The 144,179-nt window shown below is 39.4% G+C and overlaps 1 protein-coding gene across 1 annotated transcript; it reads right to left on the minus strand.

The window, feature by feature from the left end:
• Positions 1-1,603: 1,603 nt before the first annotated feature.
• LOC136875822 (choline transporter-like protein 1) lies at positions 1,604-87,847 on the minus strand. The gene is made up of 16 exons (XM_068228025.1): positions 87,779-87,847; positions 86,572-86,676; positions 84,406-84,548; positions 78,817-78,888; positions 76,653-76,743; positions 71,029-71,092; positions 61,944-62,052; positions 56,274-56,385; positions 50,293-50,412; positions 45,541-45,702; positions 45,344-45,450; positions 36,257-36,513; positions 18,635-18,801; positions 4,926-5,018; positions 4,690-4,782; positions 1,604-1,871 (listed from the first exon to the last, which is right to left on the minus strand). Exons 1-16 carry the CDS (start codon positions 87,836-87,838, stop codon positions 1,773-1,775), a joined length of 1,854 nt encoding a protein of 617 aa, XP_068084126.1. The 5' UTR covers positions 87,839-87,847; the 3' UTR covers positions 1,604-1,772.
• Positions 87,848-144,179: the final 56,332 nt, after the last annotated feature.

The raw sequence follows: 144,179 nt of genomic DNA on the forward strand, positions 1-144,179 counted from the left end.
ATTTACCCCAGATATAGTAATCGAAGGTGGATAAATCAGGGGACTGATGGGACTACAAATTCCTTCTAATAACTCTGTTCTATGGAAACACTCGGTGAATTTCTCTCATGCAATTATTTGCATTGTGGGCAGTGCAGAGTCCTGTTGAAAGAAATACAAAATTGTGCTTCCTTTCAGTTAATTCTCTGAAAGGCAGGTTTGTATGGTATTCTGATAGGTAACAGAATGAACCGTATTAAAAAAAAAAAAAAAAAAAAAAACTTGTTCCTATGATTCTTTCACCACTGACGACACATCACACACGGATTTTTGCGTTACAGAGGGGCACTTCATGTACAAAGTTAGGTTTAACAGCACTGTAGTAATGATTGTTTTATGTAATTGCACAGCTTTGGAGATGGAACCAAACATCATCCGAGAAGAATATTAAACATGGGACTATTTGTCCATTGTATACAATTTCCAGACTTCACTCATAAAATGTGCACCTATGTATAGGGTCACCTGGTTGAAGGGCACGAACCACAGTTATGTTATATGTCTTTGAGTGTTATAATTAAGTTGCCTTTTGGATAGACCCATATCAAATTCCCACTTTTTGTGCAAGATGACAAAGTGATCTTTTTTAGAAGGATTTTACAAAGTATGATAAATGCCATGTCATTTTTCTTCAGTGAGGACCCCATGCTGCTCTCTTGGTTTCTTAGGCGGGATTCTTCCAGTTTCCTGAAGTTTATTATAATAATTATGGACTGTTTTATGACTTGGAATGTCTACACCCAGGAATCTCTTTTGAAACAATCTTTGAACTTCATGAGTTGACTCAGTTAACACACATGAACTGTACATAAAGACACGCTGTGCCATTGAAAACACATGAGCCATAATACTCCTCATGGGTGGTTACAGAATTAAGGAAAGAACAAAAAAAAAAAAAAAACACACACACACGCGGGCGCGCGCGCACACACACACACACACACACACACACACACACACACACACACAACCCCTTGGTAACAGCTGAAATACAACTGTGCGACATTGAACATGTATGCCAACAGGGATGCATGCACACAAAACAAAGGGTGGGCTCAGGGAACAAAACATTTGATGTCATACTGCACCATACCCTTCCCGCGCGTGGTGATCGAGCACAGAGGAAAAACACCACATGTGCCGAAGTAAAGCATACCTGATCTCTTTATACTTTAGGGCTTATGAAATTATCATAGATATAGGAAAGCTGGAACAAATAAATATATTCCTCATTTATTCTTGTAAATACCTACTAAAGATTCATGGTTGTCATGTATGTGAGACTGTCTGGTCTTCAGGCCAATGCAGTATTTTACTTTTCTTTAAAGCTTGTTTACATGTTGTTTTAAATATTATCATTAAGAAGCATGATAGTGATGATTGGATTAGGCTATGTTCACAAGTTAACATGGAAGTTACTTCTCCACACTTCTGTTCCTGTTCACTTATACAGTCTACTTTAGATACTTATAGTTGTCAAACATGAAAGATGCTCTAAAATAGATTTCTCATATAATGTACCTTCTTTGGTTCCTTGTTGTCAAAACTCTGTCACACAGCATCTCAATATAATAGATACATAAATTCCATTTACCTGAGTACCTATGGAGCTTATGTACTAGTACGCAACTCCAAAGCAATTCTATTCCATTGCACTGAAGTATGCCATACAGTATATTCATAAGCTATCTTTTGACCGTTAGGTAGCACATCTGTCACCAACGATATTTTAATCACTTCGTTAATTGTCGACTGGACGAGCTCCATGCCTCACTCGTCCTGGCTGGAGACTCTCTATTTGACAGAGCCTTTTTGCTGTTCTGAACAAACACCTGCAACAAAGTGAATGAAATTTAGTTAAGAACTGCAGAAAGTAAAAGGAGCGTATACACTGCATTCTAGAGCTGTTTAATTGAAAACTTATATGATGAGAGGACCGTAATCCTGGCTTGTGATGCCTTTCAGTAGCTATCCAGTATTTGATATTTACTCCATGCAGATTCTAAGATTATATCTTATTTGAAACTTCAAGGCATATTTCCTACATTTGCTGCACTCACTCCCACACGTAGATCTAGCTGCTCCGCAAGTTCTCTTGTTTCTATATCAAGACTCATACTGGTTGTACCCATAAGTGCAAACAAAATGAACTGGTAAATTAAAGAAGCCCATATACACCCATGACATTGGTAAACGTACAACCAACTTATGCACCTGTAATATCCTCGTAGCCTGGCTGTTGGAGACTGTATGACTGTTGGGGTGTCAACATTTCCACATTAAAAGATCTTGTGCATAGGCATCTTCCAAGGGACAAAATAACAACGGGTCCTGACACACAATAAAGACCAAGCGATAGGAGAGTTGCGATGGGAGCAGGGTTATAAAGTCTGGGAGCTCATAATGACAATTGGGTGATAGATGCCGGGTGTACGATTGTTGTTTTTCTCGAGGTCAGAATGAAGAGCTACTTGATCCACTCTGCTCATCCTGAATGGGGGAGGGAGCTAAAGAAGGTGCCCTAAACATAGTCAGCATAATCACTACCCAAATAGACAGCTATGTCCAGAAGTTACACAATCTGTGGTCACAACTCAACAGGGAAAATCAACTTTGTTAAATAGGAACCTCTGATGGATGCTTACACTCAACCAGAACTCGAATGGCATTAAAATAGATTTGACAATGACATAGTTGCTCTGAGTGAAATTATATGAGCAGAAAGGATTAGCTCAAGGAGCAAGGTAGAAGATACACCTCTTTTGGGAAGTGAAGAAGGAAACGAACCCTGCATTCACGGACTTTGATTTGCAATAAAGGTTAGGTTCCTTGTTCACCTTGACAAACTCCCTTTCGGAATAATATGACACTCTGTATCAAGCTTGCTAACAATGAGCTACTGTAATCAGTGCATATGCTCCCACTTTAACATCAGATGATGACCAAAAGGAAGACTCCTATCACCAGCTTGATGGAGTCTTAACAAATATTCTTGAAAAAATTATATTTTTAGGAGATTTCAGTGCCTGTGTTGGTAGGCACTATGTTCTGGGCAGGAACCATTGGCAAAGAGGGCATGGTTAAGAGTAACTCCAACAGAATTATCTTGATTACTAAATATTCAGAACACAATCTTATTGTTAAAAATTGGGCGTCTAGTTTCAAAACTGGACGTGTCCATCTTTCCAGTTTTTGAGAAAGTGCAGAAAAAAGTTGTTTAAATATATGCTACAGAATAATGTGTGATCATTTAGCTAAATAAGATAAGCATTTATCGGAAAATAGTTTGAACTTGTCCAGTTTTGAAACTAGATGCCTCAAATACACTCTTTCACCAAATGAACAAGTTCAAAATGTTGTGACAACTCCCTAGGTCAAAGCATTGGCATCTAATTGGTGCATCTGTGGATCAGAAAGCAATGTGAAGTGTGAATTACAGTACAAGAGCCATGACAAATGCTGATGATTACTGGCCTGACCCAGTTTTTGATATGGTATGTAATGGCTCTGCATGTATGTTTATCAAAAACGATGAGGAAACTACGGATGACTGGTAGACTCTTCTGCATGAAAAACTACCATTTGAATACTCGGATGACAATGACAGCATTGATGAGTATTTACATTAGCAATACTCTCAGCCTCGGAGGAGACTGTAAGATTCGTAAAAAAGCAGCATGAAGATTGGTTTGACAAAATTAATTTTTAAAATGCAAAGCCTCATAGACCAGAAACAGAAAATGCATAAAATATCTGGAAAAATACCACCAGAATATTTTGGGTGAAATAAGAAGATAAACATCACTGTTTTGGGAGAAGCATTGAGGCAATGATTATTTTGCTGTCTTCCCAGATTACATTATCATACTCATTCTTCCATTTAGAATACATTACTTGCCTGTCTGGTGACCATGATTGTCTACATGGTCTGACAGCATGATTAGCTAGTTTGAGTTCTGTTAGTCGAAATAATGCTCACCATCAGAATGCTGGCTAGCAAGGTATAATTTTCTAATCACTAGATTGCCTGCCAAAAGCCTGCATTCAGTTCTACACAGTGTTCACATGGACTGAGGACATATGATGCTGTTGATGGCAATTCATCCGTCAGATGGAAATGTTAAGCCTTTGATGCTATTGAGGCTTTGTGCCGGCACTGGGTTTCACCCTCTCACTTCCTACTGTCATAATTCATGTCATTCATTTCATTAACTTCTCTGATGAGGTTGATGTCAGGAGGAGCATTCAGTCATAAATACTTGCTATGAAGTTTCATATCACTTCATACCTGACTTCATAAAGAAACAGGACATGGGTTGGACCCACACAATCACCCCCTCTATCTCTCTCTCAGGTGTGTATTAGACATGCAGGCAATGCAATGTTTTATTAGATATGTTCTGCTTGTTATTGTTCACTTTCATCTAATAGACAAAATCTTTTGCATATAATTACTTAATTTAATGGTGAGTAAACTACTTATTTATTTATAAATAGGTCATCAGGGAAAAAACTTGTCTCAAAACTGAAACACAATCTCTCTGAATCAATCTGTACATGTTTAAATACCACATGTAATGAAGTGTTAGTTTTAACCTGAAATATACACTGATACATTATTGCAATTATGTAATTGAGTTGTTTCCTTACCATGAGCCCTCTGCTCATGAAGTATGGCCGATTGATGCCGTCGTTCATATTACAGTCTTCACAGAAGCACAGGAAGATGGTGTCTATTGCCATCTGTGGGCAGAACATTATTGTTAAAGTTCTAGATGTAGATTCAATATTTTAGGTTATTTTGTCATGCAGGAATATAATACATTATTATAAATTTAGAATACATTAAATCAAACCATTTATTGGACATGTAGTGAGAAACTTACCTCGAAGACAGTGAGGAAGCCATGAGAGATTAGGAAAGCAATTACTCCTACCAAAACGAGAAGAATCCACTCGTAGTGCAAGTTTTCCTCTTTCTGTAACAGTATGTGATAGTAATATTGTAAATATCTTAGTATGAAAGGTGGTATGTATAAAATGTAGTGTTTACTATGATACTTTAGTGAATAGTAAAAGTAAATGCTATTTTTTGAACGCATTAAACTGGAATGAAGTTCATTACTTGTGCTTTTATTACAAAGAAATACTTCATTACCATAGACTAAACTTCAGCTCTGTCAGGCTCAAGGCAAGGCCCCTTATCTCTATGCATGCACACCAGCTAGCTCCTGGAGAAGCTGCCAGCATTTAGAAGTTCTACTGTCTGATTCTTCGTAATCTTTGGTTTAAAAGGCAAACATGTCGGACAGATGGTTTTCTGTGGTTTACTATTTTCATACCAGCTAAATGCTGAGGCTGTATCATAATTAAGGTCATGGATACTTACTTCTTAGTCCTAACATTTTCCTCTCCCTTGCCAAAAGACCTGAGTTGGTGGAATATAAAACCACTAAAAAAGAAATGAATAAATCTTCCACAGAACTGGAGAGCTTTCAAGAACATGTTGTCTTCAAAAATACTCTTGTCAGCTCTCAGTTTCAAAAATAGCAGTCAGCAATTTGTGTTTCTATCCACCTCATTTTATGGTGTGTCAAAACTGAGCTTGTAAGTTTTTGAAATTGTACAACACATACAGTTTGATTGTGTATTATACACTATTTGGGCAATTTCATCCCCTTCTGTTGTGATCTCCATGTACTGGAATTATGTGATCATCATTACTATCATCACCGCCTCTGCCACTTAACTTATCAAAATATTTAACAACATATGAAAAATATTTACCAGCTACTATTACATTAAATGAATTTTGAATAATAATAATGTCATATGCTTTACGTCCCACTGACTACTTTTATGGTTTTCGGAGACGCCGAGGTACCAGGATTTAGTCCCGCAGGATTTCTTTTACATGCCAGTAAATCTACCAACATGAGGCTGACGTATTTGAGCACCTTCAAATACCATCGGACTGAGCCGGATCATGATAGCATGATATCTAGGTATACTGACAAATGTCCTCTCAGCAAAGTTCAAAACTCTTCATTCTACTTTTATCCCTTTCGACATGGGTATGAATGAATTATATTTTTAATGTAAAATGTTTTGGCGTAGGGATGTGGCGACCCCATCGCCCAGTGGGCAACCACTGCAGTCAGACTCCCGAGTATTGGCGGGTAAACCACAGATCTAGCTGACGTGAGGAAATGCTTGTCAGGTACTGACCATCTAGTGCAAAACCAAACACTTGCGCGAAGATCCACGATAGGCCCAGCAAACCAGTGGTTAGCATCTTTTATCGCTTTCAAACATAAAAAGAGTCTTGGATCGAAGTTATTACCTAATGTGACACAGTCTTTGAGCAGATCTATCAGGTATGATGGCCAACATGGTTCCAATGATAGACCGATTTGCAAGAAGAGAAAAGTACGAATTGGGACCATGAATATATTGACCTTAACTGGTAAGACCAAAGAACTCATATATATGATGCAAAGGACAAACAGATTTATATTGGATCTGAGGGAAACGAAATGGAGAAAGACAGTTAGCAAGGTTCTCAGAGGTGACTACAAATTATATTGGTGTGGACTGGAAAAGGAGGCCAAAAATAGTGCAGGATATTTACTGACAGATATAGATGCTGTATCAGAAGTTTCCTACAAAAACGACAGGATCATAAAATTATCTATACTATTAGAGTCAACAAATTACATTATTTAAAAATGTGTGCCCCACAGACTTGATTCAGTGCTGATGATAAAGAAAAATTCCTTCAAGACTTAGATGATGTAAAAATCAGATCAAAAAATAGATGTATGGCTTTTCAGGCGTTTGCTCTATTAACCAGCATTTTGTCTTAGGTCTGACACTAGACTCTTCAGAGTGGGATGTGTCAGACCCTACCCACTGATGCTGGGTGTATGCAGGTGAACTTATCAGAAGCCTATTTAAGAGGCACAGTCTGATAACTGCATACGGGAGATAAAACTCCACAATGGAATTAATGCCCGCCTAGCAATTCCGAATGGAAATTCTAAGTTCCCATGGAGGGAATTAGATATTTTTCCACCAATAGAGCATATCAAAAATCAGATCAAAAAATAGATGTATGGCTTTTCAGGCGTTTGCTCTATTAACCAGTGTTTCATCTTAGGTCTGACACTAGACTCTTCAGAGTGGGATGTGTCAGACCCTACCCACTGACGCTGGGGTGTATGGAGGTGAACTTATCAGAAGCCTATTTCCATTCGGAATTGCTAGGCGGGCATTAATTCCATTGTGGAGTTTTATCTCCCGTATGCAGTTATCAGACTGTGCCTCTTAAATAGGCTTCTGATAAGTTTACCTCCATACACCCCAGCGTCAGTGGGTAGGGTCTGACACATCCCACTCTGAACAGTCTAGTGTCAGACCTAAGACGAAACGCTGGTTAATAGAGCAAACGCCTGAAAAGCCATACATCTATTTTTTGATCTGATTTTTTATATGCTCTGTTGGCGGAAAAATATCTAATTCCCTCCATGGGAACTTAGAATTTCCATTAGATGATGTAATCGATGAAGAAAACATTATCATTATTGAAGAACTAAATGCACCAGGTGGAGCAAACACACAAGGCTGTGAGGATATCGTTGGGCCACATGGGTTTGGAAATGGAAATGCAGAAGGTTAACAACCGACTGATCTTTATAGAAGAAAATCATCAAGAACACCTTCAAAAACCAGGAGAGCCACAAAATAACAAGGTATAGCAGGGATGGCAAACATAAATCTTTGATCAATTATGTCATCACAAACAAAGGTGGGGCGAAATAGTTGACTGATGTCAAGGTCATTCCCAGCAGAAGTATGGACAGCGACCATAGATTGCTGGGCCGTATGACAAATGAAATTCAGAAGAAAACAAAGAAACGAAAAATAAAGACATGGAAATTAGAAAAAGCTCAGTTCCAGGAAGAATATCTGAATAGATTACAACAAAACCTACCACAGGGAGAAATAACCACAGTAGAGGAAGAGTGGAAAATTTGGAATAATAATAATGTTATTTGCTTTACGTCCCACTAACTACTTTTACAGTTTTCAGAGACGCCGAGGTACCAGGATTTAGTCCCGCAGGATTTCTTTTACATGCCAGTAAATCCACCACCATGAGGCTGACGTATTTGAGCACCTTCAAATACCATCGGACTGAGCTGGATCGAACCTGCCAAGTTGGGGTCAGAAGGTCAGAAAACCGTCTGAACCACTCAGCCCGGTACAAAATTGTTAAAGATACTTTTTTGGGAGAAGCTAAAGAACTCTGTGGGTTAACAGGATCGACCAAGTAGGAAAAACAGACACCTTGGTTGAACGACAAACCCCACCAACCTGGACCCAATGTTTGGGAAGCCACTGCCTGTCACAAGTCAGGACAAAAGGCAAGTGATAGAAGAGTAACACCTCTTTAGTAAACCTTGGTCCAGCTGACCCGGCTGGTAGTACCATGTAAGGGTCCCTTGCCAGGATTGCGGTGAAGATCTCAACGGTAGTGAAGGCGGAGAAGAGGGACTTCGGAACGGTGGAACTGGCAGAAGGGGCAACCCTTCTATTCTGGGTAAATAGAATAGAAAATGCTGCCTTGCAGAAGAAGTGGGAACTTCAAAGGCTAAGGGAAGAAACCCCAACAGAAAATCAGCCTGGTGCCTCAGGCTTAAGATGGCAGCCCCGTCAAGGCACTCGGAAGCAGTGGGTCAATCACTCGCTCTTCTTAAATAACCTGATTATAGAAACTGAAGTGAAATTACAAAACCAGACGGATAACCTGATGATGACCTTTGGCATGAAGAGGAAAACGAAAATTGGTTTCTGGAATGTGAGGACCTTGAGGGAGAAAAGCCGACTGAATCAAGTGACACGGGAAATGAAGAACTACGGGGTGGACATTCTGGGATTGAGTGAGGTGAGGTGGCCAGGATTTGGTGAGATACAGACAACAGATGGAATTACATTTCTATATTCTGGTAGTGAGGATGAAGAGCACAGGATGGAGTGGGGTTGCTGCTCAGTAGAAATGAAATGCAATGAGAAGTCTTATGGAGTGGAAGCTGATTTCCAGTAGGCTTCTGACTGTTAGGTTCATGACCAAGATCAGGAATGTGACCATTATCCAATGCTATGCACCTACAGAACAATCGGAGTTGGAAAAGAAGGAAGAATTCTACCAAATGTTGCAAGATGCCACAATGAAAACCAGTAAGAAGGATATTCTCATAGTTATGGGAGACTTCAACGCGAAGGTTGGCTCAAGAAACGAAGGATTAGAACACATCATGGGTATACACGGTCTTGGCGAGATTAATGAAAATGGGGGAAAAGTTCATGGAATATTGCGCCAGCCAAGACTTGGTGATAGGTGGCACGGTGTTCCCGCATAGGCGGTGTTATAAAGTCACGTGGGTGTCTCCTGATCAAGCCACGGAAAACCAAACTGATCACATTGTGGTGAGCAGGAGGTTCAGAAGGAGTTTGGAAGATGTTAGGAACAAGAGAGGAGTGAACATTGGCAGTGACCATCATCTTGTTGTCACCAACTTCCGTATAAAGATCGTGGCAGTCCACCAAAAGTTCATCACTTGGCACAAGAAGTTTGATGTTGGTAAGCTAAAGAATCAGTAGACATTGGAACAATTTCAACTGGAACTTAGCAACAGATTCGAGGTGTTGGATTCTGAGATAGAGAAGGATGTGGAGACTGTATGGAACGAGGTAAAGAACATCTATGTGGAAACTAGTGAGAAACAGCTCGGGTACAAAAACTACCTGCGGAAGGAATGGATATCTGATCAGACCTGGGACAAGATAAATTATAGGAAGGAGATAAAGGCCAAGCTAAATATATGCAAAACCAGACAGCAGAAGGCTCAAACACAAGCTGAGTATTCAATAGCAGATAGGGAAGTAAAGAGGAGTGTGCGAAAGGATCACAGGAAGTAGATTGATGAGCAGGCAGAGAGAGCAGAACAGGTGGCAAAAAGGGGGATATAAAGGAGCTTTATGGCATCACAAAGATGCTTTCGAAGAAAGGTTTTAATAAAACTAGGCCTGCAAAGAGCAAGATAGGTGAGATCCTCACTACGTGCAAACAACAGCTGAATAGATGGAGGGAACACTTTGCGGAGGTTTTTAATAGAGATATTGGACTGGAAAATGAGCAGCAAGGAGAAGATGAAGAAACAGAAGGGGATCCAGGCATCGGCCTTGACCCTCCAACCCAGGGTGAGATACGGACAGCGTTGAAGCAAATGATAAATGGGAAAGCACCTGGTCTGGACAATATTCCAGTGGAAATACTGAAAGCAGATCTTGATACTACAATCAAATTGCTGCACCCACTGCTGGAGAAGATATGGAAAGAGGAAAAAATACCGACCGACTGGAAGAAGTGGCTGATAGTCAAGTTACCGAAAAAAGGGGATACAACAATCTGCAACAACTGGAGGGGTATCATCTTGCTCTCCATTCCAAGCAAAGTGCTGTCGTGAGTCATCCTGAATCGCATAAAGGATTCAGTAGAAAGAAGGCTTTGAAAGGAACAGGCGGGATTTTGGCAACATCGCAGCTGTGTGGACCTCATCAATACACTTTGAATCATCATAGAACAGAGTGTGGAATGGCGGAATATCCTCTACCTCGCATTCGTGGACTTCGAGAAAGCCTTCAATTCTGTAAACCAAAGAATCATGTGGAAGACCCTCAAGGAATACAGAATTCCATCAAAGATTATCAAGATCATGAAAGAGGTGTACGAGGGGTATGAGTGTCAGGTTCTTCATGAAGGGAAACTAACAGAAAAGATAAACTCAAGTCTGGAGTGAGACAGGTGTGTGTTCTTTCTCCCACTCTGTTCCTACTGGTCCTAGACAGTGTGATGAAGAAGGTAATAGGAGGACGGAAGAGGGGTGTTCAGTAGGGGATGAGAGACAGGCTTGAAGACCTTGACTTCGCAGACGACATTTGTCTTATGGCACAGCGGTACCGGGACATAGAAGATAAACTGAGTAGGTTGCAGAAGGAAGCGGAACGTGTAGGTCTCATGATCAACACAAACAAGACTAAAGAGATGAGAATTAATTCGGATATCATGACCAGCTTGACAGTAAATGGAAAGGAAATTGAGCGAGTTGAGTCCTTTCTATACCTTGGAAGTATAGTTACAATGGATGGGGGAGCAGAGGAAGATGTCCGAAGCCATATCCGGAAGGCAAATGGTGCGTTTGTCCAGCTCTACCCTGTATGGAAGAATGGAAACATCTCCAGGAAGACTAAGCTTCGTCTCTTCAACAGCAATGTAAAGTCGATTCTTCTATATGGCTGTGAAATATGGAAAGTTACAAAACAGATCAATAACGAGCTACAGGTGTTCATTAATAGATGTCTGCATCGCATAACAAATGTGAGGTGGCCGGACATAATCTCGAATGAAGATCTTTGGACCATGACCAACCAGCAGCCGATTGACATCCAGATCAAGGAGAGGAAATGGCGCTGGATTGGACACACATTAAGGAAGCCGGATGGAGCTGTTGAGAGGGCGGTGCTGGACTGGAACCCTCAAGGCTCCAGAAAGTGAGGTCGGCCCAAGAAGACCTGGAAGAGGATGATTGAGAAGGGAATTGCAGAGGTTGACAAGACCTGGAGCAAAGTGAAGAGAATGGCCAGGAACCGTACTGTGTGGAAAAATTTCGCCAAGACTCCATGCTCCAGTGGGAGCAACAGGAAATAAGTCAAGTAAGTCAAGGTTGAACGACAAAGTCAAAACAGCCATTAAAGCAAGAAACCAAGCAAAAAAGATGCTAGATAAAGAAAACCAAAAAACTATCCAAGACCAAGTAAGCCAAGAAGTTAATAGAATACAGGAACTTTATAGAACAAAGAAACTCATAGTTAAGAGGGTAGTAAGAGAAGAGAAGAGAAGAGAAGAGAAGAAAAAAGCATGGAATGAGTTTGTGGATAAATTGGAATTAGATGGCTGAGAAAATAGGAAATTATTGCACAGGGTAGTCAAGAACAGAAGGTGTGAACAAGAGGATATAAAAGCAATAGAAGGGGACAACAGAACCTTGGTGCGAGAAGAAGATGAAATCAGGAATGAATTTAAGCGAGCACTACATCAGACAATGAGGAACCCTGTAGTAGTAACGAGGAAAGTAGAAGTGTAGAACCCCCAGTTACATGGCTGGAGATAGAAAAGTCCATGAAAAGTATGAGGAAAGGAAAAGCAGTTGAAGTGGATGAGTTAAGTACAGATATGTTGCAAGCAGCAGGAACTCCAGCAGTCCAGTGGTTATATAGACTGCTTAACACAGTATGGCAGGAAAACACTATCCCAGAAGACAGGAAGAAGGGTACAATCATACCTCTTTTCAAGAAGAGGAGTAGATGGAAATGCATCCACTACCATGGAATTACTCTGCTCTCTCATGGTCTAAAACTTATGGAGAAAAAAAATCGTAGAGAAGAGATTAAAAGAAATTGTAGAACCTTTATTGAAAGAGGAACCATATGGTTTTAGGCCTGGAAGAACAACTATAGACATTATCTTTGCTTTGTTAATGGAAAAGCACTGGGAAAAAGGGAAACCACTTTTTCTACCATTCCTAGACATCAAAAAGGCTTATGATAGCATCCCAAGGGAGCATATCTGGAAATGCCTAAAAGAACTGGGAGTTTGTGACAGTCTTATGGCAGAGGTGATGTTGTTGTATGATAAAACCAGAAGTTGTGTGCAAGTGGGTTGCGAGCTGTCCAAATGGTTTGAAACGAAGAGAGGAGTACAGCAAGGCAGTGCTTTGTCACCCTTTATCACTGTGATGGATGCCATAATAAAGGCTCTAGAAAAGAAGGAGCAGCAGGACTTGTAAGCTTTCATCTTTGCAGACAATGTGGTGATCTGGGGTGAAACCGAAAGTGATGTGGAGAAAAAGCTGCAGAAATGGAGTCAAGAGTTTAAGAGGTATGATTTAAATATCAACAAGGCTAAGATGGCGGCGATGAAGTTACAGAGGGGAGACAACAAACCACAAATCAGAATAAATGACACCAAACTGGTCAGTGTGCCAACATTTAAGCACTTGGGTAGTAAAAAATGGAAACCTACAACCTGTTTTCCAGTCATTGACTGGGTCAGGGATGTAATGAATGAATCATATATAGGCTATTAGTACAATGGGGTCGCCACTCCCAAAGTGATTTATTAATGACTGACAGATGCTATGAAACGAGAATGGAGTGTGTTGCTGGAATGAACGATGACAGGGAAAACCAGAGTACCCGGAGAAAAACCTGTCCGCCTCCGCTTTGTCCAGCACAAATCTCACATGGAGTGCCTGGGATTTGAACCATGGTATCCAGCGGTGAGAGGCCAACGTGTTGCCGTCTGAGACACGGAGGCTTTTACTTGGGTAGTATAGTATCAAGATATGAGGTGGACGGTCGAATTAGCAAAGCAACTCAATTTTACCACAAAGTAAGACTACTGCTTTGGGATAAACAAGTACCATTAAAAGCAAAGATGTCATTATATAAATCATATTATACACCCAATCTCACAATCAGTTTGGAAACTACCACATTAATGAGATAAGACAACACAAAACTCCAAGCTGCAGAAATGAAGTTCCTACGCACCATGATACAGAAGAACAGGAAGGACAAATTCAGGAATGAAAAAGTTTGAGAGGCGGTGGGAATAGGAGACTCCCTACTACAGAGGATTCAGAAAGCAAGACTGAAGTGGTTTGGCCATGTAAGAAGGATGTTAAGCAGATTCAACTGTACACCAGTTCCTCTGTGGACTGCAAGAAGAGAATATGAAAGAGAAGTAAAAGGAAAAGACTAGTGGGCAGACCCAGAGGATGATGGACAGATCTGGTGAAGAAAGATGTCGAGGAGAGAGGACAAGATTGGGAGAAAATTATGAGAGAACAGTGGTTCATGGACAGACAAAGATGGAGAGGGCTCGTACACAACACTCGGACAGCAGGAGATGGTCAACGATGATGATGATGATGATGATGATGATGATGATGAATGTAAAATGTCCAGGTTACTCTTTTACATACATTTTGACAAATAATATGGTAATAATGAGATTCTGAGGAAGCAAATCCAAGTTTGTGGCATGCTACAATTTTGCTCAGCAAACACTTAGGAGCAAAAGTCATTACTACCATTTTAAGCATACCATCCAAGGTTATAATATGGAAAGCCCACTATGACCTGCACCTCATTCCATAACACTTCCAACACTACAAAACACAATTACTCAGCATTCTGATTTATGTTAAGCAAATTCAACTATACACCAGTTCCCTCTGTGGATCAGTGATAGAATGTCAGCCTCCGAATCCCATGATCGTAGGTTTAAACTCGGCAAAGGTAGTTGGACTTCAGAAGTGTGGAAAGGCTTCATTCGGCACTATATGTCGTACAATGTCAGCGTAGACACATTTGATTTTTACCCAACAAAATTAATTAAAACTCTTCGATAGAGCACCCCAGAGCACCCCCTCTGCCATCTCTTGGAGTAAAATGGAACATCAAAACTGATATCCAGGCAACCTAAATGACATCAGATCAAAATGCCCGTACATGGCAGAGCTAAGGTACGTGGTAATGGTTACAAGCAAATATCCCTTGACAGCTCCACACTCAAAATAAGGAACAAAAAACACAACATACATAAAATTGGAAGAGAGACACATATCACAGTAACAATTTTTAATCTATGCAAGGAATTACACAAAAACTTGGAAAATTATAATACAAGAATGTGTTCAGAACAAAAAATAGAACCCTTCTCAACCCAGAAACAACATTCGTAATTCAGTTACTTGGTTTAACAAAGAGAAACAGAGTAGATGCTCCAAGTTCTAAATTCAACAAACAGATCAACATTTTAAAATGAGGTATTTAGATCAGACTGGAGCACAAAATCATAACATACAGGATTCTGGACTTCAGTATACAGTCATCAATACAAGAATTGAAATTCTTCATTCTTCACTTCAGCTGGTTTTTTTTTTTTTTTTTTCCCCAACTTGCTTTACGTCGCACTGACACAGATAAATCTTATGGCAATGATGGGACAGGAAGGGGCTAGGAGTGGGAAGGAAGTGGCCGTGGCCTTAATTCAGGTACAGCCCCAGCATTTGCCTTGTGTAAAAATGGGAAACCATGGAAAACCATCTTCAGGGCTGCCGACAGTGGGGTTCGAACCCACTATCTCCTGAATACTGGACACTGGCTGCACTTAAGTGACTGCAGCTATCAAGCTCGGTCTCATCAGCTGTGTAGTACCTCTATCCAACATTCAAGAACAGGAGAAAAAGAAAAAGCATTCTTATCTCTCACATCATTCAAAATGACTTGCTAACTACAACATTGATAACAGACGCAAGGAATAAATATCATCATTATAATTTTCTTTTCTCTTGTCCACCAAACAAGTGGCTGTGTGGTTTGGGTCACATAGCTATCAGCTTGAATTTAAGAGAGAGTAGGTTCGAACCTTACTGTTGGCAGCCCTGAAGAGGGCTTTTGGTTGTTTCCTGTTTTCATACCAGGCACATGGGGCTATACCTTAATTAAGGCCACGGTCACCTTTTACCTACACCTTTTCCTTTCCTATCCATTGTCGGTATAAGACCTATCTGTGTCAGTATGACCTAAAGCGAAGTACTGTATCCTCTCGTCCAGCTTCAGCCGGGTTGGGAAGTTTATGGTACCTTCCTTTCTCATTCCATCATTCTTCTGTAATTCTGTTCCATTTCAGATTCCTTGCTATACTGGACTTGATCAAGCCTATCTGTCTTGCTTTGGGTTTCCACCTTGCTCTCTTTTCCTCAAACTTACCTCCATCATCTGTTACGGTACCGGTATACTTTCCTGCTCTCTTTATATCTTTCTCACTCTGTCTTTTGTACCACACTTCTTAGGAATTTCATTTTACTGGCTTGAATTTCTCTCTCCTCTCTTTTTCACACTATCCAGGCCTCCATTGTGTATTTTAGTGTGGGTATAAAATACATCTTGTACAGCATTTCCTCCTTCTTCCAAACTAGATTTATATTCTGTTAGAATCCAGTTACTTGTTGCACCATTTTTCTCATCTCTACATCTAGCCTTGCATTTTGCATTTGTTCACTTCCTTGGTATTAGTAGCTGTCCACTATCTCAAGGTTCTGACTTCCAGTATTTACGATTCCTTTCCCTATTCTGTCACCTCTTGATATCACATCATCGTCTGCTTTTCTCCACATTGAATTTCACAACATATTTTACAATTTTCTCATTCAGTGTGTCCAGATGTTCTTATACTTCCTTAGTTTCCATTCTCTACACCACAATATCATCAGCAAATAGCATCCATCACGTTCATTTCTCTTTCACCAAAGCTTCCTTGGACTCCTTTGTAAATTCATTCATTATAATTATAAATAATAATGATGACAACATGCTGTCAGCCCAGTTATATTCCTAAACAATTTGGTTCTCCAATCTTGGGTCTGAGCACAGTTAAAACACTTGCCATACATTGCATGTAAAATTTCCATTGTTTGCCAAGTCCGTTTCTTTAGTTGTTTCACATATTTTTTCCCTTGGGTACACTATCATGTGCCTTTACTATATTGAGAAATATCATCACTAGATCTTTGTCATACTCCCAAGGTCTGTCCATCAACTGTCTCTTACTAAAGACTAGCTGTCGTACCTGTCGTTGATGGATTACTGTTTGTATAATTGAGGCAGTAAAGTGGCAGAACACCTCAACTAACAATAGTGAGTCAATGTAATGTTATAGACATTGTAGACCACAACGTTTTGTTTTCTTCGAACTCGGTGATATTAGTGCAACCACCTCCCTTATGATACCCTTCTCCTTCATTCTTCGAGTGATTGCCTTTTCCTTCTCATTTTAATAGTCATCTTCATTATCTTCCTGACCAGTTGTGGCTAATGACTGAGTGGATTTGCAGCTTATTTAAACAATCAACACTACAATCACTATCATTATTAGCTAGTTGATTACCGTATCATGATGTCAGCATGATAGGGGTTATCACCATCAGCAAGAAACGTCTTAAATTCGCGAATATGTCCATTATTGTAACTTGTAAGGTAAAAATGTGAGACACATAAAAGATTATAAATTATGTCTTCTATTGTTGTAGAATTAATATTTCTAGAAATATTTGGAAGTTTGTGAAAAATGTAATCAGCTTGGCCATGTTGGAGGGAGTCATGAAAGGAGGAAAGAGGACCCACTTTACATTGTAAGGGCCACAATATTGAAAACCCATAAAATTGATCGACAATAACATTACATTGACTGTTGTTGTTGTTGTTGTGATATGCTTTGTCTTTTCTGCTGCCATTCATTGCCAATAGATGGCATTACTGCTGTGTACTGCATGAGCTAAGGGAGTTACCTGCCCGAGCAGATGTTGGGAGTGAATTTTTTTTTTTAGGGGAAGTACAATTGGGCAGCCATCCTCTATGCCCGAGTAGAACAGCCTGCCTGAGTGTTGGTGTGAAGTTGCATGCCATTACGCTGATCATACATGTTTGTTAAATACTGGTACGTGACACATTGGTTCATCCCATATTCATACTTTCAGTCTTGCTGCGGATCGGACTTAGTTTTTCCACTTACCTCAACCACCAGATTTGCTGATGGTATTGTTATTTTATCTGAGACTGCATAAGATCTGTAGAAATTGCTGAGTGGTGTGGACAAAGTCTTGGGTAAGGAGTACAAGATGAAAATAAGTAAGACCAAAACAAAAGTAATGGAGTGAAGTCGAATGAAGTCAGATGATGCAGGAAATATTAGATTAGAAAATGAAGTCTTAAAGGAAGTTGATGAATATTGTTACTTGGGTAGTAAAATAACTAACAATGGCAGAAGTAAGGAGGACATAAAATGCAGACTAGCACAAGCAAAGAATGCCTTTCTTAAGAAAAGAAATTTGCTGACTTTGAACATTGATATAGGAATTAGAAAGATGTCTGAAGACCTTCATCTGGGGTGTGGCATTGTATGGAAGTGAAACATGGATGATAACTAGCTCAGATAGAAAGAGAAAAGAAGCTTTCAAAATGTGATATTACAGAAGAATGCTGATGGTGAAATGGATAGATTGGATCACGAATTAAGAGATACTGAATAGAATTGGTGAGAGGAGATTGATTTAGCTAAATTTGATGAGAAGAAAAGATAGAATGATAGGACACATCTTAAGACACCCAGAACTTGTGCAGTTGGTTTTTGAAGGAAGTGTAGGTGGTAAGAACGGTAGGGGTAGACCAAGGTATGAATATGGCAAGCGGATGTAGCAGTTACATAGAAATGGAAAGGTTAGCACAGAATAAAGTGGCATGGAGGGCTGCATCAAACCAGTCTATGAACTGATGACACAAACAACAACAGTAAGTCATATGTGAACCACGTTTGGTTGAAATTGCCCCCCCCCCCCCCCCACACACACACACACGTCAAATCCTGTTTCTTCAACTCATTATTGAAACTGTGAGATGTTAGACTCACCTGAAACATGGCCACTCCTATCAAAACAGTAGCTGCAACTACTACAGCCTTCCCTAGGATCAGCACTAAATCCCCCAGACAGTTGATAGCTCCTAGTCGAAGGATATTGGCTGCTATCAGCTGGAAGGCTTCACGTCCGGCCTTGCAGAAATTGTAGCCAAACATTGCTGTAATCACGTTTTTGCATTATTATCCTTGAAACTGAATTATTACAAGATTCATTTTTGTCATAAGCTTCTTTCATCACTAGTAGATGAAATAAAATGAAAATCCACAGCCTGTTTCCAGTCATTCGACCGGGTCAGGAATGGAATGAATGAAGCTCCCATCTAGCGGTGAGGTTAGGAATTGTGCCGGCTGCCGAAGCCTGCCGCACTCCATTGGGGCAATGATTAATGAATGACAGATGAAATGAAATGATATTGGAGAGTGTTGCTGGAATGAAATATTACAGGGAAAACCAGATTACCCAGGGAAAAACCTGTCCCGCCTCTGCTTTGTCCAGCACAAATCTCACATGGAGTGATTGGGATTTGAACCACAGAATCCAGTGGTGGGAGGCTGGCGCAGTGCTGTCTGAGACATGGAGGCTCTCACTAGTAGATATACTAGATATACTAGATATACAAAATGGATTTGATTGAGTGTATAGGTGGTGATATTCTATCCGATAAGCAAATTCAATACGGTAACTACAACACAGTTACGTGCCATATGAAAGTGGTGGTGATGGTGATTACTGTTTTAAGGTAAAGAATACATCCACTGCTGGTCATAAGAGGCAACTAAAATGGAAACACACTGTGGCTGTCCACTTGGAAGTGTGCATTGGTGACCACAGGTCTCCTAGCTGAGTCTGGCATTCTGGCATGGCTTTAACTCACTTCCTTTCCTTTCCTATTGAACCTCCCTTGCTCAACTCTTGTTCTCTTCTAACTCCAATGATATTTTACTTGTACCTTCATTTTTCAAATGTCAACTACTTCTGTATTTTCCTCTGATTGTGTTAGGAGGGGATAGTTGTACTTTCCCTTAAAACAATAATCACCACCACTACCAAAGTACACTAACATAACGGTACCCTCCCTCTTCAATCAGAAAGGGACTTCATTCTTTGAAGAATGAAGGTATCAGCAAAAGAAAGAGAAGGTTCAGAAAGGACGTGCAAATTAAAGACTCACTAGGTCTTGTAAACTTAACACATTTGTTGCTGCCTGACACATCTGTGCGTCATGTCGTTCATGTCATTGTATAGGCCTATGATCAGATTTTTCTTGTCTTTACTAGTCTGCACTGTGATTGGGCTATGTTCCTCTGTAATGGCATTCGGACAGGTTCAAGTTATATGTTTGGATTATTGGTTCATGACTTCTTGTTTTCAAACATGGTGTAATAACTAGGGCCCAGATTTTTAGGTTTTAAACTATTTTATTCCTTGCTAGCTAACTGCAGTATATTAACTTACTTATCCATTTCATTACCATTGGAGTAAATTACTCAAATCTTATAAAACCGAAAAAAAACTAAATAAGACATTAAAACCTTAAAAAAAACTAAATGGGCTCTTCAAGACAGTATTACGTTATTTTGAAGTAGAAGTACCAAATATTAATGAAATTGAATGCTTTTTTAAATAAACATTATGCACGACTTTTTGAAAAGACTTCATGGTTTGGAACTGGGAGTGGTTTGTAAGTATAACTAGTGCGAGCGAAACAACGTAATACGATACTATTCCACTAGGGTACAGCACAAAACAAGAGAGAACCTCCTGGCATTCACTGACCTGTATCTAGCAGGTACAAGCCCGCCTAACTTGCCAGCTTAAGTGCATCTCTCATCGTGTACGGTCGACTACCGCCAGCTAAAGCACTGTTCACTGTTTAGCTCTATACACATTATTATGCGACAGACTATAATTAATTTTTCCTATAAATCAATTTATTAATGAAGGCAGTTTAAGAAGCTTACGCGTCTCAGAAATAGCGATGCCTAAAGACAGGTCATTTCAAAGTTGCTTGATTCGCCAGTGGATTGGTAACGATCCGGAATTTACTACAGATGGCAAAATTATATTTTGTCAAGTCTGCCAAAAGCAGGTAAGGAATTATTTAGCATAACTCCAATAAAAATAAAAATCCCCATTACTGTAATGAAAAGTAAGTTTTATAGAAAATTATAAATTAGTTAACATAAATATTATGGGCACTTGTAAGACGAATGCTGCAAAGCAAACCTCAGATGAGTAATAGTACAGTAAGCGCAATTTTTAGTGGTACCTAATTTTACGGGGGTGAGGAGTAAGGAGGGAGCTTTCCCAGTTCCGGTAATACTGCTAAATTCAATGGAAATGAAATCTGAAGTGAATCGAAAGTATGATCGATGGATATGAATTTTCTAAACCTTTATTATCTTAGCATTAATTCTCTGAAATATCACTTCTACAATTATCACTGTTATCTGCAGTACTATTAATTCTCAGACATATCACTTCGACAATCACTTTCACAATTGTCACTGCTATCTGCAGTACTATTAATTACAATCTCGTCCATGGCTATTTCCATAACACCGTCGTGCCTCCGATGAGGTATAATTTTATTTATTATCTCTGAGGTATTCTTCTTTATCTCCTTCTTCTGGGCATCTGTGTGATTTTTGAGTTTTTTATTTTTGTTTGTTGTGAGAATAATTTTAATTATAATAGGGTTTTATTTTATTATATATGATTTGGTGATTTATTCCCCTTCCAGTTCTTTCATCTTTCTGCATTACCCCTCCCAATCTGCGGCAGATACTAAATGGAATGCCCCGATGCTCAATTGTTGTAAGTTAACTGCTGACAGGTCTCCCGTAATATTGTGTCCTTTGAATTTGCGTTTTATTTTTGCCTGTCTACAATAAACAATAATTATTTTTTTAACGTATTTTTTCCAGGTGGCATATGACCAAAAATCACATTTTGTGCAGCGCAAGGAATCTGCAGGACATATCAGTAACAATGCTATCAAGATGAGGAACAATTTTCCATTGCACCAGCCACTAATTTCCAGTTTTCCTGGCACTTCAATGGTGGATAATTTTAATATCCGTTTATGCTATTTGCTTTATGTCACACCGACTCAGATAGGTCTTATGGCGACAATGGGATAGGAAAGGCCTAGGAATGGGAAGGAAGCGGCTGTGGCCTTAATTAAGGTACAGCCCAAGCATTTCCCTGGTGTGAAAATGGGAAACCACGGAAAACCATCCTCAGGGCTGCTGACAGTGGGGTTCGAAACCACTATCTCCCAATTTCTGGATACTGGCTGCACTTAAGTAACTGCAGCTATTGAGCTCGGTAATATCCGTTCATGTGAAACGCTGGTTTCAGCAAACGTGCCATGGAATGCGCTAACCATAGCTTGCACCGCCCGAGATGCTCTTCGCATTCTTTGGCCAAGAGAAAAACAGGATGGCAAGTTTTTACTTCTTTTGAGTGATAGTGCGGCATATATGATCAAAGCTGGTGAAGTATTGAAGAGTTTCTACCCTAACATGCTGCATGTAACTTGCATAGCCCATGGCTTACACAGATTGGCTGAAGAGGTTAGAAATAATTTTCCATGAGTAAACAGTATTGGTGTTTCTTTAACCTCCTAGCCGCATTCTCACATTCCAGGAAATGTTGCCTCAAACTCCTCTTCCTCCCAAACCCATCATCACTCATTGGGGGACATGGCTCAGTGCAGCCGTATACTATGCCAATCACTTTGAAGACATTAAAAATGTTATAAATTCTTTTGATGTCGATGATGCACTCTGCATAGCGAAGGCTAAAACAGCTCTCGCGAGCAAGAACGCTCTTTCACTTGCCTTTGTTAGGGCACAATTTGCTGATCTTCCTGCAACTATTGAGCGTGTTGAGTCGGCATCGTTGCCATTAAAAGATTTAATAGATGTTGTGGATTCCATTTCGAAGAAGGAAATATCAGGACCAGTGGGTGAAGCCTATTCACTCGAGCTCACCAAAATTCTACAGTGGAACCCTAGATTTTCAACAATGAACAGTGTGTCTGCAATATTTCAGGGAGAAGAAATTCCTGACGAGGTACCATGAGGACCGAGAGCTATTTCTTCAATGAAGCTTGCTCCAATGACTTCTTGTTGTGTGGAGCGTACATTTTCCCGCTATAAGAATATTTTGAGAGATAACAGAAAAAGTTTTACTCTGAAAAATCTGGAAATGTATTTAGTTGTACAATGTAACAGCAAGTGAAAACTGTGTTCTGTGCTTCTGAAAATGTTTCTTGATGCATTGGAAGTAACAAAAATTTAACCTACATGAACCATTTATTGTATTTGCACATAAATATTCTTTGTTATTTTCAATTTCAGTTGGTATGATGTGTTTGAAATGCTTTCATTAAGCCATTCTGTCCCATATTTAGAGAATATTTTGAAATGAGTGGTGTAGTTTTGTACTAGAGAAGCGTGAAGGTTACAATAAAGTACAAAAAAGTTTGATTGAATAGTATAACTTTAGTAATGATTGAAATGATCATTAAAAACTATTTCAGGAGGATAAAAGACTTAAACAAACTATTTTGAGCTATTAAAAAAAACTCAAACATGGTTTTTAAGAACCTAAAAATCTGGACCCTAGTAATAACGTATGAAAGTGACGGTGAAAATTCTACTAGTCCTTCAAATTCCAACACATGCAAAAGGCAAATCAATGAGAAAGCAATGTAAATTGTGCTACAAAAAGGGGAAAAGAACTCTGCCATTTATTATTGTCATCAGTTTCCTGAAAAATCCTGCACTTTGCTTTAGGATTTACCACTAGTGCTATACATGATATGAATGACTGAAATAATATTCAGTATTGCATCAAAAAACAGTTAATGTAGGATATTCTTGGTGTGAACAATTATTACATAACAAAGTAATATCATTTGTTACAATGTAATGTAGATATGCTGTATTAATAACATGCACATCGATGATGCATGTATGGGTCTACCAACACCTAGGATATTATATCATTCTTCAGTGCCGACAGATGATTTTTCATGTGTATGTGTAAAATCTTTACTTCTAATGTTAAAATTACCATGTACTACCGTTTAACCAATAGAAAGGAAAGAAAACATACCAGGTCATGGGGAAATTTATAGGTTTAATTAAGGTGGCAGTGAATGTGTTAACACCATCAGGACTAGAAGAGAACAAGAGTTGAATAAAGGGGGTTGAATAGGAAGGGCAAAAGTGAGGAGCCTGGGACAATTGAATGAAAGCAATGCCAGAGTCAGATCGGGACCTCGTGGTTGCCAACTAACCCTCCCGATTTGAGAGCTGAGGTGGTAAAGAAAGGATCGGTTCACCTAGAAGAATGCAAGTTAGATTGCCCATCAGGAATATTAAAAATTTGGGAGCAAATTAATATCCACTTTTAGAGGTATGTGACCCCTAATCAGTCTATACCAAAAAAGAGTATGTGGTTTATTTCTGGGGACAACAGCTCTCTTCCACTTACTGACTAGTTTACAGATAGTGGAAGCCAGGGCTTCATGGCTTTGTTTGATTTGCTAATCATGGACATTCGGTTATTGAAGGAGTTGATGATTGGTATGATCTTGAGCAAAATATGATACCATTTATTGTGCATAAAGGTCATGTAACTTATGAGTGAAATTACATTGACTTTGAATTGCTCAAACTGCTACTCTCACCTTGATTTCTCCATCTTTGTTTAAAGTGTGTGATTGTGACATCCATGCATTCTATCTAGCAACACTGTCAATGGGGTTTTGCTGTAAGACCAATACTGACACCTTGTTTTCGCATGTGGTAGAGGCTCATCCACCCAATATATCAGGTTATTTACTACTGCCCGACACGCAACATAGGGGTCGAGATTGTGTAGTCTACTCCATTCCTATAAGAGGGACCTGAGCTAGACTGTTGAGATCCCAGCCAGACCAACAGATTGATTTTTTTTTATTTTTAAAAATATTTACAATAAACTTTTGTTAGCTGGCCCTGCGGTGTAGGGGAAGTGTGCCTGCCTCTTACCCGGAGGCCCCAGATTTGATTCCTGGCCAGCTTGAGTATTTTTACCTGGATCTGAGGGTTGGTTTGAGGTTCACTCAGCCTACCTGATTACAACTGAGGAGCTATCTGATGGTGAAATGGCAGCCCCGGTCTATAAAGCCAAGAATAATAGCCGAGAGGATTCGTTGTGCCGACTTCATGACACCTCATAATCTGCAGGCCACCAGGCTGAGCAGCGGTCGCTTGGTAGGCAATAGCCCTTTGGGGCTGTTGTGTCATGGGGTTTGGTTTGTTTGCTAAATTTTTGTTTGTGCTTTAACATTGCAGTAACACAGATCAGTTTTCAGTGATGCTCGCATAGACTAGGACTTCCAAGGTCATGCTATAGCCCATAGCCCCAGCATTTACCTGGCATGAAAATGGATAGCCGTCTCTAACTCTTTGCTCTCGTATGTTTAATAAGTTCTGACATTACTATCTCCCATTGTGCTTGTACAGTATATGCCAGAACAAATGGTACTGAAATTACAAACACGCTCTGAACATTAAACAGTACTGAAGAATGTTGCCAGAAACCTGCCACTGCAATGCACCAAGATGGAGCTACATCCCAAACTACAACGGGGTCACTTGCCCTTCTGCAATAACACTTTGGAGATCACTTAATATCCTGTATCTTTCCCACTCTCTGGATCTCATGCCTACATATGGGCATGCTGAAAGAATCCATTTTCCAGTTACATGACCTACACAGGAATGTTCCCAAATTACAAGAGAATATACAGTCATTTTTGTGTCCTTGGGGATATCTGTGTTCATCAACATGTTCGACAATCTATAGGACTGTTATGTACAGTGCGTGAGACACGAGGGTACATATTTTGAACACACGTTGTACGCAGATGGTTGGATCGAGTTGCCATTGCCACTTTACATGTTATAATGATGTGTCTGGATCTTTAGATCATGTTTGTAATTTCAGTACCGTTCGTCTTTCTGTATACTGTATGTTGAAACTCTTGCAATATATGTTTATTCTCCATTAGCATGTCTAATGCCAGCTGTTTAAGCTTTTAGCAGCTCTAGGGCAATATCACACCTATAAAGCAACTTGCGGTCTTGGAATAGATTGTTCATGTCAGGATGAGGAGTCACTCAGAGGAAAGCCACACTCAGAAGTTTATAACATACTGTGCTCAATGTAGTAACAGATAAAGCTAAGAAAGACAAAGAGAAACTCTTTTCTTCTCTAAAACCTCATCGATTAAACTAGTCCCCCCTGTGGGCGAAGGCAGTATCCCCTGCCTGTCATAAGAGTGGACTGAAAGGTATCCCAGGGCTCTCAACTTATGAGATGTGACTGTATGTGAGGCCTATTGAGTCTTTCAGTTTCACATCCTTCATGGCCTTTCTCTTTCCCTTTCTTTTGTTGATAGGCATCTTCCTTTCTCACTTCTAATTAGTGTTAAGAGAATGGTTGCCTGGTTGTACTTTCTCTTAAAATAAATCACCTTGAAGCCATAAGACCTATCTGTGTCGGTGCGACTTAAAACAAATTCACGCAAAAATAGAAAGAAAGAAAGAAAGAAAGAAAGAAACCACCACCACCACCACCACCACCACCCACATCAGTGAAACTCATCATTAAGGTGTTTCCTTACATGTATATAGGTGCTGCCTTTGTTTGATTACTGTGATATCATGTATGGCAGACTAAGTGGCACCCTCTCTAATAGACTTCAGTGAGCTCCTCAGAATGCTTGTGTCTGCTTTATAATGAACATTCCAAAATTTGATCATATAACTCCTGCATTCCCTGAATGGTACTGAAATTACAAACACGCTCTGAACATTAAACAGTGTTGTAGCTATCATTCATTGCTTCTAAAACCAAACCAAACCCCATGGCACAACAGCCCTTGAAGGGCCTTAGCCTACCAAGGGACTGCCTCTCAGCCCGAAGGCCTGCAGATTACGAGGTGTCGTGTGGTCAGCACGACAAATCCTCTCGGCTGTTATTCTTGGCTTTCTAGACCGGGCCCGCTATCTCACCGTCAGCTAGCTCCTCAATTCTAATCATGTAGGCTAAGTGGACTTCGAACCAGCCCTCAAGTCCAGGTGAAAATCCCTGATCTTGCCGGGAATCAAACCCGAGGCCTCCGGGTAAGTGGCAGGCACGCTACCCCTACACCACGGGGCCGGCTCATTCATTGCTTTTACTCCACAAAATAATACACAAGCAGACACACTCTTATCTAACAGATTCTTTTCAGTTGCTCTCAACCATTCATAACATCGTGACAGAGCTGCTGCTAACCTAACCCTCAAAATACCAAATCAAAGAGCCACACTCTACAATAATTTTTTTGTTGCCAGTACAATTCGAACATGGAATTTGTTGCCCAATGAACCAGTATTTAAAAAGAAATGTCGGCAGCGGTGCTTGAACGGATCAAGTTGAGTGTAAATATATGAATTCTGTTTTCCTGCTTTGTTATTTAATTCTGTGTGTCATGATGTTTTAAGTTACTAAATTTGTTTTTATTGATGCATTAGGACAATTTTCTTTATTCTGGATTATTTTATATATGTTTCTTTTTTTTTTTTTCCTTTAATGTGTTTTTGTATATGTTTATACAGTTTAGTATGAGAGAGAGAGATTTTAAAACATGGTTTGGCCAGAGTCATGCCATGTCTATAAAGACATTATAATATAAAGTCGTATAGAGTCTTTAAGTGTTCTGATCTGTAAAACTAATGCAAGATTGATAAATATTAGAAAATGCCAGAAAAAGAAAACATTTAATTAATAACAGAATGGTATGTTTTGTTCCTGAAAGAACATAACCAGATTCTGTCAAATCACACATCTTTTGTTCTTTCGGGAATTAAACATATCATTCTGTTATATTATCTTTCGAATCTGGTCGTCGAAGGACCATGTAAAACAACCCGTTTTTGTGTTGAATTCCTGCTTCTTTTCTTGCTCATCAATAGCTCTTCATTCTTTTGCTTTGTTGTTTTCTCCACCCTTCTGTCCAGATGTAACTTCTTTTCTTGCTTTCTTACTCCTGAAAACTTTTAAAATCTTGTTTTAACATTCTAAAAGTTGCTCTGTTTTATGTCTTCAGTTTTCCCCATTTCTTCCTTGTCTTTCGTTATCACTTGAACCCACTGATTGTCATTCTTACTTCTGTAGACATGTTTAAATATTTGTTTGGTGAGTCTGTTGTCATCCATTCTCATTATGTGGCCAAAATATTAACTCTCCTCTTTCTGACTTTACCTGACATCTTTTCGATTTCTTTGCTCGTCCTGTTCTTCGTTCTTCCTGTAACTTAACTCTCCATTTTTTCTTGCATTTGTTTTCAGTGGTCCCCAAATTTTTCTCAGAATCTTAATTTGCTTTCTCTCTCTCTCTTCTACTTCACTTGATTATATGGCACAGAGACTTTCTGGCTCTCTTACTGTATTGTAATGTCTAATTGTATTTGAAAGATTCTTCCTATTATAGATATCCTTAGACAGTTGCTACGCTAGTTCCATTTGTTCACTCTTGTTTTGTTGGCTTCCTTGTCTAGTGCATTAATTTGAATTACTTCACTTATTAAGTATTAAAATTTATCATTTTTTTTAAAAAAAAAATTTCCATCTTCCATTCTTAACACTTCAGGTGCATTTCTGATGTTGGTCATGAATTTAATCTTATCAAAAGATATTTGAAGTCCAACTTTCCTTGCAACTTCTTTCAGAATTTTCTAAAATTTTCTCTATACTTCCAGAGAAGACTGCAATGTTGTTAGCAAAAGCCAAGCAGTTTATACCTACCCACTTAATTTTTGATCATAGCCTGACCTCATGATGTAATCCTCTTTCTTTCAGTTTCACCTCCCACACTCTTATTACTTTTGTCCAGGCCACAGTTAAAAAGAATCGGAGAAAGCCTGTCTCCCTGTCTAACACTGGTTTTAATTTTAAATTCTTCTGAGATCTTTCCCATAAATTTCACCTTAGATTTTGTTTCTGGGAGTGTTTACCTAATTATGTTACTTGACTTTGAGTCAACTCCAAATTCTTCTAGGATGTAGAATAGGTACTATCATTTCCTTGTTATTCTGTCTCATATTATAGTCTTCAAATTAAATATATGTGTTCAGTGCAGGACCTGCCTTTTCTGAATCTGCCTTAGCATTCTCCTATTTGTTTGTCTATTATGCACTCTATCCTGTTTTGGAGAGCTTTTGATAGTATCTTATATGTGACTGATATTTACCTGTAATTATTAACATCTGTCTTGTCACCTTTCTTATGTAATGGGTGTATCAAAGCATGCTTCCAATCCATTGGGATATTTTTCACTACGTCTCTTAGTTCTTGTCTTGATCGATTACCTGCTTCCTTCCACGATTCTGCCACAATCATATCTTCCCCTGCAGTTTTGTTATTCTTTCATTTATCAGTGATGTCATCTATTTCTTTCTCATCAGATGGGCCCAAATCTCCAGTTTCTGTTGTTGGTCGATTAAATTCTAGTCTTTCTTTAGGCTCTTTCCAAAGTATTGTACCAGGATTGACCTACATCAAGTATTTCTTAAATAAAATATGCCATAAAGAATTTATAAAGTATTAGCGAGTGTATTTTCAGCACTGATACTAACAAAGTCTTGCAGGAGCAAGTACTCAACTTGCACAATGCTACTTTCGTAATCACACAGCCAGCGTGGTGTCAAGGACAGGTTGCGTCATACGATCTGGAAACATCCATCCAAGAACATTTTCTATGTCTTAAACCAATTAAGGTTTTGATTCAGAAACAACTGTATCTTATAGTGCACATTTCAAATGTCTGCTCATGTTAATTTGTCTAAAATTGATCCAGGGATTACAGAGATATTCAAGATTTTATAAAACATTACATCAGAGCTAGATCTATACAAAAAGGCCATAACTCTTGGTCTTGTCACAGCTGTTCACACCGGCAATATGACGATGTTGGTTCGCTGCATGATACAGAGTCAGCCTGCAGGGCGAGATTATGCCTAAGTGATGTGCGAGTTGTGGAACATAGAATGATTCCGGCGTTACGCTACTTATAAACTTTCACTAAGTAGAATCTTGTTGAAGAACTTATAAATTGAAGAAGGTTATTCTAAGACTTGTATAACTAACATTTATGTGTGTGCTAGAAGCCATAATAGTGATTTTTTTCAGGTGAACTCAACTACAACATTAACATTACGATGTGGATAACAGAATATATACCATGCTTGCGATCTTTCAGTGACAGCTCCTTCATCTTCTTAATTTTTGCCATCTGTACTTCTTACTTCTATTTAAAGGGCATAATTCCTGGGCAGCCGTGGATATTTTCCCTTTCATCATTCTTTTATTACATATTTCTTTTTTTCAGGTATATAATTAATCACATGTTTTTTAAAAGGAAACTGGAAAACTGGAAAACTTAAAGATTATGTGTTAACTAATTTGGAACTGAAAAGGCAATGGCATCCACTTTAAGAAGAAATGCAATCATGGAAATACATTTTTAAAAGTACTAGATTTGTTTACAAATTTTTTTATCTTAAGAAAATGTTGCAATACTGTGATACTTTTTCAGAAAAATACCTACAAGTGAAGTTATGTAACTAGCCAAACTTCTTGAATGTTAACCCGGCATTACTCGCTAGGTCTCTACGAGCGCCGTTACTTGCTAGTGAGCGCAGCGCTCACCTTCATTTTAAAAGGCCAAAATTTGCCCATATAAAGATGGAGGTATTTTTAATACATCAAATTGAGTCCAACCTCACTTATCAAAACCATTTCATCTCTGTCCAATAATAATAATAATAATAATAATAATAATAATAATAATAATAATAATAATAAGGATTGAACCTGCCAAGTTGGGGTCGGAGCGCCAGTTCCTGAACCGTCTGAGCACAGTGCTAGGAACACGAATACTTAAATTTGAACAAACAGTTATTTATTTAGAAACCCTAATAATTAAATTAAACAAATTTGACGTAGGAGGATTATGCTAGTACAAAATAAATTATTCAAACATATAAATCAACATAACAGGAAACAAATATTTTACACACTTAGTCATCATTTCACATTTTACATTCGAACTACACTCACTCATCACTTTCGTTGATCTCAGCACCATTTTTGGAACACTGTTTGCACATTATTACAGTATGTTCTTTGCAAATGGCTGCAGCACACTGCACACATCGAGCGGTCGTTTTTCTGTTCTTCTTGCATGGACAATACATGCACTTTTGATGTTGTACCCCATGAGGACCCTGCTGTTGCTGCTGTTCCACTTCAGGCAAACCAGCTTCTCTTCTTATCTGCATTTTCAAAATTGTATCCAGATTTACAACTGATGATCGTGTAACCAAGTGTGATTTTACCAGCTCTCTGCTCAAACATTTCAGATACTCGCGCCGTGACTCGGTATGATCTGTGTTGCTGCGATAAATGATTTGGCTATTTATAGCAGCAATATTCTACAGTGAAAAGAAAATAGTGAGGGGCCACCTACAACTTACTCGAGCTACTGAATATAGACTCTTCATTTCATCGACAACATCAACTGCGCCTTTAGTAAGGTTGTAAAAAGTTATCACCTCCGATTTCTCCATATCTTCAGTATCTGGATCAATTTTGTCACTATCGTGCATTGTAGAAAGCATGAGAATATTTTTGTTTCTTTTTGAAACATACGACACCAAGAGACACTTTTCTCCATACCCAAACATGCTGCTATAAACTGGTCTCCCTCTGACATCAAGAAACGAAGGGGGAATCTCACGTTTATTCTTCCTGAGTGTGCCGACAATCGTCGTGCGGTGATTTTCCAAAAGATCGATGGCTAATGGCACAGAGGTAAACCAATTGTCTGTTGTAATATTACGCCCTGTGCTGGCAATTGGCTCAATTAGTCGTTTCACCACGCTCCTTGCGCTATTATCCATTTTATATGGGCCATCAGGTTGCTGTCCTGCATAAATTTCCAGTTTCAGGGTATAGAATATCCTGGAATCCACCAAAGCAAACATCTTAATTCCATATTTATTAGGTTTTCTAGGCATAAATTGCCGGAAGCTACATCGCCCTCGAAAGCCCTCCAACATTTCATCTACAGTGCCATATTCACCAGCTTGGTACACATCTGAACAGCAGAAGACAAAATCATCAAACAACTTCCGGATGGGAACAAGTTTGTCAGTTCTTTTTCTTTCTTCTCTATCATAGATACTGTCGAATCGCAGAGCATGAAGCAGTGTGCAAAACCGGTTCTTGGACATCACAGTGCGAAAGAATAATGGAGCAGTTGAATCATTTACCCAGAGATCGTTCAAGTTGACATGTGATGATTTCAACACGCCAGCCATATACAGTAAGCCTATCAAAGCCCTAATTTCGTCAATATTTGTATCCGGAACATCCCTAGGTCTAGCATAATTTATCCTCATTTTAGCTAAATATGCATTCGTATATGTGACAATATTCTGCAGAGTTTCCGTAGGAAAAAACAATTGCCACGATTCAATAGGTGTTTTGACACATTGGGCTTTCCTTTTCACTCCAGGTAAATGTGACACCAAATTATGTCTCCGTGTTCGAATATTTGTAGGGGGTGCATGGAGGCCCCACTTGGTAATTCCATCCCTTCTGAGAACGAATGGAATGTGGCCTTCAATCAACGAAACTGCTTCATCTTCCTCAGAACATGCAGACACTTCTGTTTCAGAGTTATGATCACTTTCGTAAACATCATCTGTTTCATTACCATCACTTTCATTGTCCAAGTCCACTTCCTCTTCCGTTTCACTCAACCACGAAAGTATCTGATCAGTGGACGCCATTATAGCTTGTGCAAATTCACTAACAACAGTTACAGTATAAATATTTCACACTAACTCAAGCTTAAGACAAAACGGGAAAGGGTAGCACTGATGCGGATTCGGAATTATTTGATAGGATAGTCAGCTATGTGGGAAATGGCATGGAAAGAAATGTGATTGTAGCGGGAGATCTGAATTTGCCAGATGTCAATTGGGAAGGAAATGCGAACGACAGGAAGCATGACCAACAAATGGCAAATAAGTTAATATGGGAAGGACAGCTGATTCAGAAAGTGATGGAACCAACCAGAGGGAAAAATATTTTGGATGTGGTGCTGATAAAACCAGATGAGCTCTATAGGGAAACTGAAGTAATAGATGGTATTAGTGATCATGAAGCTGTTTTTGTGGTAGTTAAAAATAAATGTGATAGAAAGGAAGGTCTTAAAAGTAGGACTGTTAGGCAGTACTATATGGCTGATAAAGCAGGTATGAGGCAGTTTCTAAAAAGTAACTATGATCGGTGGAAAACGGTAAATAAGAATGTAAACAGACTCTGGGATGGGTTTAAAGAAATTGTTGAGGAATGCGAAAACAGGTTTGTACCTTTAAGGGTGGTAAGGAATGGTAAAGACCCACCTTATTATAATAGAGAAATAAAGAGACTAAGAAGGAAGTGCAGACTGGAAAGAAATAGAGTTAGAAATGGCTGTGGAAGTAAGGAGAAATTGAAGGAACTTACTAAAAAATTGAATCTAGCAAAGAAGGCAGCTAAGGATAACATGATGGCAAGCATAATTGGCAGTCATACAAATTTTAGTGAAAAATGGAAGGGTATGTATAGGTATTTTAAGGCAGAAACAGGTTCCAAGAAGGACATTCCAGGAATAATTAATGAACAAGGGGAGTGTGTATGTGAGGATCTTCAAAAGGCAGAAGTATTCAGTCAGCAGTATGTAAAGATTGTTGTTTACAAGGATAATGTCGAGATAGAGGAAGAGACTAAGGCCAAAGAAGTAATAAAATTTACATATGATAACAATGACATTTACAATAAGATACAAAAGTTGAAAACTAGAAAAGCGGCTGGAATTGAAGAAAATTTTGGGGATATACTAAAGACAATGGGTTGGGATATAGTACCATATCTGAAGTACTTATTTGATTATTTTTTGACCGAAGGAGCTATACCAGATGAATGGAGAGTTGCTATAGTAGCTCCTGTGTATAAAGGAAAGGGTGATAGACATAAAGCTGAAAATTACAGGCCAGTAAGTTTGACATGCATTGTATGTAAGCTTTGGGAAGGCATTCTTTCTGATTATATTAGACATGTTTGTGAAATTAATAACTGGTTCGATAGAAGGCAATTCGGTTTTAGGAAAGGTTATTCCACTGAAGCTCAACTTGTAGGATTCCAGCAAGATATAGCAGATATCTTGGATTCTGGAGGTCAAATGGACTGTATCGCGATTGACATGTCTAAAGCATTTGATAGGGTGGATCATGGGAGACTACTGGCAAAAATGAGTGCAATTGGACTAGACAAAAGAGTGACTGAATGGGTTGCTATATTTCTAGAAAATAGATCTCAGAGAGTTAGAGTAGGTGAAGCTTTGTCTGACCCTGTAATAGTTGAGAGGGGAGTTCCTCAGGGCAGTGTTATCGGACCTTTATGTTTTCTTATATATATAAATGATATGAGTAAAGGAGTGGAATCGGAGGTAAGGCTTTTTGCGGATGATGTTATTCTCTATAGAGTGATAAATAAATTACAAGATTGTGAGCAACTGCAACGTGACCTCGAAAATATTGTGAGATGGACAGCAGGCAATGGTATGTTGATAAACGGGGCTAAAAGTCAGGTTGTGAGTTTCACAAATGGGAAAAGTCCTCTCAGTTTTAATTACTGCGTTGATGGGCTGAAAGTTCCTTTTGGGGATCATTGTAAGTATCTAGGTGTTAATATAAGGAAAGATCTTCACTGGGGTAATCACATAAATGGGATTGTAAATAAAGGGTACCGATCTCTGCACATGGTTATGAGGGTGTTTAGGGGTTGTAGTAAGGATGTAAAGGAGAGTGCATATAAGTCTCTGGTAAGACCCCAACTAGAGTATGGTTCCAGTGTATGGGACCCTCACCAGGATTACCTGATTCAAGAACTGGAAAAAATCCAAAGAAAAGCAGCTCGATTTGTTCTGGGTGATTTCCGACAAAAGAGTAGCGTTACAAAAATGTTGCAATGTTTGGGTTGGGAAGAATTGAGAGAAAGAAGAAGAGCTGCTCGACTAAGTGGTATGTTCTGAGCTGTCAGCGGAGAGATGGCGTGGAATGACATTAGTAGACGAATAGGTTTGAATGGCGTCTATAAAAGTAGGAAAGATCACAATATGAAGATAAAGTTGGAATTCAAGAGGACAAACTGGGGCAAATATTCATTTATAGGAAGGGGAGTTTAGGGATTGGAATAACTTACCAAGGGAGATGTTCAATAAATTTCCAATTTCTTTGAAATCATTTCGGATAAGGCTAGGAAAGCAACAGATAGGGAATCTGCCACCTGGGCGACTGCCCTAAATGCAGATCAGTATTGATTGATGAAACTTGACTTACTACAATGCGAAAAATTTGAGTAACACTGTTACTCGCTACTGAGCGCTCCGCTCACCAGACATGCACTGTCGCATCTAATAATGGGCTGAGGGTCTTTGTTTACATATATAACTGAAATAACTGGCACCTTCACTTCCTAACAGACTGTTTGAAAGGTATAGGGAGTTTCAAAAGAAAAGGTCGTGTATCACTCCAACAACAAGCAATATACTACGGAGGTGAGCGCCGCGCTCACCTAGCGAGTAACCGCGGGTTAAGGGTTGCTGATGGAAGAGTTCGAATCCAACGTCTCACAAATGCAAGCTTACAGTTGTACAACCTGTCCTGCATTGCCATCTTGCTTGGTCATATATCAGTGAGGGCGGATGGAGTGTTGGAGTAAAGTTGAGATGAACCAGATTTACTTTATCTTGGCTGTTTTTGAATAAGAACTGATAATGATGATAATCATGTGGCCTCAGCTATTGTGTGCAGGCATTTTAATTTTATACCATTTAATCTGCCTGTAATTTTGACATTCTGTTTTACTCTACCAGATGTGGGAGTAATCCAGATCTCTGCTGAGAAATCTGTGGTCATGTTTTAATTTTGTTGGTTAAACATGAAATGTGTCACCAGAGATCTTTTACATGTCAATATCATACAAAATGAGTGTTGAATGGACTTTTTTTCACCCTTCAAAAATCTGACTACCTCTGCCGGGTTTGAACCTGTGATCTTGGGATCCGGATGCTAACATTCTATCACTGATCCATAGAGGGAGCTGAAAAGTGGTGGTGGCGGTGGTGGTGGTGGTGGCGGTGGCGGTAGTGGCGAGAGTTAACAAATTTTCGTTTGTATGTATTATGCTATTGTTATTTAATTGGACAACTCTGCTGTGTTCAAGAAAATAAATTCACAGAACTAGTTAGACACAAGAAAACTATGCCATATTTTTAAGGAATTGCAAATGTGAAATAATTTATATCATGTCAAATATCAATTTATAGTGACTTTAATCTTTAAGAGGAGTAAACAATGTAAGCAAGAAGACAATGCTCAGTGTAAGTTGAATAAGCATGGTTAAAGATTAAGAGGGTATTTACCGTATTTCTTTAGCCAATATGTAACTTACCAATCTCAATGTAGGCATTACGAGTCAGGTACTGGAGGAACTTTTCGTAACAGTAGAGGCAGCACTGGCAGACACGGAAGAAACAACGACTCACTCCATTGTCTTTTCCCTTAACTAGAGACTCGATGAACTTGAGCACTAGCCTCACCATCTGTACCAGTGCAATGAGGAATGATCCAAGGGCTATGGAACCCAAGTGATAACGTACCACATTCCCATAAGCACGCACTATGGGGAAGCCCAGACTGCTCTTATCCCTGCAACATAAATTTCTCTTCTTATAATGCACTGTCATTGTTCTTTCACATGTACAATAGTTCTTCATCCCCAGAAATTTTAAGGTTAGTGGAATTTCTTGAGGGAATATCAATTTGATAGCTTTCCCAGCAGGAATACATTAATTCACAAGAGGAAATTGTACATTGTGCAGTCTGTCTGTTATGGACAACATTCTGTTATGAATCTGTTTGGATATGTTATTGAGCAAAACTGTAATATCACTAAACTAAATTACATTTTCCTTAATTTTATGTGAAATCATGTTAAGTAAGACAGGAACAACTTGTATCGGAGCCAAGGGTGGGAAGGGGAAGAAATAGAAAGCAAGGACAAGAACAAATATGAAAACACAAAAGGACAAGGACAGTTCCCACCTTATCATACACTGCTGTCTTCACATACCAGATGCTCTGCTCATTAATCCCTGTCCATCCGTATGTGACTTTATTTCATCACTTGTTTGTTTCTTTCCGTTACTTATATTGATTTATTGAGCTCCATTACTTTTTATGTGTTCGTCTTATGTTCCTAACCTTTTACCACTTGTATTCATCTTTTTCTCCTTGTCTCTTCCTGTTTCATGTGTTTGTCTGTTTTTCTTTTTTATCCCACATTTTCTACACCAAAACTGAAGATCTGTCAAGATGGCCCCTCAACAAATGTCACTGTGCTTTTCGCTGGTGAAGTGGCAAGCAGAAGTTGGAGGCTGAGAAAAAATAGTGTAGAATAACTGGAATTGGTGAGCAGAGACTCCTTCTTTGTGATGACTGCACGTTGTCCTTGTTCTTTTGTTCTTTCATGTTTGTCCTTGTTCCTTTCTTCTGTGACTCACTCTTTCCACACTGAGCTGTCATTGTGTTTATCCTAACATGTTTTCCTATACAAGTTCCTTGAAACTTCATGTAATATTCTTTGTAAGTGTCCATTTGTGTATCTGTTCCATCTTTTCTATGTTCATTCGCCCTAGCAAATATTTATACCAAATACTATGTTACTCTTGACGTGAATGAATGAATAATTTATTTTATTCCTGATTATTTGTGGTCACTTCCATGGATTGTTGAAAATCATTAATTATCCTCAATTTTTTTTCTCTCTCTTATTGCCTAGTAAAAGACTGTCTCATAGGTTTAATGAAAAATCAGTAACGTAGCCAGGATTAGCTGATAGGGGGGTTATAATTACAAAATTATGATAGAACTTAACAAAGGTGCTTGTGCGTGTGTGGATGCATGACTAAGGACGCTAATAATAATTTTGTGTGACTATTTCTATCCAGGTGCAGCCCTTGTAAGGCAGACCCTCCGATGAAGGTGGGCAGCATCTGCCATGTGTAGGTAACCGCGTGTTATTATGGTGGAGGATAGTGTTATTTGTCGTATATGAGTTGCTGGGATTTTGGAGACAGCAAAAATACCCAGTCCCAGAGCCAAGGGAATTAACCATTTTAAGATTAAAATCTCCGACCCGGCCGGGAATTGAACCCCTCTCCTGGAGAAGTTTATTTCTGTTATTGGTGTTCTCAAGCTAGTCATAAGCCACATACAGATTTATCAATACTGCCTCATAAAGCCCATTTGAATTCACCCGTGAAGCGATCTGATTAGCTAACTTCAGCAGCTGATAAAATGGCAACGGCATGTGGTATTGGATTATTTATTTCAAATTTTTTATCTGTATGACCAACCCTCTATTGCTCATATACTTGGTTCGTGTTGTTTTCTACCAGCCTGTATATACAGTAGAATTTGGTTAATATGAACCTGAAGGACCCAGAAAACAAATTCAATTTAACCAATATCACACACCGTACTTATCTGACTCTCTAATTCACAATGATTCCTTATCGGATTCAATTAATGATGGATATTTTACCAAGTGTCCCCATGCTCTTCCCTTCAAGCCTTGAGTAGCCAGTAGGCTATCTCATTTAATCTGTTGACACCTGTCAATCAACTCTACCTGGAGGTCTGGTTTTAGGCCTAATTACTGGATTTTCCCACTTACCAAGGCTCAAATTCCATTACCTAAAAGACTATTCAAGGAGTATACCCTCAGGCAGACAAGAGCTAGAAACTCATTTTACCTTCACAACAACTGCAGTTCAATTTTCAGCATTAGCACAATTCTTCCTTACTTTTCTCTTCCACCTAGGCAGTGTTCGATCAACCTTGAACATATGGTATTTTTACTTTGCATTAAACACAAATTTTTAACATTGTGATGTATAGAAATGTCAAGGGACCATGAAAAAATTTTGAATTACCAAGTGAGTGGCTATGTTATTGTGGAGCTTACATTCAAGAGATAGTGAGATTGGCAGCCCCATAAGTTATTTTCAGTGATTTCTCATTTTTACACCTTAAATAAACCCTTTCCTACCCTATTGTCACCATAAGACCTGTCTGTTAGTGTTATGTAAAATAAATAGTAAAAACAAAAGTTTCAATTATTCACAAATTCAAATTTAAAATGTTTGAATTAATCAAGTTTTATTGTATAATACATTACTGTGCCATGATCATTAGGCCTAACAAAAAACTGTTACTTTTTCTCTGTCTTTCTTTCTTTCTTTCTTTTTTCTTTCTTTCTTTCTTTAAAAAATGCTCATGGCTGTGCATAACTTTCATGTACTCTGCAATATCATTCTTGCATTCTTTGTTACTTGCCTAGACCTTCTTTGTCAACCTCAGATCATTCGGTCTTCTGCTTGATAATCCTTGAGATCTTTTCACATTGACATAATTGAGAATGGTACATTTCTTTGAAAATATAATCAATGAAGTAGTCACTGACCTGCACTTCACTCAGAAATGACCTCCATAATCTCTTAGTAATTTCCAAGCACCCTGAGTTTTTAAGCTGAAAAGCTGGATTGTAACGTTTTTGTCCTAAGCATTTAAAAGATTCTGTTTCACTGTAGAAATCATTACTACTTCATATGACAGATGTTTCACTGTTAAAATTACATCTTTAACAAAAACACTACATTAGTCCTGCAAATTAAACTGAAATGAAAAAATGGATTATCAGGAGTTTACTGTAAGTAAAGAAACTGAAATACCTGTCTTCAATGGCAACTTCAGCAACAGTGCTGCAATGCCATGGCTCTATGCTTTCACTTAATATCTTAATAAGCCCTATAAAAATATTTGAACTTATCCTTTATATGAGCATATAAAATTTAAATATCCCATCAAACATGTCTATTTGCTAAGTAATCTCTGTGATTTCAGCCTTACTTCTACAGAAACTCTTGGAGTTCTATGAACTTTGCCAAGTCTTGGTTGGTACAGCTGTAGCCTGCCTTGAGCCGATAAAATATCCTGGAACAAAACCCTATGTGACTTGCGGCCATAAAACGGCCATTCTTGCCATTCTTGCCATTCTTTGGCTGGCACAGGCTGTTGAGTCAAGTAGTCAGACCACCCACCAGGCTTTCCCCCCTCAAAAGTAAGCAGAAAAGCTGGGTTGCGATATTTTCATCCCAAGCATTAAAATTCCATTTCACTGTGGAAATGTTAACAACTTCATATGGTTAGGGGTGCGCGGCTGTGAGCTTGCATCTGGGAGATAGTGGGTTCGAATCCCACCGTCGGGAGCCCTGAAGATGATTTTCCATGGTTTCCCATTTTCACACCAGGCAAATGCTGGGGCTGTACCTTAATTAAGGCCATGGCCAATTCCTTCCAACTCCTAGGCATTTCCTGTCCCATTGTCGCCATAATACCTATCTGTGTCGTTGCGATGTAAAGCCCCTAGCAAAAAAAAAAACTTCATACGATGGATGTTTAACTATTAAAATTGCATCTTTAACAAAAGCACTGCACGAGACGTGCAAATTAACCTGAAATTAATTAACTGCAAATGAATGATTGGGATTTCACTGTAAATAAAGAAACCCACATTCAAGTTGCAGCAATTACCTGTAGATGGTAGATAGTTATGGTTAATTCTGTTACACAAAAGCAAAGTCATCTCTGTACAGGACATGAAGACCCTTGGAGGGATGGAAGGTAACGGCTTCCACTATCCGTAACCTCGGCATTTCATAGGGTAGAGTAGTTAGCTCTTTGCCTCCAGGAATTAACCTGGTACTCATTTTTGGTGTAGGCTGAGTGAACCTCAGGGCCATGTGCACCTCCAGATATGGAAATCTTGTTTCTTGAATTTTTGACTTCCTGATGGCGAATCGAACCCATGTCTTTCCGGGTGAACCGAGCACACCTTTACCGCCTCGGCCAGGCAGCCTCTAATTCTACTACAGTTGTAACTGTAAATAGCAATTAAAAGCTTCAGGGAATGAATCCATAAATTCTTACTTCTCAGCACCCTTCATTTGTTTAGTGTGCTATTATGGGTTGAACATGTGTAATGAATTCTTTGTGGTGCAGTGAATTACCATGGATAGTGTTATCACTTTATTAAGTAATCCTTTTTTCATTGCTATCATGCAATGACATTATTGGTAAGTGTAGCATTTTTATTTGATATTTAGAGGGTCTAGAATCAAAATTTGTCAAATATTTTACTAGTATTAGGTAACATCATGTTTATTTAAGAACATTGTAGCATCTTTGAGTTTAACTTATGAGTTTTGCTATTTGTTACTTTGGTAAATATGAAAGAAAACATCTTGTTTGCAGAATGATAAAATTCCTCATCTATCGTTAAAAATGAAATGTAGCAGTGCACCGGTACCTGGTGGATTTTGGTACCAGTTGCAGTGCCTTCTAGAACTTGCATTGTGTGTTTGTCAAGAAATATTGCGGTAGTAGTTTTACTTTGTATGATACGGTGACAGTAGGAAAATGTAAAATTCATTTTTCTTGGATTTTCTGGTGTGTGTTTATCAATCAATCAATCCATCAATCAATCAATCAATCAATCAATCAATCAATCAATCAATCAATCAATCAATCAATCAATCAATAAATCAATCAATCAATCAATCAATCAATCAATCAATCAATCAATCAATCAATCAATCATCTTGATTGTATTTAGGGCTCTCACCCAGGTGGCAGATTCCTTATCAATTCTTTACCTCAAAATCTTCTCTGACTGGTTTTCTCTTAAATGATTTCAAAGAAGTTGGGAATTTATCACGCATTTCCTTTTTTAAATTGCTCCAGTAAATTTAACAAACACTTCCCTTGATAAATTGCTCTAATCCCTAATAATCCCTAATTAATATTTGCCCCAATTTGTTCTCTCGAGTTCCAGCTTTATCTTCATATTATGATCTTTCCTCTCTTTAAAAGCTCCAGTCAAGCTGCTTTGTCTACTAATACCACACCACGCCATTTCCCTACTGACAGCTCAGAAAATACCGCTTAGTTGAACAGCTATTTCATCGCACGAAGCAAACTGTTCCAGTAAATTTGATGAGTTTATTCTCAACAGTTATTATTTAGAATATATACACTGATTCGAAACATTTTTTTCTTTGCTATTGTTTATCAAACTTACTGGTATTATAACATTTACTTTTATTTTTCTATCAGGTTAAATAATTATTATATTTGTACATCATACTAACATTTAAATTTCATCCTGCATAAAAATGTACATGTATTTTGTTGATGCTTTGTCAAGAATAGTACACTTAGTGTGTGCTTGTGCCCAACCTCATGACAAAACTGTGAAGCAGAACTTAGGTCATAGGGGCAGAAAAAATAAAGAACAAGAACTTTGGAATCAATGAGGTGAAATTCCATTTATGAACAAGTTAGACGTTAAGTCTGTACTGAATATTTTTTTCCTTTTGATTGCCTCTTTTCGATTACTCCCTCTCACTGGGATTTCATGATATCTGTCTTTTGTGGACATTTATATCCTTCTTCCTAGCTTTCTGTTGTTAAGTAAATAATTCAACAGGAACAATTTAAACTATTTATAACTCAGACCTACTTAAGTTTGTGTTCTTTTAAAAAGTTCTTCTTAGTGAAAAATTCTTATAAAAATGTTACTTAAATGAAGATTTAAAATGTATGTTCACAACTCTGATACTATAATTAGGCATTTCTTTTTTTCTCTCTGATACTGTATATTCTTCTTATGCTTAATTTAGGAAAAATGTAAGACAATGCTATTTATAAATAGTCGCAAAAGTAAATGCACAGTGAAACAAAACCAATCACAATATCTGGTTTAAATGTTTGTGGGTTATCCATAACATCTCTAAGAAATCTGAGTTTTTCTTCTAGAGAGATACATTTTCATTTTGCTGACACATGGCTGTTGTAGACACAGTGATCAATCATCAGTATTGATGTGAAAAATAAACTTTTATTTTCTAGTTATGTAGTGTATTTATCAGGTAGGCCTACTCTCCCCTCAGCATCTCTCTTTTCCTTTGTATACCAGCACCACCAGTGCAGTAGTATGTCTTCTGTCTTCTCTTTAAACTATTTCCATTTTGTCATGCAATAGCACATGTCTGGGGTTCAGAGAGTGAGAATGAAATAACAATGGATACAACTCAACCTCAAGATTGAAAGTATGTGATGCATAAATTAGACCAAGTTTAAATCACTTACGTATAATGCAGAAAAATATTAAATGAAATACAATGCTGTTTCACTGGGCTTTATAAAAACCCAAAAACAAAACCCCATGGCACAACAGGCCCGAAGGGCCATGACCTACCAAGTGACCGCTGCTCAGCCCGAAGGCCTGCAGATTCCGAGGTGTCATGTGGTCAGCGTGACCAATCTTTTTGGCCATTATTCTTGGCTTTCTAGACCAGGGCCACTATCTTATGTTAGATAACTCCTCAACTGTAATCATGCAGGCTGAGTGGAGCTCGAACCAGCCCTCAGATCCAGGTAAAATACCCAGACCTGGCTGGGAATTGAACCTGGGGCCTCCGGTTAAGAGACAGGCATGCTACCCCCACACCATGAGGCCAGCTTTGTAAAAACCTACATTTAATTCAGAACTATGTATAAACCTGTTTCAACGATACTAGCATGTGGCCACGGCTTTGCCCACGTTTAGTAATTCAACCGTTAGATGTTTCTAAACTCTTTATTTAAAAGCAAAGTAAAGCATTATATTTATTAACTCACATCTTTTTGACGGAAATTGCATGAAATACATTATTTTATTTTTATTATATTGTTACTTACAATGCTTAAGATACCGGGTTGATGGATGGAACAAATAATATTAAAACCATGTAAAAGACCATGTTATATAATACAAAATATATTGTTTCCTTAGAGCTTTGGATTTAAATATAATAATGTCCTTCCATTTTGAGGTAAGATGTATACTGTATTGTGTTTGCCTTTCGAACTCTTGAACAATACACGTACAGTTGACAATGGAAAAAGCACCGTTTTCGAAGATGGAGTCCTACAACTTTAAGCGATTATCCTATGTCAAAATTTCAGATCTCTGTGTGTCGTAGATTTGACTGGGCTTCACACACATACACACAAACACTTCAGAATATTACGGGCTGATGGCTCCTCGTGTTGCGGGCATGCTCAGTCATTATGGTGGCTTCAGTAATATTCGTCATCAGTTTCAGAGCCGTGTTCATTGCAGAGGGAAGGATTCATATTCCTGAGAAGAATAATCGGTGCCACAATCGTCACATCCTCATCTGTATGACATGTTGTGTCGATAGACTTTTCAATTTCTAGGAAACCGGATAATTCTTGTGAGTGTTGCATGTTGATGACATTGACAGCTTCATGTCTTGGTGCAAGAATTGCTCTCAGACACAGCCATGCATCTTAGATGAAAACCTGTGCCCACCTATGACAAACATTTTAGATCTTTGTCTGCTGTGGATTTGGCTAGGTATCGCACACATGAACACACAGACAGACACACAGACAGACAGACAGACAGACAGACAGACAGACAGACAGACAGACAGACAGACAGACAGACAGACAGACAGACAGACAGACAGACAGACAGACAGACAGACAGACAGACAGACAGACATCATAGATTGAAGGAAAATGGCTTCCTATTCCACAGACTTACAATGTCATCCTGACTGATATGTGTATTATTCCTTGTTTATTATTATCATCTATCTTGTGTCATATATGTTTCCTCTAAATGTATAAGTGTCCAACCCTTGTCCCTTTTCTCTACAGGGTTTGGGTATGAAGTGAGGTGAATCTTCGTAGCACATTTTTACGACCGGATGACTTTCATGACGTCAACCTAATCAGATGACTTAATGCGATGAAATGAATGACATTATATATGATAGTAAGAATGAAGAGGATGAAACCCGGCGCCGGCACATAGCCCACTCCTCTCGAATAGCTCAAGACTTTAAGTCCCGATTTGACGGACGAATCACCATCAACAGCGTCGTATGTCCTCACACCATATAAGACCAAAAACGGTTTCCTATGCCCTGGACGTAAAATGGCTCCTTAAATATTGTGTTCTCTACCTATCTTATGTACGTTGCATAGCGACAGCGACTCTATGCATTTAATCTTGGTGACAGCACGTTGGATTGTCATATCCAAATGCACGTTTTCCGATGGTTTTTCGTTCATAACTCACCAAAGAAAGTGAAAATGAAAATTCCGGCTGTGAGGTGCATCTACCTATGTTCAAAATTTCAGATCTCTGCGTGATGTAGATTTTGCTGGGCATCGCGCACAGACACAAAGACAGACAGACAGACAGACAGACAGACAGACAGACAGACAGACAGACAGACAGACAGACAGACAGACAGACAGACAGACAGACAGACAGACAGACAGACAGACAGACAGACAGACAGACACTTCCTTTTATTATTATAGATATACAACTGACCTGGTGAAGAACCATGCAGATACTGCCCCAGCTATGACCATGTGTTGGCAACCAATAAAAAAGTTAACGAACCAGAGGAGGGCAAAAATGTTGTACCACTCTGCCACCTGCAAATATGGGTAAAAATCAATATTACGGTATGTTCATACCTCCAAAAATGGTATACACCCTAAGAGATTTTGTGTTTGGAGTCTTACCTTGATTGTAGTGTCTTGCTTGTAGTAAGCTTTGGTGGTGCCATCCAGTTTACAGTCGGTTTGAAATGTTGGGGCATTTTCTACTACTAGGAGACCAGCACTTTCAATCCATGCAAAGCAAAAGAGCCACACTGCGACCGCTACTCCAATCATTAGAAATGTCTGCAAACACAACATTTATTTCCTTATATTCACTGCAACAAAGAACTTAGTGAAGAACCTTATCATTTTCCTGTCCTTATCCCAGCTACTTAGTGTCGGCACTATTCACTATTCACTATTCCATGTTTCTGTTGTGTGTTATATTAAAATTAAGATACCGAGCTCGATAGCTGCAGTCGCTTAAGTGCGGCCAGTATTCAGTATTCGGGAGATAGTAGGTTCGAACCCCACTGTCGGCAGCCCTGAAGATGGTTTTCCGTGGTTTCCCATTTTCACACCAGGCAAATGCTGGGGCTGTACCTTAATTAAGGCCACAGCCGCTTCCTTCCCAGTCCTAGCTCTTTCCTGTCGCATCATCACCATAAGACATATCTGTGTCGGTGCGACACAGAAAAAAAAATCAAGATATGTTTTAAGACAAACACAAGCACCCATTCCTTGAGCTGGAGGAATTAACTAGATGTTATTAAAATCCTTGACCCAGTCAGGAATTGAACTCATGGCTCTCTGAACCGAAGGCCACTATATTGAGCATTCAGCCAAGGAACTAGACAGTGAAGAACCCTAGTTGTTCCAAAATATTGGGGCACCCCTCTGAGTGAGGGATGGTAGAATAGCTCCAAGCTATCTCGTGCCTGTTGCAAGAAGTGACCAAAAGGAGTCATTAGGGTTGATATATTATGTCTTGGATTACAGTTATCTGTTCCAGTTTCCTGAAAGTGATTTTTAGAACCGGTACATGTAAATATCTCAGATTTCATTACAATTATGTGCCGATATTTACTTCAAGCAACAGAATGTCTTGAAAATATTACCCTGCCTTTGTGCACATGTCTGTTGTACTGTATATTGAAATTTCTTCAGCTGAGATTGGTAATTTGGCAGTCGCAGATAAGTGGATACAAATTTTTAGAAAATTTGTTGTGAACAATGTGGATGTGTCAGCTTTATCAACTGTAGTTGAATTTATTCTCCATCTCACTGGGAATAAACTGCAATCGAGGGTATTTTTTCATTCCTTAATTCGTTGCAGTAGTGAAAGGAATCAACCAAACACTGGCTTGGTTAAAGCGAGTGTAGTACTATGCATGCAGTTTAATCATCTATATCTATTAGGTCATCAGCCCAGAGGCTGGTTGGATCCTTAAATAGCATCACCAAAGGTTATGCGGTTATAAGGAAACCGCAAAAACCAATGGCAGCACCAAAATGAGGCGTACTAGGCAAGACGAGGAGTGAGGTAGTTTGCCATTGCTTTCCTCACTGAGTCAGAAAGTGCTATTGCAGCATGACTGACCCTATGAGCAACACCTTTCATAACACTCAGATGCACTAGTCGTGCTCTGAATGTCATTACTCAGCACCACCCATACCCCAGCAGCTTCCATATTGTCACAGCCATGGATGAGACTGGGACTTCGGTGGAAGCTACACTTTACTCTGGCCTGTGCCAAGAGATGGATACAAAAGTACTGTATCCATCAAGAAATGGCAGCAGGCAAAGTTTAATCATAAGATTCTAAAAGTAAAGAAAAAAAATAAAATCCGTAGCTCCAACAAGTACTTCTATTGCAGGAACCACAGTGATGAAGAAAGTCTGGCCCTTCTTCACTCTAGCCATCCAAGTGCAAGTGTTTTTCAGCAATATGTATGCATGTATGTATGTATGTATGTATGTATGTATGTATGTATGTATGTATGTATGTATGTATGTATGTATGTATGTATGTATGTATGTATGTATGTATGTATGTATGTATGTAATTAATTAAATTGAAGTGGGAATTCATCTTTATTTATATCACGATCTTACGTGATCAAAATAAACTTCCCCGGAACCACCTACTATCAAGTGAATAAGTGTCACTCACATAGACAGCATATAACAGCACAAATTCACTTATTCCGGATGTACACAGACTGGACTATATAACGAACTGCCAGAATTTTAAGAATTTTATATCACAGCAATCACTTGTAACATAATTTTATCTTATGTATCATTACAGTAATGTGTTTTATAATGTGTTAAAATGTGTTTTAGATGTTTTAAGAATATGTATATAATTGTTTAATTTATACTTAAGGCTGATGATGGAACATAGATGCCTAAACTAGTACCATTTGACCATTTGACATGTAATTGAATCACAATAAAACATCATTGTATTGAATAGGTGGACCTTGAAAGAATTTTAATTACTGTAATCCCACTTCAATACGGAACCCAATGAAATTCATAAGTATAAATTCCTACCCCTAGACCGCAGGGCTGCATATTTCATCTAGATGGGTAATAATGGTGTGGCTGTTGCTGACCTGGTGCAGCCCTTATAAGACAGACCTTCTGATGAAGTTGGATAGTATCTGTCATCATTCTATGAGAAAACTGCATGTTACTGTGGTAGAGGATCATGCTGTGTGTGGTGTATGGATTGCAATAAAGTTGGAAATAGCACGAACACTCAGTCCTTAAGCAAAGAGGACTAACTGTTCAAAATTAAAGCCCTTTGACACAGCCAGGAATCGAACTAGGGGGCTCAAGGACTGAAGGCCTAGATACCAACCACACAGCTATAGTAGCCAATACTCCTTCTAAATCAGAAGTAATCTCCTTTGGTGTGGTAAACCCTTCAGGATTATCAGGTGTGATACCACCCTTGAAGAATGCATATTGAATCATTATGCTATACAAATATGACAACAAGCCTGCACCTTGGCTCCAGCTGATACCAAAGCTTCATGCCAAATATTAATTTTCTGTTCTTCAGTATTCCACCTATTCGACTAACTTAGCTCCCTGTGACTTCCATTTATTATAAGGATAAATAACATGTGAAAAATGTCTTTTTTTAAAATTTGCTAAATAAGTAAACGCAGCATTGCAAGAGATTGCAAAAGATTGTTTCCGGAAGCTCCATTAACCTGACGAAGGTGTAACAATCACCCATGGGAGTGAAGAAGAATTCATAGTAAGAAAATACTCTTTCAGCACCACGAAGGAGTTGCAAGAACAGTCAGATTTATTCTACATATTATTAATTAAAGCTACAGACTAATACAAATGAAACCATCATGAACTGCAGTGAATACTATATGTCATAGCACTGAATCAAAGAAGCCTTAGATGTCTTCCTGGGGAACTGCCTGCCTGCCTGCCTAAATGTGACTACAGTTTATTGATGGAGAACATTAAAGGCTATATATCCATTATATGCTCAGTAGGCGACACATCAGGTGAACAAGCAGGCTATTTATCTGCTGTGCTTCAAAGAATGTTTGAGCATGCCTAGCAACATGTGGTCAGAGTTACCTTGCTAGAATAGAGCATCAGGAGTCTGCTAAATGTGCGTCTACAAATTTCCTAATGTACTAGTTGTTGGTGAGATTACCCTCGATATGTAGCAGCCAAGATCTTGAATGACATGCTCGCCACAGTTCATGATCCACTGCCAAATTTTTTGTGTGTCCTAGTTTTCTTCAGTCCATTGTGCCCATGCTCTCATTACTGTTGTGGCATTATGTTCCATGCAAGGGGTAACGTCACAGTACAAATGTTGATCTTCACGCAATCCGATCTTTTGTCCCCGTTCAGAATCTGTTGTTTGTTTATCTGCACCCTTTCAGCACAACAGGGCATAGTGACTCTTAGAGAAAGGTTTACAACCTGTTGACGCTTTGATACATTAATTGTTTGGCCCGTCAACAGCACTCTTTTTTAACACCTAATATGACAGTCCAGAAGGGGCTGCTGGGCCCAGGAATGCAAGATTGCTCTGAAATTCTAATCACTTGTTTGTCATGCCCTGCTTGGCATTTGCTGTAAGTTTCACATGTGATTTTTATTTTTTTATTTTTACAACACAGATAGGTCTTATGGCAATGTTGGGATAGGAAAGAGCTAGGAGTGGGAGGGAAGCGGCCATGGCCTTAATTAAGGTACAGCCCCAGCATTTTCCTGGTGTGAAAATGGGAAACTATGGAAAACCATCTTCAGGGCTGCCAACAGCGGGGTTCCAACCCACTATCTTCCGGATGTAAACTCACATCTGCGTGTCCCTAACCATGTGGCCAACTCATCCAGTCACATGTGTGTTTCAACCTTACTTCATAGAGCAAAGTCATCTCTGTACAGGCCATGAAGGCCCTTGGAGGGTTGGAAGGTAGAGGATTCCACTATTCGTAACCTCGGCACTTTATGGGGTAGAGTGGTTAGCTCTATGCCTGGCCGCCTTTGCCCCCAAGGAATTAACCTGATACTAATTTTTGGTGTAGGCTGAGTGAACCTCAGGGCCATGTGCACCTCTGGAAGTGGAAATCTCATTTCTTAAATTTTACGACTTCCTGACGGGGGTTCAAACCCACGTCCTTCCAGACGAACCTAGCACGCCTTTACTGCCTCGGCCAGGCAGCCCCTAACCTTACTTCAAGGTGTTGCGTTTTTCATAAGAATGAGTGTATATTCCAAGTTCCTTAATGTCTGGTTCCTTACTCACCTATTCCTTATGAGTAAACAATCCTGTTTTGATGTACTCTGTTGTGATGATTTACATCTAGGCAAAAGTTGTTCATTTACTTTCTCACACTCACCAGGAATGGCTGAATTAGTAAGCAGGGCATGCTGCTGATGGATTTGCCAGCCTCCTTAAAAAGTTGAATCACCAGTTTGATCCTTTTGCGCATGGCAATGATCACCAAGGTGAGGATTACCTGCAAAATACATTCAATACATAAAGTTTGATTTTAGACAAAGATATATAACTTAGCAGGGTGATCAGATAGGAATTAAGTACAACAAAATCATTTCAAATGAAACAGCATACACACACACGCGCGCGCGCACACATGCATGCACACACACACTAGTGGAAATACGTTGAAGAACACCTAGCAAACTTCCTCCAGTCCAAATGGGTTTTATAACACAAACTGTTCATGTACAGAGGGTACCCTAATCATACATGGAAGGGCACAACTTGCCTACACCAGTCTGTTGGCATGAAACTAAGTGTCTCATCGCAGGTCATTTGACAACACAATAAGTGCAATTAGTTGTGTGATTCCATTATATGTGTATCACAGAGTGTGTCTACAATGCTTGAAAGGTGACTGTGAGCACCAATTGAACAATTAGACTTTGAGCATGTCTGTATAGAGGGTGGCTGGATGTTCTGTAGAATTGCCACTCATGTGGTGTGTGACATGTCAATTGTCCATGGGGGGTGGAGAAAATGGGAGACAAAGGGTTCCCATAGCCGCCTAGACTTGTCAGTGCCTCCCCGCTGCATTGACAAGCACCTGGACAGGAGGATCGTTCGGGTCACTCTGACTAACAAAACAGCAACCATACAGGGAATCTGAGCCACTATGGCACCCTAAGTGTATGGACAAACAATAAGCACTCGATTGTTGGAAGTAGGTTTACATTCTCATGCTCCTCTGAGACGTTTACTCCTGAAATCTGCTCGTCATCATGAATATCTCTGGTGGTATCAGGAGAGAGAATATCAGAAAGGCAAAGGGAGAGCAGTGCCGTTCAGTGATGAGGGTCATTTCTTTCTTGGACAAAGGGATGGCCATTATCTTAATCGTAGATGTGTGGGTAAGCAGAGCAATCCATTTTTTATTTGCACTTGCCACACTGGATCCACATACAGGATTATAGTATGAGGGGCCGTAAGCTACACATCTTGATCACCTCTGGTATTTATCCAGGGGAACATGATGAGTGCTTCAAACGTCTATGACATCAATCCTGCCCTCCAACCATATTTTGACACACTAAAGGAACGAATGTTCCAGCACAATAATGTGCATCCTCATGCCTTTAGAGGAACACAGCATGCTTTACATGGTGTACACGTGCTACTTTGGATTGGAGGATCTCCAGACTTCAGCCCCATCAAGCATGTGTGGGACATGATGGGACAACATCTGAATTCCAGACAAAACCCAGCAATGACTATCACCCAGATATGAAAGAAGTGCAGCGAGTGTGGGATACCAAACCCCAGAGAAACATTAAGCATTTGCACTACAGGTTACATGCCAGGATCACTGCATATATGGCCGTTCAGGTTGATTACACTCCTTACTGAGGTGTCTGATGTATGTGTTGCATTTAATGTTCTGGATGTCCAACATACCACCTCCTCCTTTCCTGTATACCAATTTTGGGACAGACATGAGTATTTGTACTAGGTGTTCTTAAATGCATTTCTAAGCCTTAAGCAGACACCTTGTGTTAATTGACAGGAGGCTATGAGCCAACTTGATAACTAGTATTGTATATAACTAGTTTAAATATATATATTTAATCTTCTTTACGTCACACTGACACAGATAGGTTGTATGGTGATGATGGGATAAGAAAGAGCTAGGAGTGGGAAGGAAGCAACCATGGCCTTAATTAAGGTACAGCCCCAGCATTTATTTATATGGGGCGAAAATGGGAACCTACTATCTCCCAAATGCAAGCTGATAGCCATGTGACTCAAACTGCACAGCCACTTGCTCGGTATATATAACTAGTGCATACGTACATATATACCACATGCTTCAGATACATATATCTGAGTAAGTTGGGTGGGCTAAAGTAACAGGTGCTTTGGAGAGTTAAATTTTCAGTCCAAACTTCTATGGGTTGCCACCCCTTCTGCTTTACCTGAGCAGCAAGACTGTCTGCTCTAACTAAAGGGGAAAGCTGCAGGTTTATGTGAGAATCAAACAAGTCTTTCTGTGGCTCACTAGATGGAAATGTGGTTAAAGCATTGTGCATGAGGGGAGGGGTAATTGTTGATGTTATTACTTTACTCACAGTAGAGCATTAGTAAATGTTCTGGTTGCATGTGGTTTGTTATTGAATGAAGCAGGGGATTTATGGTAACAGCGAGTTGGTTATCCTATTAATGTGTGGAAAAGTTGAAGAAATGGTCCTTTGTGTGAGGCAACATGTGTGACATAATTTAAGAACCGATAATACTGTGCATGTGGTGAATACGAAACAAAAATTTTCAAGGACAGATGGTTGACAATTTCTAGATTTCATAGCATTTGCCACAGATATCAAGGTCAATATGAATCGGTTATTTGAGAAACCACACATGTCCATTTTTGGACAAAATGGGTTTAATATATATATGTGAACATTATATGTATTCGCACCTTTCATAGAGAAATCATACATGTCCGCCTAATTTCAAGGGTTTTACTGGGACCTTGAAAATCGTGTTTATTTGAGTAAGCACACATGTCCAGGACATGAGTTGTTTCTCAATTAAACACATCTGGTGGCAACCATATAAAATAATGACACTGGTCTCTTACTGTCGCTGTTAGACAGCTGTTGGTGAAGTACATCATGGAAGAAGAAGCGAATATTGATATGGACGTTAAGGGAAGGAAAAAGGGATGTAAACAAGTAGAGTACAAGTGTGAGATTATAAAGAGAGCTCGCGTTAAGGGCTTACAATATGAAAACTGGAAAGGGAAAATAGTGCACGAAAGGCATCATGGGGAAGCATGCAAGTAAGTATACACAACATAACCTAAAATATTTCACTGTCTCAGCTTCTAGATGTGTTTATTGATGTTTATTTTGGTCTATGATTCAACAGATTTGCAAATCAGTGCTGCAGGAGGATTACTGAGGAGCAACAATGGGAAGTGTTCAACAAATTCAGAAGTTTTGACACCAAGAATGAGCAGGATGCATATTTACAGAGCCCGATGGAAGTTGTCCCAATACAGAGAAGAAGGCCACGTGTTATGGATGGAGGTAAACCAAACAGTCAAGGATTCAAATATAGGATATCAACGTCATCTTCAGGACAGTATGTAGTATATAAGTCTGCATTTATTGGTATACACGGTATCACTCCAAATCGAGTCCGTAGACTGGCTAAACTACTAGCTGTAGGAAAATGCCCTATTGATAAATGCGGAAAATGTGTACCTGGTAATGCTATAGTGGAGAGATAACAAGTGCAGTCATGGACCATATAGCTTCTTTTCCATATAAGGAAGCCCACTACTCCGGGAAAGACTATAAGTATCTAGATGAGAAAATGCCAAGCAGATGTTTGAACTTTTCAAGGATATGCATCCCAATACAAAAGTTAAGTATCACTATTATCGCAAAGTGTTCCTAGAACGGTTCTCTCTGTCATTCGGACGACCTCAAGTTGACGTCTGTGGTGATTGTGAAGGATTAAATATTAAGATTAAAAGTCTTAATGCAAATGCTAAGCGTGTGGCACTAGCTGAGCTCCAGATTCACAAGCGTAGAGCTAAAACGTTTTATGGGAAAGTGAAAGACGTGGAAGTGTTCATGCAGACAAGGAATGATATAGCAGCTATCAGTATTGATTACATGCAGAATGTCCACCTACCCACCATTTCTGTTCAGGAGTCATTTTACGTTCGGCAGCTGATACTTAATGTTTTTTGTATACATGATCACAGAACAGGAAAAGCAACGTTTTTCGTGTACCATGAAGGTGTCAGGACAAAAGGCCCGAACGAGATTTGTTCATTTATTATACAATACCTTGAAAGTGTTCCACATGACGTGAGGGAATTACATGTGTTTTTCGATGCTTGTGGTGCACAAAATAAAAACCACACAGTCCTACAAATGTGGCTAACACTGACAGGCCAAGGTCGGTTCAATGTCATACACCACTATTTCCCTATACAGGGTCACTCGTTCATGTCCTGCGACCGAGATTTCAGTGTCATCAAAAGGAAGGTGAGGAGGACCGACAGAATTTATTTGCCGAAGGATTATGTTGAACTAATAATAACATCGAGCAAAAAAAATCAATTTACAGTCATTATGGTGGAAACCTCTGATAATATACTGCAGTTCAAAACACAGTAGCCCCAGTTCTACAAGAAAAATACTATTTCTGTAGAATCGTGTGGTAAGCATTTAGATAGAGAACACAAAGTACCTTTCCAAATAAGCAAATTTAATCATTTTATCTTCAACAGTGACATGAATGGATCAGTAGTTGTAAGGCCCTACATTGACAGTGTGGTCTGTCTGCAACATCTTCAGTGCCCTCATTACCCACTGAGAAAGCATACCCAGAAGGCCATCTCCCAATCAATGAGCTAAAAATCGAAGATGTGAAGAAGTTACATAGATATTTACCCAATGAGGATGAAATCAACAGCTTCTATGACAAGATTTTCCCCTGATCTACTGTTAATAGGCAGGCTGCATCTGAGGACCTTGACTAAATGGCATGACACGGCATTCTCTTGGTGTTCTTGTTAAAAGGGAAGATGTCCCTAAGTAACTACAATAAGTTTTATTGTTAAGACGGACAATGTTAGAAAATGTTCTGAATTTTTGAATTAAAGTTGTCGTATGAAGGGAAATTTAAAGATTTAACTTTATTATATAATAAAAGTGTGATATGTAGTGTACTTAAATGTTTGTAAGCATGAAATAACCTCATTTTGTTATGTTTTTGCAAGAAAGAGTTCTTTTATTTGAGAAATCACACATGTCCAGTGACTTTCAGTCCCCATATCATTCTTGTTTGAAAACTTTTTTTTATCCAAAATGACCATAATTATTACAAAAGATGTGATAAATAATCGGTATAAAAACTAGACACAAATTCCAAACATTAGAAGCTGTAGGCAGTTTTTTCCACTTTTCTCAAAACTAGTAGTAGTGGACATGTGTGCTTTCTCAAATAACCAATTCATATTATCAAATGTGTCAGAAAAGTCTCAGTTGTTTCCAAAGATGCTTTCTGTGGAACATAAAATGAAAAGATGAACCAGTGCTTTGTAGAAAGTTTAAGATTAGGAAGGAGCCAGGTAAATGCAGGAAAAGGAAAGAGACAAAGGCATATCAAGATTGAAGACCTGTTGAAATAACCCCTCAATAAGTGTTGAAACCCATCTTCCTAATGAAGCTGGGAGGAGAAATGGGCTTGTTGGGGACTGAGAAGGGCATAGAAGTACTAGGACTGATGAGGAGAGATCTTATCTGTGAGAAGCTGGCAGTATATGAAGATGTGAAAGTTGTCCTTTTGTGTTTTTATATTTATCCTTTTTTCTTTCTATTGCTCCCTCTTTCCACACTGACTTGTCATTCAGTTATCCTGTAGTGTGTTACTTTTCATGTTTTTATCTTTCTATATATTTTTGATAATTCATTTAACATTGCCATGTGTCCTCATATCTAAGCTGAAATTAACAGCACAGATAATCATTATCCTTCTACTAAAGCTCCAAACATGGGAATGGTTGGAGAGAGGAATAAAGTGTGTTTGTTATGCTTTCTGGGAAGAATGGAAAAATGAACTGCTATGTGCTAATGCTGGGTAAGGTACCTGTTTTCAGTGAACTTACTATATTTGGTAAAATAATGCTGAGGTTAAATTTAAAAAATTAGCAACCACTACCACCACTCTCCTTTTTATTGCTGTCACTGGGTAGAAGAGAATAATTTGTGCTTCATCCTGTCTAACAAACAGATTGTTATCTCCGATAAAATTTGTGTACACTCTTGTTGTCGGAGTGGACATAGTTCATATGATATCACTTACTGTGACAATAGTAGTGATAATGGCAAAAGCGAGGTAAGCAGGGGCCATCTTACTCTGAGTCCCACTCGTTGTATCTTCCTTTGGTTTACGAGTCTCTCCCACCCACACGATCCTGGAAAACAGATATACATCTCAATCATCAACACCTCCAGTGACCTGAAAGTGTAATTGCACAATAAATATCACACTTATCAAAGGCAAAATGCAGGGGGAAAATTAAACTGAATACGGAGGAATATATGGTCACAGTCATAAATGAGGTGTATGAAGCTGCTATGGTCTGATTGGTGTCGAGCAATGACTTTCGGTTCATGAGTAGTGCGTCTGAATGTTATGCAAGGTGTTACGCATAGAGTCAGTCATGCTGCAATAAGACATCCTGGCCCAATGAGGAAAGCATTGGCAAACTATTGTGTTGCAATATTGCCTAATGACTCATTTTGGCACCGCAGTTGGTTTGTGTGATTTCCCTAAAATAATCATATAATTTTTTGGTGGTGTCTGAGGATCTAACCAGTCTCTGAGCTGATGACTTAATAGATATACACCTCCATTTCTTTTTTTTCTGCTGGCTAATATTTTCTCCGTTGTTACATGTTGTTGTCACAATATAATCGGTAGTCCTCAAGTTTATAAGGGTCTATTTAGTTTACTGGTGAAGGGCTTGGAGATTTAAGTATTACTTACATATGTGGTACATATTTTTCTCTTAAATTTTGTAGTAGCATATAGATTAACGATACAAAGCATGGTTATGTTCTTGTCTGTCACTGTTTACTAAATCGTCAATATTAGTTTTTATGTGGAATACAGCAATTGAAGTGGTTATTAGAATAAGGGCCCAAGTTGATACTTCTCTTAATTTTACAGGAGAGACAAAATACAAAGTATATCATTAACAAACACTGATACAAAGTCAGTTAACTATAATTAGATATATAGCACTTGCGTGATAATCTAAGGCTATTTTCACATTTGTAACATTTTTTCAAAGTGGATTTACTACATTTTGAAGAATCAAAATTGGGCTTTTATACAATCCACCTTTTCAAATACGTAAAATCCTTAGTTTAAAAAAAAAACCTATTCAGAATATATTTTGAATGCAAATATAATCCTAACATAGTAAATTAACAAACTGATATTTCTGGAACATCATGTTAAGAAAACTGAAATACTGAAACAACAAATTATGGTTCTAATTTAATAATAAAAACCTTGAATCTTTCTTTTTTCCTGCAATAATATTCAGAATAATCTATTTCTGTGATCTTCAATGAAATGAAATGAAATGTCGTATGGCTTTTAGTGCCGGGATATCCCAGGACGGGTTTGGCTCGCCAGGTGCAGGTCTTTCTATTTGACACCCGTAGGCGACCTGCGCGTCGTCATGAAGATGAAATGATGTTGAAGACGACACATACACCCATCCCCCGTGCTATTGGAATTAATCGATTAAGGTTAAAATCCCCGACCCGGCCGGGAATCGAACCCGGGACCCTCTGAACCAAAGGCCAGTACGCTGACCATTCAGCCAACGAGTCGGACATCTTCAATAACATCTATATATTAAAAGAGTTTACTAAAAATAGCTTCGACAAATCCATCCCTCTGTTCTACTGGACAGATTTGCTTCATGTCTGTTTCATTCTCTCCGGAATTACCTGCTGGTGAATCATGAGACATTGAGTAATCATAAAATCAAATCATTAAATGATCATTCCAATAATTGAAGGCGAAGGCTTACCCTTACCCGCAATACATTCTGTACTTAGCAGGTTGCTTAGGGACTAACACTTTCATTAATGTTGTGATATATGTGATTTTCATTCTTAGTAATGTCATTGCATGCAGCCATATTTGATTACTACCTGTCACCCGAGAGTATACACTCCCTCTGATCATGGAAGAATACTATTCTCTGCTAGATACTCTTTGATTCCCTGACCTTCCCCAGCTTCTGAATATATTCAGCAGATGGCAAAACGTTCCTAATAACTTACATGCTGCTCAAGGTATCAAGTCGACTAGCCATCTGTATGACCAGTAATAAAGTGCAGGGACAAACTCTTGAAAAAATGGGCAGGCTGTTTACCCGAATCAGTATTCAGCCAATTGTATGTTGTGCTATCTCGGACAACATCGTTTGAAAATGTTAAGATCCAAGTACAGCCGAATGGTTGAAGCACAGAGAATATTGAATGGAAAGAAATGTTATAAACAACATTTCGAATGAATCAGTTATTATAATTATGTACCGGTATTAATAATGTTTATAAAAGAGCCTCTGTGGTTCAGGCGGCAGTGCGTCGGCGTCTCACCGCTGGGTTCCGTGGTTCAAATCCCGGTCACTCCATGTAAGATTTCTGCTAGACAAAGCGGAGGCGGGACAGGTTTTTCTCCAGGTACTCCGGTTTTCCGTGTCATCTTTCATTCCAGCAACACATTCCACTATAATTTCATTTCATCTGTCAGTCATTAATCATTGCCCCAGAGGAGTGCGACTGGCTTCGGCAGTCGGCACAATTCCTATCCTTGCCGCAAGATGGAGGCTTCATTCATTCCATCCCTGACCCGGTCACTGACTGGAAAATAGGTTGTAGGTTTTCATCATCATTAAATGTTCATAAAACTACTGGAAACGGCAGGCAAAACAATATGACTACAACAGGCATATAAAGATGAGTTATCTGACGTATTTATAAGGAATGCTGCAGAGCAGCGCTAAGATCCACTAGTTACTCTTTAACGTAGAACACATTCTTTTCCTCTGTATTGGTATACAAGTCCTACTTTTCATCACTGCACAAGATGTCAGCATCTGGTAGAAGTTGCAAGCCTACTTATTAGAGACATATTTTGAGAGCTTCATGACATCATCTGCTTTCCTGCCTTTATAGATAGATAGAGGCTCAGAAGGCAGAGGGAGATTATTAACCTCAGATTTCAAAATTTTGAACTGAAATGATCTCAAATCACTGATGAAAAACACTGGTCTCAAGTGCCCTTTGGTGAAAATGAAAATGAAAAGGTTGTCATGAACTTGACACCTTTAGCATTTTTTGCTATAATACTATGTCTGAAGAAGGGTTCCAAATGCTTTAAATAATCTTCGATCTTGAATCCTTTCACTGCCATTGTTGTGAATTTTGTTGATGTTACATCATCTGTCCACTCCCCAGCACTTCCAACATGCTCAGGTTTTCTCTGCATATGCTCTATGACAGCGAAATGCCAATCACTTAGCAGGTAACTGGGCCCATGTTCTGGAAAGCAGTGTGAGATTTCTTCGAATCTGCCATTAATGACCAGACTTTTCAAAATCATATCAATGTAATGTTCATATTCTGTCCATGGCAACCATCTGTGAATACCAGAAGATTTTTTATATCATTGTTCAAAAATGCCTTAAAATAGTGACCTGTCACTTTTTTTTTCTATTTGCTTTACGTCGCACCAACACAGATAGGTCTTATGGCGACAATGGGATAGGAAAGGCCTGGGAGTGGTAAGGAAGCGGCCATGGCCTTAATTAAGGTACAGCCCCAGCATTTGCCTGGTGTGAAAATGGGAAACCACGCAAAACCATCTTCAGGGCTGCCGACAGTGGGGTTCGAACCCACTATCTCCTGGATGCAAGCTTACAGCTGCGCGCCCCTAACCACATGGCCGACTCACCCGGTGATCTGTTGCTGCCCCTTTCATCATCTGTAATTGGGACATCCTGTAGGTGATAAATAAATATATTCTATTATATTTGTCTCTGACTCTGGCCAGCAATACATTACACTCTTTTTCTTTTTCTTCTTTTTTTCAGAATATACAGATATTACATGAATCTGTAACTGGCGACTATAGAACACATCACATGTCACTAGCTGTGGACATGGGATAGTTTGTTTAAAATCAAAACAAAGTACATCAATCACCTCATCTGTCTGAGCAATGGCTTCTGTATCTTTCAGTGTAACCTTGGCTCGTCAAGTGATGTCTTAACCATTACACTAACTTCTAGCTGGATTTTTGCTTTCACTTCTTTGCATGTTAAGCAGATGTCACTTCTAGGCTGGCTGAATGGGTAGTTGTAGTTGTCTTTATAATACCTTAAGAAACATGAATAGGATATTTTGCATGATGCAGTTTTGGGATTTTGCTTCTTTAACATAAGTTTACTGTAGACTTCTGGGCAGTGCTTTTCCAGGAACATGTCATAAAGTTTTACTGCATTAAGAGCAGCTGAAAAATACCTACCTTTTCTTTCATATTTCCCATAATGACATAATATGGAACGTTTACAATGTGATCCCTTATTTTCTGCACTAGGTTTGTGGTTTACCTTTTTGGCCTTGTGTTGTGTTTTCCTCGTAAGTCTTTTTTTGGGATCTCTTTCCTGTGTACTTGAGATCAGAGAGTCTCCTGACTCACTTTACACCAATACCATGGTCTTCCTTCACAACTTCACCAATATAAATCTGAAAGAATAATGCTTTTACTAAGAATATAATAGCTCTTAAATATTTCCCCCCAAAAAAGAGAGAAGTAAAACAATATTCAAATCTCTGGGCAGACGAGCTCCTTTAGTTGGGTGATGATCTCCAAATGGAGAAAATACCACTGAAGTCCAATAGGCACCATCTGTTCTCTAAGGCTACATTGAAACTTGGCAGTTATGTATAAAATATATTTGATGGTGGCAAGCCCACCATAACAATAACCTATACAAAGCTTCAAAGTGAATCAAGACAAAGAGCTAGGGAACAGAACCAATGCACATCTCTTGTATCCGCAGGGAGGTGTGAGAAATGGATGGAGGTCATTATCCACTGCCTGATCTAGGAGCTTCCTGGATAGGGTTAACAGTAGTAGTAGTAGTAGTAGTAGTAGTAGTAGTAGTCTATATTTTATTATACCCTCATAATCCAGCAGTGGTGCAATATGTAATAATTATCATGTTCAAGTTGGCATCCCTGTTATCAGTATTTGTTAATTTTTAGTTGAAATTAACATTTAGGTGTAGGTTACCGGTACCAAAACTAAAATGGTAAGCTATTTTCAGACTGTGGCTTAGAGCTAGTGTGTCAAAGTCTTATGATAGGCACTTAAGGTCACATCTCTTTTTCATTCATTACAAACTGTGAAGGTCATTTAGCACACCACACATAACTTAAGGATACCAAGTATAGAGAGCCTCCGTGGCTCAGGCGGCAATGCGCCGGCTTCTCACCGCTGCGTTCCGTGGTTCAAATCCCGGTCACTCCATGTGAAATTTGTGCTGGACAAAGCGGAGGTGGGGCAGGTTTTTCTCCAGGTACTCTGGTTTTCCCTGTCATATTTCATTCCAGCAACACTCTCCAATATCATTTCATTTCATCTGTCATTCATCAAGCATTGCCCCAGAGGAGTGCGACAGGCTTCGGCAGCCGGCACAATTTCTATCCTTTCTACTAGATGGGGGCTTCATTCATTACATTCCTGACCCAGTCGAATGACTGGAAACAGGCTGTGGATTTTCATTTTCACTAAGTGTAGAAACTCTGTTTTTGACATGAAACACCAAGGATAGGTATGGTATACATAGATGCAGTCTGAGCCAGGTGCAAAATTAGTTACTTTTTTAAGATGTTTACTTCCCAATATTTGTACCTTGTTATTGGGTATAGAACAACCTACCAAAGGTACACAGTTCCTATAATCCCGACAACCACGACTGCCACCAGCACGCTCCACACAACGATGCCCACAAAGAAACGGAAGAGGATCATGATCAGAACAGAAAAACCTGCAGAAAGAAACACTTCATCAGTTCCACTCAGTAACCACCACAGCTAAACTTAACACTGAATGTTATTGTATGAATTTGATTGTAAAACATAAGCAGAATAAAGGCTTCAGGATGTACAGGTGTATCAGAACTATAACAACAAAAACAATAAGGGATAATGTTAAGAACGATAGTGCAATCCGATTGGCGGAGAAAATTGTTCTTTTTGTGAAAATGAAGTTACTTTGTTACTTCCGGGCGCGCGATTCAAATTGACGAACTTGCCGCATTTGCTGTGCATCAGAGGAGGGAAGGGAGGGGAAGTGGGAAGTGGGAGACAGAGGTAATGCTCGTAGTGACTTAATTACAATGTGTTCTTGTACTGTGTGTGCAGTAATGGCTGTTTAATGAATGAACTGTGGATATTGACTACTATGTGAACCCCATAGAAAGAGAAGATGAACTTGTACCAAGAATACAGGCAGCTTTCTAGGTCATTGGTGACACACCATACATCCTGAACAGAGTCCAAAGCTCACTACTACACTGTTGTGAAGTGTGCATTGAAGTACTGAACATCCGCAGTAATCAAACCATTGGGCATATTGTTTCCCTCGTTCAGTATTTCATTCCATTAACAATTTTGTGAGTGAAGGAATACACAATCATGGGGTGGCAGCATTGCATCTTCGAGCATGTTAACCTCTTAACATACCAATTATTTACAAAATTGTGATCTTTTTTTACCTAATTTTTTTATTGTTATAATGGGCTATTTATTGAAAACTAATGTCAGTGGTAACAATAAAAATACATTTTCGAACTTAACAATGGAATATTAGCCACCAAAAAGTTCCTGCTTTGAAATCCCGAGTATACTCGTGATATTTTTTACGGGTTCTAAAATAAATAACACAGCACTAAACAGATGGCAAGTAATACAACATGACACTCAATAATGTTCAAATGTTTGTGGCTGTGTGAAATGCCCTAAAACAAGGATCAACACACAATGCTACATCGCTGGAAAGCCGCGAAAACGAACTGCCTGAGTCACCGACATCCACTACGGTTGAGTCAGAGACATCTGTTGGCAAAAATCGGACCCTAAAGTAATAATTTCATAAACATCTGGTGGAAATATTGAGAAACAACAAGAAAAAAGTATATTCGGGCTTTTAAATTAGGTACCGACCAATGAGCGACATTCCCAAGTACACTCGGGATTTTATTTTATATAAATATATAAAACACCGAGTATACTCGGGCTTTCATGTTAAGAGGTTAAATAATAAAGAACATTACCTACTGCGACCAACAGATGACAGAAGAAACAATCCGGTGCATTCCTTGAATGACAAGTGTGACTTAATTACAATGTGTTCTTGTACCATGTGTGCAGTTATGGTTGTTTAATGAACGAACTGTGGATATTACCTGTATGAGACAAGGAAAATCCTGTAATAGTTGATCGAAGAAACTTGTGCTTACGCGCGGAGCATTATCTCTGTCTCCACCATACACCCCAACTCCCTTCCCTCCCCTTCTCTTCCCTCAAGCACAGCAGCGGCCTGTGCTCTGGCATAGCAAATATGGTAAGTTCGATTATTTGAACTACACGCCCGGAAGTAACAGAGTATGCTCATTTTCTCAAAAAGAAACATTTTCTCCACCAATCTGATTGCACCATCATTCTTATCATAACATGAAAAGCATCTCTGATTTTTTTTTGTTGGTACAGTTCTGATACACCATGTTTAATGAGAAAATAGAGCAGAGGAGTCACTTATCTAACATTTTTGTGCGGTAAAAATGAAAATAGGTGGGTTTTATGAATTTCTTAACGCAGAATTCAAGAAAAAAATAGTTTTGGCTTATCACGTCTGGTTTAGTGGCAATTTTACAAAATATTATTTTTATTTTGTTCTTATGTAAAATTGTTGATACTTAGTATTGATTAAATTTGATGTCTTAATGTAAATTTCAGCTTGCAAAACATAATCATATTTTGCATGCATTGAATACACATAAATGCTGCTTTGTAAGCAAGTAGATGGTTTGTATTATATTTTTAATGTATATTGAAATTCGTGAAACTGAAGCATAAAGCACCTATTCAGTTTTGGCTGTACAGTTGCTTTTAAATTAATATAACTGTACCATGAATAAAAATTACATGGTTAAACATACATAGTTTTGTTACTTACATTATGTGCAGGTTAGATTCACACCTCCGTCTTTTCCTGTTTTCCGTGGAATTTCCGGGCTTTTGAAGTTCTTGAATGATCTCTAGAAGGGTCATCTTGTGAAATCAACCAACAGTAATCGCCCATCATATTCACATCCCAACATCCCTGATAGCATCGTTCTGCATGTGTGAGATCCTGGTGAAACCTTTCACTTTGTTCTTTACTGACAGCTCCTAAATTTGGAGGGAAATAATCCAGATGCGAAGCTAAGAAATGAAGCTTAAGGCTCATATTACAACCGAGTTCCTTAAACTTTACCAACATTTTCCTTACAATTTCTTTGTATTGAGGGTCCTTAATGTTACCAAGGAATTTAGTCACTACATCTTTGAATGCGTTTCATGCCTCTTTCTCAATTTTGGTCATCGTGTCTGTGAAAATTTTATCCTTCATCTGTTTACGAATCTGTGGTCCATCAAATACACCTTCTTTGATTTTTGCATCTAATAATGAGGGAAATTTAGTGGATAAATATTGGAAGCATAGGCTGCTTTTATCTAATGAATCAACATACAGTTTCATCAATCCTAATTTGATGTGCAAGGGTGGAAGTAGAATTTTTTCACGGCCAATAAGACTTACATTCAAGACATTTTTGGATCCTGGTTGTGGTTGTTTCCTTTCTGGCCACTTCACTGTATCCCAAAGTTTATCCTGTGCCCTGCTATCCCATTCGCATAGGAAACAGGGAAATTTTGTATGGCCTTTTTGTTGTCCCAGCAACAATCCTATGATCTTCAAATCACTGCAAATTTGCCACCCATGCTCATGATATTTAATTTCTTCAAGCACCAACTTGAAGGTCTCATATGTTTCAGACATTTTTGTGGAGTGTGCAAGTGGACGGATGCCAGAACATTTGTATTATGAAGCAAAACAACCTTTAAACTTATTTTGGAAGAGTCAATAAAAACATGCCAGTTACTAGCATCATAACCTTTCCCTCCCAATTGATGTAGAAGATTTGAAACATCCGTACAAAATACAAGTTCATCTTCTTGAGTATAATACTTTCAGACTATATGAAAGGAAACTGCTTTATCAGTCCATCATAATAATTGCATAAGGGCTGAGGCTTTTAACACGTTTCTTTATTTAAGTGGTCTGTGATGAAAGACAAACTCTCAACTGTCTTATCTTCAATCCTACATACCTTGCGGTCTATTGCGTGTCTGGGGGAGTTTGTTATGAATTTACCAGGAAACCCCCAACTACAAAATGAAAATTTAGACAGCAATAAACCTATAATAAAATGCAAACAATAACAAATCAAATCTGTATTCTAAAAAAGTTGCACGAGAACATCTCTCAACATTACATCTTACGAATTCATGCAGATACTAAAACACCGAATTACGTCAAAACTAGACGTGATAAAAAAAAAGTAGCATCATTTTCAGAATCAGGGCAGCGATTTCCATAAGAATTACATATTTTCTATTTTACTGCAAAATCATGTTGGCTAGTGTAATAATAGAGGAGGAAGGAGAGTTTAGGTATATGGAGAATAAAGATATAAGTTCAAAGAAAATGATTGTCAGACATGATCAGGAAGAGGAGAATTAGGTTCCTTGGTCATATAATGAGGATGCAGAACAACAAATGTACAAAATTAATTTTCAACCATATTTACAAGAGCAAGAATGGCAACCAGTGGATCCAAGGAATAAAGAAAGATATGGCAGAAGTCAGGATAAGAGAAGATATAATGTAAGACTGACCAACTTCCGAACAGTTGATACACAACTCCAAGGGTTTCCAGGAGAAGAGGAAAGGAAATAATAACTGGATGGAAGAGAGGACGAAGCAGCAAAGTAAAGGATGAAGAGCTGCTGGAAAGCAAGAAAACAAATGCATGGAGTTACTTTGCACGATCCTTAGATGGTCAAAATTGATGATGATGATGATGATATATTCAGCAAGTGTGTGCAGGCATTTTAATGTATTAGTATTTAGGCTGTCTATATATCAATTTAATGTTCCATTTTACTCTACCAGATGACAAAATAAATTTTGCCTAACAAACACTAAATGTATCATCAGATATCTTTTACACGCTGACATTGTACAGCAAGGGGTGCCGAATGGACTTCTCTCTGCTCTTCAAAACTCCTACTAACCTAACTCTGCTGTGTTCCAACCTGTGATCTTTGGATCAGGAGACTGACATTCTACTACTGATACACTGAGGGAGGATTATATATATAGGTGAACAAAAAGACTCTTGTAGCTACCTCTCTGGTTGGTGTGGGCACAATTTCCAGCTCTGTCATATATAGCATACATGAGTAATATCAATCAGGTGCGGTGTTGCCTGGTCTACAAATAAAAAATCATTACATTGTACATAAAAATTTTGGGGGGGTTTAATTAAAATTTTGATAGTTTCTAGAGCACTGAAATTTTACAATATTTCTAAATAAAAGAATGCAATAATCATGTGAAGTTATGATGAAAAAAATATACAATTTCACTCACTCATACTCTCTGACCAATCTATTCTTCTTCTTTCTTTCTCCCCACTCTTCCTCATCAGGCATAGGAATTGTGTGCCAATATTGAAGTCGTAGCAGGATGCAGATTTTGCATTCCTTTTTGAATGCAGAAGTCCAGAGATTATTTGAGTGTTTAGTCTATTTTTGGTTTTGGTTTTCATTCGATTGACAGCAGAAGAAATCCTTTCAAGACTGGCAGATGAATGGCACAAACACAAGAGTGACAACATCAGGATTGATAGCTTAGGGAGCATTTGTGATCCATCTCCCTTTTTTTACTTTACATACTGCATTCCAAAATTCTGTTGGATCTGTACTGTCAACATTCACCTCTGTATTTCTTAATATCCACCACTCAGTGTCAAGTTCCTGAATATCATTTCTAAGTAAGGTGGGAAATTTTAATTCAAGACTGGCTACAGATGGACTTCTCTTGCTTCTAACACAGTTTGGATGAAGCCGTTCTAAATCATTTATTGCAGTATCTGTAAAATGAAATCTTGCCAATATCTGCAAGGCACTCTCAATTAAAAAACCCTTAATATTTCAGTTTAAAGTTCTTGATTTGGTGAGGGGAAAGATCCTTACTTGTTGAACAAGATTGCAATGAGCTCAGCATCTTGTTGTCTAAGCTTCAGCTGGAATATTGTCAGGTCCAGTGGCCTTGCCAGGTTTCATTTTCTGCATGACTTCCTGAACTTCAAAAAAGTGGAACAGGTCCTGAGATTGGTGTTGCACCGTGTATTGGAGGATGCTGGAATTCTCCATTGCAGATCTTAGAAAAATGCCTGTTCCAGCATTCCAGAATTGCATTAGATTTCCAGAGTATGTTGTTTGCTTCATCCTTGATAACAATAATAATTATTAAATTAATATTTATATCCGATGATCGTCCTTGATATGCATTACATGGCCAATATCTCGGCTTAGGCAATGACGTGATAAAGCCAGTCAGCATTGACCTATTTCTCCTGGTGTATCCAAATGCTCATACAGATCCTTAAAATGAGCACCCTTAGCTATAGCTACAGCTTTGTGGCCTCAGTCTTAATATCATTTGAGGTCGCCAACAATGCCAGTGTCCCACCAAATTTTGTAGGCACACTGCTTCTCTTTTATCGCAGCCTGCACCTCATCATTCCACCACTATGTCTGTTTGTCTATGTATGGTTTGCCTGATTTAGTTGTTCCCAGGATATTAGATGCAGCACTATGTATATGTTCGATGAGGTCTTCCCAAACCATATTAGCTGACTGGCCTGCATCTGAATATGATATGTTGAGAAGGGCAGCTGTTAGATCTTTGTTGTAGTTTCGTAGTTTCTGCCATTTGATACAAGATGGTTCTGTTGTTTTAAGTTGTGGTTTCTGCATAAGGTTAAGGCAAAGATCCAAAACTAGAAGTCTGTGCTGAGGCATGATTCTATCCAATGGGATGACTTTGGCATCGGACACTCTTCTGAGCTCACACCAACGGAGTAACCAATAGTTGACCTGAGTGTTTTGCCCACCACTGCTGTGTGTAATGAGGTGTGATTGTTTCTTCTTTAAATACACTGACTGACAGAGCAAATGCAACACCAAGAAGGAGTGGTCAGAACTTTATGCCAATTGCAGGGTAGACTGACGTCACTGAGGTATGCTCATGATGTGAAACGCACCGCTGTGCTGCGCACGTAGCGAACGATAAATGGGACACGGCGTTGGCGAATGGCCCACTTCGTACCGTGATTTCTCAGCCGACAGTCATTGTAGAACGTGTTGTCGTGTGCCACAGGACACGTGTATAGCTAAGAATGCCAGGCCGCCGTCAACGGAGGCATTTCCAGCAGACAGACGACTTTACGAGGGGTATGGTGATCGGGCTGAGAAGGGCAGGTTGGTCGCTTCGTCAAATCGCAGCCGATACCCATAGGGATGTATCCACAGTGCAGCACCTGTGGCGAAGATGGTTGGCGCAGGGACATGTGGCACGTGCGAGGGGTCCAGGTGCAGCCCGAGTGACGTCAGCACGCGAGGATCGGCGCATCCGCCGCCAAGCGGTGGCAGCCCCGCACGCCACGTCAACCACCATTCTTCAGCATGTGCAAGACACCCTGGCTGTTCCAATATCGACCAGAACAATTTCCCGTCGATTGGTTGAAGGAGGCCTGCACTCCCGGCGTCCGCTCAGAAGACTACCATTGACTACACAGCATAGACGTACATGCCTGGCATGGTGCCGGGCTAGAGCGACATCTGTATCATTGGATGAGGGAATGGCGGAACGTCGTGTTCTCCGATGAGTCACGCTTCTGTTCTGTCAGTGATAGTCACCGCAGACGAGTGTGGCATCGGCGTGGAGAAAGGTCAAATCCGGCAGTAACTGTGGAGCGCCCTACTGCTAGACAACGCGGCATCATGGTTTGGGGTGCTATTGCGTATGATTCCACGTAACCTCTAGTGCGTATTCAAGGCATGTTAAATGCCCACCGCTACGTGCAGCATGTGCTGCGGCCGGTGGCACTCCCGTACCTTCAGGGGCTGCCCAATGCTCTGTTTCAGCAGGATAATGCCCGCCCACACACTGCTCGCATCTCTCAACAGGCTCTACAAGGTGTACAGATGCTTCCGTGGCCAGCGTACTCTCCGGATCTCTCACCAATCGAACACGCGTGGGATCTAATTGGACGCCGTTTGCAAACTCTGCCCCAGCCTCGTACGGACGACCAACTGTGGCAAATGGTTGACAGAGAATGGAGAACCATCCCTCAGGACACCATCCGCACTCTTATTGACTCTGTACCTCGACGTGTTTCTGCGTGCATCGCCGCTCGCGGTGGTCCTACATCCTACTGAGTCGATGCCGTGTACATTGTGTAACCTGCATATCGGTTTGAAATAAACATCAATTATTCGTCCGTGCCGTCTCTGTTTTTTTTTTTTTTTTTTGTTTTGCTAGGGGCTTTACGTCGCACCGACAGAGATAGGTCTTATGGCGATGATGGGATATGAAAGGCCTAGGAGTTGGAAGGAAGCGGCCGTGGCCTTAATTAAGGTACAGCCCCAGCATTTGCCTGGTGTGAAAATGGGAAACCACGGAAAACCATCTTCAGGGCTGCCGATAGTGGGATTCGAACCTACTATCTCCCGGATGCAAGCTCACAGCCGCGCGCCTCTACGCGCACGGCCAACTCGCCCGGTCGTCTCTGTTTTATCCCCAACTTTCATCCCTTTCGAACCACTCCTTCTTGGTGTTGCATTTGCTCTCTCAGTCAGTGTATGTGTTTGTGATGATGAGGTCACGTGTTACAGCACAATCTAAATTCATTCTCCCTCATTGGTTACGCACTCCAAATGTCCACCATGACATTGTTAATAACTCAAAAATATATACTTCAGTTAAGAATACTTGGAATAAACATAATAAGGCCTTAATCTTGCCAGGTAAAATAAAACATAATAATGCACACTGTATTTTGGGAGAGGGAAGTATTCTACCCATTGTTATTTTCAGTAAGGAAGCTGTCTATTTTAGTTTATTTCTTTACTAGCTGATGTACCTGTGCTTCGCTATGGAATTCTACATTGTATACAGAATTCTGTGTTATGTAGTGTACACCTTGTGAGCAAGATTCTATTATATTGCATAGCAACGTTACCCTAGAAACGCGTCGGGGAAGTCACCAAACGTCTTTTCTCATATGAAGACTGCGTTAGGGAATTCTCATTGTGATGGTAGGTCTGCTTGCCTATTATCAGTCACAATCAGGTTGGTGAGTTTTCATTATAATGGCAGACGCTCACTCTCCACCTGCTTTTTTACATTCTCAGAAAGACTGCCTTAGTGGTTTTCCCAAGCGAAATGAACATAGGTCATTACCATGACGTCAGTAGGAATAGCACGATTAAAGGCAATATGAAATACTCGATCAAATGAAAAACCACGCATTTTCTCACTTTTAACAAACAGTACTACGCTGCTGATCTAACAGTCCAAAGTTCCAGAGCTGGAATGGCCAAGCCGCACAGCCTTGATCCGTGAACATTCTTCATCTTTTTTCGTCGGGTGGGGGGGTGTCGAATAGCGGGGAGTCCCAGGAGGACAAATCTATGCCCTTTTACTAATATCTTTCCTGCATATGGAACAGCTGGATTATAGAGATTGTACTGTATATTAAAATGATTGGTTGAACAAGAGTATATTTGCCATCTTTGTCAACTTAAAGTATCATACCATATCAAACATAACTCTTACTCACTTTACATACCAAGAGCAATGAGGAACAGGTACAGGATTTTCATCCGACACTGCTCGAGATCTTCTGACAATGTCTGAAATCAAAACACAGAAAAATTAATGTATTTTATTTGTAACATTGTCTCCACATAGTAATCTTCACAAACATAAATGCCTGTAAGAGAGAGTTTGATCTAAAAGAACTGATAAGACTCCTAGAATGTCATGGACAATCCATGATAATACGGCTATCTAAGCAATAATAATGTTACTGCAGTATGATTTGGCATGTTTTCATTAAATCAAACTAACTTAAACCTGTCATTATTATTTTCTTTGGAATATAACTAAATCTGAAGAAATTGGAATACGTGGAATATGGTGACCAAATGGATGACACAGTTGTTGCATGTGTGGTTAAACTTAATAAAGGTACTCTGTTCATATACCTGGGTTCATGCATTACCTCTGACAGTGCTTACTATTGCCAATATCAAGTCATGAGTCAGTGCCACATTGATTAAATGGCACCATGTTATTGGAGTGATGAGTGATAAAAAATGTAATTGCATCTTAAACCTACCACACATTGATCTGACTGGTGGCATTTTCTGTAACAGAATGCTTTCCTACAACGCCAAAACATGAACAGGAACCTCATTCACCTAATTTAATGGAAATGTAGATGCTGCAATGGTCCATTTATTTGACTTTACTAGACCAGAACATGCAAGGCTTGATGATGTGTGGAAAAAATTCAAGGATGCCCCAATCACACAGAAAATGCAAGAATCATGCCTACGACTATGACGGTATGGGCATGTACTCATAGCACTGGCACCAGAGATGCAAAGCCAATAAGTCTCAGACTGTGGAGCAATGTCTGTGTACAGCTGTATCACTTGGAAAGACACATTTTATTAAAAGCAATCCAATGATATCTGGTTATAATGAAGAGGTTGTGGTGGATGCTGTGCTGAATAACATTCATGTTAGTATACAGACACTTGTACAAGACGCCAACATAAGCTGGATATCTGTTATGCGAATACTCCATATAAAATAATTTCACCCATACCATAATCAATTACACGGGAGCTCCACAGTCATGACTTTGAGACTCGAGTAGCATACTGTCGATGGACATTAAATGATGCTGAATATTTTATTGACAATCCTATTTTTGGTCAAATTGAGATTCTACAACAATGGAACCGTTAATTGCCACAGCATGCACTACTGTGCATAATCCCCATTGAGTATGATAGAAAGATTTTTCTAGTGCAATGAGGTATAAACATATGGCGTCGAGTCTTGAGTGATAGCCTCATTGGATCACATTTCATCTATGACCAACTGACGGGAGCACACTACCTTCATTTTCTCCAACATGAAATCCCACAGTTATTGAAACATGCACCACTGCTTGACCGACTGAGGGCGTGGTTTCAACACGACAGTACTTGGCAGTAGTCATCCAGAACCATCTCCATACTATGTATCCTGGAAAATGGATCGGAAGGGGAGGACCTGTCTCCTGACCTGTCAGATCGCCCAGCCAGCCATTTGATCTTTTTCTGTGGGACCTTTTATAATCAATATTGTATGCATAGGAGCTGGCAGTCCTGGTCACCTCTGCCAGCTCGTCACCAAGGCCTACAGGTCTGTTTCACTGCTGAACTTGTAATGTGCCAGACTCTCACTACAACATTGTGTTCAGCATGTATCAACCAGATCATAATTTTGACAGTTGCTTCATTAAACATAGTAGCAAACTGGAATTTGGGTGTTTGACAGCCATAGGTCATCACGTCCTAGTCCAATCCAGCTAAATAAAGTATGATATAAATGGCCCATCCCAAGTCCAAAATAACAAATCATTGTTTGGAAATGGGTAGGTATGGGATCTTGCCACATTCAACATAATAGGCAACAACAAAACAAAGTAAAAATACTGCATCAGGATTTTAATCTCCCTTTTATTCATCATATCCTAGCTTTTCAGTTATGATGAAGTGCGTTTTTTCCAGCTGAGCTATTGTAAGGCTTGGGACATGAATGTCAGTTCACAGCCTGTTCGGTACCTGTTCATAGTACACTTTCTTTTCTAATGTAAGTGTTATTCACATCTATGATCATTTTAAGAGTTCAATCCAGTTCAAATACTGAATTAACATTGGCGCTAATGATTTTTGCCATCTTCCTTTGTACTAGGAATGTGAGAACACTTGCAAAAGTATTTGTGTATGCCTGGATTCAAACTGTTCAACTAGTGTCACACCTGACGGGTAACTTGGGTAACTGGTACCTTGCCGCTTGAGCCATGCTTGCTATACAGTGCATAGCTCTTAGAAGACATACTTGGAGTGCATGACCATCCATCTCATAATGTAATATCATTTTAATCTCCCTAATTCACAGTTTCAGGTGTCCATTTAACATTCTACCATAACAAATCATTTGGCAGTACAACCTATTAACCAGTTTGCATTAACAGTACGTAGAAGCATTATTTTTTCACAATAATGATAAACACAACAATAAATATTTTGAAGCGATTTTGAGATATTTTTATGAATCATATGATTCTAGTTACGAAAACAGTGATTTTGTTTTGATGAATTACAGCAAATTAAAGTTTTAAAAAAGAAATTTACTTACTTTGTGATAAGTACAAAAATGCAATGAACTTCATGGAAAATAATGAGCTTGAAATTGTATTCCAATATCATATGTGTGAAGGGAAACAGAAGACAGAATAAGGATTTCTTAATTCGACAGAAGTACATATTCGTTTTAATATTCTAGGAATTTCCTTAATGGTACGGTGATATAGGATGAAAGGTTTTCTTATAGTTGGCTGTACATTGCACCAACACAGATAGGTCTTTTGGTGATGATGGGATAGGAAAAGTTTAGTATTGGGAAGGAAGCGGGCATGGCCTAAATTAAGGTACAGCCGCAGCATTTGCCTGGTATGAAAATGGCAAACTATGGAAAACCATCTTTATGGCTGCTGACATTGGGGTTAGGAAGCTCACAGCTGTGCACCCCTAACTGCACAGCCAACTCGCTTGGTAGGGAGAAAGCTATTGTCATGTAGGGTGAAAGGGCAATGTCCCTAATGAAATCCTAATCGAGATTACACAAGGAATAATGAATGATTATCAAAATTGTTTCTCTCTATACCATCTTTCCTTCACATATATAATTCACAAATCAAACAAATGAGACTTTTTACAAATAATTTTACAATATTATCACAGAAAAATTCAAGCAATGGGGCATGGTCTATTTCATGAAATAATGAGAAAAATGGTTTCCTTTTCACAAAATTGTACATAAATTAATGCAAAAAAAATCATGCCTCTAACAGTACCTGATTGTATTACAAAGGCACGCAGTCAACAGCTTGTTTGTGGAATGGTCCTTTTATCTTGCTGCAAAGGTAGCAGACAGTCCTTTTTCTTGTGCAAGTCTGGCTTGTTTTACATTGCTGACATACTAAGCAATATCAACCTTAAGGGCTATCAGTGTTAGATTGGTTGCGTATTTTCATGAATTATAACGGAATGGTGGACCACCCGGTATATTTTCCTTTCCATATTGAGCTTATTCCAAGTTATTGATAGTTCAGTTTCAGTAGCACTGATATTGCGGTTGTCAGTTCTATGTCAGGAGAAGAAAGGGGAAGAGTTGTGACTCCTTATGCCATGAGGCTATTGTATAATGAGACTCCCTAGGATTCATAAACCAAGCACCTGGCAAAGAAAATTACAGGCCAGTAAGTTTGACATGCATTGTATGTAAGCTTTGGGAAGGCATTCTTTCTGATTATATTAGACATGTTTGTGAAATTAATAACTGGTTTGATAGAAGGCAGTTCGGTTTTAGGAAAGGTTATTCCACTGAAGCTCAACTTGTAGGATTCCAGCAAGATATAGCAGATATCTTGGATTCTGGAGGTCAAATGGACTGTATCGCGATTGACCTGTCTAAAGCATTTGATAGGGTGGATCATGGGAGACTACTGGCAAACATGAGTGCAATTGGACTAGACAAAAGAGTGACCAAATGGGTTGCTATATTTCTAGAAAACAGATCTCAGAGAATTAGAGTTGGTGAAGCTTTATCTGACCTTGTAATAATTAAGAGGGAAATTCCTCAAGGCAGTATTATAGGACCTTTATATTTTCTTATATATATATAAATGACATATGTAAAGGAGTGGAATCAGAGGTAAGGCTTTTTGCGGATGATGTTATTCTCTATAAAGTGATAAATAAGTTACAAGATTGTGAGCAACTGCAACGTGACCTCGAAAATGTTGTGAGATGGACAGCAGAATATGGTATGTTGATAAACGGGGTTAAAAGTCAGGTTGTGAGTTTCACAAATAGGAAAAGTCGTCTGAGTTTTAATTACTGCATTGATGGGGTGAAAGTTCCTTTTGCGGATCATTGTAGGTATCGGGGTGTTAATATACGGAAAGATCTTCATTGGGTTAATCACATAAATGGGATGCACATGGTTATGAGGGTGTTTAGGGGTTGTAGTAAGGATGTAAAGGAGAGTGCATATAAGTCTCTGGTAAGACCCCAACTAGAGTATGGTTCCAGTGTATGGGACCCTCACCAGGATTACCTGATTCAAGAACTGGAAAAAATCCAAAGAAAAGCAGCTCGATTTGTTCTGGGTGATTTCCGACAAAAGCGTAGCGTTACAAAAATGTTGCAATGTTTGGGTTGGGAAGAATTGAGAGAAAGAAGAAAAGCTGCTCGACTAAGTGGTATGTTCCGAGCTGTCAGCGGAGAGATGGCGTGGAATGACATTAGTAGACGAATAAGTTTGAATGGCGTTGATAAAAGTAGGAAAGATCGCAATATGAAGATTAAGTTGGAATTCAAGAGGACAAACTGGGGCAAATATTCATTTATAGGAAGGGGAGTTAGGGATTGGAATAACTTACCAAGGGAGACGTTCAATAAATTTCCAATTTCTTTGAAATCATTTAGGAAAAGGCTAGGAAAACAACAGATAGGGAATCTGCCACCTGGGCGACTGCCCTAAATGCAGATCAGTATTCATTCAGTATTCATTCAGAATAAGAGATAACTAAAAATAAAGTGAAGCAGGAGAAATCCAACTTGAGGGGTCAGGCATATGCAAATGGAACTAAAGCAGACTCAGAAAGGATCCTGTGAAGTGAGGAAGAAGATCATAGTTCAGTGACATCCACTAAAGTGATGTGTTTATTTGCACACACAAGGATCATCTCGTATCACATGCAGAGGGAGCAATGGAAAGGAATGGTAAGGGCAACCATTTAAACACTGAAGAACAATGACAAACTTCACAAGTTTGCATCTTCATAGGGGGCTCATCAAATCCAGTTTTTCTAAATCTATATCTTCACAGCTTTCAACAATATCATTTCTGCTTCCAGGCTCATCAGAGAGGTAGAATTCACACTCCTTGAGAATCCATCTTCATGTGGGAAGTGTAGGAACAGGAATATTCCTTATAAATATACAAGAGAAATGAGATCAAACTGAAGTCAAGGGAAAGAAAGAAAGAAACAAGGGTAGACAATTAAAAAATGTGAATAACTGTTGCAATGAAAATCCCAGAACAAGCCAATATAAGCCATCATACCTGAAAGAACTGTGTGGTCTCCGGTGCTGTAGCATATTTGTTGATAAACTGTGCTTCCTTGACAGGAATACAGCGATTGACAATCTCTTTGCTGGAAAGAGAGTGTTGTATTGTAGTAAATGTGTGTTTTGTTCATCATTAGTACAGACTGTATATATCCTTATATGCTTAAGCTATTTCAAAATAAGATGCACTGTCTGGTTTACATTTTGAAGTGTAATAAAAGAAAATGTCTCTTATTCATTACTCAACAAATTACACTTGATACATGATTCTATTATAGATGTTTGAATAATTTCTGTAAAAAAACTACACACATCAAAAAGGTTTTGCATCACCTTGGTGGTAAGAGGTCCTGAACCTTTACATACAAATGGAATAGAAATATACACAAAGAACATTTCAGATCTCTTTATTGCTCATGAAAACAACACATTGCAAGTTGTACAATCATACAGCTAGCCTTTCTGAAGTTGTGGTCCAGATTACAGCATATACCAGCACCTCTTGCAATGAAGCATGCCTGTATTCGTTGTGGCATACTATCCACTAGTTCGTCAGGGCACTGTTGGTCCAGATTGTCCCACTCCTCATCGGCAATTCAGCATAGATCTCTCAGATTGGTTGGTAGGTCATCTCGTCCAAAAACACCCCCTTTCAATGTATCCCAGGCACAATCAATAAGGTTCATGTCTGGAGAACATGCTGGCCACTCTAGTCGAGCAATGTCGTTATCATGAAGGAACTCGTTCACAAGACGTGCACAATGAGTATGAGAATTGTCATCCATGAAGACGAATTCCTCTCCAAAATGCTGTTGATATCATTGCACTATAGGTCGGAGGATGTCATTTCTGTTTAGTATAACTGTTTTGGAGCCTTCAGTGACCACCAGTGGTGTACGTTGGCCCCACATGATGCCACCCCAAAACATCAGGGAACCATCACCTTGCTGCACATGCTGGACAGTGTGTCTATGATGTTTAGTCTGACCAGACTGCCTCCAAACACATCTCTGATGACTGTCTGGTTGAAGGCATACGCAACACTCATCTGTGAAGAGAACGTGATGCCCATTCTGACAGGTCCATTCAGCATGTTACTGGGCCCGTCTGTATTGCGCTGCATGGTGTCTAGGTTGTAAAGGTAGACCTTGCCATGGACGTCGGGAGTGAAAGTGCGCATCATGCAGCCTATTGTGTATAGTTTGAGTCAAAACATGACATCCTGTTGCTGCACGAAACGCAATATTCTGCATGGTGACATTGCTTTCAGGGTTCCTCCGAGCTGAAATCCATAAGTAGCGGTCATCCACTGCAGTCGTGGCCCTTGGGTGGCCTGAGCGAGGCGTGCCATCAACAGTTCCTGTATCTCTGTACCTCCTCCATGTATGAACAACATCGCTTTGGTTCACTCAGAGACGTCTGGAAACTTCCCTTGATGAGAGTCCCTCCTGACACAGTGTAACAATGAGAATATAATCAAACTGTGGTATTAACCTGCTAGGCATGGCAGAACTACAGACAACACAAACAGTGACCTCCTTCTTGGTGGAATGACTGGAACTGATTGGCTGTCATACGCACTCCATCTTATAGGCCCTGCTCATGCATGATTGTTTACATATTTGGACAGGTTTAGTGACATCTAGGAACAGTCAAAGGGACTGTGGTTCTTGATGCAATATAAACACTCACTGTCAGTGTTCTAGCAACCTTGGAACTGAGGTGATGCAACACATTTTTTGATGTGTGTATTATTTTACATTATAAGCAAAAATTAATGGTATCACTTTTACAAAATAATCTCTGTATACAGTTTTTAGGTATTAGTTTTTCCCATTTGTTTGACATTGTACCGACACAGACAGGTTTTATGGAAATGATGGGATGGGAAAAGGCTGGGATGGGTAAGGAACAACTGTGGCCTTAATTCAGGTACAGCCCCAGTGTTTGTCTGGTGTGAACATAGAAAACCACAGGAAACCATCTTCAGGCTGCTGACAGTGGGTCTCAAACCCACTATCTCATGAATGCAAGCTGACAGCTACGTGACTCAAACTGTGTGGTATATGTAGTTTTTATTTACAGTGCAATAATTAGTATGGATTCTTTCTCCCAATAACAAAAGTCACTGTATAGAGAGTGAGTTATTCTGTACTTACTAATCATCACTGCACTTTTCGACACATCTTCTCCTACTACCACTATAAGTGGGGCCTTCCAATAATAGATACCTGGAACATAACAGAAAATCACAGTAGTTGTAGTTCTTAACATCAACTCTGCATAAGAAATTTATTTTTGTTTTAAGCAAGCGATAAGTGATGAAAGAAATAGAAAAACATTTTCTGGTTAATATTTCTTGACAGGAACACAGAGATGAGAATATCTTTGCTAAAAACAGAATGTTATAGTAAATATGCCCTTTGTTCGTCATTGGATAGACTGTAGATATGCTTACGAAGTCAATCCCAAAAATAAGGTCTCCTATTTTTTTTTATAAATACATAGACCTGTTTATTTCTATAATGGTTTACATCATTTTACAGCTTGAACATCTAGCTATTTTACTACATAATCACCATTTTGGTTGATGCATTTTTGTAGACGCTGTGACAGTTTGTGTATGCCCATGTCGTACCAATCCGCCGCCATACTGTTCAAGAAGTTGTGAACCTCATCTTTCACCTCGTCGTTGGTGCACTTATGCACTAGCACTTATGCTAGGTGCCTTTTGGTATTTGTTTCAACTATTAGACTGGTAGCTGGCATCCTTATATGTACACATGCTTCCGACAAACACTGGTTCAAAATGTAGCATTTTGACTCTACTGGAGGGATCCAAGTGAAATTGCAAAGGGTGCTGAACACACTGAAGCTCTAAGACTTCCAGTGAGTGCTTGTAAAATTAGAAAAATCATTGGAATTGTTGTATTCAATCCCAGGGTTACTATTTTGAAATTTATGGTGGAAATTAGGTGTTGCTGATTCTTCAGATGGACAAACACTTTTTGATCTACTGGAAGAGTTTAAAGTAAATAAGAAAACAAGAAATTTGATCAGACAGACACCTACTGACATCACCTCAAAAGTTAAGTTCTTTAGTGAAATTTCGAAATGTTTTTGATATTAAGACAGGGATCAGACAAGAAGATGGCTTATCTCCATTACTGTTCAATCTTTTTCTAGAGAAAGTAGTCCAAGCCCGGGAAAGGAAATAAAAGAGATTAATATCGGCAAACTATTTAAAGATAAAATTTAAAGATTAAATTACCTGTGCAAATGATCAGTTCATTCTGCCCAACAATAGGCAACAAGCAATTCAGTTCCTGGAAAATCTTCAAGTACTCTCATGTTTGTCCCTGTTTCTCCTTTCCATTACTTCCTCTTTGTTTTTGACATTAGAATGTCTATCGTTTCATTCCAGCACTGGGCCCATCGGTAGAAATGTGTGTATAACCCAAACCAGTGTACACCAGACTTCCTTCAATAATTTGAGAACTATGAAATCTAACAAACTTATAATAACTGACTAGAAAAGAGGAAATCCAAAAAGTCTACTCAAATAGCTTTCAAGGTCATGTGGCACAGCAGTGAGCACCACATGCCTCCACCATTTTGTAGTAAAGTTGGAGATCAGAGTGTAGTATTAGTATGACTCAGGCCCGTGATGTGATAGCACATACCATGAGGTGTGAATGAGATCTATCAATATCTATAATAATATTTGTGAGTAAACATAACAAGATGTGTGAAAAATTATGAAGCAGCTGAGAATTCTGCAAACATTTCCAAATTGTGTAAATATCTTAATTTTAAAAAAGTCCAAGCCTACTAAAATTGAGAACAAATAAAAAATAAATTAAAAAACAATTGAACAAGTCCAGGACTGGGCATAAGAGAGCCTACGAACAACATTAGAAAGCCAAAACAAGACCGAACACTATGAGTCACAACCAAGTAGGTCTTAACATACTGCTCCTGTCTAGCCTGTGGATAACGCTAAAAATACTCAGAAGATGTAACAGAATTGATAGAGATTGGAAGTAGTGTGATTTCACAACATTTGCAAGAAGAGAGGCCTGTCAGAAAATAAGTTTGTAAACCTTAACTCTGTTCATTTGCTTATTTCTAACACCCACACCCAAAAGATCTGCTGTAGCTTCGACACAGCCCCCACACATGTTTAAATTCTATTACCATATGGTATCATTAGTTCCATGTACCATTAGGGTGAGATCGCAAGTGATAGTCTGGCAACCAAGAGCTAACATTCAGTTCAGTTCAGGCAGCACAGTTACCTATACCTATCCAGGGGCACTGAATGCACAAATCAGCATCACCCCACAGTCCCCAGCTGAAACCAGAGGTTTCACCCAGTTATGTTGCCAGCTGCATTGCCAGTTTGTTTCAATTAAAGCCCAACAAATATCACAAAAGGTTTATAAAAAACCAACCATTACATTTGAGAAACCAATGCACTACTTCTTCCAACATTTCTGCTCCTGGAACTTGTTAGGAGGAATTACAATCCAATAAGATTGGCAACAAGAGTAGAACGGTGTAGCTCTGACTCAATGGCAGACATTGTTCAACTTTAAGAATCTTCCAGCTGGCTTTGAATCACCCTGCAAGACATGGGTAACCCTCAGCAGAGTCCGTACTAACCATGGAAGATGCAGATCGATGATGTTTAAGTGAGTTATGAGATCTTCCCCAGCCTGTGATTGTGGTGCAGTCAAGCAGATTATCAACCATATTGTCACTGAATGTGTTGGCAGGGCATTCGTTGGATCAACACAGGACTTCGTGATGGGTTCTACTGAGACCATACGATGGCTAGAAAATTTAGATCTAAATCTTTGAACATCCTTTTGCTTGATTGTTCCAGCTGTTGTAATGTGTATATTTTGTACTTATATATCTTACTAGCTGATGTACCTGTGCTTTGCTACGGGATTCTCAGAAAGACTGTCTTTATCGTTTTCCTAAATACAGTTAACATAGGCAATTACAAATACGTCAGTAGGAATGTAGCCATTGAAAGCAATGTTATCATATAAAATACTTGCTCAAGTGAAAAACCGCACATTTTCTTACTTTTAACGAACAGTACTATGATGCCGATCTAACAGTCCAAAGTTCCAGTGCTGGAATGACCAGGCCGCAGACAGCCATGAATACTCCTCTATCACTGTTCTGTTAAATATACACACTGCTCATTCCAATCAGTGCCTCAAAGTAGGGATTGAATAGCTCGAATGCTATGACGAACCAGTTTGTTACGTACCAGTAGTATCAGGAAATTTATGAACCATAGGAATGGCATGGTTAAGAAGAAAGTAATCTAACTCCCCAGCTACTTCCCGCCAATATTCAGGCAGGCTGTTATGCTCAGTACGACCAGGCGAGTTGGCCGTACGGTTAGGGGCACGCAGCTGTGAGTTTGCATCCGGGAGGTAGTGGGTTCGAAAACCACTGTCGACAGCCCTGAAGATGGGTTTCCATGGTCTCCCATTTTCATACCAGGCAAATGCTGGGGCTGTACCGTAATTAATGCCAGAGCCACTTCTTTTCCACTCCTAGCCTTTTCACTATCCCATCGTCGCCATAATAACTGTGCCGGTGCGACGTAAAGCACATTTTAAAAAGATACTTGGTATACAGCAGTAATCCCATATATCGGACTTGACTGGCAACAGAAGACACAAAGCACATCACAACAAACAATGGTCAATGTAATGTTATTGTTGTTCAATGTTATGAGCTTCCTGTAGTGTAGGTCTTCACATTTAGTTTTCCTTTGACTCTGTGATATTAGGGCATCTTACAAAATTATTTATAGCGTAGACTGTAGTTCCTTATTCCCCGACTTTACATAACGATTTTCATTAAATGCTGTTTACCCATTTTCTCGTGACTTGGCACTGATATGGACTTAGCAAAAAAAAATCCAAATTCATGAATATCTCTGTTATCATAGCCGTACAGTAAAAATATATAAGAGACAAATGACCGGAAATTTAATACTATATAACTTTAGTAATGTAGTATTTGTAGATAGGACCACTAATATCACAAATATTTGAGTTAAATTTTAGGCCTTCTCCCAAACTACCATTCCACTCAGCGTGAAGAAATTTATTTATGGCGTAGATTATAGTGACTTATTTTCTGACTTTGCATACTGATTTTCATTAAGATAGGACCAATAATAACATAAAAATTTGAGATTTTAAATTTAGGCTTTCCCCTAAACTACCATTTCTTTCAGCGTGAATATGATTATTTATAACCTAGATTGTAGCAACTTATTTCCCGACTTTGCATACCGATTTTCATTAAGATAGGACCACTAATAACATAAATATTTGAGAATTAAATTTTAAGCCTTCCCCTAAACTACCATTTCTCTCAGCGTGAATAAAAATATTTATAGCCTAGATTGTAGCAGCTTATTCCCGGACACTACATACCAATTTTCATTAAATTCTCTTCAGCCGTTTTCTCGTGATGCGTGTACGTACATACAGGCAGACAGACAGATAGACAGACAGACGGACAGACAGAAATTATGGAAAATTAAAAAAGGCATTTCCTTGATACTATGGACATGACCGATACAGAAATACCATCCTTTTTAATTCTGAGCAATGTACAGACAAAACTCTTATTTTATATATATATACAGTTATGTAAATTATTGGTTACTGTTTATGTATATTGTTTTACGTACTGAACCATACACCAATAATAATAATAATAACCATATGGTATAACACATTAAAATTGCATACAAGTATGAAGGATGGGTTTTCCAGCTAATCAATACTTTATTTTACAAAATGTTTAGAATTATTTACATTAAAAGAATACCGGTTTCAACCTGTAAATAGGTCATCATCAGCTGTTGGTGAACCTGCTTAACAGCGATTGTACATAATAAATCATTACTAAAAACTAATTAAATAAGAATGCCTTATTCTAACATAATACTAATGTTGAGATATATACATATGGTAGAATTATAGGCCTTTATCGTGTTGGAGTTCCATTCAAATATTTATGCTGTTGCCAACATTACGTCAAACAAGATATATACATATGGTACAATGAAGGGCTTTGGCATGCTAGAGTCCCATGAATGCCACATATTCCAAAAATTGTATAGCTGAGGTAAAAAATAGGGTATAGTTCTTAGAGAATAAACTGTCACTGAGGTTTTGGTGTCAAGTTCAAATATCTATGCAGTATGTCAGCATTATGTCCAACTGTTGTATAGATAGAATCAAGGTGCATTGTTGGGCCGCAGTTTTGTGGGGAACGTTGCATTCAGTAGATTGAGGTTCTGCAGCTTGTTTAACAGGTACTATGTTTGATGTAATGTTGGCAACAGCATAGATATTTGAATGGAACTCCAACACGTCAAAGGCCTATAATTGTACCATATGTATATATCTTAACATTAGTATTATGTTAGAATAAGGCATTCTTGTTCAATTAGTTTTTAGTAATGTTTTATTATGTACAATCGCTATTAAGCAGGTTCACAAACATCTGATGATGACCTATTTACAAGTCAAAACCGGTACTGTTTTAATGTAAATAATTCTAAACATTTTGTATTGATTAGGTCGAAAACTCATCCTTCATACTTGCGTGCTTAAATTATCAATATGGACAATGAAGCTGGTAGATTATAGTTAAAATTGCATGTTATGAAATATGTACTGTTGTTGTGCTCTCCTTACTTTTTATTGGTCTGATCAAGCTCGAGACATTTGTATTCTTCAGGTAGTTTGTTGGCTTTACCACACACGTTACCATAACTGTCATAGCCATTGAGGACCCTGTAGATGTCACCCTTGTAGATGGAGTAGATGACCAGATATCCCTAAACAAAAAAAATACAGGTACTAGCTGACAAGAAGTATGACAAAGAAGTGAAAAATTTGTGTGAATATGTGACTAACATCCTAAACTTGGTGAATAATAATAATAATAATAATAATAATAATAATAATAATAATAATAATAATAATAATAATAATAATGCTAAAAAATGTAATGCTAAAATAGGAAAAGGTTGGCAAAGTGACTTGATAGGAAAGTGGGGACCTGGATATAGCAATGACCATGGGGACAGGCTATAACAGTTTTGCCAATGGACAGAAATGGTTATCACCAATACTTGGTTCCAACTTCCAAAAAGATGACTCTACACCTGGATATCTTCAGTAGATGATGAAGAAAATACTGTAATGAGAAGAAACCAAATTTCATACTTATTAATAAAAGATTCAGAAATTTTGTAAAGAGGGTAACAATGTATCCTGGCACTGATATCAGATCAGATCACAATTCATAAGTGGACAGCACAGTTTTGAGATTGAAAGTTGTTCGGAAATACAAGACGTCTTTTCGAATTGATGTCCAGAAACTGCGTGACAAAGAAGTTAGAGATAGAATTGTTCAAGAGTTGAATGCAGAACTTCAGAAAGTAGTTTACAACAGTCAGCCACAGGTTGAAGAAAACTGGAAACAAATAAAGACTACCATTCATAGTGTTAGAAAGAAACATCTTGAACCAGACACTAAAGTTAAGAAACAAAAAATGGATGACAAATATCTTGGATCTCATGGAGGAATGTAAGATGTTCAGAAACAATAGGACTCAATATTGTAATATACAATTAAGAAGGAAATAAGGACAGCCAAAGACAAATGGATGGAAGGAAAATGCCAAGAAATGGAAAAACATTGCTCAGAAACATGAATCTTTTAAACTGTGACAGAAGTAACTGGTGGAGCGCAAAAGGAAAGACCTATTGTCTTAAACAAAAACAGGAAAACTGGTAATACTAATAGACATCTGTGATAAACTGTAAGTATGGGAAGAATACATCAAAGATCTCTTCAGTGATGTGTGACCTGCTGCTGGTGGAAGACCTGAGTGTTCTGAAGGACCTACAGTACAATTTTAAAATCAGAATTACTTCATGTAATAAACCTTCTGTGCGACCAGTTGAAATTCCAGCTGAGATCCTGAAACTCATTCACAAAGATAATGTTGATAAAATAGTAAAACTCTTCAATTTTATAAATGACACTGCAGAAATTCCAGAAGAATGTTAAAAGTCTCTTGGGTTCAGCATGTAAGCAATGAACGGGTTTTAATGTGTGCACAGTAATAGAGAACTACTGGTTACTGTCAAAAGTAGAAAGATGGGTACCGGTAGTCTACTTGGGCCCATATACTTTGTGGCAAAAAATACAAGGTTCTGCAAATTATTTTGAAGAGCAAAGGGGAAGAGGGAGAAGATGAGCATTTTGCCATAGCAATGTTAAAGACGGTATTGATGTATAGAGTCATGAACAACTGTACCATGTTGTAGAAAACTGAAAGACATTAGCTGTGAAGATTGCCAACTTCTGGGAGACTAAGCGTGGCATATAGAAGAAGAAGAATTGGCAATAAATGAGATTTCAAAACGTGAATTAGCAAACATCCCTCCACATGAAGCAGACTTTAAAGTAATTAAATTACTTTAACAAATTGCAACATTTAAGAAGAACCCAACATATGCCATTATAAAGAAATGATGATTTTCATATCAGTTCCTATGCTTCCTCTCCAAGAATGTACCATAATATAATACTTATAATATTTGTAATTACAGGGTTCTTTTTTTCTTTGCTAACATTTAATGTCACACTAACTTGGATAGGTTTATGGGAGCTTTCCATTGTTCTCCTGTAGACAAGATTTCCCATTAGCAGCTAATAGTATAAATGTGAACTAGATGTCTGGCACAATCAACGTTATCAATAACATTGTTCTTTCTTGACCTTGGAGTGGGATAGGTTCTTCATTAGAAGGACTGTGCAGTTAGAAAAACACATAAGTGCACACTCACCAGTCCAACAAGGAAGGCTATGAAAATGAGCAGGAAAAATATGTCAGTGCATCCCCTCTTCTTGACAGGTCCCTGGTAATCACTATCCCTGCTGATATTGTGCAGCTGAAACAGAAAAAGCCACAACACTTCAAGTATTTGAGGGGATAAGGCCACATTCACATTATTATCATGAACAAAGAATATTGTCACTATGTTGCATAAGCTTTTTCAGGTGTTTGAATGAATTTTTTCTGCAGTAGTAAGCAACAGTTGTGCATGCAACCAGGCTGACGATCGTTCACAGATAACACTTTTGATGTGAAGGACAAAGAGCACCTTGATCAGGCATTACTGGAATAGGATTCATGTCAGACTCAAAGAGTTGTTGTAAACACTGCATGGCCATGAGTCAACCATTAGCGAATGTTTAAAAGCAATGGAAATGATCCAGAAAATCAGGAACTGAGTGCCATGGGAATTGCAGGAAAGAAACATTCCAAAATGCTCAACTATTTGTAAATCACTGCTGCAAAAACAAATACAGAAGTTGTTTTTGCATCAGATAGTGACTAGCAATAAAAAATGAAGTCATTGCAACAATTCTGTGTGCAAGATATTGAGGATATCATCAGCCCCAATGCCAAGACAGTGTTGTGTATTATGAACTGCTGCAACTGGGAGAAACCATCAATGCTGAGTAGTACCAGTGACACATACTCAATCTGAAATATGCATTTACTGATAAACATCAGCAATATGCTACAAGACATTGCCAAACCCATGAAGGAAGTCTTGGAGGTGCTGAGATTAGTTGTCTTACCCCACCTGCTCTGTTGCTCAGACATTGCTCCATCAGATTATCATTTGTTTCAGTCACTACAACTTAGCCTTTCTGAATAACACTTCCATTCTATCATGAATATCCAGAATTGGTTGGATGGCTAGATTGCCTCACAAGAACTTGCATTTTTCTACTGCAAAATTAATTTGTTACCCGAGCAGTGGGAAAAAGTTGTAGCTTCTAAAAGACATTATTTGAATAACTTATCACATGACTTTCTTTTGCAATAAATATGACTTTGTGTGGCAAAAAAGCAGCAATAATTAATTCAAGTATCTTTTACATTTAAAACCTTAAAATAAGGAACTTCAACATCAACAGCATTGGCATGTTGAAACACATGAGAAGAAGGGTTATGTTATGTCAGTTTAGAGATCGAATTACCTGAGCATCGGTCTCGTCCATGGGTTGGACCCGGTCCCCTGTGCTGGCACAGCAACCCATGATGCCGACTCACCAGCACCTGAAATGAGGACAAATATTAGGACCTTCTGAAGCAGACGAACGTTGGATATGTTGCATGGAGAGCAACCATTTACACTGATGGATTTCATTCCTCAGGGAAGGAGACCTTTGGGTAGGTGACCAAAAATATGGAATGATGGCCGTTCATAAGGATCTGCTCCAGATTGGCATTGAGCGGAGTGATAGGTGACGATGGGCAGGAAACAATGGAGGAGAACCGTTGTAACGATATGCAGTCCTCTGAGCCTGATCGCACAGAGGTAAAGTAAGGTCTGGTTGACATGCAGACAGATAAAGAACACTCAACGTTTACTTTTATAGGTAAGTACCTTTAGCATCACAGAACAGAGAGACCAAATTTGCGTGGTTCATTTCAGTCCACAAGCCATTGCACTATATATATATATATATTTACAATTGGCTTGACGTTGCACCGACACAGATAGATCTTATGGCAATGATGGGATAGAAAAGGGTTAGGAGTGGGAAGGAAGTGGCCGTGGCCTTAATTAGGGTACAGCCCCAGTATTTGCCTGGTGTGAAAATGGGAAACCATGGAAAACCATCTTCAGAGCTGCAAACAGGGGGCTCGAACCCACTATCTCCGGGATGCAAGCCCACAGCTGTGTGACCCTAACCGCATGGCCAATTCGCCCAGTGACCTATATTTTACAGATGACATAATCCTTATAAGCAGTGATCCAAAAGAACTAGCTGCAATGCTGCAGGAACTTAGTACAGGGTCAAAATCTATTGGGCTGTACATATACGTTACGAAAACAAAAGTAACGGGCACAGATCATACCTTCATTACAGTGGACAGTAACCGTACTGAATAAAATGAAGAATATATCAACTTGGGCCACATTATAAAGCTGGGTTGGCAAAATAAAACAGCAGAATTCAAATGCAGAATCTGACTGACTTGGGCAGCCTTTGGTAATATTCTGAAAAACCTACATGTTCCTATCAACTTGAAATGTAAGGTTTTCAAGACGTGCATATTGCCAGTCATGACTTACAATTTTGAAATAATCTGCTGTCTCAAAACAGTCATGAGAAACTATGTGTCAGTCAAAGAGATATAAAGAGGGCAATGTAGGGTATTACCTGAATGGACTGCGTGAGAAACAAAGTTGTGAGAAGAAAGCAACTCCTATGCTGGTATTCTAGAGCATACTCAAGGAGTGTAGGATGCCCTCAACTCCATTGGTATGATGATATAAAGAGATGTGTCAGAGTAAACTGGATGCAGACTGCCCAGTAAAGAATGACAGGGAAAAGGAGGTGGCATGTGTCCATGAGTGGATGCCCCAGGATGAAAAAAAAAATAAGAAGAAGAAGAATGTGGTGTGCTACAGGTATAGAACTAGAAAAGAACGAAAAGGAATATCTGTTTGGCAGTATTCTCAGTACGAATCCAGATGTCACAAATGTTTATAATAAGTTCTTCTATGCCATTTCCTATAATGTTGGTGGTTGTGACTATTGTTTTAAGAGGAAGTACAACTGGACAACCATCCTCTCATAATACTAATCAGAGGAAAAAAGAAGAGGACCAATCCTTCGAAGAATGCAGGTATTGACAAAGGAAAGGCAAGGACCGCGAAGGGTATGAAAATGAGTCCCTAGGTCTTTCAAACCCAATACCATCAGAATTGGAAGAGAACAAAAGTTGACCAAAGGAAGTCAAAATATTAAAGTGAAGGGACTGGCATAAGTAAGTGGAAGTAATGCTAGACACATGTGGGGACACTATGGTCACAAGCATTCGATACTGTAGACCTCAACATTTTACTGTCTAAATTAAATTCTCTTCACTTTTCAGTCAGCACCTAATTGTGGATATATTCTTATCTTCATAGCCGATGGTAGAGTGTTTTTGATGGTCGGTAAATATCACCTTGGTGTACTCTGAAGTGAGTACCACAGGACTATGTGCTGGGTATCCTTCTATTTTCTCTGTATGTCAACGAAATCTCTCACAGTTTGACGTATTGAAAACTTTATCTTTAAGCCGATGACCTACAGATTTATATACATGTGGCTCTGAATGACCCTCACTTACCTATAGATCACCTAAACAAAGTCCTCCTTTCCATATTATAGGAAATAAACTTCATCCATAGCATCGTGGTCTTCATCGTGCGGTCTTAAAATTAACTCTACTTAATCTCAAGCAATACTTCTGGGTTATCCAAGCTCCTGTCAAAAGTTAACCATTATCATTTGTGGCAACAGAACACCACTTACATGCCTTGGTATTACCCTGTATGAAATCCTATCTTGGACTGCTCATGTTTCAAACATACTGAAACGAGTATTTTCTTCTCTTCACTCTCTAAACCGGCTAAAATACATTTTTCTGAAGAAATTAAATGAACAATAGTCGAAGCACTTGTATTGCCTCATCTTGATTACTGTGACATAGTATACAGAGATGCAGATGTGAACCTGCAAAATCGGCTACAATGAGAACAGAACGCATGTTTGTAATACGTATGCAGGTGCTTTGACTCTGCATCTTCTTAATTTAGGCATGTACTGTATATATACAGTATATATATATATATATATATATATATATATATATATATATAGCAGTGAACAACTTGCCATAAATAAGTATTAAATTGGTTAGATATAAGAAAAGACCACTTGGCCTTAATCTTGACAGGATGAATAAATCGCCATTCAATCAATCAACCATGTTCCCAAGTTGAGATCTCACGGGGTCTGATTTTAGTCATTTAGGCAGGGAATACTGTGGATGTTTTCTACTGTCTCCAGTCACAGTTCTTTTTTTTTTTTTCTTTTTTAACTTTTCTGCTTTTCACTCTTGCTGTTTATTTTATGTCGCACTGACACAGGTAGGTTTCATGGCAATGATGGGATAGAAAACGGCTAGGAGAGCGAATGAAGTGACCATGGGCTTTATTTAATTTACAGCCCCACTATTTGCCTGGATGGAAAATGGGAAGTCATGAAAAGCCATCTTCAGGACTACCAACAGTGGGGTTTGAACCCATTATTTCCTGGCTGATAGCTCTGTGATCCTAAATGCATTGCCATTTTGCCCAGTTTGCTAGGATTTAATGTCACATCAACTCTCAAGGAGACCTTGTCAATGTTGTCCCATCGATTTCATCCATTTTAAATATACATACAGGCCATGGCGAGAACTTTCTGTGGTTCAGATTGCAAAACACTTCTCCCTACCATTTCGAGAATGCTTCACAAGACCAGCATGCAACACATTGCCACAATGAATGCCCAGTGCAACAAAAAAAAATCTTAGCTTCACAAGGTCATGATCCACAAATGGAATCTCTCCTCTGTAGTCTTTTTGTTTACTGCTGCTTCTCTTGTTTTTATGATCAATACCACCATGGTTCACATAACACAAAAGTGGCTCAAATCTATCTGTTATCTTCTATGTCTATACGATTAATAAACATGAGATGGTGTCCAGTATGTCCAGTAGTGGCGATTGGGTATTAGAAGTGTGTGTGTGTGTGTGTGGGGGGGAGGGGGGGGGTTGGCACAAAAATGTATAGACAGCAAAAAGTACTTGGGTTTAAGTGATATATAGCAGTCAGGGAGATGGGGAGTATATGAAGACTGAAAAGCAAAAGAGCTACAAAATGGTCCACAGTCTACCAATTTAAGTGCAGTAATAGTTTTTATGAGATTTTGACTCACTACCATATAATAAAACTTTCACCAATGGATAAATAATTACTAGGCCTATGTATTACAATTAAATAGAAGTATGGTGTGATTATTGAATTAAAAATCATTTAGTATTTGACTACACACTAACAAAGTAACAGACACTATATAGATAGATGCTGGAAGGAGCACTTCAGCCTACTTTTGAATTGAAGCTCAACTACTGCTGAAGACTTCCTCCAACATGTGCCACAACATCCTCTGCAACTGTGGATGGCAGTCCAACCAACCTTCCATGAATTCACCAAAGCCCTCAAAAGTATGAAACCAAGAAAATCTCCCGGACCAGATAACATCCCTCTAGAACTTATTCAAAGTGGAGAACTATCTTTGAAAACCAGGATTTTCCCCTTAAATCTTGTAATTTGGGAAACACAGAAGGTGCCTGCCGCCATGAAAAATGCTACCATACTAACCATTTTCAAGAAAGGTGATAGAGGTATCTGTGGCAATTATCATGGCATTTCCCTTCTATCCATAGCAGGAAAACTTCTGGCAAGGATTTTGTTGAACCGTCTTCAGACTGTCTCTGAAATAGTACTGCCTGAGTCTCAATCTTGGTTTTGGGTCTCAGGAGGTACCATTGACATGGTCTTTTGTGCTAGACAAATTCATGAGAAATGCAGAGAACAACAAATCCTGCTTCTTTTGGTATTTTACGATCTGGAAAATGGCTTTGATTCTGTTCGTAGAAAAGCCATGTGGATGGTATTACGGTGCTTTGGCTGTCCTGGCCATTTTGTAAGGCTTAATCCAGGCTTTTCATGATGGAATGGTTGGACGAGTTCTTCATCAAAATGAGCTATCAGAAGAATTTCCTATCACAAATGGGCTTAAGCAAGGCTGCTTGCACACAGTAAGTGAGGCCATTCTAACAGATTCACCATAAAGAAATGACTTGCTAAATCAGATAGAGAAATGTGCACTCTTTTGCAAAACGAAACTGGACCTTGAGCATAGCAAGGGATGACCTAAATATTCTTTCAAATCTATTCTTTATTAAAAAGTAAACAACGTTTCTTTCATAGAAGGGTGTATTTGTTGTGGTCATTTGTTCCATCAATATACCTAAAAGTGGCTTATTTGAGTAGAGTACTCTGTATGTGTGGAAGCAAGACAGGACATCACCATTATTGCAGGATTGTTTTCTATATTTTTGTGTTCAATTAGGAAATGTTACTTTAATGTACTTTTATAGGTAGATCTTGACTGCACTTATGTTTTATATATAAATTATTATTATTATTATTATTATTATTATTATTATTATTATTATTATTATTATTATTATTATTATTATTCACATACACACACATATATATATATAAATGATGATATAATTGATAATATATCGCCGTTGCGCCTGCGAAAACCGCTATGTAATAACATTTTTGGAGAAATACTGACCCGCAGCACATATATTATGAAGAGCGAGAGAATAATTAATTCCTTGATTGAAGCTTAGATGACAGAACATTACCGCCCAAAGTTCTAAGCTGAAATATTTCGCATAGAGGTTTTCGCACGCGCAGCGATGATATATAGGCCTGTATTATTTCCGTTGTAAATACCCCTTAGTTTAGGGGAGAGAGGGGCAATGGGACGCGTCGGGTAATGGGACGCACCCCTCTAAATCCCCTCCTATGGTAGCAAGCATAATGTACTCTGCTTCAATCTAACGGGGAGTCACCATATCGTTGATGTCAGCAGAATGTCAGTCTGAGTTGCGTATGTTTCTTGTGCTGTGCAGAAATATTTGTTTTGTTACATCATCTTACATCAGAAGGGTTGAATTTATATTAAGGTACGTACTAAACTGTCCACTTTTTTCTCGAAAGTCTTCAGTTTTCTTAATGTGAAATGCGATATCTTGTGATACACACGTGATTTCCATTTTTCCTTCATCGGTTATAAAATGGCAGGACAGAAGGTGTGAAGGTGTCTAGAGAAGTAATCGTACGCGCTCTGCGTCTCATTACCCCTTCAGTGCATACAATTCTGTCCTGACCTCCTTCAGTTGGCTAGGCTATTTTACGGCATGACGATGATTAAACTACGTCGTGTTGCCTATGAATTTGCGGTCAGGAACAATCTTCCTAACAATTTTAACAACACTTACTAAATTAGCTGACTGCAAGGACTGGCCGCAAGGTTTCTTGACAAGAAACCCAGAACTCAGTCTGCAGATGCACGAAGCAACTAGCGTAAGCAGAATTTTATCATTTAATTAAGCAGAAGTTGACAGACTTTATCATAATGCCTTGACTGTCAGTGAAAAACGTGAGTTACCTACGTCACGTATTTATAACGTTGACGAAACCAGCATTTCGACCGTCCAGAAGCCACCTCCAATAATTGCCCGCAGAGGTCAAAAGCAAGTAAGGACAGTAGACAGCGACCAGCTTAGAACGAGGACGAAATATTACTCTATGTTTCGCCATGAATCCTACGGGTAATTATATACCATCCATGTTTATAATGTATATGCTGGTGTGAGGATATCCACTGCAATAACACGTGGAGGCCCTCCAGGAAGCATTTACATGTGCTCCAAGCCAAGATGGATGAATCAGGACTTGTTCCTGACGTGGCTCAAGCATTTCGCTGCACACACGCCATCATCAGTAAAGAATCCAATTCTTCTTTTCGAGTCACACATCACTTTCCTCCTTTAATTTCTGCAAGGAAAACGGAATTGTTGCTATATCAATTCCTCTCCTATCCCTATCAGAGCATTAACATTTTGTGCGAAAACAGAAAGGGCTAGGCCTAAGCAGCACTCTGAAATTTTGACAGCCACTTCCAGAAATTCAGTATTAGAGGAGTTGGAAAAGAAAAGGAAGAAACGATTATACATGTTGTGAAGAAAGGCTCGAGTTGCAAATTCACGAATATGAAGAAGAAAAAGAATGTACTTTTCCAAGACAACAACAGTTCGTCAGATGAAATAAGTGATGATGAACTTTGTCAAGATGATGATAATGATGATTACACGGAAGAAGTGGTGCCTGGGTTGCCACGGAGGAATACCTCCAACGATGTTTGTCTCTTCTGTCGCGAAAGAAGTACATGCGTGCCATTGCCCCACATGGGTGGGTAATGGTACGCAAAACCAATTTGTATATTTTAATAGAACACTCGGGAACTTCACTACTTATGTACTTTTATTCCACACTCCGTATTCTTAACTAGATTTCCTATCATACTGAAGTATTGTAGAAATGTTGGATCCAGTATAGTACCTTATACAGGTTTTTTGCCTTAGGTGCGTGCAATTCCCCCTCTCTCCCCTACGCGAAAACTGAGTCAGTATGTTTGAATATTTTGTATATTTTTTCATTCCGGCTTGACGAATTTAGATACGTTTGTGTCTTAATAAACATTTTGCTAAAAAGCGAATAGAAGGAAAGGAGAAAAAACTACATTGCTTTCCGGGAACTTACCCGAACCCGATTTTTATAGAAATAGCACAGTTTGAGAGCTCGCCGAGACAGGCATTTTGAGCCCATCCGAGGAAGTGGCCTTACTCTTTTAGTAGATATGTCCCTATATGTGCAGCAGAAATTAGAAAAAAATACCTATCCGGTTTCTTCCTTTTATTCCAACTGAACGACTTTTCTCTGAACAACCTATGTTTTCGGATACCCAGCATGCGCACCGAAGGACGCAGGAATTCACCAGGAAAGTTATTTCTCTAAAATATTCGGGAAATACGTAGATTTCTCCGGTTGGCTTAAAACACCGACTGAGATTTTTGAGTGCCGAATTTGGTGGCTTATAACTTCCGGACCGCTCATCTGATTTTGACGTTCTTAGTATCATCTCTAAGCCCTTTTCGTTTTCTTTCCGATAAGGTAAAATACTCGAAAACTGATAAGGTCTAATAAGGAAAATGATGGAATGTGTGAAAGCTTTGCTTGGGTTTACTACTACTACTACTACTACTACTTATTATTATTATTATTATTATTATTATTATTATTATTATTATTATTATTATTATTCGTCAATCGGCCAAGTAGGATTTTTTTGCAAGTTGCTTTACGTCGCACCGACACAGACAGGTCTTATGGCGACGATGGGACAGGAAGGAGCTAGGAGTGAGAAGGAAGCGACCGTGGCCTTAATTAGATACAGCCCCAGCATTTGCCTGGTTTTAATTTAATTTCGTGTGGCTATTACTAGCCGAGTGCAGCCCTTGTAAAGCAGACCCTCCAATGAGGGTGGGCGGCATCTGCCATGTGTAGGTAACTGCGTGTTATTGTGGTGGAGGATAGTGTTATGTGTGGTGTGTGAGTTGCAGGGATGTTGGGGACAGCACAAACACCCAGCCCCCGGGCCAATGGAATTAACCAATGAAGGTTAAAATCCCCGTCCCGGCCGGGAATCGAACCCGGGACCCTCTGAACCGAAGGCCAGTACGCTGACCATTGAACCAACTAGTCGGACATTTGCCTGGTGTGAAAATGGGAAACTACAGAAAACCTTCTTCAGGGCTGCCGACAGTGGGGTTCGTACCTACTATCTCCCGAATACTGGATACTGGCCGCAATTAAGCGTCTGCAGCTATCGAGCTCGGTAGGCTAAGTAGGACCACAATAAATTTCATTTTACATTTTGGCGTTTATTCATTTTTCGTTTGATCCACCTCGTTTTCATTAGCTCGCTGCGTCGAGCACGACGTACATCCGACCATCTTGAAACAACTGTCCATTTCTCATCTCGAAAAGTCCAAAAAGTCACGAAGCTTGTTCTGAAAAGGTCTTGTTTGTGCGCGTCTTCTGGTTGTTGGCCCATTTCTTCAAGGTCTTTCTTGACGTTAACGTATCAGGGAATGGTTGTTTTTGGTTCTGAGTCAAAATTGTTTAAAATACGTTTTGTACATTGTGAGAGTCGTCATCCGTCGCAGGTAACCACAGCAGCGAACTCCACCATTGTGCCCGTGATCTTCTCTATCTTAGAATAGATTTCTTGTCTGCGGTTTTTTTCCCCTTAAGTTTAGGCCAAGTACGTTGTGGAGATTCTTTCTCTCTTTTCGCTCTGTAAGTTAGGCATGCTGACATATATATCGGCTTGAGGACAATGTTTGTAATTATGAATTTTTGTATTTCTAGAAAAAATGCCTTTTTCGATATCTGTTCCAGGTGACTTGGAGCGATGACTTTGCTTTGCTTTCCTTCCAGTCCTCTGATAGTTGTTCTTTCTCCCATACGCCAATCATTGTCTTATGCAAGACGTCCATTGCTTCCTCTGGGGCGTATTTCCATAGTTCGTTATCACGAAGTCTTCACCACAGACCTAGTTTTTCAGTCTCGCTATGTGACGTTCGATATCATCGTGATCCGGGGGAGAAGACGGCAGTTGACGGTATTTAAAAAGCAAACCTGCGGTATATTAAGGGTTTTAGTCTGCCAAAACAATTGCTGACCAGCTACAGAGAGATTGAGGAGTGTACATGCGGTTTAACGACGTCGTCTGCCGTATTAGCTTTCTTGACTCAGTCCGCTGCCTCTCGTATTAGCCAGCTCCTCAGTTGGTCTCACGAGACAGACTGAAGCCCGTTCAAGCCCCTCAGTCCGGGATTAAAATCCCTAAACGGCCCGGGAATCGAACCCGGAGCATCTAGGTAAGAGGTAGATTCGTTAACCCTACCCTTAGGAAACCCCTGTCGTCGAAGGCGGTAGAATACAGCAATGGCATCCCATACCTGTTGTAAGAGGTGATTGTAAAAGTAACCCCAAATGGCTTTCAGACTTAGAGGGTGGGTTGGTGACCACGGGGCTTCTAGCTGAACCTAGTGTTACTTCCACTTGTATCACTCTCGTCACTTCCATATTCCCTAACTAGCCTCCCTTGGACAACTATTGTTCTCTTCCGACTGTATTAACTTTGCGAGTCCTGGAAGTCTTTAATTTTCACGCCCTTCCTTTCACCGGTATCTTCATTCTTCGAAGTGTCGCACCATTCTATTTATCCTCCGATTAGTGTTAAGAGAGGATGGTTGCACAGTTGTAATTCCTCTTAAAACAATAACTACCACTACGGAGACAGCGTGTTAAGCAGCCTTAAATACCTATCCATTATACTGGGATTAAATTAATTTCGTGTGGCTATTTCTAGCCGAATGCAGCCCTTGTAAAGCAGACCCTCCGATGAGGGTGGGCGGCATCTGCCATGTGTAGGTAACTGCGTGAAATTGTGGTGGAGGATAGTGTTATATGTGGTGTGTGAGTTGCAGGGATGTTGGGGACAGCACAAACACCCAGCCCCCGGGCCATTGGAATTAACCAATGAAGGTTAAAATCCCCGACCCGGTCGGGAATTGAACCCAGGACCCTCTGAAACGAAGGGCAGTACGCTGCCCATTCAGCCAACGAGTCGTACTGTACGGGGATGGTTTCACAGAAAAGGAAACCAAACAGCCAGCCAATCATTGATGATCACACTAGGCTTCACCTTGGCCACGGTCGCTTCCTTCCCACTCCTAGCCCTTTCCTAACCCACCGTCACCGTTAGACATATCTGTGACGGAGCGACGTAAAAAACTATATAAATGCTGAGGCATGAGAACAACTGGACATCTAATTCACTTGTTTCTCTGTGAGCCTACTGGTAGTGGTGACCGAGCCTCCAGAGGATGTACAGGAGAAAGGAAGTGGGGCAGGATATGATCGAAACAGCACGGCACTGTTAAACAGGCAGCTAGGACACAACAGTAAAGAAACCGAGTTGATTCTGACCTCAAGACGACAAGAACCTGCGTTCGATATTTTGTTATTGATTTATGTGTACGCAGATCAGTTATCGGCCTCCAGATCTCAAGAATGCAGGTTCAGACCCAACAGAGGAAGTCTGATTACTGAAGGGCAGAGAAAGTCTATTCAGCACTCCATGTCGTACGATGTCGGCATGCAAAAGTTCTCTGGTGTTTACCCGATAAAATTAAAAACAAAACTCAGCCATAGATCGCTCAACTGACTCCGTTTCTCTGCTATTTGATTGAGTAAAACAGAACATTGAAATTGACACGCAGGCAGCCTAAATTGCGTCAAATCAAAACGACTGCTCATAGCTGCTAAGATTATTATTATTATTATTATTATTATTATTATTATTATTATTATTATTATTATTATTATTATTATTATTATTATTATTATTATTATATATGTCTCTATGTTTCTTGAGTACTCAGTCCGAAGGCTGGTTGGATCCTCAACAGCTCCACCATCAGCTGTCATTGATGTCCTAGACGTCACTGAAGAAGTGTACTTGGGAAATGAGGAATGAGATAGTTTCCCGTTGCTTTCCTCACCGAGTGAGAGGTTGCTGTTACATACCAGTCTGTCAAGCCCACTGAAACGTACGCACCAACTGACCATTCATAATAGCGAGTTGCTACATAAGCATCGCGCGTACCTCACTCACTTTCATATCGTGAGACAGATCGATGGAAATTACACATTTATCTATCCGATACCAAAATACATAGTGCACTGTAAACAGTAGGTCTCATCAGCAAGTGCATATACGTCTCTAACCGAGACTAAAGAGAGCAGAAACTGAAAACGAGAATGACCATAAAGAAATAAAACTATTGAAATTCGAATTACACAAATAATAGTCCCAAAATATCCAAGTTCAAAGACTGCATCAGAAATTATTTATGTTATTTAATAAGACAACTGAACATTTAGTACGTATACATCCTAAGTAATAGAGAACATTTTCTTCCCAATTGTAACTTCATAACGTACTTTTTTTTTTTTTTTTTTTGCTATTTGCTTTACGTCGCACCGACACAGATGGGTCTTATGGCGACGATGGGATAGGAAAGACCTAGGAGTTAGAAGGAAGCAGCCGTGGTCTTAATTAGGTACATCCCCAGCATTTGCCTGGTGTGAAAATGGGAAACCACGGAAAACCATCTTCAGGGCTGCCGACAGTGGGATTCGAACCCACGATCTCCCGGATGCAAGCTCACAGCCGCGCGGCCAACTCGCCCGCATAACGTACTCTAATAATAATAATAATAATAATAATAATAATAATAATAATAATAATATACTTCCTTCCTTTCTTTGTGTTCTTCCCAGTTATCTGGGGCCGTCACTCGTCTGGATTAAGCCTACGGCCGAATTGCCCTTTCTGACGCCAACCGTACTTATTGTGTCAGTCGTGCTCCAGTTATACTTTATAGCCCAGCGAGGAAAGCAATGGAAAACCTCATTCATCGTTTCTTGTATAACTCATTAAAGCGCCGCCATCGATTTCTCCTTACAACCGCATAACCGTTGGTAGTGTTAGTTGAAGATCCAACCAGCAATATACCTAATAATTAATAAACAGAATTTCCTTATAACTAGAGATGGGAATTTGCTTATTTTATTCATGTGTTCAGAAACGTAGGCTTTTAAGGTATAAATCCGTTTTAGTGTCTTTTTAGCTAGAAATTGTTGGTTTTATTGTGTCTATAAATGCCTATTTCAGGGGTTTGTGCCCATTTTGAGTATGATTGCTTAACTGATGCCTTTTGACTGTAGTTTAAAGAAGCCGGTTTTCTTCCAATACATTATATTGTAGCTGGTATGCTCGACAGAATTATCTTCTCGATTCTCATTATCTTTTTACCCCACGAACAAAAAACGGGAATTCTTGGAAGTCACCAGAAATAGTGCTTGGGAAATTTCCATCAGGAGAGACAAGTAACAATGTCATATCGAAAACTTCAACCCCTTCAACCTTCTAAGACATATGCGAGAACCAATCAACGTCGAACTATGTTGCACAACCTAACCCCCTACCTCTCTCTCGAAGCGAACTGTTGTACCCGTACGCTTCATCTTCAGAACGTGTTGTGACTTATTGTGAAGACGAAGAAGAAGCGTGTCCACGGCAATGCCCAAAGAAAAATCGAAGTACTATTGGCTGAAGCAGTGGAACACAGGGGATCCCAATTTCACTACGGATGGAAGGGTAGTCTTCTGCCAAGCTTGCTGTAAGGAGGTAAGTTCGTTTGTTCCTTTTATCTTTTTTGTGACTGAGAACTACGATCGCGTTTCATTGTAGTATGTATAGGCCTAGTAACTTACGCATTTTTTAAATTAGGGTTGTTTATAGTCGCTTTAACTCCAAGGTCTTATCGCGACTCTTACATATGATCACAGAATAATAGTAATAATAATAATATTGTAATTATAAAAATGTAAAGAAAAAATAAATAAGTGTAAAGTAATTAGATTTTGGAGTGCAAGCCAGTGTCTTTGAGGAAGTTGATGACTTGATGACTCAGTGCTGGAGAAGACAGTGTAAGTTCCATTTCTTTAGGTATGTTGTGGTGTTGGCGCCAATGGTCATACAGTTGACATTCTGAGATGATATGCTTGACAGTGAGAGAGCAGTTACATTTGCTGCAGGTGGGAGGTTGTTTCTTTTCTAGGAGATAGTTGTGGGTAATCTTTGTATGTCCTATCCTTAGTCGGGAGATTAAGACTTGTTCATGTCTGGTGAGGTTTTGGAGAGGATATGTTCTCGTAGATATCATTTTAATTTTTTGGAGGTTGCTAGTGGAAGTTTTAAGCCAGTTCATTTTCCATTGTTCGTGTAGTTTGATTTTGATATAAGCGATGTGGCGTGGCAATTTGACGGTCGTTGATTGGAAGACTAGTTGCCTCTTTTGCTGCTTGATCAGCTGATTCGTTGCCTGGTATTCCTCTGTGAGATGGTATCCACATAAAAATAACCTTTTTTTTTCCTGCAATCTTGATCTTGTGGTACAGCATTTGAATTTCTTTAACAAGGAGGTGTGTTGTTGATGGATTTTGTATTGAAGTTAATGCACTTTTGGAATCAGAGAATATTATAAATGAGTTATTGTAGCTTGCTTTTGAAATATGAATCATGGCTTGTTTAAGAGCATACAGTTCACTTGTAAAAACTGTGAAAAGATCTGGTAATATGTATAGCTTACTATAGTCTTTATATTTCACTGCACAACCATTTCTCTCATTGAATTTTGATCCATCAGTATAAATTGCACTATATGAAATGGCGTATGGTTTTTAGTGCCGGGAGTGTCCGAGGACAAGTTCGGCTCGCCAGATGCAGGTCTTTTGATTTGACTCCCGTAGGTGACCTGCGCGTCATGATGAAGATGAAATGATAACGAAGACGACACATACACCCAGCCGCCGTGCCAGCGAAATTAACCAATTGTGGTTAAAATTCCCGACCCTGCCGGGAATCGAACCCGGGGCCCCTGTGACCAAAGGCCAGCACGCTAACCATTTAGCCATGGAGCCGGACTGCACTATATGATAAGCATCTATTACAAATTTCATTAAATAACTGTTGGGATTTTGCTGTGTCAGTTTGAGCTTTAAGATTGTTGTTCAATTCCCAGTTGACTGGAGGCAAATGATCTTTCCATGGAGGGGTATCTAGTGAGTTGTGTGGAAATAAAATGGGTGGAAGGCTGAGGTTTAGTTCTTTGAGAAGATTGGATATTCTGATGTTAAAGGGTTGGGGTTGAGATCCAGTTAGTTTTCCTTTTATGTCTCTTTGAAAGTAGGTGTTTTTTCAAGTGTTGGTTACTTGTACCAGCTATTTTGAGTGCGTATGTCAAACTCAGCTGTTTACGTCTGATTTCAAGTGGTGATTCGTTGGCTTCAATCTCTATACTAGCTATGGGGCTGGTGCGGTGGGCTCCTAGGGCAATTCGAAGAGCTGAAGATTGGATGGTATCAAGGATCTTAAGAGTAGATGGTCTGGCAGAACAATATACTATACTGCCATAATCCAGTTTGGCTCTGATTGTGGCTCTGTATGTGTTCATTAGGACATGGTAGTCTGCTCCCCAGTTTTTTGCTAACTTATGTATTGTGGCAAGTTGCAATGTTGTATTAGTCGAGAACTTTCAACAATTTATAATGCTAAAATGTAAATAACCATTTAATTACTGGACGAGGCGTCAGAACGCCGGTGGTCTCTTGTCACAGAATGGATGAAAATTACAAATCGGTATTTTAAACTCTGATTCATTTAATGTGAAAATATAGATTTACAACTGTAATGCAATTTTTAAAACTCCCTTTAAAAAGGCGTGAGTAACTTTCACCAGACTTACGTGTAAGCTTTAGTGAACTCTATTACGCTTCCGCTAAGCCTTCGCGAAACATACAGTGGCTCAAAGTGAAACTCTTACTCTGAATTATAACCTTGTATTGATCATGGCAATAAGATAACTATGATGAAAAGTGAAATGAAATCTGGATTGTTTAATGCCATAGACATTACAGATTATGTACTGAAAATACCGATCACATGGAACTATACATTAAATATAAAATAAATAGTTTGTGTGTGTTGTCTGCATAACAGGTCAAAATAAAACTCGTGCAGTGCATTGCTGATGTCAATGTAAACACAGCCTATACACTCCCTCATTCCTACTCAGATTTGTGCTCAGGTTAGACGTGCTTCATTTCTAGATCTGCTTACAGTACGTAAGGTAGAGTACAAATGCAATGGGACGTCAGAATGGACCCACTTCACTGGAGGAACGTCAACGTTTGATCCACCATCATAGACAAGGTAAATATCTAAGAGAAATAGCCAAAGTCGTAAATAGATTGCATTCCCCTGTACAGGACATCATAAAACGTTTCAAAGAACGAAAGTGTTAGTCAACAAGGCAAAAGAGAGTTCCAGAAAAATCTTTAGTCAAAAGGATGACCGAGGTCGATAGCTGCAGTCGCTTATGTGCGGCCAGTATCCAGTATTCGAGAGATAGTAGGTTCGAACCCCACTGTCGGCAGCCCTGAATATAGTTTTCTGTGGCTTTCCATTTTCACACCAGGCAGATGCTGGGACTGTACCTTAATTAATGCCACGGGCGCTTCCTTCCCACTCCTAGCCCTTTCCTGTCCCATCGTCGCCATAGGCCTATCTGTGTTGGTGCGACGTAAAACAACTTGTAAAAAAAAGTCAAAAGGAATGAATGCTGGTTACTTAATGAGGTGAAAAAGAATCCAAAGCAATCTGCTCCTAAGTGACTTCAGAGGCTAAAAAGTGGTTGGGAAAGACATGTGATCCTGAAACAGTGAGAAACGTGTTACGGAAACATAATTATAACTATCAACCAATCACTACTGATCTGCATTTAGGGCAGTCGCCCAGGTGGCAGATTCCCTATCTGTTGTTTTCCTAGCCTTTTCTTAAATGATCCAAAGAAATTGGAGAATTATTGAACATTTCCCTTGGTAAGTTATTCCAATCCCTAACTCCCCTTCCTATAAACGAATATTTGCTCCAATTTGTCCTCTTGAATTCCAACTTTATCTTCATATTGTGATCTTTCCTACTTTTAAAGACACCACTCAAACTTATTCGTCTACTGATGTCCTCTCACGCCATCTCTCCACTGACAGCTCGGAACATACCACTTAATCGAGCAGCTCGTCTCCTTTCTCCCAAGTCTTCCCAGCCCAAACTTTGTAACATTTTTGTAACGCTACTCTTTTGTCGGAAATCACCCAGAACAAATCGAGCTGCTTTTCATTGGATTTTTTCCAGTTCTTGAATCAAGTAATCCTCGTGAGGGTCCTATACACTGGAACCATACTCTAGTCGGGGTCTTACAACACCTAAATACCCTCATAACCATGTGCAGAGATCTGTACCCTTTATTAACAATCATATTTATGTGATTACCCCAATGTAGGTCTTTTCTTATATTAACACCTTGGTACTTACAATGATCCCCAAAAGGAACTTTCACCCCATCAACACAGTAATTAAAACTGAGAGGACTTTTCCTATTTGTGAAACTCACAACCTGTCTTTTAACCCCGTTTATCATCATATCATTGCCCAACGTCCATCTCACAACACTATCTAGGTCACCCTGCAGCCGCTCGTGTAGCTAGGAAGAAACGTTTCGTTAGTGAAGTCAACAGAAGGAAGAGAGTCGCATTTGCTAAGGAACCAACACCAAAATAAGGATTTTGTATTTTGGAAAACATTTCTCTTCACCGACGAATGTAAGATAAACCTCTTTGGATCCGATGGGAGGATTTGTGTGTGGCGTAAGCCAAATACTGAACCTCGAGAGAAGAATCTATGATCATCTATGAAACATGGTGGTGGGTCTGTCATGATATGGGGCTGTATGGCTGCTAGTGGGGTGCGTAATTAGAGTTCATATAGGACATTATGGACCAACATGTATATTTGAACATCTTACAGAAAAAGGTGCAACCCAGTGCTCAAAACCTAGGGTTGGTAGTACATTCAAAGTTTATCAGGATAATAATCCAAGCTTTGAAAGTTCGCACCTGGCTTCTTTACAAGTGCCCAAAGGTACCGGATATTGATGTAATAGAACATCTATGGTCTCACCTCAAAGTTAGAGTACAGCAGCACACTACTGAAACAAGAATGACTTGAAGAAAGCGATTTTAGAAAAATGGAACAAGATTCCTGTATCTTACTGTGGAAAGCTGGTGAAATACAATATATATCCAGGAGATTGAGGGACGTTATAAGCAATAAAGTGTTTCCTACAAAGTATTAATTATTTCGATTCGTATTTTTTTTCCATTATATACTGTAGAAACAGACAATTATTATGTTTTAGTTAGAAAGTGTACGAGTTTTATTTCGAGACCAAATGGTTCTATTGTGACAATATGTTGCACTATTGTGAATTGCTAATTATGGATTGTATGAAGGTTATACTCCCTAGTATCATCAAATATTCATTTCGTTGATGCACTGCGTGTCGTTTTTCTTTATTTACTATTATACATGTCATATCACTGTACGAGTTTCGCTTTGAGCAACTGCAGGTTGCAGGTCCAATGTGGCGTGGCTATGACGATGTCACAGAGGCTAGACGTACATGGCACGGCTGTTTTACAAGGCTGCCAGGACTATCTTTACAACACCAGGCCAGTGAAAAGACTATTGGTCTGGATTGGTGAGGTATTCTGTGGTTTCCCATTTTCACAGCAGGCAAATACTGGGGCTGTACCTTAATTAAGGCCAAGGCAACTTCCTTCACACTCCTAGCCCTTTCTTATCCGATCGTCCTCATAATAACTGTCTATGTCGGTGCGACGTAAAGCAAATACTCGGTACGCAGCAGTAAACCTATCTATCGGAGACGAGTGGCAACAGAAGCCACAAAGCTCATCACCACAAACAATGGTCAATGAAATGTTATTGTTGATCAATTTTATGAGCTTTCTTATTGTAGGCCTTCACATTTAGTTTTCTTTCGACTCTGTGATATTACGGCGTCATGTAAAATTATTTATAGCGTAGACTGTAGTTCCTTATTCTCCGACTTTACATACAGATTTTCATTAAATTCTGTTTACTCATTTTCTCGTGACTCGGCGCTGGTATGGACTTTATAACAAAATCCAAATTCATGAATACCTCTGTAATCATAGCCGGAACAGTAAAAATGTATAAGACATAAATGATCGGAAATTTAATACTATTTAACTTTTGTTACGTAGTATTTATCTATACGACCACTCATAATATAAATATTTGAGAATTAAATTTTAGGCCTTCCCTTAAACTACCATTTCACTCAGCGTGAATAAAATTATTTATGGCCAAGACTGTAGCGACTTATTCCCCGAATTTGCATACCGATTTTCATTAAATTCTATTCAGCCGTTTTCTCGACAGAAATTACGGAAAATTAAAAAGTGCATTTCCTTGTTACTGTGGACACGACTGATGCAGAAATACCATCCTTTTGAAATTCTGAGCAATGTACAGACAAAACTCTTATTTTTTATATATATATATATATATAAAATAAATGTTAACAATGGAACAATAGTAATATTATACACAGTTGATTGAAACTACTACCGTTTCTTGAACTCTCTTCATTCACACGGTGTATTTATGTTTTGAAAAATTGGAACCTGTCCGTCCCTACATTTTTCATCACCTCTTGTCAACCTTGCCCCCCTGTGGGTAGGGGTGGTAGAATAACACCCACGGTGAACCCTAACTGTCGTAAAATGCGACTAAAAGGGCCCCAGGGGCTTCTTAACTTGGGAGCGTGGGTTGACGACCACGGGGCCCTGAGCTGAGTCCTGACATTTCTTCCACTTACTTGTGCCAGGCTCCTCACTTTCTTCCATCCTATCGACCTCCCTTGGTCAACTCTTGTTCTTTTCTGACCCCGATGACATTAGGTTGCGAGCCCTAGGGAGTCTCATTTTCACGCCCTTCGTGGCCCATGTCTTTCTTCGATCGATACCTTCATTTCTTGAAGTGTCGGAGCCCTTCCATTTTTTCTCTCTGATTAATGTTATATGGAGGATGGTTGCTTAGTTGTACTTCCTCTTAAAACAATAATCACCACCTTGTTAACCTTGCAGTTGTGGTGCGGGACTCATGACCCTGAAAGAAATGCAGGCAATTGACGCCCAAAGTACACAAGAAAGTAATTAACAGTCCGAAGTGGCAGCTAGGTGACAACTCTACTCAAGGCTCTTCTTCAGTGTAGTTCCTTCTCCCCTTACATGGTCATTCTTTCCTCGATTGTCTGCAAATTAATGTAGAACACTTCCCTCACTTGCCGGAATATGATTTATTTTGTATTAATTCATACCAGTTGATGGGTTTGTTTCGAACGTATGTTCAGTGTTGCACCACCCGTCAAGCGGAAAGGATGCTGACGATTGACGATTCACTCTGTGAATCCTATCCGCTTGAATTTTGACTGTAGGCTAAGTACAATAGTGTATTTTTGAGCATGAATTAATTTAATGTTAATTTTCATCTACACTACTAACAATAATGAAAGCTGTCATATATACTGTAGGTACGATTATCTTTCCAGTCCGCAGATTTTTTGTATATTTTAGTATTTACTATTTACATGTGAGTCCCTCTAGTAGACACGTTGTATCACGATACAATTTTAAACTCTTCTATAAATGTCTGCCGCAAGTTTGCCTACCCAATGAGTGATCCGCCCACTCTAGTTCTAAATTCTAGAGTTGTCTATGCTAATTAATGGAGTTTTTTTATGAAATGCTTTTCATGATACAAGGCGTAGGTACCGTGCCTTGAAGAATATGTAGGCCTACCTATTGCAATAAATATTTCGTGAAAATGGAAGTGGACATTTGTTAGCTTTACGTATGCTTGGAATCTTCTTATTCTTCTTCTATTATTACTACTACTCCACCGCTTTACTCACACTTTGGTGGGGTCACGATTTGGACCTATTTAAGGGCCGGATTCCCTTCCTGATACCAACCCTACGAGGAGGGATGCATTCAGTATTGTATTGAAATATATCACATATGTTTCAATTTACTTATTCCGACACTGTGGCATAATTGTGTTCAAGCGCTCCATATCGTCGCGGAGAATGAAGGAAGGAACCCTGGATGGCCGTGCCATAGGCTGTGAGAACCCCGTAGCGCTCCGGTAGGAAAGAATTCCTCTAGTTGGACCTGAGCCGCAAGCCGTAATTTAAATCATGAACGCCCCATAGCCGCGTCCCCGCGCGAACAGCAAACTTTGGAGGGGGTGAGATTTGAACGAGGGGATGTACCGAACATTTGTCACAGGCTGACAAATTTCTCTTTTCCCGGGCTGGAATCACCTGAATTCTAATCAATTAATCCGCCACTAAACTGAATTCTACAGATCTGACACCATACGTAGTTAAGATGATAATTATACTGTAGAATAACAGGAGCAGATAAAACCATTTACTTTTTTTTTGCTAGGGGCTTTACGTCGCACCGACACAGATAGGTCTTATGGCGACGATGGGATAGGAAAGGCCTAGGAGTTGGAAGGAAGCGGCCGTGGCCTTAATTAAGGTACAGCCCCAGCATTTACCTGGTGTGAAAATGGGAAACCACGGAAAACCATCCTCAGGGCTGCCGATAGTGGGATTCGAACCTACTATCTCCCGGATGCAAGCTCACAAACCATTTACTTGTGCCGTCCAGATATATATGCGTATTAACTTGAGCAGCCGTTAGCATCTGGCGAGCTCTCACAAAGGAAGAGGGTTTGTTTGACGGTACTTTTCCTTGGAGCCCCGAGACCTTGGGAAACTATAAAATCTGTGTAGGCAAGGGAAGCGTTCTTATTGCATTTTGAACGACGACAGTGACGTATCGTGACCGCGAGCAAATAAGACAATGAACCCTTGAACTTACCATACCATCGTTGGTCGGCCACGGCTGCTACAGTAGAACAATCTAGAACTCTTAAATCATGGGTCGTTGCGGGAATAAATTCGGTCACGATCTTAACCAAACGATGGGGTTCAGAAGAGAGCCTAACTACTTGAAATGAGGAGCAAAATGTGCTTACTAACTTTTATTAAATCGAAATAGCACGATAACATCATTAATTTAATATGCATTCTTGAAATAAAAAAATTATGAATTATTGATTTTTGAATGTTTCAAACACAGTCACATTACATAGCGTTGATTTGTTTCTTACAATATCGAAGAGTTGCTTCGGAGAAGTTAATATATTAGTGGACAGCGAAACTGAAAAACTGAAAAAGGGAAGACCTGAAAACCGGGCACCTATTATTCCAAACGAGAACTGAGAGTTAATCCACACGATCCGTGGAAAATCTGACTTTCGACAAGTAGAACGCCTGATTTTCTCTCAATTAAGGTTATCCACCAGTCGAATACCCTTTACGGATTCGGAACACCCGCCGAATGGACCCTTAATCGAACCAAACTGACTATCAGTTGCTTTGGATAGGTTGCGAAATATTATGGGAAAGCATGGTGTTCACTACGAGTTAACAGCATCATTCACAATTGAAATAAAATGCCACCATGTATTTGTCATTCATGACACCCTTAAGTGATGAGGTAATCCCGATGCTAAATGTGCATCACCCAAAACAGCTGTTCGGAAGGAACCAACAACAACATGATCCGTGAGGATCTTACGTTATGTCGTTCTAAAGGAACAAAACTGCGAAATGCAGGAAACACTTATTCATCATGCATTTAGAAGAAATGCCAAACACTGAAGTTAATTAAAAAGTGGAAAGTCACTTGAAAAGTATTATTATCGAACCGATTTTCAGGTTAGAAATGGTTTTGTTACGCTAAATAAAATTACCAGTCCACGTTAAAAATTATTACAACTTTAAGGAATTCTTTCCCTTGAAAAACAATGTCTACCAGTACAGATCTATCTATTTATTGTCTGTCCCAACACACTACTTATAAAGTGATTACTTAATTAAATTCAACTATGAATAAAATGAAAATACTACAAGATTGAAAAAAAATAAAACATTGTTACTGGCTGACGAATCGAAACCGCATTCGCAACTCAAGTCTCACACTAATACACTGAGTGTAAATATGCACACTATCAAAACGAAACGGACGTCAGAACGACAAAACAATTAAGTACGTAAAAATAAATTAACATATCGAAGTAATTAAAGCTCAACACGCACGTAGAATTACAGTAAAAATATTTAATCTATATCAGGTCGATATCCAACATTTGGGCAACCCTCATTCGCCGATAGCGGTCCCGTTATCTCAAGGAGAGCTACGCACTGACCCTCTTCATAATTTATATTTACTGTAGATGCTACCTTCGTCCAGGCCACTTCAACCAAAAAAAAAAAACAAAAGAAACATCTAATCTGAGACTTGAGTGTGTACAGCTGCCATCCCAGACCTATCGTCGGGCTCACTTGAAATCTGTACATCCTAACATTAATCTCTATGTACATGATACCTTCCAAATTCTATCGTCGGGCGTGAACTAGGACGTCTCATCATCAGTGACTCCAAGGATAAAATGTGACGTCCTAAATCTATCGTCGGGCGTCAAAGTGGGTCGTAATACGCATCCCTTAACATATCAGGCGAACTAGCAATTTCAAACAAACTCTGACATTCAATACTAAACCTGGTCCGACTAATAACACACGACGGAACCACGTCTCTTACTATCAAACGAATGCAAGTCGAAAAATACAGTAAGTCTCTACCTCGTTACAATACGTGAACTCGAAAATAAATATATATTTGACGAACAATTCTCCACCTCAAACACAATCTCAGCCTGTGCACTGAAGTTTAGGGAAGCAATGATAATTCCCAACACACGTTTACCATTTAGTGGATGCCTTCAAAATAATAATCATCACTACCGCATTCGAAACTCTCAAATCGCCTATCGTCAATTCCAACTATTTATATCAATGACATATCCAGTGAACGAAATTCAATACAACATCAACCGTGTGTCCAAAGTGCTCTTTTATCCTTGAGGTCGCATTATCTTAATATTCATACGGGCTTTACGTAACAAATCACTGGACGTTTACTACCAAGATTTTAACCTTTTACTAGAGTCGTTTTCACTTGGGATCTTACTAGAAATCTACGGTGCTTCACACAGTAGTCGTCTCAAATTTCGGATTGGTAGCGGAAAACAATACAGCCTGCCTCAATACAGCCTGTTTCCTAAATACTTCCTCTGCAAAACTATAGCCTGTCTCAAACTCATTCTCCTCGCTTTATTCCAGCGGTATCACTTAAAATCCAGGCTTCATTTCATCTTATAAATTCGTCGCTCTCAATCCCTTTTTCTTATATTTCCAAGACCCTTTTTCATCATTCAATCCTTTGGTGAAAACAACAACCATTATAAAACACATCTCTTACTTTACAGTTATTACGACTTTCGGACCTCGAGAATCCAAGAACACCCCGCGATTTCTCGTATCATTGATATACACGATGTCTCGAAATTTTACATCCCATGAATAACTGTAACTCTACCGAATTTCACTGAAATTATCTAAATATGCCTGCGATCCTTGTAAAAATATACTGGTTAAATGCACTTTTACATAGAAAAATTTCTTTATCCCGCGGTAGATATTATTATTATTATTATTATTATTATTATTATTATTATTATTATTATTATTATTATTATCGACAAACATTTCCGAATTCAACTGATATTTGAGATTAAGATATTCGCCACGACTAATTTACCCTTATAACTTTCCAAAAATCCACGCTTTGGACAATATCTCATCGAACATTAACACCAAATTTTAAACGTCGCATTTTACAGTTTCTTGACGTGAAATTTACACACTGAAATTTTCACACGCTGACCAAAAATTACAACACCTTTCGCCTGATAATTACGAATATCAACCCGACAATCATCTTGAAAAATTTGTTGGGACAGAACAATAAAACTAACTACAACATAATACAAATATAGACAGACCTGCACAATGGCGCCATTCCCAGTATTCTGGTTACATCGTCGCCAGCAGACCTCGTGCTTAGCCGTACATTTTCACAGATAACATTATCATTTCCAACATCTCACTCTTACAAACACTACCCTTCTCACACACGATATTAAAATTACCACACAAATCACGTACTTTTCTCTATAATTTGCACCACGAACTTCCCTCGTTCTGCAGTCCGCTGCGACTGTCTGGCTCGTTCCCAATATTGTCTCTCTCTGTTACTCCAATAAAACAGGTGTTCAACAGATAAAGGGAGCAGAACTACTCTGAATAGCTTCCCCAACCCTCGTGCCACTTTCAAACGTACATGAGATGATATAATAAAATCTGCTGTGTATATTTTAACCAACGCCTACACTTTCCTAGTTCGTCGGCAAACGTTCAGAACTTTTCCAATCACCTTCTCTTCTTAACCGAGTATGTGGACCTTAGCCACGGACATGTATTTAGTTATTTGTTATCAATCTGGCGCAAATTTCCAATGACTACGGGCGCGAGCTCCCGCGGCTTCAAGTTCCAGATCGACACTCTGAAAAATATACGGTGGGGGGTTTCTTTTATAATCTCAGGAGGGACGCTATCCCCACTATTAAGCTTGATTGTGTAATCTGCCAATTTTGCGTCCAATAGACCGATTTTGATTAGACTTGTCCCAGAATTCCGGACAGGCTTGGAATTATTTTAGATGTTAATCTTATAATTTTACCACACTCACAACAGGGGAAATAAATTATTTCTGCCCGTGCGTTTCGCGCGTTTTCTTCTTCCATTGACCTTGGCACGTGTAGCTGGTTCACTGATCTGACGCTAACATGTACTTAGGCTTAACTGCATTTATGTTTTTCCCTGGGGTCTCTGTCTTCACGTAGGGTTTACGAATAATTTCACTTATTTATTTCTTTATTTACTGTATTGCCAAAATCCCTCGTTGTATAGAATTCCATGAATTTAAAGAATTATCGGGCACTCGAGGTCCGCCGAGGTGTCACGGTATTTCACGAGCTTGCCGTGAGTGAGATCCTTCCCACGCGACATCGGGGCTCTTAGGAGCGCAACATGGCTGCCCTCAAAAATAAAAGTAGCTTGTTGATACCAAATAAATATTGAGAAAAAAATATTTTTCTCACCGTAGAATTATGGGTTTAACAATAACTTTTTGAAGTTATGCTAGACTTGAACTAAAATCGTTGTGATTTAGCTCACAAGAGCTAGTGACGGTATGTAAATATAAATAATATACGACACGTAAGCGAAGTGTGAAATTAACGTGTGCGATTCGTGAATATATAACCGCTGACAAGGACAGATAGCAACCGGGCCCAGTTCCCGTAATTAGGCCACGTAGCTCGGACTTATATCTAAACGGCTGCTATAGTTAATTGTTAGCCAAAACTAAGGTTGTGATCGTGCATTCGAGCACACTAAGCGGAGAATTAGATGAAGTAGATGATGCTAATTTAATTCAACAGTTCCAGATACACCCCAACATCAAGGAGACAGCAACCATGAATTACCCATGAGTCGACAAGAGGACCTTCATCCCTGTGTTGTGTGTCGTAGTCATGGGCTAAGGCCACATAACATAGTGGCATATGATTCGCCGCTGATGGAGAGGTTGCCGCCTAGTCTTTTTTCTTTAAGTATGTGAAGTGATAGCTAGATTCACTAGGAAAAGCCAATTTAAATATGTTAATTATCTCTTAAATGTAAGCCAGAGTGGCATTTGTATTGCTCATTTCATTAAATTTAAATACGTTTAGGGCTGTTGCATCTAGGTCCCCGAGATACGTGTTGTGATGATGATGATGATGATGATGATGCTTATTGTTTAAAGGGGCCTAACATCGAGGTCATCGGCCCTTAATGGTACGAAATGAAATGACAACAAAAAGTTCAAAATCATCCACTGACCAAAATAAAAAATGTCATGAAGAATGAATGGATGGACATGAACCCAAAAAAACAAAAAAACAGTGAAACGGCCTCGAAAAAGTCATACATAATAGTATTACTGACCAAGGGACCACTTATAAAGCACAATGCTGAATCGAGGATGCTTGATGTCTAAAGGGGTCCAAAATATAGGTCTAAGGCCCCTCAGAATGGTACATGTCGCGAATAAATTAGAACCATGGTATTTGTCATGCTGGGGTACTAATCAAAAGTAGCGAAGACTCACGATGTGTTCCACACAAGATGGTACTACTCACAAGTATTGTACTTCGTATAGGTAACGCAGACCTAATGGTGTTTCTCACACAATGGCGCCACTCATTGCAACGCAAACCGATGAGGTTCCTCACCTAGGTGTACTAGTCACGGGTGCCGGTATTCCCGTGGTGTTCCTCACATAGTGGGTACTAATCACAGGCAACGCAGACCCGCGATGTCGCTCATATAGTGGTACAACTCACAGGCAACGCCCAGACCCGCGGTGTTGCTCACATGTGTACCATTTCATTGCCCTGATAATTTCGAATCATGGTGTTAAAATCGTCGTTTTGCCGTGAATAGCGATAAAGTGTCGGAAATCATGCGGCAGAAAATACGACTTGTAATATACAGGCGTGCAGAATTAAATAGGCCATGAATATCTTAGAAGAAAGTGCAGACATGTGGAATCCAAATGGCCGTGATTTAAATGAATGCAGTGACTTTTAATTGGAAGAAACAACAATAAGAACGGGTGAACATCGCATGAAGTCGCCAGGAAGAGATTTACGTATGAATTGATAGGCAGCTAGAACAGAAGAATATATTTTTCGTAGTCGTAACGGAAATCTCAAGCAGAGTATCAAAAAAAAAAAAGGGAATAAACAAAGAAAATAGTGGAGCGCAGGTTCCGAAAAAACTAGCGAAAATCGATCAATTAATGTGTCTAGTGAAGACACAGCAACACTTAAGATACCTCTTAAGATCATTCAAATTATAATATTGACGTTTGTTACATAACCTACTCTGCTCAACTTAAGTATAGTTTAAGGAAGCTAATGATGTCTTCAAATATGTGTTCTATGCATGTCTTCGAGAGCTACGTGATGACCGGCTAAACTGAAGATGGGACGAGAGTCTGACGGTAACCCGCCAACCATTCCTACGGACCCGAGGATCGTGGCCGCAGCCCGGTCATGATGCAGCGATAACCCGGAGATGAACGTCCTAGGAGAACCAGGAAGCAGCCATCCCAGTCCAGAAACGCAGATGGATTAAGTTAAGTTTCACAAATTTCTTTTCTTAAATTGTAGTTATATGGTGATATCAAGTTGTCGATGGTGATTGTACGAGAGCTAGGTCGATATATATCTTCGAGAGGTGATCTCAATATCGAGTTTCAGCGCGAATGTACCAATGTTGATGTTTAACTGATGGATTTAGGTAATCTTCCAAAACTAATAAACACTCCCATGTGTAGGAAAGATAACACTCGCAAATGATGTGCTTTGCTTGCAATGTTTAGTTTTCTTTCAAAGAATATTGCCGTACATAATGTGAAATGAGATATTTCAAACGAGAATATATAGTATATTGAATTATAGGTTAACGTACGGATACGACGTCAACTTTTACCTAATGTAAATTGGTACAGGCCTAGTATCTTCATACTTTAATGAGAGAAGTATGCGTCTATATAAATGATAGTTGTTGATCCATATAATGTGAATTCTGATGAGATATTGAATATAGTGAATTGAGCGGTACTTTGAAAAGAATTAATGATGTTTATATTTACGGTGAGCTCATATACGTCGGGAATATTGAGGTAAGACTTGTCAATGTTATAAATAATATATGCATTGAGATATTAGGCGTGGAATTGTGATTAATACGACGACGAATAAGGAATTGATGTCCGTTTATTTCAAGCAGCTATGGATCAGGATATATTTGACGCATATAGGGATATGTAACATGGCTTGTCTTATTATTTGAGTTATTGACATTTGGTTAGTGAACTTGCAGATTGGTAATAACGTACGATCCTCAAAAATAACCCTAGATAACCTATAGTAGAGTATAATGACGGCATTTTCTAAGAAAATTTTACATGTTACTCAATATTTAAAATGACTTAAGTGGGAACAGTAAATCATTGACAGTAGTGTCTTCATACTGTTATGTTATTGCTATTTGCGAGTGTGAAAGTTTCATCAACGGTAGCCCTTGACCATTAGCACTCAATGATTGGATTTATAAAGCATTTCGACCTTTATTTGACCTAGACATAAACTTGTTGAGATTTTATTGAACAATTATTACATATTTCTTAGGGAATATTTTGTATATGTCCAAGTATGATCAAACATATATAGGTATATATATATATATATATTTTTTTTTTTATGTTCATTGGTATATCAGCCTAGGTAGCAATTGAAAGCTACACATGTGAAACATTGCTTACTCCATCTACGTTATTAATGATACAGTTACAAAAATGAAATAATGTTAGGATGAGACACCAAAAAGAAGCATTCTTTAAATACAAGGCCGAACAAACCTTTTAATAATTACGTACATATGTAGGACATAATATTATGTAATTATTCAAGATCTTGATAAAAGTTAATAACAAGTTAGAATTTGATATTTAAGGAGAATTTGAGAGTCCTATTCTCAGATAATTTCATGTTAGTTCATTCTTAATATAACAGTTCATTAATTTTGAAGTAGCCAAAGGAATCATAGAATTATTTTTATGGTAGTTTAGTGGACTGATCATTTTAATTCTTTTATATATAAGACTGAGGAGATATAGGAGGTAATCCATGTCAGGTCAGGAGAGCTTCCTGAAATAATATAATTCCCCAGAGAAATTGAGGAAGATAATTCTGGAGTGGAGCTGGGGGGCGATATATGTGCCAAAATAAAAAAATAAAATCATGGGAAATTAAAGAAAACTATATTACGTTGAAACTGATATGTTTTACTACATTTTGACAATTTCCAGGTATCATTTAGGTTAAAAGAAAGATAATGATATAGAACAGTGTAGTACAGTCCTGCTCATTGAGACACAGAAGTGCAACAAATGTACAGTTTTCGGGAAGGATATAGGTGCCATGCGAAATGTCTTTAGAAAGTGATACAAGTGTGAGGAGCACGGAGCACGATATCGACAATGAATATTATTACACTGAACGGCATTTATTAAAGAACGTACTATATTATGCAACTGATGACAAATATATGAGACAGCGAAGTAGGTCTAATATTGTTCATTCATAACATTTCTTACACAAAGGTTCCTTCAAATATGCCTGGGTGTTGGACAAGCTGAAGGCTGAGCGTGAACGTGGTATTACAATCGATATTGCTCTGTGGAAGTTCGAAACTAGTAAATATTATGTTACAATTATTGTCGCTCCTGGACACAGAGATTTCATCAAGAACGTGATTACGGATACTTCGTAGGCTGACGGTGCTGCACTGATTGTAGCAGCTGGTATGGGTGAATTCGAAACTTGTATCTCGAAGAACGGTCAAACCCGTGAATATGCTCTGTTTGCTTTCACCCTGGGTGTCAAGCAGCTGATTGTAGATGTTAACAAAAATGGTCTCTACTAAGCCCCCTTACAGTGAGGCTCGTTTTGAGGAAATCAAGAAGGAAGTAAGCAACTATTTTAAGAAGATTGGTTACAACCCAGCTGCCGTGGCTTTCGTGACAATTTCTGGCTGGCACTTGTATCACTCCCTACAAAAATGCCGTTAGACTTGTATCAGGCTTTATCCTTCGGAAAGAGTTTGAACTACAAAAGGGAGGTTGGTTCAACTTACATCCTTTTCCATATTATTGGCAACGGCACATAGATCAATTTTAGTGAAAAAACCGCATTTTTCATTTTATGGCATTTGTACCGTTTCCCGATTCCACTCCACAATTGATTATCAGAATAGACGAGACCGTGGATGTTAAAAAAAATACTAATAATGTGAATGAAATGTAAACCAATAATGAGAGTAATATCTTCAAGTCAATATTTTATTTTTATTTTTGATGAGATACCTACATGTACATAAGAATCATTTAAATAACAGCTTATTAATACAAAAATAATTTTTGAATAAAATTAGTATTTAAGAATTTAACTTATTAATATTATTTATAGGATATAAGAATAATTTAAGTTAATTTCATATGGAAATAATGGAATTTAAGATTGATCGTATTTTGAATTATTGACCTGTTAGTCAGGCAAACATGATGGATATATTCGAGGTGCGTATCTCAGTCGGATTCACGTTAAAAAAGGAAAATACAACATTTTAGTTTGAAATAGGATAATCCCTGAGTTGTGTGGCATAGCTAGCTGGAGATTTTCTTGAACGCCGGCGTGTTGTTGATTGGAAGAGAGACTGACATCACAGTGAAGAGTAAGTCGGTTCACATGGGTACGACGCACGGGTACTGGAAACCCACAGGGGAACATACTCTTTTCTGCTATTAATCACATACCTATTTCGTACCTAATATAGTGGTACTACTCGCAAGTACAGGCAACCAATGGTGTTCCTCACGTGATGGTACGAATCAAAAGTAGTTTCATGGTTATAATTCAATCATCCCTTGGTCGCCCCTTTTAGTCGCCTCTCACGACAGGCAGGGGATACCGTGGGTGTATTATTCGTCTACGTCCCCTACCCACAGGGAGTGCTCTGTGTTGTAAATATGTAGATGGGAAATAAGGGAAAGTTTAGTTTAGATATAAGTGTGTGTTACGGTTATTTGTATTTTATTCCAGTTATGTAGGGTTAAGATAGAGTTGTATGGGTAGATTCTTCGTGAAAAATCTAGTGGACTGTACGCCACCAGTGTCGAACAGGGAGAGCGAATTAGACAAGAGCCAGTGTATGGTAGGATGTTTTGTTGCATGATGCATGAATTTCAGCTGTGAGAAGGCGCAAGGGGAGACTCTTTATCGTCGAAAGCAGAGTAGGGTCTTTAAGTGTGGTGGCAGGCAAATTCATGGACATGTACCGGTTGTCGAATCGAGGTTTATTTATATGTGAGGATAGAGAGTTGCCTGTGGATATTTACTGGGGCTGAGATGCTAAGTGATAGGTTATGAAAACCGTGATATTGTATTTGGAACTGTGACGATGATGGGATAATGAACCGGCCTGTTAAATGTGAAATTATGTTAGGCTGTGAGTCGTATTTGCTGGCCAGATTTGTGTGCTTATTTTGTAGCACCGAGAATGTTGTCAAGTCTGGATGCGCTATTTGTTCTTGCCCCAGGTAGATGGCACCCTCGACTCAGCTGTACGCTGGTCAGAGAAGGGTAGTGAAGTTTACAAATAATCCCATTATGTTTGGGAATTGCCAGGCCTCAATGACCTAGTTAGTTGTTATTTCTGTTGCCAATCAGCTGTTTTCCCTGCCGTGTCACATGATACTGCCATGCTGTATCTACATGAGTTATGCGATGTCCAGTGCCCGGATATGTAGGGTTCTTGACCCGACAGCTTTATCAGCTTTAGTATACATATTTTGTGTGCTTTATTATCCAGGTTTTGTTTATTTCATATTGTGATTTTGGTATTGTTGTGTCCAGTGTGTTATTTCTTTGCTGTAATGTTGATGTTTGTTCGATAATGGGGAGACATAGCCCGATGGCTATTTTTGGGAAGAGATGTTTGACCTTATCTGTGATCATGGGTTCGGACCCATATAGTAGAGTCTGTGACAATTTAGAAGGATGATTCAGATGCATTCTTGAACAATTATTTTATATATTTGTGTCCAAGTGATCGGAATATATATGTAATTTAGACCATTACTAGTGGATCGGGCACTACTATCATGAACGGTTTAGGAAATCGAGCCCTCGGGCAAAGATCTAGGGACTTAACAAAGCGCGCAACCACAATATGTAAATTTAGACATATTTCAGACCATAAGAAACTCTCTTAAAATCTCGGGTTCCTTACCCGCATCGTTTGTAAACGATTGGTTTGATAATTGTAATTTACGTAAAAATTCGTGTGATTTTTCTTTGATTGACTCAAGCCGTGGTCGGTTGTTTTATTTTTTTCGTTTAGAATGGTTTCTTTTTACGTTTTTGGTTTAATAAATCCATTTTACCCGATTTCTCGAGTTCTCATTCACTAGATTTATGTACGTATTACTTGTCTATATATTTTAGTGTATTTTATAGTTAGATACGGTACTTTTTTAATTTGCTATTGCCCCTTTTCAGACTCACCACGCGCGCCTACTCCTGAGCTAGGCCGAAATTAGGACAGGATACGGTACAGTATGTTTCTGTCATGGTTGGCAGTATAGTGTATTGTATGTATTTGAAGATGAGAGTATTGAGACAAACAGAAACCCATCTCCCGAGTCTATAGGTATTTGGCTATACTGGGTAGCTGGTCGGTAGCGGATGGTCTGTAGCCTACTAAGTCTACAGTTCATACCAGTGTTAAATTCATTACTGAGTCCGCAGCTCACATGAAATATGAGAAAGCTTTGCTTCAATGTTTACTTTATTCCTGAGCCTACATCTTAAATGAAATAGGATATAAAGAAGACTTTACTTTAATGCTGACTCCATACCTGAATCTACAACTTAAATGAAGTATAAAAAGACTTTGCTTCAGTGCTGGCTCCACTCTCGAATTTTTAGAATATATGAAGCATCAGAATGCTTTGCCCCATTGTTGACTCCATTAATGAATCTACAGCTTAAATGACGTATTAGAAAACTTCGCTTCACTGTTAACTTCTCTCCTGAATCTACAGCTACCGAGCTCGATAGCTGCAGTCGCTTAAGTGCGGCCAGTATCCAGTATTCGGGAGATAGTAGGTTCGAACCCCACTGTCGGCAGCCCTGAAAATGGTTTTCCGTGGTTTCCCATTTTCACACCAGGCAAATGCTGGGGCTGTACCTTAATTAAGGCCACGGCCGTTTCCTTCCCACTCCTAGTCCTTCCCTGTCCCATCGTCGCCATAAGACATATCTGTGTCGGTGCGACGTAAAGCAACTAGCAAAAAAAAAAAAAAAAGAAGAAGAAGAAGAAGAAGAAGAAAGAGGTAGGTACCCGTATTAGACAGTAAAAATATACTACCGGGGACTTGAACCTGCCTCTTCAAGGCCTAGTTTCTTAACCATATAGATGCGTACACTTGTCGCCCATTGCCTTCGTGATGTATGTTACCACGAAGGCATTGTTGTCGCCTTAGCTAAGGTGGCACCTAGCCATGGGTAGAAGTTCGTAGTCTATACGGTAACTGTTCAGAGGCTTAATGTACGCTTCTTGTTGCAACGTAAGTGTTATTCTCAGCTGTAATAGTTATTGGCACTAATGATTCCGTCTGTATCGTCGAGCTTAAGCCTAATTGTACTTTATATTATTAAGAAGTAGTTGTGTCTTTTGGACATCGAATTGGTGTATCTTATGATTAATAATGTATCAAATACGTTGAAAACATTGACACTACGCATGGCAATACGTCCATTTTCAACATAACAACAAAGCGTGCATCCTGTATGTACATAAAGTCTCAGATCTTTGATAGACTGATGTACTGAAATAAATTAATTTAGGAAGTATGCTACATACGTCGAGATTCTACCGGGAACTAGATCTGTGTATGTTGTAGGAGTAAGGATGGGTTATACGTGTACAAGAGATTGGGAGGGAAGTGACCGTGACCTTTCTGAAAGGTACCATACTATACTTCCCACGTCCTTCCGAGTAAGTCAGTCTAGCTTAATGGGCTATACGAGGAACTGACAGCCAATCGGCCATGAACTTTCAAACAGGTACCGTCTCGGTATCCACCACATTTCATGGACACGCATGGTCTATGGCCGGTATTCTTCAACGCACTGACTTATAATCAGATCTGATCCGTGACAGTTTTGTTGACTCTGAGAAGTCTGATAACTGAGGAAGTCACATAAGGCCATACATAATTGTTACTGCAGAACACTCACTTTCTCAAAGAAGCAGTAGCGAACAGAGGCCTACGAACTATGATGTCTCGGTTCCGAGTTGGTTCTCCGGGTGTAACTGCTGCAAGCTGTCTTCATCTTGATAACACGTCCAGTAATGACTGATTATCTCAAACCGGACGAGTTGGCCGTGCGGTTAGGGGCGCGCAGCTGTGAGCTTGCATCCGGGAGATAGTGGGTTCGAACCCCACTGTCGGCAGCCCTGAAGATGGTTTTCCGTGGTCAGGTCAGTGAGTTTTCCCTGGATCTCAAGTCTGGTTCGACGTCCACTAAACCTCCTTGATTACAACTGAGGAGCTTTCTGGCAGCGAGATAGCGATCCCGGTCTAAAAAACCAAAAACAAAAAAGCCGCTTCCTTCACATTCATAGGCCTTTCCTATCTCATCGTCGCCATAAGACCTACGTGTGTTGGTGCGACGTAAAGCAAAATAGCAACAAAAAAAAAGATTATCTCAAATCGTCTTGTGCCCATGATCGTTAACGCGTCGAACACCGTGGTTAGTCGGTTCGTGCCCCGATGGCGGAAAACATTGTAGGCTGTATCATTTCTAATCACCAGATTGCGTACCAAAAGTCTGGATTCAATTCCAAACCCCTCCACAGTATTCTTATCGAGTGACACTGTTGATGGTGATTCGTAGACCCCTTGGTGTTATTCGACAGCAGTAGGCTATGTGCCGACACCGGGTTTCACACTCTCCCTACCTCATTATCATCCCACATCCAGATACGCAGGTCGCTCATAGAGGTCAAGTAGACAGACATGCACCAGGCGAGCCGAACATGTCCTCGACACTCCCGGCACTAAACAAAGAAAAAGAAACCATGGCATTACAGCCTGTGGACCTTGGCCTACCAAGCGACCGCTGCTCAACTCGAAGGCTTGCAAGTTACGTAGTGATGCAAGGTCAGTGCGACGAATCCTCTCGGCCATTATTCTTGGTTTTCTAGACCGGGATCGCCATCTCGCCGCCAGAAAGCTCCTCAGTTGTAATCAAGGAGGTTAAATGGACGCAGAACCAGACTTCAGATCCAGGGAAAACTCACTGACCTGGCCTGAAATCGAACCCCTAGATCACAGACCCGATCCCTGTACTAAAATCAATACTATAAATAAATACATAAATAAATGTTATATTTTTCTACTTTACTTAAGAAGCAAATTATTTTCAGTGACGCTTTGGTGTTTGATGATAATTATTGTTTAAAGAGGCCTAACATCTAGGTCATCGGTCCGTGAACTTTTGATCTCAACCAAGTTGTTATATTAAAAAAAGAGCACAAAATTTGTTATTCGCTCACTATTTAAATGTGTTCTAATTAAATATATAACGTTCTGTTCAGGAATTGATAGGCAGCTTTAGTTACCCCTATCTCAATCGGCCATTTCGTTTGATGTGCGCTTCTACCGGGAAATGTTTGATTTTATTTCTTTCCAGGAACGATCACAATCAATCACTACTGATCTGCATTTAGGGCAGTCGCCCAAGTGGCAGATTCCCTATCTGTTGTTTTCCTAGCCTTTCCTTAAATGATCGGAAAGAAATTGGAAATTTATTGAACATCTCACCTGGTAAGTTATTCCAGTCCCTAACTCCCCTACCTATAAACGAATATTTGTCCCAGTTTGTCCTCTTGAATTCCAGCTTTATCTTCATATTGTGATCTTTCCTACTTTTAAAGATCACTCAAACTTATTCGTCTATTGATGTAATTCCACGCCATCTCTCCACTGACAGCTCGGAACATACCATTTACTGTAGTCGAACAGCTCGTCTTCTTTCTCTCAAGTCTTCCCAGCTCAAACTTTGCAACATTTTTGTAACGCTACTCTTTTGTCGGAAATCACCCAGAACAAATCGAGCTGTTTTTCTTTGGATTTTTCCCTTCCTCGAATCAAGTAATCTTCGTGAGGTTCCCATACACTAGAATCGTACTCTAGTTGGAGTCTTACCAGAGACTTATATGCCCTCTCATTGCCATCCTTACTACAACCCCTAAATACCCTCTTAATCATATGCAGAGATCTGTACCATTTATTTACAATCCCATTTATGTGATTACCCCAATGAAGATCTGTCCTTGTGTTAACATGTAAGTACTTACAGTGATCCCAATAAGGAATTTTCACACCATCAACTCAGTAATTAAAACTGAGCGGACTTTTCTTATTAGTGAAACTCACAACCTGACTTTTAGCCCCGCTTATCACCATACCATTGCCTGCAGTCCATCTCACAACATTGTCGAAGTCTTTTTGCAGTTGCTCACAATCTTGTAACTTATTACTCTATACAGAATAACCTCATCCGCAAAAAGCCTATTTCTGAGTCTAATTCTTTACTCATATACGAATAATTTATATATATATAAGAATACATAAAGGTTCACTCATACTGCCTTGAGAAATTCCCCTCTTAATGATTACAGGATCAGATCAAGCTTCGCCTACTCTAATTCTCTGAGTTCTATTTTCTAGAAATATAGCCACCTATTTAATCACTCTTTTGTCTAGTTGAATAGCCCTCATTTTTTCCAGTAGTCATCCATGATCTACTGGGATGAAAATCTCAGATTGTAAGTTTTACTAAGAGGACCTCTCAATTTTAATTACTGTGTTGATGGGGTAAACGTACCTCACGGGGATCGCTGTGAGAACCCAGATGTTAATATAAGAACAGATATTCATTGGGGTACTCATAATAACGAGATTTTAAATAAAAGTCACAGATCTCTTCACATTAGGCATATTCAGGGATTTTAGTAGGGATGTACAAGAGATGTACTCTGATAAGGTCTCAATCAGAGTATGGTTCGAGTGTGTGGGAGTCACATCAGGTTTACTTGATACGAGAAGTGGAAAAGGTACAGAGGAAATTATTACGATTTGTTCTTGGCGATTTCTGACAAAAGAGTAGTGTCCCGAAAATATTGCAAACTTCGGACTGGGAAGACTTGGGAGTAAGGAGACGAGCTACTGGACTAAGAGGTATGTTTCCAGCTGTCAGTGGAGAGATGGCGTGGAATGACAGTAGTAGATGAATAAGTTTGAATCGAACTTATGAAGATAGGAAATATAATAATAGGAATATAAAGTTGGAATTCAAGGAGACAAATTAGGGTAAATATTAATTTATAGAAAGAATAATTAGGGATTGGAATAATTTATCAACGGAAATGTTCGATGTATTTCCAAGTTCTTTGAAATGATTTAAGAAAAGACAAAACAAGGTAAACAATTGACAAGGAATTTGTCACCAGAGCGACAGTCCTAAATGCAGATCAATGGTGAATGAATAACAATGTTAAAAGAAAGAGCTTGAACTTGACCCTTAAAGGTTCTGGCTTTCTCTACCGTTACAGACAAAAGGAAAACGACAAGGAGATGATTTTCTAGATAGTAACTAGATCTACACAAATGTCACTAGGAGCGTATGTTTATCTCACAATAGGTGTTTTAATGGTTTCTGTCGTTACCGTTTGCAGAACTGTAAAGTGTTCACATGATTATTGCGAATACCTGAGCCACTTCATTAAAATAACCTGCCCCTTATAGGAGTAAAACTAACTCCAGTGAAAAAGATTTTCAGGGGAAGTATTTTGAATGGATAGCTTTCGAGATACTGTATCTCCTCTGAAAGACACTTGTAAATAAACTACTCAACAACGAACAGGCAGGCCGGTAGAGATGTGTTCATTCGGCAGAGCAGCTGGACATGTGTCACTGAAAATGCTTTCAAAATGATGAAAAACCAACCACACCCATTTTGTCGGCAATCATCGATGCTGCTAGCAAACTAAACTAGTAAATACCAAGAAACATGGGCAATTGGTTTAATTTACTGGTAAGCTACATAACGTTGGCAATAATTAAAACAAATATGAGCGAAACACAACGATTCTTGTCACCAACCGCAGCTAGAAGTGAAAATCATCACACTCATTACATTTGGTTTCAACTTCACGTACGATGTATTACTGTACTCTGTGGCTTTACTTGCCGTGTTAAGTATCGATGAGCAGGATTAATACGTCAATTGGATTTATTTTAATAATCTTCACAATTACTATCTTCGCCTGTTAGAGGATGGACTCGTAATTAGTCTTCGAAGTCAGGATCACAATGACAGTGTTATCTCTAAGTTAATAACAAATTAGAAACAGTAGGTTTTTTTAAAGAACATTAGTACAGAGATATATCCGATAAACTCTATGATACTGCCGGGCTGAGGCGCTGGCCTTCTCACTCCAACTTGGCTGGTTCATACCTGGCTAAGTCCGGTGGGATTTGAAAGTGCTTAAATACGCCACCCTCGTTTCGGTAGATTTATTGGCACGTAAAGGAACTCCTAAAGATCTCCGAAAACCGCCAAAGTAGTCCGTGGGACTCAAAAATCAGTAATAGTAACTTTGATAGCAAGTTAGATACTATACATTCGTTACACACCGTTAGATCTTACAACGTAATTTAATTTGGTAACGCTGGTTTGAGCTCAAGTAACTTAATTTAATTCCACTTAATAGAGATATTTAATATTGAATATTGAACATTTATTGAATATAACAGGCGACATCGCCCCTATACATGTTCACATGCAGAGCAAAATAAATAATAAAGAATAATAATAATAATAATAATAATAATAATAATAATAAGGATAATAATAATAAGAATAATATAGTATTCTTCTAGCAGTCATTAGCTGTAGCAGTCACTCACTCAGTGTTCAAACATATTCATCCAGTGTCCTTATTCTGCTCTATACTTGCGTCACATTATTGTTCCTGACCTACACATAATCAATAAATCAAACAACACCACTCAGCATTTCAGCACTTACATTCCAGCTAACTTTAAAACAAACAGACCATGCAATCCTGTATCATTACCCAACTCCACATAACTAAGTACTTGGTCCCTATATTCCCTAATCCATTAGAATTTTATCACACTATCCCCTTCCCTTATATACATTACTATTCCACCCCCCTATTCCCCTGCCCACCCTCTAACTCACTCTCCTTCATTTTACTCTCGCAGGCCTTTTTTGTCGCACATAAATACCTGTTCAATTCACCCCCTTTTTCCCATTGTTTAATAATCCATCTCAGGATTGCGTTCTCATCCCCTCTCCCCAATATTTCCCGATGCTCGGCACTCAATAATCCATGTCTTAACCCCCTCGTTACCTCACAGTCTCTTAGCAAGTGAACATCATCATTCACATCTCCGCAAAGTACACACCTTGTCTTATCCCTCCCCTGTATCCACCCTGTATTCCTTTGCAAACCTAAAAGCCACCACATCATCCCATACCGTTTTGACCTATCAACGTATCTAATATTCAACCCTGCTATCTCCTCTATTTTCGTCAAAACAGTCAGCGAGTTTCTTAGTCTGCTTTCCCCCAATAATTTCTGCCTATGGATATCTCTAATTCTCCTTTCCAGTATCTTCATCCCTCTCACTTCTGTCTTCGACCAAACCTCCCCCCACAGGTGTCCTAATCCTATCCTCTCCAAATATCCCTTTATTTTTTCTAACCATCCACCCTTATACATGCTCTTACATTGCTGTTCATACGCTGCCTGTAATACCCTCCCACCTTCCTGTCTTTTTAAATTCATCCAGTATCTAATTATTCTTTTCACACCCCCTGATTCCAAATCCTCCCCACACATTAATTCCGCCCCTACATTTGCTGTACACCTCGGTAAGCCCATTACTAACTTAGCAAAACTACTAACAATAGTTCTTAGTTCCTCTCTTTTCTCATCCAGCCCCCAAACTTCCGCGCCGTATAATACCCTCCCAAAGATTACCGACCTGAACACTAGCCTCAGTGTTTTATAACTGATCCCCGGGTATTTGACCAGCAAATTTCTGACTGATGCTAAGGCTGCCAATCCTCTATATTTCACCCTTTTGATCTGGTCATTCCACGTTCCTTTATCATTAAAAATAACTCCTACATATTCCAACTTCCTTACCTGTTCCAATCTTTCTCCCTGAATTACCCAATTACCTTCTATCTTTCTTCTTAACTATTTGTAATTTTGTCCTCACTCCTTCTACTTTCCAACAAACACATTCCATCCTCCCTACTATAAACTGGGCTCTGTTCCCCTATTCTCGCGTTCCAATCCCCGAATAACAACACATCCTCTTCACCTGGAAACATTCCTCTTATCCTACCAATATCTAGCAATAACTCTTCAACAAATATTTATTTGCATATGCTGAATTACTAGGGTGGCAGTAAACAAAAGCTAGATTTATTTTCTTCCTCCTTCCCTCACCCCATCCCATATTCAATCTCAACCATATGGTTTCCATCATATCGGTCTCTATATCCTCTACTCTTTCACTAATTTCTTCCCTAATTAAAACTATCATCCCTCCTGGTGCTCGTCCTTTATTCCTCTCTTTTCTATATTTATATTTTATCACAAACCCCTTCCATGAAATCTCCCTCCCTGTTTCCAGCCACGTCTCCAAGAGTGCCACAGCATCAAAACTTTCAATTACGTCCCGAACTTCCTTGTTTCCTAATTTGTTCCTTAGTCCCTCAATATTCACACATCCTATTTTCCAATATAGTTATAACTTTCCCTCCCTCCCTTATAGGCCTCCCCCTCTATTCTTACTTCTAGTAGTTATCGACTTCTCATCCCTCATCTCCATTCCTCCTTCTTTAACCAACCTATACCGTTCCATGTCCTCTGTATCTTCCATCCCTTTACGTACTTTTCCCCATATGTCTTTTAAGCTCCTACTTCTGACTTTACTCATAATTTTTTTACCTTCCTGTCGATCTGTCTCCTCTTGTCCTTTCTTGTTCCCTACACCACTGTACCCTGCTCTCACCGATTCTTGCTGCTCACCCTGTAACGTTCCAGACGTCACAGTGTAATTCTGTAAATTTTATTATGTGTAATTAATTCAGGAATTTAACGTCATGATATTTATCTTGGTATGTAATTGTATTATAATTCATGGTTGATCATTTGCTCACTATCATTTCATTACTTTGTAACTACGACTTGTAAACGAGGGCTGAATATCCTAATATTCACTTAGATTCTTGCGACATTCGTTTAAATTTAACTTGCAGTAGATTTCCTCTATCTTGCCACATCACCGAGGAAGAAGGAAGGACAAATTTAGACATCAAATTCTTGGAAAAGCGAGCACGTGTTCAAGCGTTGTAACGACAGCTACCGTATTTCGACCAGAATAATTCAAACTGATCACCGCCTATATTTTCAAAGGAGCGTCATGTTGCCATGGATACTGAGTGAAAGGGCTAATAGAAGAACAGTTGAGATCTTGGTTGGGACCCATCAACTCTAATATCTGGAGTGGGGAGAGACGTGTCAACTGATTGGACCACGTGTAGCGACCTGTAATTAGAGCCAGAGAAGGTTATAAAAGGGCGTGTTGGAGCTCTTGGCATCATTCGTCTTCTGCATTCGTTATTATTAATCTTCTTGATTCTTCGATCTTGTATTCGCTGTAGGTCAGAGAACTTGTGTTATGGTTGTTGTACCATAGTGGACTAGTGTGATAGTTTATCACTTCTACATTAATTACTTCGTTACCACGACGTGGTACTTAGGAATTTCTGAATGAGGGGTGTATAGCCACTCTCATCAGGAAGTACGTACAGCTCGGCTACTAGACCGGTTTGTACCAGTCTAAGACAATAGGTAGTATTAAACTAGATAGAAATGAAACTTCAGGGCACATTTTCAGTAAAGTTGGAAGGATTATGAATTGAGTATCCTCTCCACATAACCCAAGGAGGTTTTTCTAACTATGACTTAGGGCTCATCTCCAATATATGGGATAGAGCATAATAGGGAGTGTTAGTGTCGAAGCCATCTTCCAATTAGTGGTCGGTGCACTTAGCAAGGCAGGAATGGTACTTAGCTGCAGATGAAGATATCTCAAAGACGACCGGTGATGTTCCAGCTACAAGGATGGAAGCTTTCCAAGGACCAGCAGAACAAGACTACATGGTGAGCAAGCGAGTTAAAAATATTGCAAGTTTTCGCGAAGTAGATTCATTCAACTTTTTGTTAAATTCATTTCCTATTTTAAATTCAGTTCTCGTTAAACCGTCGTCATTTATATTCAATATAATAAATAGTATTTTTCTAGTTCACTTTAATCAATCTGCCTTAATTAGCCTTTTGATTTCTAATTCTCCTGCTTAATGATTAGTGCACTTTCACCCCACCCCTGTGATAAGAGTCCGTCCAAGCTTGATTATAAATTTTTATCTTTAAGTCATCAACTTAAAGATTGGCGCCCTTAGCTTGCATGGTTGCATTTCTCGTTCAATGATTGTTCTCCAAGAGGGGAAGTCACATAAAATGCCGCTCCAACGTAGGGCGAGAAAATCATTAAGTACGGAGCAGTTAATGACAGTAACGATATCAGAATTCGTATTATGGGCAAATTTGGATATCCACGTTGCATTAGGAGTGTTTGATTGTGGGGAGGGTCATGGCTGATCAGACGAAAGAGGAGAGGATGTTGCGCAGTGGACGGGCGATAAAAGGCAATAACGTATTGAGTTCAGAGGAAGAGTTGTGTAGTCTAGTAGAGGAAATTGAAGATAGAAGTGTAAGTAGTATGGAGAGTGAAGGCAAACAGAAAGAAGTCAGTATGGAGTCAGATGATAGTAGGATGTGGGGCGAAGCGGAAGTAAACACTAACAATGAAAGTAATAATAATGATCAGTTAATGGAAATGATGCAGTTAATGTTAAGTAAGATAGAGGATAGTAAATCTGAAATAAAAAATGAAATGGAACAAAATAAATTTGAAATAAAAAAGGAATTGGAACAAACTAAATCAGAAATCAAAAATGAAGTAGAACAAACTAAACGAGAATTAAGTAAGGCATTGAATGAACACAAGGTAGAAGCTAATAAAAGGATGGACGAACATAGCAAACAGTTACAAGAATTATTTAAACAAAATGAAAGATTTAACAAGCAGATAGAGGAACAGAAAGAGATAACTAAGCAAAACAAACAAGAGGTAGAAAAGAAATTTGCAGAGCAGAGGAGTGAGTTGTTGGAATTAATGGGGAAGGAAAACAACTCTACTAGGGAGGAAGTAATGAGGCAGGTCACTAGTATTGATAAGAGAGTTGAGACTCAAAGAGGGGAAATACGGATATTCAAAGACCACGTCCAACAAGAGATAGACGCAGTAAAGCTTAGAATAGAAGATGAGACCCGGGCAAGTGAAGAAAGTTTTGCGATAGCTGAAGAGAATAAGATTGAAATTAGGACATTGAAAGAGAAGCAGGTTAATTTGGAGAGCGAAATTGATAGGAGAGACAAAGATGTAGAATGCCGGATGGAGAAAGCAGAAAATCAGTTAAAACAGGTGGCAAAGGATAAACAGGTTTTCACGGGAAAGCAATGTCTAGGAAATAGCTACATTAGGGAAATTGAACTACCTAAATTTAATGGGAAACAAACGAACCCGCTAGATTTCCTTAAGATGATAGAAAAACGATTTGAAAAGCGTCTAGAGGAAGGGTCTATGGACTGGGAAGACGTTATGGAAAATATTGACCATGCTTTTGTAGGAGAAACTCGGTCTTGGTTCATGGTATATAGGCAAACGATGACGAACCTGAAAGAATTCAGAAATAAGTTTAGAGAGAAATTCTGGAATGAAGCGATACAAGCTCGGGAGAGAGAAGGGGTGGTATTTGGGAGGTACAAACAGCATGAGGGAGTCACTATGACCGAATACTTCCTGGCCCATGTCATGATTTGTCAGAACTTAGATGGTATAACCGAGGGGTCTGATGTAGTAAGACTACTTTTGAGACATTTTCCGGACAGGGTGAGAGAAGCGGCCTGCATGCAAAGAGTTGGTACTATTCAGGAGACGGAGAACCTACTAGGCAGTTTTGATGCTTTAGGTAACCTTAGGAGTAGAACGGAGAATATACAGAGCTTTAGTCATCACAACGGAATGAGACATAACGGAAGAACACAGAATCACGAAGCTCGCAATCAGTTCAGACCTCAGCATAACAGTAGGAGCGGAGCACCTGAATATAGGACAGGAAATTCCCAACGGGGGCCAGAGCAATGTACTAATGAGTCCAACGTCAATACACAAAGGGAACCTTTAAACTAACTAGAGGCTGTAATCTTAGGTCAGAATTCCAGCCTAGTACGAAGGTAGCGAAGTGTCTTGTCATGAAAGTGTTACCATATGACCTAGATGTTAGAGACGATTTGTTGTAAGAACCCGAGCAGAATAATGGAGATTCAAGTAATAAAGTAGTCAATCCCGTTGTTAAATTGAAAGTTTGGGGGGCGTGGGTTAAAGTTTTGATTGATTCTGGTAGCCAAATCTCATGTATTAGTTCTCAGTGGTATGAGTCATTAGTGAAACAGGGTATTCAGTTGGAGGAAATGCCTGTTAAGTCTACTTTCATCATTACGGCTGTTGGAAAGAGGTCTAAGCAAATTTGTAAACAAGTAGCTGTTCCGATCTGTATTAATAATTTTATTAGCGTTCAGATATGTTTGGTAATTCCGCATTTGATATTTGATCTTATCTTGGGATCTGTCTGGTTAACGTTAAAATTGGCTCAGTTAAATTACAACGATTCAGTGCTAAATTTGAGGTGGAATAATGAGGATATCAAGGTCAAGTTTGAGGAGGAAATTCAGAGGAAAACGGAAGGTAGTACAGTGTGGAGAATGAGAGAGGTTTCTAAAGTTAGTGAAGAGGCTAGTGAGGGCCTGAAGTTGTGCTAGTTGTGGATTAATGAGGATAAAATATGTGGCTTGAAAGAAGCCGCAAGTAGAAATCAGTTAAATGAAGTCCAGAAGGACAAGTTATTTGAAGTGTTATGTGAACACATGGAGATTTTCTCTGAGAAACGTGGTGTTACCCATCTGTACGAGCATTCTTTTTCTGTGCTGGATAAGAGTCCATTTAGCGGACCGCGGTATCCGATACCACACAAATATGCCATAGCCGTAGAGGATCAAATTCAAGCTCTGTTAGCAGACGATGTGATTGAATTATCAAACAGTCAATACGTTAATCCCTTAATTGTCGTGCCGAAGTCTGATGGATCAATACGTCGGTGTATTGAATGCGAGAACGTAATGAATTGTTCATACATTAGTAGTTTACGGAGATACCTGTCGTGTGAGGTGGCTGAACCGGATTGTGAGATATAGGTCAGTAACTCGGGGAAGTTGCTACCTGTTATGTCAGACTACGAGCGGAATGAGTTTACCTCTCATTGTGGTGATATTTCCTAGTTGTGTTTGTAAACAAGGGAGGTGTTTGTGTGTAGTGATAGATTTACGCTCGTTCATTGACAATAGATCATCTGTTTTCTGTATGTGAGGCCATGAAATTTTATATCTTATCTGTTTTCTGAGATGTTACCGAAGGCTAATCAAAGCTGACGACGGCAAATAATTAATCTTCCCGTATGTGCATTTCTAACTTGCAATAATTTTACCGTGAGCTTAAATCGCGTGTGTATTCGTGTGAAGTGTAATGCATCCTGCTTCAAGATAAGGTTGAAACATTCGAGAGAGTGATTAAGGTGTAAATTGCTTGTATCATTTGTTTTCCATGGTTTTAATGTAAAAGATTGGAAGAGAACGTGTTACTGCTATCTAGCAAAGAATGTCGGAAAGATGGAGAGTAAAAGGACTAATAGACACTCGGGAGAGTTTGTAATCTGAATTGTATATATATATATATTATGTTATATTCTCAAAGATAATCTTGTTTTTAAAAAAATGGAAAGATGCTCATGTTGGGCATAATTTAGTATCTAAACCTCAAGATGAACTGAAATAACAGACATTCGCAATGGTAAGCAGTCTAAGAGTGAGATGGAGACAGTGAGATATAATTAATTGTATGAAAATAATGTCGCTCGTAATGGGCAGGTAATAGAGGTATTTCAAGTCAATGTGGGAGTAAGAGTGTGAGTTCTCAACTCATGTGATATTTGTTAAGAACTCATGGGGGCGTATGTAACGTTCCAGACGTCACAGTGTAATTCTGTAAATTTTATTATGTGTAATTAATTCAGGAATTTAACGTCATGATATTTATCTTGGTATGTAATTGTATTATAATTCATGGTTGATCATTTGCTCACTATCATTTCATTACTTTGTAACTACGACTTGTAAACGAGGGCTGAATATCCTAATATTCACTTAGATTCTTGCGACATTCGTTTAAATTTAACTTGCAGTAGATTTCCTCTATCTTGCCACATCACCGAGGAAGAAGGAAGGACAAATTTAGACATCAAATTCTTGGAAAAGCGAGCACGTGTTCAAGCGTTGTAACGACAGCTACCGTATTTCGACCAGAATAATTCAAACTGATCACCGCCTATATTTTCAAAGGAGCGTCATGTTGCCATGGATACTGAGTGAAAGGGCTAATAGAAGAACAGTTGAGATCTTGGTTGGGACCCATCAACTCTAATACCTGGAGTGGGGAGAGGCGTGTCAACTGATTGGACCACGTATAGCGACCTGTAATTAGAGCCAGAGAAGGTTATAAAAGGGCGTGTTGGAGCTCTTGGCATCATTCGTCTTCTGCATTCGTTATTATTAATCTTCTTGATTCTTCGATCTTGTATTCGCTGTAGGTCAGAGAACTTGTCTTATGGTTGTTGTACCATAGTGGACTAGTGTGATAGTTTATCACTTCTACATTAATTACTTCGTTACCACGACGTGGTACTTAGGAATTTCTGAATGAGGGGTGTATAGCCACTCTCATCAGGAAGTGCGTACAGCTCGGCTACTAGACCGGTTTGTACCAGTCTAAGACAATAGGTAGTATTAAACTAGATAGAAATGAAACTTCAGGGCACATTTTCAGTAAAGTTGGAAGGATTATGAATTGAGTATCCTCTCCACATAACCCAAGGAGGTTTTTCTAACTATGACTTAGGGCTCATCTCCAATATATGGGATAGAGCATAATAGGGAGTGTTAGTGTCGAAGCCATCTTCCAATTAGTGGTCGGTGCACTTAGCAAGGCAGGAATGGTACTTAGCTGCAGATGAAGATATCTCAAAGACGACCGGTGATATTCCAGCTACAAGGATGGAAGCTTTCCAAGGACCAGCAGAACAAGACTACATGGTGAGCAAGCGAGTTAAAAATATTGCAAGTTTTCGCGAAGTAGAGTCATTCAACTTTTTGTTAAATTCATTTCCTATTTTAAATTCAGTTCTCGTTAAACCGTCGTCATTTATATTCAATATAATAAATAGTATTTTTCTAGTTCACTTTAATCAATCTGCCTTAATTAGCCTTTTGATTTCTAATTCTCCTGCTTAATGATTAGTGCACTTTCACCCCACCCCTGTGATAAGAGTCCGTCCAAGCTTGATTATAAATTTTTATCTTTAAGTCATCAACTTAAAGATTGGCGCCCTTAGCTTGCATGGTTGCATTTCTCGTTCAATGATTGTTCTCCAAGAGGGGAAGTCACAACCCCCACTCACCCCCTCACTACTTTGGACTTCGGAATCCACCTTCCCTTGTCCTTTCTTGCTCACTGCAACACTACACTCTACTCTCCCAGTTTCTTGCTGCTCACTCTCACCGTCCACTTCACTATCTTGATCTTCTGTCTCCCGGCTGCACTGCCCATTCTCTTCTGAGATGCTCTCCTCTCCTGCCACGTCTCTCCTCCTCTTCTTTTCTTCTCTCTTCTTCCCATCTTGCCTTGTCATCTCACCACCCTCAACCCTCTCGTTTTCGTCCATCTCCTTTTGCTTCGTCACTGAATGTACTCTAACCCATCGCCCGTTTGTCACCTCCAACCTCAGGCCTCTTATTCGGGCCTTTAGCCCCTGGTTCCTCGCTCTCCATAGGTGCCTATTCAAGATCCTCATATTTTCACTTCCTTCTCTTCCCATGTCTCTTTTCACCCTTATTCTCTGTCCTTGTAAATTCTTACTGTTACCTACCACAATTTCTGCCATTAGGGTAGATAAAAATTTTACCCTAATTGGCCTCCGACCTCTAGTTTTACCAATTCTCTCTACATCGTCTATGTCAGCACTACTGAAATTTATCTTCATTGTATCATTGTATCTCGTATAACTTCGATCACCTTGCCTATCATTTCCAACTTGTCCTCCTTCACATCTTCCTCAACTCCATATATAAATATGGCTTTCTTCCATCTCTCCTGCTTGTACTCCTCCCCTTCTTTCTTCATCCTCATCATCTCCTCTTTCAAATATTTCACTTCCCCTCTCAATAATTCGATTTCTTTCTCATTATTATCCACTCTTCTGCTTAATTCCTCCGTCCTCGTTTCCAGCCATTTCTTCATGTTGCCTATCTCCTTTCTCTGCTCCTCCATCATGTCCTTTATTTCCTGCACTTTCTCCCACTGGCATTTCTCCTGCATGACTTCACTCACAACCACCCTGAGTGCGGCCAAATCCTCTGTGTTATATTTTCCACTGGTATTTGGGCCTGGGTTTAATTCCACCCCCCCCCCCCCAATAACCAGTAGCACCGCTACCACTGCCACTACCAGCACCGTCTCACTCATTTTTAATCCGTCCTTACTTATCACCAATCCATTCTTGTTCTCCTTCTTCCGTTTCGCCTGCCATTTGCCAATAGCGGCCCGGTATTGCTCGATGCCAACCATATTCACCGCACGCACTACTCTACACGACCTCTCTCCTCGACCGCTCGAGCTAGACTGATATTTAATATTACTATATTACACACGAAACCTGTTCCTAAACATACTTCTGATTATCGCAACGTATCCATTCTTCCGGCTCTTTCTAAAGCTCTGAAACGACTTGTGTACGGATAAGAATTGCAAATATTTAAATGAATATTCTCTCCTTGACACCTTACGGTGAGGCTTTTAAGAACGGGTACAGTACTGCAACCGCTCTCCTTAAAGAGACACAAGACATCAGACTCGCTATGGTTGCTTGATGCTTATTGTTTAAAGGGACCTAACATCTAGGTCATCGGCCCGACTCGCTATGGAAGAACGTAAAAGTGACCGTTCTAACGCTGTTGGAATTCAGTAGTGGTTTTCACACTGTAGACTTACAACACTGTCCGCCTCTGTGGTATAGTGGTTAGTGTGATTAGCTGCCACCCCCGGAGGCCCGGGTTCGATTCCCGGCTCTGGCACGAAATTTGAAAAGTAGTACGAGGGCTGTAACGGGGTCCACTCAGCCTCGGGAGGTCAACTCAGTGGAGGTGGGTTCGATACCCACCTCAGCCATCCTAGAAGTGGTTTTCCGTGGTTTCCCACTTCTCCTCCCTCTTCCTTGTCTATCCCTTCCAATCTTCCCATCCCCCCGCAAGGTCCCTGTTCAGCACAGCAGGTGAGGCCACCTGGCCGAGGTACTGGTCATCCTCCCCAGTGTATCCCCAGGACACTGCCCTTGAGGCGTTAGAGGTGGGATACCTCGCTGAGTTCGAGGGAAAAACCAACCCTTGAGGGTAAACAGATAAAGAAGAAGAAGACTTACAACACTTACTTATGTGTGAATTTAAAAGATTATATTTGACATGCATGTTACCAAAAAAGCAGTTTAGGTACACTGTAATTGAGGATCGCAATAAACCCTGCTGTGTTCGAAATATAAATATCAATCTCAGCCCAGTTAAATACAAATACGCTCGACATCACATCGAAACTGATTGTCTGTAGTAATATAACGAGTGCTCCAGAATGTGTCTAGAGAGAATCTTGAGCGCAAGCTGTATTTATTTTTTACTATTTAGCGAATTACTACCAAATGAAACTAGTAATGAAAATAAAAGTGCATAAATATAAAGCAATTCGAATACATATGTATTCATACAGAGAACAACATTTTCAACACGGAAATTATTTTATTTTCGCATTTAAACTCTTTGGGCCTCTGTTGCCCCATAGACCGGGCGAATTGGCCGCGCGGTTAGGGGCGCGTAGCTGTGAGCCTGCATCCGGGAGATAGTGGGCTCGAACCCCACTGTCGGCAGCCCTGAAGATGGTTGTCCATGGTTTCTCATTTTCACAGCAGGCAAATGCTGGGGCTGTACCTTAATTAAAACCACGGCCGCTTCCTTCCCTCTCCTAGACATTTCCTATCCCATCGTCGCCATAAGACCTATCTGTGTCGGTGCAACGCAAAGCAAAATTATATTTAAAAATAAAGTTCCCCAATAAGTCACCTGCCGGCTTCATCGTAGCAATACAGTTTTTTCTTGCTATTGGCTTTACATCGCACCGACACAGATATGTCTCACGGCGACGATGGGACAGGAAAGGGCTAGGACTGGGAGGGAAGCAGCCGTGGCCTTAATTAAGGTACAGCCCCAGCATTTTCCTGGTGTGAAAATGGGAAACCACGGAAAACCATTTTCAGGGCTGCTGACAGTGGGGTTCGAACCCACTATTCCCCGAATACTGGATATTGGCCGCACTTAAGCGACTGCAGCTAACGAGCTAGGTCAACACAGTTTCGTCCAGTCAAATGTGTTATTACAGATGTTCCAGTGCGCTATTCTGAGTTTATTTTAAAATAAGTGCACGAAGGTGCGATACAAGAAGGCGATAACACGAAAAATTATGGCGGTAAACAGATGTTGGTCTATTGAACTTTTTGATATTCTTATACCGGATTGGTGATTGGAGCCAAGAGCTAAATAATCACACATACTTAGAACTCGGGATTCCTTTACCTCGTATCAAGAAACGGAACTAATTACATGGGATTGTTTTCCAAATACTTCTCAATCTTCTTACATCGAGTAGCAACAACAGCAATGAATAATCTATATCCTCCGCGAGTTTGCTGCGTGGTACGGATCTATAGTTGTAAGCTACCATTGTCAGCCCTGTAAATGATTTTCCATGGTTTCCCCATGTCTACACCAGGAAAATTCATGGACTGTACCTTAATTGAGACCATGTTGTGTTTGGCCCAAGCTGTAGGCTTTCTACCCGCACGGCCGAGGTTGGATCTTTGTGGAACTTGGATTTAGAATTTTCACCTAAAAAGTGATGTGGCTTCAGGCAACGCATGCGGTCTTAAACTCCCCTCGATTCCTTAAATATCTTGAATAAGTAGAAGGGATATTTTAACATTAAACACATACCCAAAACCCTTTAAAGTCGGCGTTGAGCGCATATGGTGCAGAGAGCTGTTGGTCCCCTTTAAGGAGCAGCTGGCTGACCATTTAACGTGTGTGCGAGACACTGACATTAATTCAGAGCACAGTACCATACTGCACGATGGATTGGATCTTCCGAGCACTTCGTCATCGCCTCCTAAAGGCCTTGTCACTGCAAACATTCTTCTCTTTTCCTTGCTGCCCTTTTATTTCTTGGCAATTCTGACATCTGGTGACCTCTAGAACATCTTCAATCGTTTCCTTTCCGTGGTCTCCGTTTTTTTCTCGTACCCAGAACTTCAAGTATGGTGGTTTTCAAGGTATGTGTTTGTTTTCCTCCTGAGCACTTAAAGAACACAATGTTCAATCAATCAATCAATCAATCAATCAATCAATCAATCAATCAATCAATCAATCAATCAATCAATCAATCAATCAATCAATCAATCAATCAATCAATCAATCAATCAATCAATCAATCAATCAATCAATCAATCAATCAATCAATCACCACTTACAGCATTTGTATTTAGGACTGCCGTCCAAGTGGCAGATTCCCTATCAGTTGTTTACATAATCTTTTATTTTATTTCATGAGAAAATGGAAATATATCAAACATCTCCCTTGGTCAATTATTCCAATCTCTAAATTTCTCTTCCTATAAACAAATATTTGCCCCTATTTGTCCTCTTGAATTACAACTTAATATTTGTGTTATGACATTTCCTACTTATAAAAACTCCATTCAAGCTTACTACTAAATGTCATTCCACACTGTAATTCAATGTTATTGATTTCGCTGTCTGTCTGAGCAAAGTTCGAATTACAACGGAAATTCAACCTTAATGCGAGGGCTGGGACAATATAGTGGCAACATATATAATATGAAATAATTTATCGTAGAACCACCATACCTCTGCAGGCCTGCAGTGTTACCCCCTGTAACATGTTTTACCCGCTATCAGATGTGTGAAAGGTGCAGTGCCGCCTTTGTTGATAACCGCGACGGAGCGTCTTACCGCGTCTCGTGTGCGGAAACGCTTCCCTCGAAGTGATTCCGTTAGTTTGGGAAACAGACGGAGGTCAAAGGGACTCATGTCCGGTGAATAGGGTGGATGATCCAGGACCTTCCACCTTCAACATGCAAGTAATTCCTTCACAAGAGCGGCATTGTAACAGTGGACATTGCCGTTCCGATCAATGGACGGACGCGTTTGGAAACGGGGCCGTTTACTGCGCAGTGTAGGATGAAGATGATGGTCCAGAAACCTCCCACACCGGGCGAGTTGGCCGTGCGCGTAGAGGCGCGCGGCTGTGAGCTTGCATCCGGGAGATAGTAGGTTCGAATCCCACTATCGGCAGCCCTGAAGATGGTTTTCCGTGGTTTCCCATTTTCACACCAGGCAAATGCTGGGGCTGTACCTTAATGAAGGCCACGGCCGCTTCCTTCCAACTCCTAGGCCTTTCCCATCCCATCGTCGCCATAAGACCTATCTGTGTCGGTGCGACGTAAAGCCCCTAGCAAAAAAAAAAAGAAAAAGAAACCTCCCACGCACCACATCGAGCTTTATCCATGCTCGTTCTTCCACTTGCAAAACATCACTTTAGGGTTGTCGGGTTTAACACCACAGATTGAGCCGGTCTGAGTGCCTCAGACGGTTAAGACACCGGCCTTCTAACCCCAACTGACAGGTTCGATCCTGGCTAAGTCCAACGGTATTTGAAGGTGCTCAAATACGTCAGCCTCGTGTCGGTAGATTTACAGGCACGTAAAAGCACTCCTGCGGGACAATATTCCGGCACTTCGGCGTCTCGGGAAACCGTCAAAGAAAATAATTCGTGGGGCGTAAAAACAATAACATTATTACCACAAATTGAAGGTTTTGCACTCCTTCGTCTGCAGGACCTGTACTAGTACAACTACTGCGTAGCTCCACCACCCCTCTCCACGAGCTACCAACAGCAGCGCCCTCAAATTGTTCCTACACAAAGTGACGACAGTGTTGCCACTACATTATTTCCAACCCTTATATATCGGCTAAAAACAAAAAAAAAAAAATGTCGATAACATTCCAAAGCAAATACCCCACCGGAACAAAAATCTGTGATATTACATGTGATGAAAACAAGTGGGGCAGAGTTGCTCAGGTGGTGGAGCCCAAGTTGGCAGGTTCGATCCCAACTCAGCCCGATGGTATATGAAGGAGCTCATGTACGCCAGCCTCGTATAAGCAGATTTACCGGCACGTAAAAGAACTCCTGCGGAACAATATTCCGGCACCACAGCGTCTCCGAAAACCGTAAAAATAACCAGTGGGACCAACTCTTGAACACAAAAAGTAACTAAACCGTATTAAAACATAGCTAAAAATGAAAATTACCGACTAAAATAGCTTAAAAAGGGCTAGATGATGTCACTGAACTCCGACTAGTGGTCACTAGCGAATTGAGCACAATGTTCTGACACAAACAATGCTATTTTACCATCTGCCTCACGTACGCCTAATAAGCTTGTAGTGTGGAAGTCAATTGTTCGCTGACGCTGACAGGTGAAGCGATCGGCTGCTCTTTTATGTTTATCGCGTTGTGCAGGTGATCTTAAATCAAACACCTTTGATTTTATTTCATACCTACAGTATTTGCAATATGCTTTAGTCTTATCATTGAAAACAGGTTGAAGCCACCCTTTAAATTCCACCCAAGATTCCCGCTCTTGTCTATACTTTGCGTATACTTAGGAGGTACTTTCACCATTTATTAAAACTACGCTACTATCAATTTCGGTCGTGTATTTTACTAATTTAGCAACTCCACTGATTTAAACATTGTCTCAATCTGAATATGAGCCAACCAGGAAGCTAACCGATGGAAGTCAGTGTTTCACCGATTGATGGACTGGATGATAGTAGATTGTAGTCCTGAAACCAGAATCTAATGAGTGACGCAATTAATAACCATTGCACTATTTCGTCAAAAGTCGCCTATAAGTTGAACATGCAGTACGACTCGTGTCATTCGCCGTAAATATGTACAAAAATCCATGAATTACGTATCGAAAATTTATAGCTAAGAATGTAGCTAATACCTAAGCTCAAAATTTTGTAGCAAATTCCTTTTCCAAACAGCTAGAACTAGTTATAAAATGGCTATGTCGGCAACACTGAGTGTGACGTAAAACCCAATATTATTTGTATTTGCCTTTGCTGGAGAGGCATAGTGTTTACAGTGTACAGTCTCTTCTAGCATGAGCTACATTAGAACAAGTCTTTTGCTTTCATTGACCTGTCTCAGTCTCATCTGTGGCTTTGACGACATGAAAGTGACTGAGATAGGTATGAGCGATGCAATAGTAATGCCGTTCTTTATGGACCCAGTCCCTGTTATAAATGGTGTCCAAATGTCGCTCATAATATAAGTTGGTGTGTGCTTAGCAGAGTGATACGTAATAGCAACGGCTGGCTCCGTGAGAAAGGCAACAGGAAACTACCGCACTCCACAGCTGATGGCAAAGATGTTGAGGATCAAACCAGCCTTCGGGCTGGACACTCAACAATCACACATATATTATTATTAATTACAATGAGTCTGGAATGAAGAACAAATCAATGAAGTGATTACAGGAGTTCACTCCATGTATATTGATAGTAATCTCCTTCGGTGATCAGATGTGTAACTACTGTTGAAGAACACGCTCTTGTTTAACTCTATGTCTGAGTGGTCATCTGCTTGCCCTTCGGTCCTCGGGCCCCGGATTCTAACCCTGGCCCGGTTGAGGGATTATAATTGTTAACAGTGAATTCTCTTGGCTCGGAGACTATGTATTTATGCTGTCTCTAACATCCCTGCAATTCACCATCTCACGTAACACTAACATGCAGTTTCTCATACAAGTAAACGAGTTGGCTGCACCGTTTGGGTCACGTAGATGAGAGCTTGTATTCAGGAGATGGTGGGTTCGAACCCTACTGTAGGCAGCCCTGTAAATGGATTTCCGTGATTTCCCATTTTCACACCACACAAAATGCTGAGGCTGTACCGTAACGTTACGGTCGCTTCGTTCCTAGTCTTACCCCGTCCTCTCCCATCGTCAACATAAGTCCTCTCTAAAACGACGCGAGGCAAAACTAATAGCAAAAAACAAAACAAAAAATCCCCATATACGACAGATGCCGCTCACCGTTAAGAGGGCTGCGGCAGGCTAGCAATGGCCACACGAAATTATATTACCACGCTGTACAAGTACGATCGTCCTGAATGGTTCACTACACCGAAGGAGTTTGCTGTTCATTTGGCTCCTGTACAAGTTAAAATCCCTTCTAATCATTTTGTAAATGACGAAGATCTCTTTGTAAAATGCGAGTATAACTCCTTTCTTCTACGATTCAGAGGCAGAGGCTTCTTTTCATCACCTAAATGGAATCTTCCCACCATTCTCCCGTGGACAAGATTTTCCACTGCGTAGATGGGATAAAAGTTCCTTATGAGGATCATTGTAAAGGTGTTGATACAAGGAAAGATCTTCATTGGGGTAATCACATAAATATGATTGTAAATAAAGGGTACAGATCTCTGCACATGGTTATGAGGGTATTTAGGGGCTGTAGTAAGGATGTAAAGGAGAGGGCATATAAGTCTCTGGTAAGACCCCAGCTAGAGTATGGCTCCAGTGTATGGGTCTCTCACCAGGATTTCTTGATTCAAGAACTGGAAAAATACAAAGAAAAGCAGCTCGATCTGTTCTAGGTGATTTCCGACAAAAGAATAGCGTTACAAAAATTTCGCAAAGTTTAGGCTGGGAAAACTTGGGAGAAAGAAGACGAGCTGCTCGACTAAGTGGTATGATCTGAGCTGCCAGTGGAGAGATGGCGTGGAATGACATTAGTAGGCGAATAAGTTTGAGTGGTGTCTTTAAAAGTAGGAAAGATCACAATAAGAAGATAAAGTTGGAATTTAAGAGGACAAATTGGGGGGAAATATTCGTTTATAGGTAGGGGAGTTAGGGATTGAAATAACTTAGCAAGGGAGATGCTCAATAAATTTCTAATTTCTTTGAAATCATTTAAGAAGAGGCTAGAAAACAACAGATTGGGAAT

Source organism: Anabrus simplex, chromosome 1, assembly GCF_040414725.1.
Source record: "Anabrus simplex isolate iqAnaSimp1 chromosome 1, ASM4041472v1, whole genome shotgun sequence".
Lineage (NCBI taxonomy): Eukaryota > Metazoa > Arthropoda > Insecta > Orthoptera > Tettigoniidae > Anabrus > Anabrus simplex.

Bases quoted from the DNA above. Each gene is read 5' to 3' on its own strand.
- LOC136875822 (XM_068228025.1), bottom strand. From the start codon at position 87,838: ATGGGTTGCTGTGCCAGCACAGGGGACCGGGTCCAACCCATGGACGAG. The intron at 62,053-71,028 runs GTATGTAAAGTG...TTCTTTCTGCAG, and splicing joins CCTGTTCCTCATTGCTCTTG to GTTTTTCTGTTCTGATCATG. The intron at 18,802-36,256 runs GTAAGTTACATA...ACGTGATTACAG, and splicing joins TAATGCCTACATTGAGATTG to CAATGTTTGGCTACAATTTC.